We start from the raw sequence: 122,812 nt of genomic DNA, 5'->3' as shown, positions 1-122,812 counted from the left end.
ATATCGCAGTCTATATTTTTGAAACATATTTTGAAAAGATAGAGTTTTTGGATTATGGGCAAGCGTAAGCTGTACTCATATGGAGAAATAGAAATGGAGTTTTCTATGTTGGCCTACCCTGGAAAATGTAAATTGACATTAACCTTTGTAACTTGACATTATCCTTTAACACAACTAATCTACAGAAAGTTTATTGAATTTATAGCTTTCTATAGATTTCTACCCTGAGGAGTCTGCTGATTTCTGTAAAAGTCTGACGAAAACGTAATTTTTTATTCAGTCGAATTCTTGTTGATTTTTATAGAATTTCAGTCTTTGTGGAATTGCCATTCTAGAATTCTTTGTATAGGTATAGAGTTGAAATAGTTTTTAATCGAATTCTTTTCGGGTTCAATACATTTGATATTTCAAAATAACATCGTGTGGATATTACAAAATATTTTCTGTAGCATATTTCAGAAAATGGACAATTAGGGCCTAACCTTATTTTTAAGTGTCTCTTCTCTCATGAAACGCGTTGTACAGACAGATTAAATCAAAATTTACGGTCGGAAAAAATGCATAAAAAATCCTTTTTGTGCAAGATGCGAGATGGATTACTATTCATGCAGATTACATTGATGGACATTGTAGCAATGATTCACCATCAATGTCATCTTGCATTTTATGAAACCTTCATTGTAAATACACAGTCTAAAAGCTCTAGACATTCAAAATCTAAAAACAACCATTTGAAAAACTCACAGATCTTCAATTCCACTGACATCAATGGGATATGTTTGCAGACGGTATGTCGAGGTGTGAGACGGAGGGTCGTCAGTGAAACCACAAAAAATATCCTTCTTTGTATTAATCGAAAGATATAATCCCCTTTTCGAATATTTCAGTCTTTTCTTACTCCTTCTTAGGATCTGACAAAGATACAGACCCTCTTTCATCATGATTAGTAGAAACTTGAAACATCCTTTCGGCAAATAGGCTACAGCAAACTTACGATCGGAACAGGAACTTTACTTTGGTGGCTGATGATGTCATAGCTAGCAAAAACGAATTTGCCAAATCGATTGTCAGCACTGTACGTTTCACACAGTCAATATTTTGCTTTCTTTACAAATTTGCCGTACAATTGCAATTGTCTTGCTTGATGAAACAAAAACACGTCATCGTGATGCAAAACAATCTTACGTCACCCACAGCCCGGATGACGCGTTAAACTAACAATGAAATGAAAGGAACGCATGCAGTTGCCGTAGTGGCTATTTACATATTTTACAATTATTTTTGAGCTTCACGCTATAGTCCTTCCACCAAACATGATTGAATGAAAGGCCTGAAAAAACTTTGCAAGTAAGTTTCAGAATGTAGGAGGTAAACTATACATCTCGATAAATACATTTTGTGCTCTTAAAAGACTTCAATTATTGGTCCAAAACAACACAGACAAGTAGTCCCATGAACTAGAACTGATGTCGACCATCAAAGTTATCAACCTTTAACAAAATGTAGACAAAAATCTTATCTGATGGCGTTACTCTGCATCCAGTATGATAACCATTTGGCCGAGGTGCAAGTAACACTTTCATTCGGTCGTAAAGTCATAGGTTTCCATTACATACTTTACCTCAGAACATATTTTATTGAATTGCTATATAACTTTCAAAGGAACAGAAAGAGTAAACTCTGTGTTCATTGTCAAAGTCAACAAGGACTAGTACGAAAGCCAGGTATTGAAGATCGTGGCAAAGGTCGTGAAGGTGACATTGGCATACTTTTGTGAGCTGTTCGTTCTGTCTTCAAAGCTCATTTTAGGCTGTATCATAAGCTGTAACTTGTGGCAAGTTTTTCAGTATTCTGTTCCTGTACATCAACTACCGTGTCTGACCCTAATCCGTTTGTCATGCTGAAATTTCGAGTACTCTTTTTGTCAACACAGCTTGTATGTGTGTAACGATCATTGTTTATTGTTTACAAATGAATTCTAGTCCGGACTTGAATACAATTTTCAACAATAACAATGTAGATTATACTCATATAGGTTGTGTTGATATGCTAAATACTTGGCATTAAATTACAGTTTAGGGATTCAATGCAGAAAGTGTAGGGAAACCACAAAACAAAAGTTCTGAAAAAATAGCCAAAAGATACAGCTTATGGAGCTTTAACACAAAAATGACCGAAATTTTAATCTTCTGCCGAGACTTGGTTCAAGCCGATAATTGTGTAAAATGAAGTCATTACGGCAAGTAATTACGCATTTGACCTTGATGACCGCAACATGATTGTACGCTGCCTTCACCGAGTTGTATGAAAGCGTGACATCTGACCAAGAACTTATTGAACTTTTCTTCTTTTACATACACAAGGTCAATGGAAAGTTCAGAATAAACAAGATAATACGACCCGCTCTATATAGCGCAACAGAATGACAAAATTACGCGGTGCCTGTGTAGTCGGCATCACTGCTCCTTTGTGATTATTATTGACGGTACAATCATAACACGACCTGCCCGGTCATATGTTTCTTCGAACGCAAAAGTTAAGTCGGTGATGACAATTTTGGGACTGAGAAATTAACCATGTTGACCACTAACAGCAGGGCTTCTACGAGAAATGATCTTTTCAAGTAATTGCGTATGGCTGAGAATATCATTGTACAGTTGTACCAAATACAGACATTAAAACATTCTGCTATGTCACCTGGTAATTTCTTTTTTTAGTTTTCACTCCGCACACTAATTTTCTACCGATGACACAATTGTACTTCTCAGGATGTCGTCGGGTTAACAAATACAGAAGAGTCATTGCTGTCGTCGCACAGATCAGCTGAAGTATCGTTGCTTTCGCGATTTGCCGACTTACATCCATTGATTCATTTGATGGCGCTATTTCCATTCATCTAGTAGAGGACACCAAATCAACGAGTTACGCACATGACATTTTTTACACCGTGACTGTGAGGGATTTTCCCGCACTTGCCAGTGTGTCACCATAATCAGGATCTTGCTCTTTGGCCCCTCTCTTGTCAGTTTTTTTTGTACTCCTAGATACCTGGATGCACGGATCGGTATGATGTGATTTACCACATAAACAAGGCCGTGACACCTGTTGCAGACTCGCTTATCATAGAAGGCGCAAAGCATTGTGGGCATACGTGGAAGGTGCATGATCAGCCTGTAGAGCCTTGCTCGACGCGCGGATGAATTGCAGAATGTTCACTTTCATCGTTGGTGAATTGGAGAACCAATAAAAAATAACATGTTCAGAGGGTTTTTGAAAATGTTGGGAGAAGTGGACACACTTTACTCTTGGTGGAGATGCAGGTACTCAACCTTTGGACAGTCAAGTTAACAAATACATCGAATGTGAAATAATGGTGAACACACAATATTTGACTGAAAACACAGATAACGAAACAAAGGCAGACGCCATACAGAAGATAGGGCTCCTTGCGTGCACGGGTACTATGAGTTGCATTGAGGATATCAAAGTTGGTAGCGATGACACGGTCACTGTCTCGTCACACGCACTGGCAATCTTATACAGCGACTTGACGAAAAATGGAGGATGTAGAATCATAAAGATGATATAGTCATCGGTACTCTTTTAAGTTCATACTCAAGAAGAAACTTTTGAGTGCGTACAATTCACCTTGTTATCAATTAAGTGAAGGCTGTAATGATTCAGCGTAATTCAATTTCAATATGATGAAGTTTTTCAACTGCAGGAGGTCCAGAAGCAAGCAAACTGGCGGCAAGTTATATTCCCACTCTCCTGGATATTTTAAACTCACAGCGAACACCAGTCAACGTAAAGGTTGAGATATCTGTCACAAAAATAAGGATTCTCAAGATAAAGTGATTTCCCTCGGGGGTGTTAAGGCACTGATAGACATCATCCTCGTTCCCGACGATAAACGTTTATCATGCTGGGCGTGCTACACTTTGGTGTGTCTATCTGTAAACTGTGTGGATGTCTTGCGAGAATTATCTGCAAAAAGGGATGTATATCTGGCGCTGAAAATCATTTCAGAGTTTTCGTGGAGGGCATGGCCTCGGAACATGGCTAGCATTTTAGTAGACATGCTGGGTATTGAACTTTCTGGGACTTAGCAAAGAAGACGAAAATAAAATCTTAGCGGTGATTGCTTTTACTACCCTATACCAACTGCGAATAGCAAACAAGAAGGACAATGATCTTGTGTACTAGAATATTTTTTATCAGTCCAACGGGTGTCAGCCCAATTACAGGATGAGGTATGCATAACCCACTAACCCCTAATGGAGCACTGAAGAGTAAAGTGCCTTGCTCAGGGACACAACACCGTGCTAGAGTCTCGAATTAATCTTTAAAATCACATAAAGAAGTAAGATAGCAGAGAAACTGTACCAGCGACTTATCCCTACTGTTCGAAAACTTTGCTTTATAGCTTCTGTGATTTTATTATTCAGCATGAATCCCCAATGGTTATGCGTAGTTCTGATTTGTCGCCCTCAGAGCTCCCCACAAATTATTATTTAGAGCATTGTTGACATAGATTGAATTTATTCACAGTTTAGCCATTTATACAGGTTTAAGTCTAATTGTAACATTGCTAAATTTCAGACACCATCACCTAATTTTTGAACCCAACAATCCTCTAGTTTCAGTACCGAGAATTACGGAGTTACCTATAGCAATATTTGATGAGACTTTCTCTGTGAGACTTTCTCTGTATGGGATTAAGTTTGAGTTTCAGGACAGTTGACACTTCGAGGCCATATCTGATCTCGAGAAAGGTATGCATGCCCAGCTTTGGTTTGTTTGTTTGTTTTTTTGTACACAATATTCCACTTTCATTTTGTGTAGCTATAAAGCAAATCCTTTTTGCCGTAGATACATTTTGAAGTGAAACTTTCTGTTTCCTTTGTCATTTTAAAAACTTTTGTTCATTTCTGAGGAGCGGCTGTCTGCGTTTGTACCGAAATCCAGTGTTATAGAGGCTACTTAGTGTGACCATAGACCCTCGTATCTCAACATGCATGCTTTCGTAAATATAACAGAAAACTGTCGATGACACGGAAAACAAACTTGCACAGGGGTCCTTGGTTTTTACTTTCGATTTGTCAAGGGAATGGTTGAAAACTTCGACGAGATAGGTTTGAGCAATAGTTTGAGTCTTTCAATTTCGAAGCGTGTACGACCTTAAATGGTGATGTGAGAAGTGTAGCTAGATTCCACGATAATTTCTGTAAGTGGGATTACTCGTAGATATAAATGTAGGGATCGAAGTTGTTTGTATCAATAGTTTGGTTCTAACAGACCTCGAGACCATGTGTAGAGCATCCGAAGTAGGCTGTTATTTTTGTGAGGAACAATCCTTATTTTATATGATACTGTGGAAGTTAACAGGTTGTCTGATTGTTTATCATCTCAGGCAAGCTTGACTTCATAAACAATATCTTAATTCAAATATCTCAAAGATCCTTTTTGGTTGGAAGAACTTAATTCTAGGTCGAATCCTTCTCTGATTTTTCTAAGATACTTTAAGTACAAGTCTTATCAGGAGGATCGCTCTATAGCATTCATTTCACTTATAGGTAGAATAGTTGTAAATTATCAATAGAAGTATGATCTAGTTCTACGCAATATCATTGACATCTTCATTTCCTTTAGAATGGTGTAAGTCTCTGTTCCTATCAATCCCTTCCATTCATTTGCATGATTTGTTGCCATGGCGTCTCTCCCCGACCATTCTATTCTCTCTTTTGTTATCCAAACTCGTTGTTCTTAATCACTGTGACAACACCAAACAGTTGTCAATGTTTCCAGTATTTAGAACAATGTTGAGTACAACTCCACGACTTCATGTAAAGTTGCTGATTCACATATAGATTTGAGATAGTTAATGCTAAGAATGACTTTTTCTATCATTAACTTCAAACTCAAGCAAATACAGAAAACATTTATCTATTTATTTATTATAATAACATCAAACATGGATACAGAAACAGCTATTTGTTCCAAGTCTCCATTTATTTCTTATTCATAAATGTAACACATTATCACTTGCGTCCTCCTTCGTCTGTATTTGTCAATGTATGTCTCATACAGTGCATATTTTACATTATAATAAATCACGGTCCCTCTATCACGTGAATAAATGTACAATCCTGAAATCATCCTCCGTACATGTGGATATCATGCGTGATAAGACCCTCTCACACTTCTACGTCATTATCATTTTATGGTTTTGCTTATAATTTCTGCTCGTAGGCGAAAGGTAACGATTGTAGTGTGCGAACGATAACACAACTCATATACTACTACTACAGGTGGATGAAAAGTAATAAGCGTTCAATCCATATTAGGTTATTACATAACAGTAGCAAAGTTGAAATATTGGTCATATGTCACAGCATAGACCCTCGAGGAAAAATGCATTGATGACGTTTACAGGGGAATTCTAGTCCGGGTTAAAATTCAAATACAAACACTAACAGTGCATTGTACACAAGCTAATCTAGCATAGGTGTGTTAAAGGGGCAGTTTTTAATTCCTGGTTCTCGCATTAGTTGTTGCCGACATTGAGTGTTTACGTGGTGTTAGCTCGTCGTTTCCTTTGAATTTCTTATCATGTTTACTGGTGTTACTGGTTGGCCATTTTGCTTTTAGATAAAGCTGATAAATGACATGCCCCTTGAATGTGCATTAGAGAGTAGAATAGAAGTCGCAATCGACGTACACAACAAAACAGCGAAAACCCGATCAAAAATTACAGCTGCCGTGGCAAACTGCAGCAGGTAAAGGCAAAATTTTGCCAATTGCGAGGTCTTTCCGAACAGAGCGGAAACACATTTTAATCAGTTTGCTGTCTTTATATGACTGAGCTGATCCATGGAGGTAAAAAAGACCAACCTCGAGTTAGGTGCGGAATTGTGTCTTTTCCACAAACCCATTTCTAAAATACGTGTATTTCCTGTGGGAGCTAAACTAGCTAAAACGATAAACACGGCAAGAAATCCAGAAAGTTATCGTTTTCTAAATATAGCGTTCTAAATTTATAAATTATCTGAAGTTTAGAAAGTCGGACCTGAAGTGAAAAACGTTTTCGAACGATATATAGGATAAAAAACGATAATTATCGCTTTCTGTGCTTTAACCGACCATCTACGCAACGTCTGCCATGGTATACTGCTTCAACTTGGTGACCACCTGACCATGAACACGATATTCTACTGAAGTTTATTCCTTTTAGCTACCCTGTTTTGATATTTCTAAACCCACAAACCGGTAATCGAAGCATGGACGGCATGGAGTTAGCACACAGGGAGTATATGTGCTTCGTCCATGCACGGTTTGTTGAGGACCGTGGTCCATGGCAAAACGTAAGGAAAACTGCTTGCGAGCACATTTTTATGCAAGTTTCATCGTTGGGTGCCCATCAATGTTTACATCATCATGACTTGATTGTTCTCCTCGTTGCCGATTACCCCAAACAAGTAGGTATAATAGACGTATATTACAAAAGGGTGTTGTCTACATGTCCGTCCCCAGGGGTGGGTAGGTGTTTCGTTGTATCGCTAATAAAGATATATTCTACCAACCTTTGGTGTTTCGGTCTTAGCTTAGCACTGCCCTTGACAATCTTGCGTATACGTTTTATCACAGTCCCTCCACAAAAGGACTGTGGTTTTATCAACATGCATGCTGCGTCTATTATCTGATGAGTTTGAGTGCCTAATTAGCCAAAGTAATCAAGGGTAAATTACTAATCTGTGGACGCTCTCACCAGATTATCACCCGATTAAATTTGACAAAGTCAATAATGAACGCACCAGCAAGGTATATACCTTTAATCGGGTGATAATCTGGTGAGAGCGTCCACAGATTAGTAATTTACCCTTGATTACTTTGGCTAATTAGGCACTCAAACTCATCAGATAATAGACGCAGCATGTTGATAAAACGTATACGCAAGATTGTCAAGGGCAGTGCTAAGTTAAGACCGAAACACCAAAGGTTGGTAGAATCACCGTCCCTCCAGAGGGGAGGTGGTAGAATATATCTTTATTAGCGATACAACGAAACACCTACCCACCCCTGGGGACGGACATGTAGACAACACCCTGTGATATTACCTCCATGCCCTAACCATAAACAGTAATCTTCCACCTATACTGCCTATGCCCGAAAGATTTACATTGTCTGAGTCTAAAAAGTGATCTAACAATTGCCTACCACTATAGTTAGGGTCTAAGTTTACACAAAGGCTTCATTTCATAGAAAATTTAGTATGACATCACTATCATTACAAACGTTTTACAGACAAAGGTCATGACCGGACAAAAGTGTCTGGTGAGTGAGCGTCGTAAACATGGGAGTATCCTGATGCACACTTCCTTAGAAATTACAAGTAGTCTTTGTTGTCTTTGAGTATGTAAATCCATGAACCTTTTAATTAGAAATCCTTTGTCAGCTTCAATTACGTCATCGCTAATGCCTCTAATCAATATAGTAGTTCACACAATCCATCGCTGTTAGGATTACGACAACTCCCAGATGACGAAAAATGACGTCAGTTCATCACAACCTGTTGATTGGTTGTTTCTTTAACTCTGACGCGATAAACTTTGACAACTTTTCGTTCAGAGAGACATAACTTCAGTGAAGAAGATACAGTGAAGAAGATACATTGCGCTGCTCCCAGTCTAACACTGCCTGGTCGGAAACGAGAAAACCATATGAAGGTAAGCTTTTTTAATGCTGCAATCTCTATTTCATTTCTTCTCTATGTCATAGAACAAGTGAATTTGTATTTTCCTAGCTCACATTATTGGGAGTACAAAAAATTTGACACTTGAATGGGTGATTCTACAATTTGAGAGGAAAGACTGGGGATGTACTGCTATGGACAAGTCCCGGAACAAAGTTCCTCCATTGTTTTCAGAAATCTGGTTTAAAATTCACTTACAGGTCGTACTCCTAGCAAATATGTATCTTCAATGTAACATGAAGCATGCCACACACAATACGAGGAAATGTGCCGGGACAGAACTTGGTTTTGTTGTTATTTGTTATTTTAAAGTCAAGTGAAAGGAAAGCATATCTCAGGTTTTATCTTTTTATATGTGATCATTGGGTTTCGTATTTTAGACATGTTGTTCCAAATAGACGGAAAGCTGAAGTCGTCACAGTTTTAACTTACAAAGATAAAATCTTTACCGATTAGACAGTCATGGCGGTACCTCTTTTGCTATCAAATTCTGTACAAACTTGAGCGACACGAAGTACATTTATAAATCCATTACGTCGTCTCGTGGTGTCAACAAGCAATTAGTTCCCTTGCCAGTCAACAAAGCGAGTGACATCATTCGATGATGACGATGTAATAAGCAGGAAATGGGTAAGCTTTATGATACCCGCTGAAAAATAATTTACTATGGACTTATTTATTTAATTGCGAAATTCTCTATTCTACATTCAAATTTGATAAATCATGTGAAATTTGCGACTTTTAACTTGATAAAAGCGACCGTCTCTAAAAGTATCATGGGATGTCTTATAGGGTCTCGAAAGGTGTGTAAATTGGATACATATATTGAGAGAAGGATAGAACTACATGGTCAACATCATGATCATCAAGAGTAGGAGCAAACGTAGCATTATTGAAAGTTATGTGACAGTTTGAGCATGTTAGGATTGCCAGAGATGTAACAGAATTTAGAAAGATAAATGCCAATTAAAGTATAATACTTTGATCGACTCATATATAAGCCATCTAGGTGACAGTAGCGGTGTGTTCGATACACATCTTCTTGTGATACTCTAAATAAATACAAGCGGACAATTAATTCAAAAGATTAAAAAAAATCAATTTCAAAAATGACGCTGAATGACAGTATGAAATAATTTATCCATGGTAAAACTAAAAAAACAAAAACAAAATGATGACAGTAGCATATCCTTCATATTTGACTTTTTACAATTGCGTCATTATTGAAGGATTACATTTAAATTTTACTTCTCTTGTACTTTACATTTAAAATATACTTTTCTTGTAGATGAACGCCTGGACCAAAGTTGTAATCGTCCTTGTCGCCTTGGTAACAGAATGTAAACAACAAGGTAAGAGATATTAAGTTTCCCTACGATCGTTATGTTACGCACAACGTACACCTACAAATCGAAAGCCTATCTGCTGAGAAGAACGAATGCATGTTTTGCGGATCCTTTTCATGATACAAATTTTAACTTGGTGTGTGTACATTACCATTATGCTATTTCTGCTGATAAATACAGCCGTAGCATTTCTGCAATTCTGGGCGTGAACGTCATAGACGGAAAGTATACTAAGAAATATCTGACTAGATTGTGTCTCTGCAAAGTATCCAGTGACTGTGTCACGTGATTCACTCACGCAAACCATCGCAGCTTGTTAATTGCAGGGTCACGTCGATACGATAAATTAAGAACCTGTATAATTTGCTAACACCAGAAACACGAAAATAATCCGTACGTCGTATATGAAAGGAATAAACAAAAAATTAAATTTTTATATGTCAGAAATTCACCAGTCATACATTGACTTGCCTAGCGATTGTTACGGCAGTATCATTCAACTTACAAGCCACATTCTTTTTCTTCGCAAAATGGTACGGCCATTGCACTTTTTATCCGTAGACAGTACACTGCCTCTACTATACTATCTACATCAACAATGTTCTTGTACTATGTCAATGACTTCAGTTCCGTGTGATTCAGAGAGAGAGAGAGAGAGAGAGAGAGAGAGAGAGAGAGAGAGAGAGAGAGAGAGAGAGAGAGAAGGAAGACAGACAGAGGTTGTTGATAAAGTAGGAATGGTGGTTCGCAAACTTTTGAATTATCTCGTTTTTTTTGTGTTTTTTTATTCCAGATATCAACGGCAATTTCAAACGCGTGTGTTATTACACCAACTGGTCTCAGTATAACCGAGGGTCTGCCATATACACACCAGACAAGATCGAACCGTCACTTTGCACTCACATTGTGTATGCATTCGCAGACCTGAACGATAATCATGAGATTATTGCCTATGAGTGGAATGATGATTCGACGGAATGGAGAACGGTACGTGAAGTAGATATATCATATTTATATATCTATATGATATATCATATCATCAAATTTCAAATATCATAGATATTATCCGTGCATATTGTTTAGAGTCCAACGCCAAGCAAAAAAGTTAATTAACATGACTTCCACAATAGAAATACTTCGATGACGGAAATTCAGCCATTCACACAAAAGTTATATAGTAATTGTCAAATCACTTTTTGTCCGACTTGGTCTTATAATCACAGACAATTATATATGATGATAATGATGAAAAAGATTTCAAGTCAATGACTAGATCAACTGGTTTTTGGATTTTTGATACTACTCTTATTATAGTCATAGTGTTTTTCATTGTCACTGCAGGAATTATCTTCAGAACTAAATCAACCATTACACGTGTACCTATCATTTAGTGTTAATGTACGATTTTATCCGTCCAGGGTATGTGGGAATTGGTAAACAAACACAAGGAAACATCGCCAGGCCTCCGCACTCTGCTGGCTCTTGGTGGTTGGAACTTTGGTTCTGCCAAATTCACTGCCATGGTGTCAACCTTTGAAAACAGAGCTCACTTTATTTCGACGACGATAGCTTTCCTACGACTGAAGAATTTTGATGGATTTGACTGTGACTGGGAATATCCAGGGTCACGTGGTAGCCCAGCTAGTGACAAAGAGAAATTTGTCTTGTTTCTTACGGTAAGTTTTTATTTCAACGGTAATAATTGATGACTGTGCAAAATGCTGAAAAGCTCTTAAAGAGCATGGTCTGATTCAAATGAGATTGTTCACCAAGCAACGCATTGACTGTCACAGTCAGTGAGGTAATATCAGGAAAGGTTTCCTACATATGTTAGAAACTGAAACTGATCCAAAGTCTAAAATCGTGTTCATAGTCACATTACTATTCAAATCCATATACACAACCACTTGGCAGACAAAAATGAAAATCACAAGACAACGGAGTCAAAGTTTTTAACCTAGGATAGATATTGGACTTCTTGTCGTAAACCCGCGAAGTGCATATCTGAAGTTTTTGGGAGGAAAATGCAACAACCTGAGGATAAAATTGTAATGAGAGAGTCTTTATGCGCATGTCTGCCTCGAGTTGACGGTGAAATATCATTTTATTTCCATTTCAGAAATTAAGTGTTTACTCATTTCTTCACTTTAGGAGTTTCGCGAAGCTATTGAGAACGAAGACGTTCCAGCAGGGAAAGAAAAATTACTTCTGACAGCAGCAGTTGGTGCTGGCAAGACGACCATCGATGCTGGTTATAACATACGTGAAATCTCGAAGTAAGGAACGTTTTAACTTCACAAGTCACTTTCCGTATCAGACTGATCGGTTTTAACATCAATGAGTGATGATTTCATTTTATTCAAAGCGTTGAAAACATCGATCTCCGAATAAAAATTCTGCAAAGAAAATTTCGAGTCCGACATTTTACCGATTTTCTTCGAAGCTATCACAGGCAACAGAAATGTCCCCTGTGTTTCGTGATATGCAGATACGTTGTCACATGTTTTGCAGATTCTTTACTACAAACAGGCTAGTCTTAATCACGATACCTGAGTTATCCTGAAGAAAGGTAAAGTGGTATCGCTGAGTTTAATGTTACAATTTTACGAGATTTTTCATTCTAAAGATTTTCATTATTTCTTCTACTTTTCAGGGAGCTTGACTGGGTTGGTTTAATGTCATATGATTTCCACGGAGCCTGGAACACCGTCACAGGTCACAACAGTCCACTTAAAGCAGCAAGTAGTGAAAGTAATCTCCAGGCAACATTAATGTGTACGTATCAAACTTTATCCAGTATTATCATATACTGAACTTTTACTTAGAACAGCGATGGTAAAATACATATGACTTAAATATTGAAGTGGCCTTAGTATGACAGAACGGAAAGTTGAAAACTAAGCCAAGTTACCAGTTTATGTCGTCCCGTATTTCCTCCTGTAATCTACAAATTGTACCAAAGAACACACACTAGAATTGTTACACGCAAAATGTCACAAGGAAAGCATTGGGAACATTCAAAATACAAATTCAGTTTGTATTTTAAAGACAATTTTGCTCCAGAGTACCAAGCAGAGGGGCATAAAAGTCTAGTTAAAATTTAGCACAGTTAGAGAATGATAGAAGAATGTTATTCTATTGCACTGACTTATCGCTGTTGTATTTGAATTATATCTTCACAGCAATGGGCCGTGAATTACTGGCTTGACGGAGGCTGTCCCCGCAGCAAGCTTTTGGTTGGCATGCCAACATATGGACGTACTTTCACACTGACTTCATCATCGACCAATGGAATGGGTGCGCCAGCTAGTAACGCAGGAACCGCTGGACAATACACAAAATCTGCCGGCTTCTTGTCGTATTACGAAGTAGGTTTCATGTTTTTTTTTCTGATTATGACATTCAACAAGCTCGTTATTCTATAAGACATTCCCCAATGTCAGATAGTGCCTTTGGTCTTCTCAATGACAACTTTTAAGATTTGCGACAATTATTTATCTCAGATGACTTTATGAAGTGAATCCGTGTCTATTCTTCAAATGAATGATTTCACGAATGAATGATTTCACGATGAAATATTTATCGTCATCATCAAATAGGAGATGTCAATATCAATTGATTCCGTTTCCTTCCTCAACCCAAAACACAAATCTTGTAAGTTTACTGAATATGTACTTTTCCCCGATAACACACCTAGATCTGTCAAAAGCTGCAGAGAGGTGCAACGCGTGTATGGGATGAAGAGAGATCTGTGCCATACTGTTACCAAGACAACCTCTGGATCGGATATGACGACAAAGAGAGTTTTCGTCTCAAGGTACGTGAATTTTTGTCAGTTTTAACCTTAACTTCTTCATGTCTCTTGTCCTCAAGTTATTTGCTAAAATCACCCATCGCCGAACACGTAGTTTCAACAATGGATCAATTACTCATCACATATCCCATGAATAAATGCTGAATCATTAAAATTCATCATTCACTATCGCCAAATGTTTATTTCCGATATCAGACGGGCGGACAAACAGATAACAACACTAGAATCTGATAAAGCTAGTGTAGCGCTACATACATGCTCTGCTAATTTTGCAATGGTGAACTCATACTTGAACAATTTCGTGTGGACTCAAATATTAGAAGGCAACTAGGATTTGCCAGTCACTTTGTATGTACAGTCATTTTATATATGTACATGTACAGTCATTTAATATAAAGGTCCGGGATACTACCGCTATGTGTGATCATCCATGTTTGGCGTCTAACATACTACTTGTTCACACAAACAGGTGCAATGGTTGAAGCAACAACGTTAGCTGGCCGATGGTCTGGGCACTAGATCTCGATGATTTCGATGGCGCGTTTTGTAACCAGGGAAGATATCCTCTGCTGAATGTCATAAAGTCTGAGCTTGAAGATGACGATTCGGGAAAAGCTACGGATGTCCCATCTAATAGCATGACGACAAGCAATGCCAAGACAGAAGGTTCGGTAGCTGTCACAGGCACTGTCCTTCCACCAACAGTTAAGTCAGGCGATGACGTCATGACCGAGATACGAGATCGAACTGACATGATTTCAACTGAAGATTCAAGAACCGAAGCTTTGGTCAGAGTCACAGCTAGGCCAAGCGATGACACGGTAACTGAGAAACAAGGTGAGGAATACCGCAACTTTGACGGCTATCGCAAATCATACACGGACTACGTCCATAGTGTACGTTGCTACCAAAAAATGTCACGCTCTATTGATAAATTTGTAAAGGTCGAGTTCGGAATGAAATACTTTGAAACTTGTCAAGTAAACGTAGAAATGGATGGACACTTACAGAGCTATTAATGCTTTCACTAATCCATTGATTCTCTGAACGTATTTCATTGAAGTATCCAGTGAAACGGCCATCACGTCAGTCATTCGATATTATTCCTTACATTTTGTGTGAAGTTCGCACTGACTGTTTCGTTAACACAACTTACTTGTCGTTTCATTTTCTAGCTCCCACACCTTCAATGAAAGAGACTGACTGCGCAACAGAAAATCATGGGATGTTTCCACATCCACTTGATTGTTCCAAGTTCATACAGTGCTCCTGGGGAATCAAATTCGAAATGCAGTGTGGTCCCGGAACTGTATACAACCCGGCAGGTTATTGCGATTGGCCTTACAACGTACCCGGATGTCAAACGAAGTGAGAATCTGCAGCATTGGGATTCTCTCACAGGTCTCCTCGTTCGCCACGCAGCTATAAACCTAGTGCCGTCCACTACTGGTTTGCCCTAAATGGTCTGGCCGTGATTGAACACTGCAATGTGTTGTTGCTGATTGACTGCCTCGTAACTGCTCGTTCATGACAATGATGTTCAGCCAATCAATAAGCTACACCTTTCAGAAACTCTGAACAATATCTACTTCAGGAGTGAAATATTTGCGTACCCGACAGTTTCCTTTTCTTTAGCGAGTTACTTGAAGAAAATCGCTCACTCTGTCCATTTTAATGTAAATAAAATAGTGACTCCGAGCATTACATTGCATGTATTTCTTACGTCGATTTCAGTCCTTTAAAATACTATTTTAGAAGTTGATGTGTCAGTACTTTACAGCCTGGGATAGATGTTATTTGTAATAGCAAAAATATATTTTGATGCATGTCGACATTATATCTTGATTGAAGAATGGTTAATAAAATGACAATCATAAGAATACATATCCTTCACACTGTTTATTTTTTTATCGTTACTAGAAATCAACGGTATTACTCTGTTCATAATTCTAAATACAATGGTTCTTTATAGAAAAAATTTCTGTAATACTTATACTTTAATTCTAGATTTATCAATCGAAAAAGATAAAACTTAATTCCAACATAGCAAATTTCGTTTTATTCTGATAAAGGTATAAATGTCATCGTATTTCTTTAAAAGACTAATCCAAAGCGTTTTATTTGATTGGTGATAAGGAAAGTCTTTACTAAGCCTATATAGCATTTCCTCGCCGTTGCCTTGCGAACGTCATTTCATTGTAGTTTCACAATCAATGAATGTCCCGCTCATCAAAGCGTTACAGATTTGCGAGGCCTTTTGTCAGACATAATTCACAAACGTCTTTTCTTCATTATGATTATGCCAACTGAATTACAGTATCGTGCACTGAAGCGCTGTACAGATGGTATCAACAAATACAACAAACTGCAATTCAAAATGGCCAGTCTTAGACCTCGTCTTGCTTACAAGAACCATACGGTCAGCATTGAAACGTGATACATATCATTCAATTGCAATAGATAAAGAAAATATGTAGAAAGGGATACCAAAGTAATCACTCATCCGGCGACAACACTACACCTGGTCTAGTGTTCACATGTGTACACTGACAGTTTCCTTTGGCAAAAAAACTACAAAAATTAACCGAAAGTATTATTTTTCTTGGTTCAGCGCTTCTAGGTACAGAGAAATGAACATAGCAAAGAGGATGAAAATTTATTATAAGCTGAATAAAGTGCGAACCTCCTGACAAATGAACTGAAAGAAGAAAAGCTTTAAGGTACAAGTTCATTTGAACAATGGTAATATATGTGTAAAGGAAAACGAAGATACCATAACTATTGTCATTTGAAAGGCAGCTGATTTGGTCAGAATTGTTAAATATCATTTATGTGTAGTGCAGCTTCAAGACACCGATATTCTTCAAAAATTAAACAATATTCTGTCTCAGAATTAGATGATAAAGTTTCAAGTACAGAGAATGCACTGCCTCATACAAATGCCAGATCACTGAAGAGAAACTTTTACGAATTCGTCTTTTTATGGAGACGGTATTGAAACAAAACTCAAGCTAATTGCGTTAGCAGAGATATTGCGTATTGATAACGAGGCTTTTTTATAATAACGGTGAATGGTCTCCATAGTTGCAATAAACATCACCTGGATACAATGAGAGCATTTATAATTTACATCTGGTTTTAATACCTGTGGAATCCTTTCTCAAGAGATCGTTGAAACTGATTTCCACTTGTATACTGTAACGAATTACGATATACACTTTATTCTTGATTATATTACCATGCCCTGCCTGTCGCATTTTGATTGGTCGAGGAGCTGAACCACGTGACTGACCAAAAAACACACAGTAATGGCTATTTACATGCCCTTGAATATGAATAATAAGATTAACAACTCAAAGTATCGTAACTTTACAGCTCAAACGTAAATCATAATAAATCACAAAATAAAATGGAGCACTTGTGGGCCAAGTTGAGATACTTTTTTCTGAAAATATCTCCGGATTTGCCAATATTTTACAGCGCGCGTGACAGTGCGTCGCGTATTGCCCAGTTCTGGGGCCCAGTTGTCGTTCCCTCCGAAAATTTTCGCAAATTTTGACGGTTTTCTCCGGTTCGTTGATAATATAATGGAAATAACAGACTCCGCTCTGACCATTAACGTTTATTTATGAGCGCGGGCTCGAGGAAAGCCAAATTAACGGGCGAGGCTTGTTAATTTTTGGCTTTCCTCTCGCCCTTGCCCATAAATAAACGTTGATGGTCACGTCGCCCGTTATGTCTATATTCTACGGCTTGTAATGTCTTTGTGTTCCTTTCTCTGTAAACTCTGTCAAATGTTCTCCCTGCTGCTATTAAATTTGACGATGATTGGTCGGTGTCTGACGGTCCACCGCCTGTCGTCCGTCGTGAATGCCAATCCTCTACATAGCTTCGACGATACAAGAGTAATATCCGGATACGTGGCTTGTATCACCCTCTGGGTTATATCATCCATAATTTCGTTTAGAGTTTCTCGTATTCCATTGATTTAAATATGTTCTCTTCTGCTGTATTGGTTTTGTTCATCGTTGCCCATTCCAATTCTGTGACTCTTTTTGTCAAATCATCATTCCGTGATAACAGAATTTTCGTCGCTAAGCTCACATCTCCTCATCTTAATCCTCTACGAATATAAGTTTCGGGCTTATTTTATTTTCAATTTTTACTGTTTAAGATAATCTTTACTGTTGAAGTAATCGGTTATCATAACCTCCACTTGGAAAATGTGCTGGCGATCACCAGGTTCCTCGTCATTCTGATTTCTACCAGTTTATCAAAATTGGTTTTGCAGACCGGTTAATCATAGTTTGGGAGGTTGATCCTAAAGGCTTGGATAGATTAAGTCCTAAACAGAATATCGTCCATCTACTATATGCATGTCATCTTCAAGCTCTGTGTCAGACGGATAGTTCAGGATTCTTTGTCATTTGCGTTGTATAGGGGCTTGCATACAACTATGAACTTAACATTTCCATCAATTATGTATTCTGAATTCTCCTTCCTTAAATCGGTTAACTTGACTGAATCAATAATGGATGTAACAAGATTTGTACATTCCTTGTACTCTGGAGAGGTTTTAACGACCTGTGAAGAATACCCAAATATCCCAGGCGTTGGCTGACAACGTTGACCAGACACCAATTGACACCCAAAGGGCGTCGTGATCCCGAATGAAAAGGGAGCCTGAGCGGTAACTTCATTGTTACTAACAGAATACGTAGGTTTGTCCACAGGAGGCTTCTTGGTCGTTACTCTCTTTATGTATCTAACTCGATTTTGCAAGCAAATTACCATGGCTGAAATTTCCCAATCACTCATCACATTCTTCGGCAATTTTAAACAAATATCAAGTCGGAAATGGTCATCTTCGTGCACCTTCCGCTTTCGTTGACTTTGTTCTCCACGACTGTCATAGTAGTTTTGAATATATTCTTCGCTGATGCAGGTACCCTTTGGATAGACGGACACTTCACAATCCACTTTCCTAAACCTATCTGTGAATGAGGGGTTTACGGGAACTTTAAAATTGCCAAAGTTATGCTTTGTCTTTGCCCAGTCCAGGTAATTTTCAACCGTGAAGTGTCGACCGAATTCACTTCGGCCGGCAGTTTCACCGTCGTTCGAACTTTCAAGAGAGGCGTAAGTGCGAATATTTCTATACACTTGAGACGACCCATCTTTAGTTGTGCCTAACTTGCATAGGCTCCTGGCGTGACATCTGAAAGCAGACAGGATGTATGGAGTGGAGTAAACTTCAGAATTTTCCTGAACAAATTCATCTTCAAGCAGACGGTCTAACATTGCCGGTGACATCAATTCGAATCGAATCAATGGCAGAATCTCTTTAAGGTTGTCTTGAATGCTTGCTGAACGTTTGTCTTCTTTCAACCATTCCACAACCCAGCTGTGCAGAGTGTCATCAGGTACTATCAGATCATCTCTTTGAAGAAACTCCTTCACAAGATTCATTTCGAAGTCAACCCAAACACGAGACTTTACGAAGAGTGATAAATTCCACGCGATGAAAGCCTTCAGTTTTTTCACCACAGTGAATCGAGAGTCATTTACATTGATCTGTTCTTCATTCGAAGCAATGTCAGCAAGCTTGTTCGCAGCGGGCGACGTCGATGAGCAGTCAGGGTAACAGAGCCAGGCATAAACACGTGTCAGGGTTTGCGTTAAAATGTTCATCCATGTACTTGACACAGGTCTTCATAAGAGATTCTACGAGATATTTATCAGCCAATATGAGATAGTAAAGCACACTGTCCAGAGAAATGTCTACTGTGCCTGTGTACAGGTACTTTACAAACTCTCCAAAGTATCGCTGACAGTGAACGTTATCTTCATTGAGAGTAACTGCACTCTGTTGCTGTTCCTTCCAATCTGGCCCGAACATTTTGCAGAAATATTCACTTGAATTCATGAGGATAATTTTATGGGCACTATAGCGCTTGTCGCCAACTTTTATCACAACATCACTGAATTCTTCCTTTGTGAACATATCGGCCATCCTTTCAGACAATTCAGAATGATCTCGCAATTTCTTCTCTGCCTTATTAAAGGTTTCCTCCACCAGCTCTTCACCAGTAACTGGTGTATCAAACTTGGGTTGAGTAATCTCAGTTTTGTTAAATAGATGCTGAAATTATAACAGAGATTGAATGAGATGTGCCATATATCCCTTGGATGTGTAAAGGTTTTGTATGTTGTAAGCCCGCTATTTTGTACTCGTGGATGTTAAAATACAGTGAGGTAGGAGGAAAGTAAGAAGCTAATTGCTAACACTGCCTGCACATATGCTTAAATAATACGACTGTGATGTATTATTATGTTAACTACCACGAGCCATGCATGGATTCCGTAAAGGAAGATGATAAAACGTGGCATAGACAGGCTATTCTATCGAGCCATTCAGGAGCCCTGTGCTGTGAAGAAAGATTGTGAAACGTAATATGGACAATCTTTCTATTGTCCCTGAAGAGTTGGGAGGGAGACATCATTACATAACAGGATTATATCTGGATTTTAAAACGGGATATGTGACCAGTAGATATGCCTCTATACTAGCGCCATTGTCATAAATTGGCTCTGTGACTTTTGTCAAGTAAAATGTGCGGTTTTAAAGCTAATTACTGAATTTTGTAGACCATAGAAGACAGAAATGCCAAAATGTGGGATCACGTTGCAATCATGAAAATAGCCAACACCTTCAAATGAGAAATATATATTCGATTTCATACCGGAATTGCCAAGTGTTATTAAATCATGCTGGACAAATTACATTAGAGCAAAGGGAAATACTCTTTTATCTCCAGGTTTAAACTTTGTACCCTGCCCCGTGTCGTCACCATACAGGTGGTTTTGCACGGTCTGTCATCTCTGTTATTGGAACTGCCCAAGGAGACTACAAAGAGCTTGTTTTGCAATGATTGTGATTGCTTTTCGCGGTAAAAGATTTGTCATATATACGTTTCCAATAGTGAAAAATAATGCTACTTTCATTTTGTCTAATCAACTGTTGCTTTGTCAAAACTGTCGGTAGTTGACCTATAATAAAACCTGAACAATAGATCATCATATCTTACCGTCATATTAGCGTCCATCGTTGCTATTTCGTCGGCTTAATTCAACGACTTTTCTCAAGTATTAAAGCAAAGTTGGATTTCAGATGACTAAAGCGTGTCTTCAGGTCGATTTCCTCTTGTCTTTATAGCAGGTAAAGGTACGTTTTACACTCGAACAACATGCGCAGACGTGATAAAGGCCTCATAGCTATCCAATTATAGGTGAGGTCACTGTAATCATCAGTCCGGACCCCAGCTTCTTGTGCAACAGTTGTGGCATGAATACGTAAGAGAAATAAATCATGCATGCCAATGCCTATAGGAATTCATTTTTGTGTGTACACAAGTTGGCACTTGGCAGACATAAATCAAAATCACAAGACAACGGAGTCAAAGTTTTTAACTTGGGATAGATATTGAACTTCTTGTCGTAGACCCGCGAAGTGCATATCTGAAGTTTTGGGGAAAAATGCAACAACCATAGAATAATATTGTAACGACAAAGTCTTTACGATCATATCTCCCTTGAGCTGGCGGCGAAATGTTACTTTTTTAATTTAGAAATTAAGCGTTTACTCATTTCTACGGCGCGCCAAATGTTTCAAAAATATTTATCGTCATAGAGTAAAAATAAACTGTCAAATTTTCTTTCTAAATAAAGTCTTAAACGTGTATGAATAATAAAGAAAAAAGTTCTTTCGTCCATATCATTGCATTTTATTAATGTACTTTTTCATTAAAATACATTCCTTTGAAAATATGTGTCACTTAATATTTGAATGTGTCTGTACAGATAAAGATGACGTGCAACCGTCTTTCTCGATTGAAATAAAAATTCGATGGAATTACGGAAGAAAATAAACGAGAAAAGTATTATTGCAAAAAAGGGGAGAATGTTATGTAATACTTATTGTAAAATACTCTTTAAACCTTAATGAGAAGATAAACTGTTCGCAAAAATTTGGAATACCACACTCCCATACTTATTGACGTACATACACGTGTATTTGATATAAAGGTGCAATGAATGCTGATTATAAGGGAAAAAAGCAAAAAAAAAAATCAAGCACACTTACAAAAAATATTGAAATGCTTAAAAACAAAAAAAAATAGTACTTTCACTACTACAAAAAAACAAAGCGAACAACCATTAGGTCTGACATAAAAAAGAAAGAGAGTCACAACTGAAAAGTCGACCGAGATCGCGCTGGCGTTGAGGCTGAAAAGAAACCAAAACGAGGTCAGTTTGAAAAAAAAACCAAAACGAGGTTACCAAAAAAAAAAAAAAGAGGTTCCAAAAAAAAAAAAAAAAACCAGGCGCGTTCGGGAAAATAAAACAGAGTGGGACACCCCACAGAAAAAGCCTAACATGTTCTCAACGTCATGATGTTAGAGTTTAGTGCCAGAGGGTTATTTTGGATCATCACAGTCGGATGTTGGACAAGATATTTTGGGTATTTCAGCGATAACTCTCAGCTTCTCAGTCTCTCAGTCTTCAATATCATCTCATGGACGTCCAAGTTACCGACACGTCCCATTCTATATTAAACAGTTACAAGTGGACAAAACATTCGTGGTGGTTCGTCGGCTGCCAGCGGTCCCCTCGCTCACGGCGTGCCTCAATGTACACTTGAGGTGGTAAGCCAGCGGCCGGCGGTCCCGTCGCTAGTTCAGTACACGCCGGCGACCAGCGATCCCCTCGCTGTACAGTGTAGGGCCGCCTCTCCCAAACCATAGACAGTCTGTGCCCAAACCATGGAGTCCTACCCCAACAAAACGATGGCTGCCGCTAGCCCACGGTTACGTGTGTGATTTGATACATAGCGGCCGCCGTGTGGGTATCCATAGTAAAATTGCATACCACGCAGCGGTCGCTACGTATCGAACCACACGTAACCGTGTTTTTAGACTCAAAACGGAGTGTGGCAAAGGCAAAAAGACTCAGGCTAAAACACTCCGTTCAGATTCGAGGCAACGTTTTCAGTAGTACCTGTAGAACGCGAACGCGCCCGACTTGACACTGAACAAGCAGCCGCTAGTTCTCTGAATACTGTCTGTACCTCTGGGTGGCAGGGCTGTGAGTTACCGGCGTTATACGGCCTGGCCGTGTAACGCCGGTAACTCACAGCCCTGCCACCCAGAGCTATGTATAGGCTACTGCACAAATATCGTAGCTCCATATATTGGACTGTGTTGAAATAAAGCTTTCTGCAATTGGGATCGACATGTCGTGTATGTGCCAATCTAGCCCTGCGAGTATAGTGAGTGTCTAGCGTTGTGAAGGCCGGACACTCTCGCCATACTTACTCGTAAGGCTTGTGCCGGTCCTGGGGGATCGCGGTTGCATCATAGTGCATGTTTATAGTTACGTCGCTCGTCTTGTCGAACACGGAAAACGATGCATCGCGATGGACGTTCTCTAAAACACGCGACAGAAGGTTCGGCAGCTGTCACAGGCACGATCCTTCCACCAACAGTTAAGTCAGGCGATGACGTCATGACCGAGGTACCAGATCGAACTGACATGATTTCAACCGAAGGTTCAAGAACCGAATCTTTGGTCAGAGTCACAGCTAGGCCAAGCGATGACACGGTAACTGAGAAACAAGGTGAGGAATACCGCAACTTTGACGGCTATCGCAAATCATACACTGATTGTCTGTAGGTTACTTCACGCTCTATTGATGAATTTGTACAAGGTCGGAATGAAATACTTTGTCTTAACATGGACTTTGAAACTTGCTAAGTAAACGTAGAAATGGGGGACACTGACATAGCTATCAACGCTTTCACTAATTATTTGATTCTCTGAACGTTATACCTTAAAGAGCCACGTTAAACGGCCAAGGAATCAATATTATTCCTTACACTTTGTGTGAAGTTCCACGTTGAACGTTAATCTAACTTGTCGTTTCATTTTCTAGCTCCCACACCTTCAATGAAAGAGACTGACTGCGCAACAGAAAATCATGGGATGTTTCCACATCCACTTGATTGTTCCAAGTTCATACAGTGCTCCTGGGGAATCAAATTCGAAATGCAGTGTGGTCCCGGAACTGTATACAACCCGGCAGGTTATTGCGATTGGCCTTACAACGTACCCGGATGTCAAACGAAGTGAAAAGCTGTAGCATTAGGATGCTCTCACAAGTCTCCTCGTTCGCAACGCAGCTCTAAATCTAGTGCCGTCCACTACTGGTTTGCCCTGAATGGTCTGACCGTTTTTGAACGCTACAACATTATTGCTGTTGTAGGTCTTGTGAACTGCTTGTTCATGGCAATGATGTTCAGCAGTTCAATAAGCAACATTTTTCAGAAATGCTACGTAACATCCCTTGCGCAGCGAAACTATTTATATACCCGACATTTTCGTTTTACCTTATCCATTTTAATGTAAAATAATGACTCCAAGCATCACATTTACAATGCACATCATTGATGGAGTAATTTTTTACGTCGATTTCAGTCCTTTAAAAGAATATTTCAGACGTTGATCTATCAGTACTTTGCAAGCATATGTTTTCTTTATAATAGCAAAATAATATTTTGATGCATATCGACTTTATGTCTTCATTGCAGAAAGGCCTGATAAAATTAAAATAATAAGAGTATATACTTTACATCGCTCATGTTTATCTTTACGGAAAATTAGCATTTAATTTTCCTCACTTCATAATTCTAAATACAATAGTTCTTGACTCAAACAATTTCAGTCGCAAAAAATTACACGTAAATTCAATGTTTCAAATTTCGTTTTATTCTGATGTATGTTTAAATGTCACACTGTACTTTTTGAAAAGACTAACTAAGGGAAGTCTTTACTCAACTTATACCTTATTTTCCCGTCCGTTCCTAGACTGCAAACAACATTGAGATTGAAGCGCGGTGTGGCAGCGGTGCGGTGCAATCTGATAGAGTATGGCGACGTCTACTTACGCGTACGCGGTATTCTCTTGCTGTCCCCTCTAAAGTATATTTTAATGTCATGCGCGCCATCTGACCCAAACTTTTCTTCAACTTCATCAGAGTCAGAACTACCTCTGTCACTGCCGGTATGCAGTGACAGTGACACTGCAGTATAGAAGGGCAGCTGAATTAACTTTGATAATTTTGACAATATTTTTGTTCAGTTTATACAACTGCGTTCTTGTTCTACTCTTTACAGCATGTGTTGTCAAGTATTCAGCTTGCCAACACAGTATGTGTATGTGTACTGTGCATTTGTATCATTGAAAATTAAATGACTTTCAGTCTGAACACTAATTCAATTACCCTTCGCCACATATTTATATAAAGGCTTTGTCGACAAAATGAATATTGTTTGTTTCAGCATGCTGTAGGGAGACAGCAAGAAACTGTATTTGATATATTGCATAGAAATATTGAAACAAGTATCAACAGTTGCAGCTTCTGCCCCGTTACTAGGCCAAAATGTTTGGGGTTTTTAACGAAAAATCATACATGTTTAGATATTTTCGAGATAAAAAGTAATGAAATGTGACAAAATTGTTCTACATTGTCCTAGATTTTGTTTAATTATTACAAATATTAGAACAATTGGATGTCATTAAAATTTGAATTACCTGCCAAACCTTGGAATGGGAATGTAAAAGCAAAACGGAACCAAGTTCCCCTCTACTGCTCAAAAAATCCCCCCCAATTCGTCGACTACACTAACAGTCTTCATCTTCTTGGACATAAGTGCCACTTAATTATCTGAGGCGTTCGTGTTTGTCGTCTGTTCTATCAAGTATGGTCATTCCTCATGAGATCATGAAGTGTTGTCCTCTTCGGTACAATGTGGTTTACACAAGTGGCACCGCGCCGTGGTTCGAAAGATTACCTCAGTTCTAAATTCTTTGTTGATTTCTTTTTTCAAATTTAAGTATTGTAGAGTTCAGTTGGTTATTCAGGCCATCTTGTTTAAAGATGGCGAAGTATTCGTTCTTTCATCTATAAGGTTAACCGTTTAGTGCATTTTCCGAATCAAAAGAGGATATGGACTGAATCCAAAACTTGTATTCAAGAAATGCACTGGTGAGGATCACACGGCTCTTTGCTCTTCTATATTATCACGATTCAGGCTAGTGAATCGAATTTTGGGAGGCAGATTGCAAGTTCTGGAATAGATTTTGTCTTTAACAGAATATTTTCTATTTACGATCTGAATCCTCTGTTGGTTTGGCAGCTCTGGATTTTTAGTTAGGCCGTATAAAGAAAATTCTTTGTTTGCCGTCCTTAGATTTTTGAAACACCTACCAGCCAGCCAGAAAAAAACACACATACAGAAAAAACACAACATAGATCAATCGCATAAACTTTAACTTTTCCATCGGTTTATTAGTCACAAGTATGAAAAATCACCTGTTACATTTACAATGCAGTGTTTCTTATGCTCTTCATTAAGCACGTTGAAAGCAATGCTTGCAAACACAGGTTATACTTGTAAAGTACAACAAGCATACTTATAGAGTTAGGTGACTGTGAGTCTGAACAAAAATTACATAATAAACAATGGCAATAAACACTATACCAGTACATCATGTACAGTGTGATAGTGATCAACTAGTTGTGTTACGAAGATCTATAGTTTGTCTCTGACGGAGGTTTATGCACTAGGTGGTCATAGGCACAAGTAAAACTATTAATTGAAATAACATGATCTTAATTAGAATACATAGCATATTTGCGACAAATGTAAAAACATGCAAGTTACGTATTATAGGATGTTTACGAAGTTTTGAAGAAAAGAAAAATATTTGAATCAACACTTAATGAAGGAACATAAAAATTTCACTAAATGGGTTCAATTTTGCAACGTGTCTAAGTGACATTTGTATATTGATTATGACATGTAAATTTAAGATCGAGACCTGTATTGATGTTTACGATTGGACGTATATTTTTATCTTTAATTCATATCTATCATATGATCAAAACCAAGCCTTAAACATAACGTTTAAAATCCCATTCTAAAATAATACGGGAAAGGGAATACAAAGGACAAGAGAGAAAAATACAACAGACAGGGCAGGAGGGAAGAACGACCAAAGATTAGTCCAGGGCATTTAGACATTTTTTGGCATTTTTATCTTAGGTGACGGCACCTATCAAGCTTGTCTACCGAGAAATAAAGTCTGTTAGTACGAACGAACTCTGAACATCTCGTGTAGTCAATTGAAGATTACCAGTACCTCTCAGCGAGCTAAGACAAGCCCATGAGTAGTAAAAGCTGGCCAAGATGAGGAAATGAGATAATTCGAGAAAAAACGAGTATAGTAACAGTTGTTTTTACAAATGTACACTGTGAATTTCAACATGTTGGGGTGTAAGCTTAGAACAAAAGGTGTTCTTGCAAAACCTGAAAATTCCAAATATTAAACTGCAAAAGTTACTGAGTATAACAAAGTATGTAGTTGTCACTAAGAAAACAAATGCTAAACATCTTGGTAAAAGGTGAAACTACTATCTCTTCCTTACAATTACAATTTTTGCAGTAAGAAGAGTAACAGCCTTGAGTACAAATCCTCCTTTTTAAGTGTCAAATAAATACTAGTCCTGAGCACTGTTTCTGTTGAGTTAAATGCTCCATTAGCTGTAACTTTAAAGGCTATTTATTCTGAATTTTGTGTATCAACTACTTTTTTAGCCGAATTCCAATAGCGCTGATCTCGATGTCAGGTTTGTTACTAAATATAGCTGCACGCGCGACTTCGGACACCGCTGCCTGAAATTCGGACAAATTTTGTTATTGCATGCGCGGTCGTTGTTGCAGCTTGTAGTCTGAGCCATAAATTCATAAGAATTAGTGTGAGTATAAGTAATTTATTCAGAAAAAAACCCTGCAGCATATCGCTAAAAAAAATCCATCACTTTACTTAGCTTGCAAAAATAACCAGCGGAAGAAAAAAACCAGAAAGTCAACATCAACCTGATCAAAGAAAGCAAACTTATACTGTAAAAGTGACAAACAGATGATGAAGTAACTTTTGTTTTCCTTTTTTCTCATGCAATCAAGATGTAAACAAGTTTTGACGTTGTTAACATGCTTGAAGAAATGCCAATAAAGTCTTCGATTGATAAAAAAATAAGTATTAGTGTGACTTTTTGTATGCTTTATAACACCAGCATGTTTACTATTCATCGTTCTTGCCGAAAATGCGGGCAAATATTTATTTTATCATATTAATGACAGAAAATGACTTTAAGTGATCAGCGCTTTGCATACTAAAATGCTAAATATTCTGCTTGTCAAGACAGCAATACAGAATGTCCATTGCTATTTTTGAAAACTGAATTCTAATCCGGACTTATAAAATGACCAAATTGTTTTTTAGCAGAAAAAAATGTCCAAAGTAAGAGCAACTTCACCGGCGGTACCTGCTTGCCCCGGTGCAGATCCAATATCGTGATCAATCGCGGATCGCGGAAAAGCTGATGGAAATTCAGTTCCGTTCCTTATTCGAAGCTAAACCAGTCAAGAATTGTTTTCGATCCGTCTTGTATGGAGACAAAAACAATTTCACGCACTTCCGCCGATTTGAAAACTTTGAGGGAGAAATCAACTTGTGAAACGGTCGATCGATCTTCACTTACGGTACACTGCAGTCCGCTACAACAGGAGGTGCACATGTACACTTTACGTACAGCGGTTGATGTACCCCTTTACGATAGGTAATCTGATTTGTATTGAAACGATCGTACGACAATTGCGTTTCTTCGACATTTAAGTAAATTGCTGCGACATTGCTGACAAAGGAAGGGCACAACGCGCCAAGTTTTCGAGCATACGATCTACCTTATTTGCGTTGTATTGGGGCTTGCATACAACTGTTAACTCAACACCTTCGTCGATCAGGTACTCTGAATCCTCCCTCATTAAACCGTGTAATGTGACAGGATCTACAATGGATGTAACGAGACGCTTGTCAGTTGAAGTAGGGATTGCTGAAGCTGCAAAGTTAAAGACTTTGCCTTGCTTACTAGTAGCTTTGCTAACGGTATTTCTTTGCGGCCAAGGCCATGGCTTCTGGGTTATCTCTCTCTTTACGTATTTCACCTGGTTTTGAACGCAAATCACCAAGGCTGAAATCTCCCACTCAGATAACTCATCTTTAGGCACTTGTAAGGCGATATCAAGTCGGAAATGGTCGTCTTCGACCACCTTTACCTTTCTTTGACTTCGTTCTCCATGGCTATCATAGTACTTTTAAACATATTCTTCTGTAATACAGACATCCTTAGGATAGACTGACACGTCACATTTCAGCGTGCTAAAACTCTCCGTGAAAGAGGGGTTGACGGGAACATCAAACGTTTCTAAAATGTGCTTCTCAAAGTTGAGGTAATTTATCATGAACTTTCGACTGAATTCACTCTGGTCGGCAGTCTCACTATCGTGTGAATTTTCAAGGTTGGCGAATGTGCGAATATTCCTAAAAACCTGCGAATATCCCCTCGCTGTTATGCCTCCTATGCTCTTGGTGTGACATCGAAATGCAGGCAGGATGTATGGCGTAGAGTAAACTTCAGAATTTTCATGAACAAATTCATCTTCAAGCAGACTGTCCAACGTGACGGTTGACATCAATTCGAATCGAATCAATGGCAGAATCTCTTTAAGGTTGTCTTGAATGCTTGCTGAACGTTTGTCTTCTTTCAACCATTCCACAACCCAGCTATGCAGAGTGTACTCATCAGGTACTATCAGATCATCTCTTTGAAGAAACTCCTTCACAAGATTCATTTCGAAGTCAACCCAAACACGAGACTTTACGAAGAGTGATAAATTCCACGCGATGAAAGCCTTCAGTTTTTTCACCACAGTGAATCGAGAGTCATTTACATTGATCTGTTCTTCATTCGAAGCAATGTCAGCAAGCTTGTTCGCAGCGGGCGACGTCGATGAACAGTCAAGGTAACAGAGCCAGGCATAAACACGTTCAGTGTCAGGGTTTGCGTTAAAATGTTCATCCATGTACTTGACACAGGTCTTCACAAGAGATTCTACAAGATATTTATCAGCCAACATGAGATAGTAAAGCGCACTGTCCAGAGAAACATCTACTGTACCTGTGTACAGGTACTTTACAAACTCTCCAAAGTATCGCTGACAGTGAACGTTATCTTCATTGAGAGTAACTTCACTCTGTTGATGTTCCTTCCAATCTGGCCCGAACAGTTTGCAGAAATATTCACTTGAATTCATGAGGATTATTTTATGAGCACTGTAGCGCTTGTCGCCAACTTTTATCACAACATCACTGAATTCTTCCTTTGTGAACATATCGGCCATCCTTTCAGACAATTCAGAATGATCTCGCACTTTCTCCTCTGCCTTATTAAAGGTTTCCTCCACCAGCTCTTCACCGGTAACTGGTGTATCAAACTTGGGTTGAGTAATCTCAGTTTTGTTAAACAGATGCTGAAATTATAACAAAGATTGAATGAGATGTGCAATTTATGCTTGGATGTGCAAAGGTTGGTACGTTGTAAGCCCGTTATTTTGACATTTTGTACTCATAGATGTTAAAATACCGTGAGGTAGGAGTAAAGTAAGAAGCTAATTGCTAACACTGCCTGCATATATATTTTTTTTTTTTTGACATTTTGTACTCATAGATGTTAAAATACCGTGAGGTAGGAGTAAAGTAAGAAGCTAATTGCTAACACTGCCTGCATATATGCTTAAATAATACGACTGTAATGTATTATTATGTTAATTACCACGAGCCATGCATGGATTCCGTAAAGGAAGATGATAAAACGTGGTATAGATAGACTATTCTATCGAGCCATTCATGAGCACTGTTCTGTGAAGAAAGATTGTGAAACGTAGAATGGATGATCTTTCTATTGTCCCTGAAAGAAATGGGAGGGAGACATCATTACATAACAGGATTATGTCTGGATTTTAAAACGGAATATGATATATTTTAATACAACTCAAATAACGTCCTTTGACCCAAGTTAGGATTTTGGCATTCTTCCAAGCTGATATCTAAGGTCAAAAACGTATACTTTAGTGCATACACTGCAAGAAAAGTTATATTAATTTTGCATCATTGTGACCAGTAGATATGCCTCTATACTAGCGGCGATGTACTAAATTGGCTCTGTGACTTTGTCGAGTAAAATTTGCGGTTTTAAAGCTAATTACTGAATTTTGTAGACAATAGAAGACAGAAATGCCAAAATGTGGGATCACGTTGGAATCATGAAAATAGCCAACACCTTCAAATGAGAAATATCTATTCGATTTCATACCAGAGTTGCCAAGTTTTATTAAAACATGCTGGATAAATTACATTTGGGCAAAAGAAAAGACTCTTTTTATGTCCAGGTTTGAACTTTGCACATTACCCCACGTCGTCACCATACAGGTACACCAAATGTACGTTTTTGCACGGCCCTCATCTCTGTTATTTTGGACTGCCCAAGGTGATTACAAAGAGCTTGTTTTGCAATGTTGTGTTTTGTTTCACAGTGACTGTAAAAGATTTGTCATGTGTACGTTTTCAACAGTATAGTGGAAAATAAATTCGTTTTGTCACATGTAAGCTTATACGTTTTCAACCGTGGTAATGTTATTTTCGTTTTGTCTCATCAACTGTTGCTTTGTCAAAACTGTCGGTGGTTGACCTATAATAAAACTGAACAATAGATCATCATATCTACCTTCATATTAGCGTCCATTGTTGCTATTTCGTCGACTAATTTAACGATTTTTTTCTCAAGTATTAAGGCAAAGTTGGATTTCAGATGACCAAAGCGTGTCTCAGGTGTCTTCAGGTCGCTTTCCTCTTGTCTTTATAGCAGGTAAAGGAATGCTTTACACTCGAACCACATACGCAGACGTGATAAAGGCCCCATAGCTATCTAATTATAAGCGAGGTCACTGTAATCATCAGTCTGGACCCCGGCTTCTTGTGCAGCAGTTATGACATGAATACGCACGAGAAATATATCATGCCAATGCCTAGGGAGTCATTAATATTTGTACACAAGTTGAGGCCTATGGAGAAACAAATCAACACGATTTCGGTTGGCAATGTCGAAGCCATATTAAGTTGGATGATATGATAAGCAGAAATGCCCAATTATTAACTACAACGTTAAAGTTAATCAAATCCATGGAAGGCCCGGAGATATCACCGTGATGTCTAATAAATGTATTGATATTATAGCCCTTATGCATATTTTGATGGTAGGGAGTTCAGCCGTCCTGGAGTGATTTATGTAAAAATGACTGAAAAAAAGAAACTTGGGTAATGTTTTATGTTGGACTCTGTCATGATGTAGGCCTATTGCGTCCCGTTATGATCTGATGTTGTATTCTGTCAGGTTTTTAGTTCAGTTATCAATGGTGAGGAGATGGAGGAAAATCGGGGACGGTCAATCTTTCGGGGGGGGGGGGGCACTCAAACCCGAAGTTGGTACAGGTGTACCCAGCTGAGTTCAAACTACAACACATAAAATTACACATTTCCTTCAATGGGGCTGGGTGGTCAAGAGTCTTCATTTTCAATCGAATACTTGTCAAAACATAAATTGTACATTTTCTACAAGAAGATATTAGGCAAAAGCACATATTTGGGGTGTAAGTTGTGCTTTAGTAAAAAGCAGGGTCAAAAGTCGTGAGGGTCTTTTAACGCGATTGGAACTAATTTGGGATTATTGGATTGTGAAGTAAGACGGTTTAATCTACAAATGTAAGCTCATCTGCTTTTCTTTTTAAGTTAATACACTTGTTTTTGTAAGTAATTTGTAATATTGCAACATTCAGCTACAGGGCACCTAACACTTTTGAGAAATTTGAACAATATGAAGATCCAATTATCCCAAATTAGTTCCAATCGTGTTTTTTGATTTTATAAACATTATATTGGTCAAAAGTTTACATCAGGCGACAATTGGGGTTTCCAAACCGCGATGTAATGTGTACCCTTCATGTGGCAGTTTTTTTTTTCAAATTGTAACACACAACCCTCCCCTTACTCCAAATTTGAATGTTTGAAGTACACCTCGATAAATCTGCTGACTGTGACACACATTTGCATATTCAGACTGACAACTAAGAGACATTCATTTATATATTTGATGTGTCCTTTGAGTGTATGAAACAAAGGCTTGCTGACCAACCCCAGCTTAATATCGCTGATGACAATGTACTAGTTCACACAATTCACAAAATTGACAATTGCGCAAGTGCGTCATCACAACAGAAGGATTCTTGTAGCTAAATACTTTGTACTGCACTGGAGAATTATCTCTCTATCCAGAGCTTTCGACAACTATCCACCCGTCTTTATCAATGGTGTTGATTAGCACCACTGCGCATGCGTGATCTTAAAATATTATTCCAGATTCGAGGCAGTTGATACCGTCCCCCATCTCGATTCAACGTTGGTTTGTGTTCTTATGTATATCGCTTCCTTAAGAACATCGGCGTCCAAGCTGCGTCACTTCAGAGCTTTCTAGACATATTCACAATGATTCCCCGGGTCATAATTTCATGGTAGAAAATGTGAAAATCTTGGCTCCCGGTAGCCGGATTGGTTCAAGAGAGGTATCACTAGGGCATTTTACAAAGTTCTGGGTACTGAAATAAGGCAACGTTGAAAGTGAATAAAAATCCAACGACAACATGAACATATTTTATGTTGATAAATAAAGTTGTGAAACATCAAACAACACAGACAATATGTTGACACAAATGTGCATGACATAATCCAGACAAAATGTGTTGATAACCTGGACATGCTGTAATTTCGACTCATTTAAGCATTGTTTAGACAAAACAGGACAAGGGCACCAGTCTGGAAAGACTGTCGCTGAAAGATGTATCACTAATTTGCTAGAAAGACATGACAGAGACTCTGATCTTGGCAGAAATAAAACGCCAACACCAGAACTCAGTGGGTGTCTGTTAATAATCCTTTACGAGTAAACTTACAGGCATTTGACCACTCCGTTAACACTGCTGATTTTGCATTTCAACATCACAAATAGTCAGAACATGAACACTTGGTTTTATTTGAATATTTGAAAAGTTCTTGCAGGATTTGACTGTGTTGTCCACTGATAAAAGTTTGGTAAATGGTCTTCCTTTCTAGCATGAGTAGAACTCAGGATGAAATATGACCCCTTCTACAGACACTGATAGCATTTTGTCAATTACTTCAGTGGCTCCACAATCCAATGTTTATGTTATCAAGATTAAATTTACACCAAAAGACGTTGTTCCTATCTTCCTGAAATGTTACACTCAATCAAATTCTGTAGTATCACTAGAGGTTATTATATCCCGGACAACTAAATCCCGATTTCATATATTGTCACTGACACCATACCCATGGATCGGTCAAGATCCATGTTTTTATGTACCAATGCAAAAAAATTATGAAAATTAATAATGCAGATAACACATCAGTTCCTGGCTTTTTTACGGCATTATGTGAGAGTCAAGAATTAATTAATTCAACCGACATGATTTACATTGTCGTGCATTTACCATGTTAAATGTAGAAACAAGTTATTGATGTTAAACTCATTCTACAATTATTGTTAAATTTTTTACATCAATTACACGATTGGAACTAATTTGGGATAATTGGATGGTGAAGTTATGTCGGTTTAATCTGCAAATGTAAGCTCATCTGCTTTTCTTTTCAAGTTACACATTTGTTCTTATGAGTAATTTGTAATATTACAACTTTCAGCCATAGGGCACGCAACACGACAGAAATTTGAAAAAATGATCCAATTATTTCAAATTAGTTCCAATCGTGTTCAATCAAATCTGGTAATTCAATACCAAACTCTAGGATTAAAAAATCTACTACAATAGCCGGGGATGGCAATAACTTTCAAAACCTTCAACGATGCATAATGACATTTTATTGACTAGAATAAATCATGGCGGTTATTACATGGCAACAAGTCAGTGGTTCGAGGCATGACCAACGTTGAAGACGCAGGTAGCATATTTCTATCGGAAATGCGATCATTGTTCAACAAATTTAAACTTAGTCTATTTAAAGCGAATGGATAAATAAATGAATGAATGAATTTGATGGATGGACGAAGGAATGGATTGATGGGTGATTGAATTCAATAAATGTGTGGATGGACGAATGGATGCATGTATGCATGCATGCATGTGGCTTGTTTCAACTGAGCTTGCGTTATTTTAAAGTATTTTTAACATTGTAAAGTCAGCAGGTATCCAGGTTGTGACACTTGAAATAAGTATACAAGAAAACAGGACACAAAGGCTAGTCAGTACGTCACCAACAATCAAAAGATCGTAATCGGAGAGTCTACCTAAGAAAATCAATAATTCCATATAACGAAATACGTCATGGCACTCCTTTAAGTTGTTCATTAAGATTGGCCATGATGAGAATATTCTCCCCTTAAATGTGCTGTTACACTGCTGAAAATGCATTTCCCTTTTCACTTTAAAAGTCGTTAACTTCATGATTTGGCTTATATTTTTTACAACGTCGATAGGACTTGCTATGGCATCTACGCATCTTGAGTAATGATAACAGTAGGCCTAATTCCCTCTGACACTGATGTAGATTCAGCCGCGACAAGTTTCTGAGAATTGAAGAGAGAAGAAAATAACCAAAGTTGACACTAATGTAAGTTAACTGACAATAAATACAACACCATAAACCGATAATTATCGTATTCGGTTTACTAAACGATTACGATTGGCGGCTTGGGACCAGACAGTGAAAATATTTTGTGCTAATTTTTAATTGATCAATTGTTTTCGTAGCCTCTCCCCAAATGTTTGTCGTTTTAAAGTTTGCTTTCATCTTTGGCAGTACTGATAATTAGCTGTTCTAGTTACAACCATAGACCCTCACTCGAAGGTCTATGATGAGACACGCAATTCAATATGAGAAATATTAACATTTGCAGCGAGAATTGTTTCTGTCATTCTGCACTACCTTGGATCATATTTCTAGTTAGGGTAAACCCTTGCCACGTGCTTGAATCCTTTGACATCCAGCAGATCATTGACACGTTCAATTCTTTCTTCAATGTTACTGTGCATCTCTTCCGTAAAAGGGTCAAAACCAAGAAGTTTTTTCTCGTCATCGGGTCGGTGGAATTTTCCCTCCATATTTTTGATGACACATGCCACTCGGTTGTCGTTCAATGTGACATTCAGGAAATTATTGATTCTGCGCAGTTCATACAGAGGGTTGTCCTTCACGTCTTCGTAGCGAACCAATAGCAAAGGTCCTTCGTGGAAGAGAAGCCATTGGCTTATCTGGCTCTCCCATTCGCTAGAGTACTTTTTAACGTACAAGTCCCAGCCTTCGTAAGAAAGATGAAAATATATAGGTGGTTATACTATCTGAATATGTACATTCTATGATGTAAATTAACGGATGGGTAATGAGTATATGATACACTAAAATCACTTCAACAAATACTTCTCCTTAAGTTTATTTTTCCTTTATTTCATTTCTAGTATCTGACAAAGAATGCCCCTTGGGTTGTATAGCCACCATATTAGATATGAAGATTTTTCTGACTTTGCGAACGTTGTATCTGAAATTTTATATTGTAGGGACATATTTTCCAGTATGAGGGCTATCTTCAATCTTCAAGAATGTAACAAATTAAGACAACTGTGAAATTGCGACCTATTAATAAAGATATAATGGTAGAAAGGAAAAAAAACCATAAAAATAAGTGCTTTCCTCTTGCACTTTGTATGCTCGAGAAAACGCCATCGTGGAATCGTCCAACTCATGCTTATCTTGTCTTACCTTTTTCATTGTAATAAATATCCATGGGAGCAAATCCGGTTTTCCCAGCATATTCTCGACTGGCTTCAGCTAGCATTGCTTTGTATGGATTCCTGATTAAAAGAATGCCACCTCGGAACCGTCTCACGAGATCTCTCGAGAAGTCGTGTGTTTTCTGAACGATGGTAGTCCCCGCTCGCCAATCTTCATCCTCTCCTTTAAAACCTGTATCACATTTCAGATAAAGCAGAATCACACATAATTATTCTGAATCTTGCAATTCAAAAATATTGAAGTAAAATGTCAAACAATCATTTCTAATGTCAGCAACAATGCTGAAAATTTGGTATGGAAGTGGTATTTTTCTTTTCTTATCTGTCGATGGCACATATATTCAGGCAAGGGTTCAGTATATTAAAAGTAATCCGAAATTGCAAGCCCATCCGTTCCGCCACAGACAATTCTTTTTGTCTGTGGTTCCGCATATATGTGTTTGCTGCGGTGAGTGAAGGTGGCAAGTATAATTGGCCCAAAAAGACAGAAAATACCACTGAAACAATTTAAAATTATTGCAATGACAATATAGAGTTCACATAGAGCCCAGTACCTGCGGATTCCAGGATTGGACTCCTCTTCACATTGCCGCTGTAATAGCCCGTTGACTGTTCTATCAGGTGCCGCACCCAAGTGTTCCCTGAACCAGGAAAGCTAGCCAACGCTACCGGTGGACGACTGTGTGCTGGGCTGAATCGTAGCTGACAACGGTTTCCTATTGGTTGGGTAGAGTATGTAAGTTAGATATTAGTGATGGTAGGGGTGGCGGGGGCGTTATCTCACTCATCTTGTTGAGAGAACATCTAGGCTCATAATCTGGCATCTATGGAAAGAGAGCGTCAGCTTTGTTCTGGAATATCCAGATAATAGCGCTGATCGCGATTTCAGGTTTGTTACTAAATATAGCTACATGCGTGCGACTTCGGACAATGCTGCCTGAAATTCGGACAAATTTTTTTGTATCCGCGGCTGTTTTTGCAGCTTATAGTCTGAGCCATAAATTCATACGAATTAGTGTGACTTTAGTAGCCATTGTAACACTAGCAGGTTTCAAGTTGTTTATGAGAAAAATTCAGAAAAAGTATTTATTTATGCATATTATTGAGAGAAAAAATGACATCAATTGCGATCAGCGCTATTGTCAACCTACATTTACAGCATGAACCATTGTAGACAGCTGTTGCAGTTTGTGAGGCACAACGCATGCGCTCTACTAAACAACTTACAGTGTTGCGTCGTTGCCCTTACCTGGAGAAGTGCTTCTGCCTGGCGTTTCTACGTGCTCTATAAGACGGATCTGAGTATACACTAACAAAACTGATAACATTAAGAGTCCTCCAAGGGAAATCCCCCTTTTCCAGTGAATAAACTTCCATTACCTGGAAAATATAGACATTTTATGACTTAATTAGAAGAAATATGCCAACGTGACCTGTAATTAAATCCACGTATGATACCTATTTTCAAATTAAACAACGCAGTGCCTGCTTATTGGTATTTTAAGAATTATTACATACTTTCACACGAGTCACAATCTGAGAATAAATCTTCCACTAAAAACCTAAAACCTAAAATATTATTATATCTATATTAACTTTCAAAAGAAAACTTAAAAGGTACATGTTCCCCAGATCATACAGTGTGGTTTAGCCATTGAGCGTCACAGAACAAAACACTCTTTTGGATTTTGGCGATATATAAACTTTGCTGATTGATTGATTGATTGATTCTGTTCTCGACAATTCAAACAATAGTTTCGCACTACAATGGGAATTTTTCTTTGAATGAAACCGGGCGAGATAGAAGATTTCCACTGGGAGCTCCCCCGGCCGCGGCATTCTCGTTCACCTTATTGAAACTTAATTGTTGTCAATCAAAGTACGGTAAGCACAGTTATCTTTACCATAATTTTGTAAAGGGTTAAAATATTGTATTTCGGAAGAGCTAAAATATAAAAAAGTTCTGAACTAACCATTTACCCTACAAAAAGACCTTTTCATCCGGGACATCTTATAAACCATTCCCATTAGTAGCCATTTACAGCGACGTCTGTAATTAACGGTGGGTCCTTCCTTAAGTATACCGGTTTCCTTGGCAACTTACCGGTATCCCCAATATCCAATGAATGGCTGGTACTCTTTGGAGGAGGACTACCCCTGATTGGTTCATCTTCACCTCCTCTTTCTTCGAAGGAGCAGCAACATTGTAATCGAAAAGTCCAGCTATAGCTGCTCGTGCCTGCCTTGCCTGATTTAACGCTGATTCCAATTTCTTTTTCTGAAATGTCAAGTCTTTGATCTTCTTTAATAACGCTCCTCGTTCTTGCTCGTCGGCAAGACGACGGACTTCCTTTTCAAGCGCCTCTTTCTGCATTCTGAGGGCTGTAAGTGACACTTCGATGGGGATCCGATCGAAGTGTTTGTCAGTAGGGTCAAGTTCACCAAACTCCACGGAACTGCTGTTGTACTGTTGCTCTATGTTTTCTCTATACCCATTATAAGAATAAGGATGCCTGTAAGTACGGCCGGAACTTGTCATAATTCTCACGCCCTAGGCTTGATGACAACAGTGTTGGCTGGGAATCTGAAAAATACGATATATTTTTAAAAATTAAGAGAAACTTTTAATGTTAAAATGACTATGTATAATACACAGTAGTATTTGGAAAGCCTATCAGCATAACAGTTTGGATTCTTAAATTGTTCTCAAACTGATAAAAGCTAGAAATATACAGCGTTTACTTGTTAAGTTTTTGTTGTTGCGCTGGTCATCTAAGGCCGCCAGATTATTGTAGCAGTTTGTATTGTAATACGAGAATAGAATAGTATTTGTTGCTGCGCGACAATGACGACATAATTGTATTCGCATAGCCTAATTAACATAACTATTTTAAAGATCAAAATCAACTGCTATCGTGCAGTAAGTATTCTGTAATTTTCAATTAAAGTAAATGAGCAAGTAATACTATGTTGACAACGCAATCCTAAACCCTCTGCAACAACATAGCAGGCATAACTTAATTAGACAAACATAAAACTAAACAAATTTGGGTAAACGTGATGACACAGGTTACATGGGTGTGTTCAAATCACAGACACTCTCCAGTAAAGATGGTACATCAAACACTGTACTGATTCGGCCATGTCAATCTGACCGAGAGAAATTACTCGGTGCAGTTAAGATACCATTGCTACAGGGATAATTACATTGCCTGTAAACGTGTCAGCGTGCACGTCTCGCCTGTACACCGCCATGATGACCAATAAATAAAAACGCTTTTCCGAGCCCTTTCATTGTAGGAAAACACTTACTCTATCATAATATGTGCAGTTTTCGATCTATTGAGACAGTGACGTCAATCAAAAGGATCCTCTGGCATGTACAGATCAAACTACGCTATGAATCTGTAAATTGAGGCATTGCTGGCCATGATGAGCAAAAATTGAGAATGAGTAGGTCCGACTACATTCAGTACTTGCAACTGCGTTCACAGCTTTGCACAAATGAAATTTCATCATATATTTCTTGTGGTAAAAAAGAGATTAAATCAAGACCGACGATTCTTCATGCTTACCTGCGTGAAGTCCTCGAAAACTATCATCATTTGCTCCAAAATAATTAATTTCATGTATTGCTTTACATTTCTCCAGCCATGTTACCCATTGCGATGGCGTCGTTGGAAGCCACACGTTGACCGAACATATGTTGTATGCAAACGCAAGCTGTCGCAGGCAGTGATATGGCAAGGGATTTAAATCGTCCACAACAGTGGTAAAGCTATTAATCCCTGAATATTGAATAACATAAAAAAAATTGTTGGATTTCGGTTTATGACGAGGATACTGTCTTCCCAAAATTTAAACAATGTCAACGTTTCAAAAAAAAAGTTTTATTCGAAGAATAATCGCCGCGCAAGTTAGCCTATATCTGCATTTTATATTAAGTGAGAACGTCGGCTATGGGACTTTGTTCGTTGCATGTATTCTCCTTGTCTTCGGGTCCATAAAATAAACAGAGTAACATGTGGTATTTAAAACCAGTGTTTTATTATTAATAATTTTACGGCAATTGCAGAACATGCATAGGATATTGGTCACGCGCATGTGCAGAAGACGTCAATGCACATGATTCGACCCTGAATTGATTAACTTGGAAAAAATGACGAACATCAAATAAGAGTAGAGTGGACATGGACATGGACTGGAACATGGACTGGAAACCAGTTTCATCTGATCCGCTTGACTATCACAAGTCAGAACAAGCTCAAGAATAAGTCTCAAGATGGGAATCCAAAAGGTGTTGTTGACTGAGTGGCCATCGTCAGGCGACATCTTTTTAAGTTCTTTCCTGTTCGTTCCGTCGTTAGACTTTCGCCAAAGACGATTGCATTATCGCATTTCGGCACAATTAAAGTTTAATAGATTCAATGTAGTTTACTCAAAAAATATGACTTACTCAAATGTCAAGGTCAGGGTTACTATTTAGGAACCGACTCGGAAGAAAACTCTTTTACTTCGTTCGCTCTACTTAGAAAATATTGAAAACATAGTATATTGATATTGCAATTGTTTGAATGTTGATATATTTACAAAGTATTGAAAAATCCCAAAATAATAATTTCAAAGGGACACATTTCTCATCAAATTGTGATTTTTCCCATTGGCGACTTGATAAGCAGCAACTCAATGGACAATCATTTATGTGAAAATGAACAAAATTGTTGGATTGGAAATCTAAATAATTCTACAAAGTATGTATAAGGCGTGGTCATTACATTCAAATTTGCAACAGCTTTAACTGTTGTTTTGGAAGGCCTGAGAAGTGATAATTTCAATTCCTATGCACATTTTCAGCTGAAAAATAGCTAAAACTTTCATTTATTATTCAATGTGGTTCACATGTAAATAAAACAAGTGCAGCATTTCAAAAAAGGAACTGAAAGTAAATATATCGGGTTGGGCAACGCTTACGGGAGATTCATAATTTCTGTCATTCGAATGGGATAAAGTGGGTGTATTTCAAATCCTTCTAGCTGCCAAATTAATGTGATGACATATTGATTGTTTTGTCGTAATATCATCCTCACATATAAATCTTACTGTTAGAGAAAAATAACGAAATTGTTGGTAAAAAAATTAGTGGCTCGATCACCCTTAAGTAAAGATGTACGATGGACAGTGTTTTCTCATAAATATTTTGACGAAAATCGTGTTTTTATGTGAACGAAAAAGGTAACTTTTCCGTTCTTAAGCGACTATAAGTAAAGCTATTAAAATTCAAACTTGTTATTGCTGTGATGTGGCGGGTCGGGTAGGATTGAGTGAAAAGCTGTCTCTTTGATCATAGGATAATGCACAGTAAGTGAGGCTACCCACAATTCCCCTTGATTTGTTCGCTCAGACATTTTTTGCTAAAGGCTTTTTCAATTTCATCAGTTTCTTAACAATTTTTAACTTACAATTTAAGTTCAGGATTATTTGTTAAAACTATGTTCCAAAATTATTGATTATGTTTAAAATTCAAGAGTAAATTGAATGAGAAGTCGATGTTTGGAGGTGCTAAAAATTGCACACTTGTCAAGATAAAGTTATCAGCAACTAAGATGGTCTCATCATACCACCTGTCAGACATGCAGATTTCCTTTGTTACGAACATTAAAAAAATCAATACCCTTTCTTTTGCCAACACAGATGCAACTTATTGCCTTAGTTTCCTTGAAAATATTGTGTATGGCTGTCAAAAATCTATGTCGACAAAATTACAAAATGCTATCTCCTCCGCGGGAAAAGGGTTGATCTTCTCATTATTCACAGTGGGAAATCAGAAAATTATAATTATCTGAACTATGTTGCCAGAATTTTGAAATATGGACCGAGTTGTTCTCTGTACAGAGGAAATTTGCTTCAGTTCAGTGAGTGATCTCCGTGTGTACAGATCATGGAGAATTTGTGGTAGCCTCACTTACTGTGTAATGGCGACTTGATAAGCAGCAACTCAATGGACAAAAGGATCATATTTAGATGAGAGTATGTCTGTGCACGACACAAGGTCTGTTTTTGTCGGAATTCATTGCCGCAAACCTAGGACCTAAGAAACAACCCTTTCAGTACACTTCTAAGGCGCCGTGTGGCGTGCAATTCCCGGTAGGAAGTACGTCTGAACTTCCCATTTTACTTTATTACAAATGCCAGGGGAAGATGTATCGTCCAAGCTCCTTTAGCTGTAACATAACACTTTCCGGTATTTTTGTCCTCTTTGTAAGGTGCAGTTTCTAATTTACTTTCCAAATCAAATCAAATCAAATCAAATCTTTGCCTTGTATTCAACGTGTCAAACCATACCAGCCTGTATCTGAGTAGTGTCTAATGCTATTGTTGACAATCGAATTTTAGTCCGGGCAAGAAATCATTTGTCAACAGTAAGATAATGATTGAGTATTATAGAAAAATGCTTTACTTCAACAAGTTTAATAAGAATTTCAACAAAGTTCATGGAGATGTAAATTTAGTGGTTTTGTAGAACAAAAATAATGACAATATTATCAAGAGTTACAGCAATCGATAAGCTCATGTACCGCCCAATTTGACTCAAATCTTTACATCAATTCGACTAATTGGCAATTTTGACTTCAAGTGAAGAGATGGGGCAAATTTTGGGAGTTTTGTACACTCCAGAACAGCTCATTCATAGCCTACATGGATCGGCAGGCGGTGGAAATCGTATGTTCTGAAGTGTGGCTTTCTCGTTGTACATATGCACTCTGAATTGTGTTCACATTTCGAGAAAGTGTATGACCATTAAGTACTGCCATCACCGCAAAAGTTATCACCATCTTTGCAAAATTTCATCCAATAAAATTGGCAATATAAAAGTTAGGTATGACAGTTACGGTAATATTTGAGCTTGTAAGTGGGCATCGATGATTCAAAGACAGCTTACGGTACATTGTCCACCACAATCCCTCCACCATACGGACTGTGAAAGCGTTCCCGAGTCAACGCTTGATCTCAGCTTGTCGAAGCTCAGATCGCGATTGACCTCTACAATACGCCTTTACAGTCACTTATCTCCCATCTCTGTCCCCTTCAATTTTTTACTATCTGATTATTAAAGCGTTTGAACTTACATAAACAAATCTTGGTTACTTACCATGCTCCTACATGGGTATTCCACGAACCGTAAATCACATGATAAATGCATGGAAGAGATAATTGTACATCCCTCGTGTTCAAAGTTAGCCAATAAAAGCTTTTTTTGGCATACAGGTGTGTGTTTTTTAAACAGTGATTAGTCCCAGGTGGCAAATCTGCAAACTACATCATTGATTGGTCAGTGCACGCTGTGTCACATAAATATTCAGTTAATACGGAAAAGTTAACAGTTGGTCAGTTCAGTGTCCGCGGTGTTTGAATCATTCAGTACCTGAACAATTCACTTCACTTCGTATGTATTTATTATCATGTAATTGTGTATACATAAAGGACATCTTGTCATGGAATGAAATGAACGTGGAAAACTAAATTTCAGTTTCGTTGTCCTGTTTTTAGGTTTAAAAAAACTCGAATCTTAACAATAAATAAATAGATAAATATATTAATTAATTAATAAAAATATTTAGGCTAGCAGAACTAGACATCCTGGAAACACAGCAAAAGAATTTCTGTAATAGCTTGTTCGACTTAGGCACTAGCTATATTTTCCAAGGTCAAAGTCGCTTGTCGTTTTCTAAACAGCGAACAGCCCCTTTTTTCTGTGTCAGAGAGGCAAATCATAAGCCAATGTGGTTAGGAAGGTATGCATTTCCCAGTGATATTTCAAATAGTGTGCGATTTGAGCACCTCGGGGACAGATATCTTGACTCTCATTTTTTTCCAGTACTTTTCTACTCTAAGCTTACCACTTGTAAGGGCTCGTTTTGAAGCTCTCGGAGAAAGTAAAGTTTTCTCCCTCTTAGTTTTGTGATGATTTAAAATTTCTTTTAACCCATGGGACGCCGGCCATTTCGAATGTCGAATATCGATAAATGTCGGATAATTTTTTCTTTCTTTCTGGTACTTAAATTTGCACGGTGACTCATGATCGTTATTCGAGAGAATGGTGGAAAATTTCTATGTAGGAAGTTTGTAGGAAGTCTAACAGTTTCGAGGCCATACTGCCTTAAAATTTAATACACAAAACAAACTACAACAAACTAGACGGTTGAAGTCACTAATGGAATTGCACGAACACACATGCGCACATAGCTGTCCCACGGTCCCTCCCTATACATTGAAACGCACATAACCAGTACGCGCGAACCTGGGGTATCTCATGTGGATGCAAAGCTGTCATCGGGGTGCAATTACGAAATACGCCCTCTACGGTTACGTCTCTCGTCCTAACTGATTATAAATCGTGAAAATCATGAACTGTGGCATGCATAATTACAAAGTAATGTATTTGAATTTACATGAAACGTGGCTCTTTTTCTAGATTTGTGTAGTTAGACAAACGAAAAAGGGAAATGATCTTACTTAAAAATAGACATGAACAAATAACACTGACATATAGACACACCGGCATATATATTTTCAAGATATTTATTTTATAAAATATAAAAATACACTACACAACAGTAAAAAATGAAGCTGTGTAAAGTTAAGGGCAAAAGTCACTCCACGGAACATTTTTATATCTGGCTGCCCTTCTTTGATGAAATTTGCAAAGACTGACAGTTTGGCATCACTGATTGGCTCACTGTCGTGCGCGACTGCATTCACTTCAACCTTACATGTTAATACCTGTGGATTTATGTTCATTATGATCCAGTGTTACATTATATACTACTAGTAGTACTACTAATAATAATAAGTTTATTGGGTATATAGGCCAACAGCCTTTTGGGAAAATGTACACAGACAAACTTGTGGGTTACACATCATCTGAACTTGACAATATCACAATATTCGAAGTATTTCTGATACAGTATATTTACATCCTCTCTTTGTCTGAAGCTGTAAAATATACTTTGATAGGTTCAATATTGTATAAGAATGTGGAGAGTTCATCAGATTTATACATTTCTGAGAGTTGGTATTTCTTAATAATATGGCACAAGAAAACGTTTGTCCCAAATCTGTGCAAACAGGACACACCAAACAGAAATAAAACTCATTTTCAATCTGATGTATATCACATGCGCACATAAAAGGCATAGTCTGTCTTACCTTGGCATGTTTTCGAATCGACCACTTTCTATTCGGAGATTGTGCTTTGGTACTCTAAGGTTATAAAGTACCCTTCTAAATATTTCAATGTTCACGACACATAAATATTCTCAAGAACAAGGTTATTTTTAAAGTCGATATGTTTTATCCTGCTTGGAGATAGCGTCAAGATTTATTTTCCATTTAAGTTGCTGGGACCCAATATCAAAGGACCTTTGTTTGAAAACAGAAAGAAAAATAATCTCGTTGCTTACGGTTTGCATTTCCTAAACAATGTCAATACCAAAACTAAATAAAAGGTCTTTTACATTTTGGCCCAGCAACATTTGCTTTAAAATAAAGTTTACACAGATAGATTTCCGAAACTGGTCCCATCATGGTAGGGAATTCGAAGCCAGGGTGCCCCTTTCATCAATATTGTGCAGTTTGCCTCATCGTTTTGTAAATTGCTGCCTACATTGCTTTGATATGGATTGTTACTATTGCTGGGATATTGTCACCTGGAGTAAATCTAAGGTAGAACGTGCCTATGGCAGATATTCAAAACTTTTACAATACGTTGTTGGTCTACCACTTTTGGGGATTCATTTGTGAAGAAAAAACTTATCAGCATTGTACTTTTGTGAAAATTTAGAATTTCTCCTTACAGGGTGGCCATTTTGTCCATTAATTTCAGATCATTTCACTGGTACAAAAAGTTATGCTGAGACACCCCCTGAATTTATTCTTGATTTTTAAAGAGAATGGTTGAAAGATTCGGGAGAGTTGAGAAAAAGTTTTTGTCTTTCACTTTCGAGGTGCTTACTACCTTAAGTCACCATAACCTGCATACCACGTTTCAACCAAATTTGGCCTGCGGTTACAAAGTTTTAGCAATTCGCTGGATTTTTCCCCTTTTTTACCTCTTTTGCATATTTTTGACACTGACATATTCATTTGAACAAATTCACATCTCCACCATGGGTGCACCTGTATACCAAATAGTAAGATGGTAGTTGTGGTTTTAGAGTTTTTGATGTGCACGTAAAAAGGCATACATTCCAACACACCATATATATGAAGCCACAGTCGATGCCTTGTACAATATCGAAGATTCGGGGGAAGCATACTTCTACATTCTACCGAAAATCCATAAGCTATCACAAGAACAACTTGATAATCGTGTTATTCCACCGGGTAGACCGATTTGTAGCCATGTAAATAGTCCATGTAGACCAGCTGCTCTTTGGTTGGACTTCATCCTAACAGCCACAGAAGCAGATTACTGTAGGGGCGAACTTGTGCAAGATTCTACAGAATTCCTTGCCCATCTTAACCACTTTAACAATACACATGCCCCACTACCGAGAGATTTACTACTTGTTACCATGGATGTACGCAGTCTGTATACCAACATACCACACCAAGAAGGGCTCGTCGCCATGGAAACTGCTCTACGCCTTCATTCACGATACACCATGACACAAATTAAAAACATTAATTTATAAAACTTGTTCAGTTTATCTTGACAAATAACCATTTCTCTAATAAAGGGCATTTTCGTCAAGTTACAGGCACCGCAATGGGGATCCCATTTGCTGTCAAGTATGCCAATATCTACATGACTTGGTTTCGTAAGTCGTTTCTACTCAGTACATCAGTTCATTCTCTGTGCCACAGAAGATTTGTTGATGACTTAATTGATCTATTCACTACCACCGAAGTCGAATTGCAACAATATATACAACATATCAACAGTGTCCATCCTACAATCAAGTTCGATGTTGAATATAGCAAATCTAGCAGAACATTCCTTGATGTAAACATCAAACGGCACAGGGATAGACTAGAAACTGACCTACACACCAAACCAACAGATTCTGGATCCTACATCTCCCCGACCTCATGTCATCCACCCCATATATTCCGCTCAGTACCGTATATTGGAGCTATCCGTATCCGCCTGATATGTTCGATAGATACTTGGATGGAACATCGACTTGACACATTCGCCAGTAACCTTATTAAATATGGATACAAGAGGAAGCACATCGCCCCGATAATTAACAAAGTTCGCACACTTAATCGTAGAGACTTACTGCAATATAAACCAAATCACCTGAAACAAGACTGACATATGTCACCAATTACAATCCATCGGGTCCCGATATTAAAAAGATAGTCTCCGATCATCATCCTATACTCATGAAGTCAGATACAATGAAGGACGCCATGCCTACAATTCCATTAATTTCGTACAGACGATTGTAGAAACCTACGTGATCTCTTTATACACAACAAACAGAAAGTAAGTCATGGATTAAACACGTCCCATCCATGCAACGCTACGCGATGCGTCAATTGCATATTCATGTTGACTACGGACACCAGCACCAGCACTACCACAGGAGAACACTTCAACATCATAGGCGATCTCACCTGCAAGTCATCATGGGTAGTTTATCGCATAATTTGTAGTAATAAAAATGTACGTCGGACAGACAACTAATACAGGGTCTCTTTTTACTGTCAATGATGGTATACCCATATGCAATGACATAAGTTGTCATACTGTTATGCAATGACGTAAGGTGTCTTATACTGCTATACAATGACGTATTTTTAAACGCATCGGTGAACTTTTTGGATTTATCGGGTTAAGCCAACTTGAGTTAGTCCAACTCTGGCCAGGTCAATTGCCCCTGCCGAAGAACGCACAAAATGACGATCATGGGAGGGTAGGCAAATTGTGAATTCTTGCTATTTGCCATATTGTAAAAATACTGAGCACAATGACATACCAAAACTTTGTTTTAAAAGTACAAGACATATATGAATTAGATGCTACTCAAAGTTGACAATACTGGAAGGTTAAAATATTCCATCAGATAAATATTTTAATCTCTGAAACTTTGGGTGTAATAATGACAAATTTAGTCTCATATTTTTCATTTAGTCTTTACTATTCAAAGTTTTTACTTGTGTATTATTTTATGACAAGAATGTGAAAATTTAGAAAATCAAGGATGTTGACCCCCCATCTTTTTTCTTGAATATTTGATTATCATAGTGATTTCAAATGTAGGATTATCATCAGCAGTTTGTGTAGCCATATTCCCAAGGCAACTTCTTAAATTGATTCACTTTAAATGCATTCGTATACTTCTTTGATTTCAGCTGATTTTAGTTAATCAAAGTCTGGTTTGGTTAATAGTACCCACTAAAGAGCAGCCAAAATGCCGATCAGAAGAGTATGTAAATTTGAAATTCCGGGCTACATTTTGCAAAATAATAAAACTGAACACTGTGACCAACCCATATATTATTTTTCAAAGTGTTACTTATAATAGTTTTACAAAATTGACATTACTCTCAGATTGAAATATTCTATCAAATACAGCTTCTTTCTCTGAAATTTTGGTGTAATAATGGCAAATTTGGTAAAAAATAAACAAGATGTGAGTAGGTATGTTAAACTTGATATTTTTTTATTGCAGTTGTGAATGTTGAAAATCCGATTATTTTTCCTCGAGGCACATGCTATCCTAAATATTAAAAGTATATTTTATTGCGATTTTCAGAAACTCGGTTACTAGTAATTGGATACAGGGTTTTACGCACGCGAAGAATGTATTTATGAAGACTTATTTATTTATGTATTAATGAAGACAAAAATATCCAAACCAAATCATCAGTAGATATAAAGTTGCATGAAAGCTCATGTAACAACCACTGAGTAATTCAAATTATTACAAACTTTTTAAAATTTTTCTTCAAAATTCGGAAATAATTGAGCAATAGGCATTTTCATATGTTTATTAGGTATGTCAAATTATTTTATTCAGGTCATAGCGTCTTTTATGTTGAGTGATAACTGCTTTTCAGAATACGCAGAAAAACTGATAAAAATTTTGTGTTTACAAGTTGAAATTTTACCCGTTTTTAAACGTATGAATTTTTGGGGAAATGGCAATTTTTAGTCACGTGACTGTGTCTGTCACCATTTATTATTTACTACCAGTTAAAATATGACAAAACAAAGCAGTTTACCGAATTTCAGTCAATTCTGACCATATCCCTGGGGATAATACAGTCCGGTATGATTTCTTTAGTAACCCATGCCTTAACGTACCTGCGAGAGCCGATTACTCGGAATTACGTTCGATCCAATTACAAGATTCGATGGTTTCAAATTACTTTTATCTTTCTTGTCGTCTACGAAAACATAATCTGTCTTTTATGCGTCATTAACTTTTTTAATAAATATGAAGTCTATCAAACGTGGTAAACAAGTGAAAAGCATGGCATGAAGACAATAATCGAGCAATTCATATGATCAAAGGCCCGTATCAGCTAACAGGGCGTAGCTGACCATATTACTATTAACAATTTTCGAATAACGCTGTGTACCCTACTTCGTTACCGAAAAAAGGCAAAAAAAAGGAAAAAGAAAAAACGAGTGAGCCTGACTGCGCCATCTGTTCAACTTTTCACCTCTATTGCAGCTACTAAAATTGACAGAGATAAAAAGTCCTAAATTACCATTTCAGTACAGCCAGGTTTATATTTCTGGCTGCAATGACCCATAGAAACTAAAATCGGTATACCCTTGTCATTGAGTGGGCTATTAAGAAAAAAAGTAAACCACATTTGTCTTTTCAATTCAACAGAGGTGAAGGAGCGGATATTTGATTTGATAAATTTCGTTCGGTAGAAGAAAATAACTTTGTCAAGATCTGTATATTGCCGGCATGGGAAACTTTGGATAGACTTTAAATGGTTTTCATGTGACCTGTTTCTTTTGTCCTTATCAAAAACTAACAAGATGCTATACTGATGTGCATGCTTGCCTTGCTAAATTGATTCATTCATTAACGATTCATTTTGCTAATAAAAAGAACAATGAGGGCGATTTATATTTTTTGTATAAAATTCTTCAAACCACTAAACTAATAATTCTGATCCTAATAATTACAACAATAACTGTAGTAGTTAGGGAAGTGAATGGCCTGAATGACTGTTTGCGAGGTCAGCCCTAACCTGAAGTTTTAAACGTCGTAGACAGATGCTCCCAAAGCATTTGACAGTTTTTTGGTTTTTTGTATTAGCAATGGGATGATTTGAATGGCGGGTAGTAGGAGGATTCGGCTAATAATCATAGTAAGTTTGAAAATCCTCTACTAAATGCCGCCTGGATTTGAAATGTTCCAACGTCGGATTACAGACAACGTCTGGCGCCACAGGTTTTACGAAGTCCTTACTCTTCTTCTTCAACCATATTGTCTCTGTACATGTACGTATACGTGTGAAATATTAATATTTGAGGATTATGACGTATGAAAGGACCGATTGCAAGAGCGAGCTATGTGAAACGGGCCATGGATGCAAGACAGTGGCAATTTTGGCACTATTTGCTTTGAAAGAGAGTGTATTGCAGTGTAACCTGGCGGCGAGTACAGGTGATGACGCTGCCGAATGAAGGGCTTAGAAGTCTCGAATGTCCTCGGCACCCATCGTGGTTGAACAAGTGTACGCTGAAGCTGGCTCCGTTATCCCCGTAGACACCTGCGCCACTTGTTTTGGGGTTTTCCTCAACTTTAACCACAGTCCCTCATGTATAGAGGGACTATGCCTCAACGGAGGTGATGAATTGTTAACATGTAATTTTGTACATTTGGTACGGCAACTGGTGAAAAGAAATGATTAGTACATAATATACACGTGAAAGCTGCTTTAAAATAATCAGTAGACTCAACTTGTATCATCTCGAGAATCTGCGAGAATATGAATTCAGATACGAGGATCTGCGCGACTGGAGCCCCTATTGGCTATAGCTGGTGGTAGTTTTGCTGACGTTTATCACGCCACGTTGGTTAGGGAAAACACTGAAGTAGCCACAGCTTTGAAAGTATTGCGTGAAAACGTCACACCATGGCCAGACCTAGCCACTGATTACGTCACACAAGACCTCGCCACTAATTACATCGCAGAGGAAGAAGCCCTATGGTAAAATGATACTTGTCTATGGGTCTTTATACATGTCATTTTTTGTCAATTGAACAAAACAATTGTCCTTAAATTTCAGAGACCAATCGAAACTAAAGTTTCACCGTTTCGTCAGATGCGCAGAAGTAGGATAAGGACATCTCATCAACACGCCGTGTTAGAACCGATAACGTGGTAACTACCCGATAACGTATCAAACCCGATAACGTAGTAACCAATAACGTAGTAACGAACCGATAACGTTTTCTAACCAACAACGTAATAAAAATTTACCGATAACGTTGTAATTTCTCCTAACCGATAACGTATCAACAAATTTACCGATAACGTATCAATGAACCAATAACGGATTAAATCAACTGATAACATAGAAAAGTCAACCAATACCGCATCAAAAAAACCAATAACGTATCAATTAACTGATAATTTCTGATTAAGTGATTCATGGGGAGAGATAGATAGATAGATAGATAGATAGATAGATAGATAGATAGATAGATAGATAGATTGATTTGATCGGGCCTCACTTCCTGAATTTAATGTGCAGGGTTCAGAGACTTCATCTTCAACTTCAATTAATGAACACCAGCAAAACAGGCCGCCAGTACACCGGACAGACGAACTGCCACCTATGTGGTGAAAGACATGGCAAGACAGTTTGTATCAGAGTTAGTGATATATCTATAGAGACATGAAGATAGACAATGTCTTGGTCAGTACTCTTCACACCCACATTCAAAGTTGTCTTCTCACTGCTCATTTTCTTCATCTGTTAAAACGGTCATCCCTTTCTTCAGGATGTACACATTAGGCTACTGTCAGAACTGTCCATCAATTAAAATGTACCAAGGTAGAATGTTGGCATCAGTCAAACTCTCAAACTTCGTTGCTTTCTACTATTTTCGAATAATTCTTTGGTTATAATGGCAAGGTTATGGGACAGTGCAACGAGTAATCTCACGAACGAAACAAGGAACTTGAAAGTTTAACGTTTATTTACTTACACTTCATCTTTACTACTCGATTGCTTTTCACTGATTAAGTCAAGTTAAGAAACATGTTTACTGTTGAAGGTTGAACTGCTGGGTGGTGTAACTGACACAGGGGAGTCGACATATTCAGCCTCGGACTAAGATTCAATCCTGTAAGTAGCCTGATAAGAGGTTGACGAAGCAATGATTCGAGTACTTTCAGTCACCATCTTTACCTCACAAGTGCCGGTGGATTTTTCCTCGTTGAACTTTGAATCTGAGTCTATACGTAATCATCCAATACTTGATGTTGTGATGGTGCCAGTTGGATTTTTGGTGATAATTCGGTGGTCGCGAAATTCTTGATCATTGAATCTTTCCCGTTGACTTCAATTTCAAAACATTGATAGTGGATCCGTTTTCTTCGACACTATGTCAACAGCTTGGAACATCTTTGCCTGTTGTCAAGGGACCGACATCTGAATTTTCGTCGTTCACCGTCATTTCGTCTTTGTTTGTTGACTTCTGTTTATCAACAGCGGAGTCAGAGGCAGTTTCCCAAGTTGATCATCGATTTATCTGCATCCTCCACTTTCACGTTACCATGGTCACTGTGATGCTTGTGGTCGTCATCAAAATCTGATTCTGAATCATCTCCTGCGGTTGCCCAAATGATGGCTAGCGCTATTTCATGGCCCATGTCGATGGAGTCAATGTAATAGAGTTATTGTTGTCATCAGAGTACCTATTGGAGACGTTACGGTCAGTCCAGGAGACAAACACAATAGGGAAAACTTGCGAGACTAGAGCGAGAAAATGACGCTTTCTCGCAATCAGTGAGAATCTGTTCTTATTCTCACCGCTGTCGGTGAGAAAATTTTAATCTCCACTGGAGTTTGGTGAGAAATGCACTCCTTGGCGAGAATCAAGTGTGAGAATGGAAATTCTCACCGGTGAGAATGGAAATTCTCACCAATTAGAGAATTGAAATCCACTGGCGAGAATCATCAAGACTCGCCGTTCATTGGCGAGAATCAGCAATACTCCCCATTCATTGGCAAGAATCAGAATTTCAATTCTCACTCTCTGTATTTTCAAAAGCGAACAGATAACAGGTTCTCTTGCACGGGGCAAAGAGACCCGGAGAACGGGTGTATCCAGGGGCCTTCCTCCCAGTCAGTCTCGTTTTTTTTATATTCTTTTAACGTTTTTCAGCATTCTATTTTCCCCACGTTCCCTGACGCAGCCGTGTGGAAGGACATTTTCTTGAATCTCGGCTCAGTGTCTTTCCTCAACACGCCGTCTCAGACTGAAATACGGATGATAAAGTTGTGTAAATTTAATATTAAAAAGCATTTTCACTGTAACGTATAAAGGAGCCATCTCGAAGCCCTTAATGTTAAAATTATTAAGTGAACACGACTTCTGGATTCATACATCGGTAACCATGACAATTTTGTATTAAAGCAAAAACTGAAAACCACTTCACGACAGGATTAAATTTTACTCTATACCAATGACTTTATGTTTCATACATAAACACATCGCAAATTATCAAGTAGAGTGAAACAATGTTATCCTTTTTCACAACGTCAGCTGCTTGCTTTCATCCAACACCAAGACTCGTAAATGACGAAAATGAATATTTCCCGAAACAATAAAATGCAGTCTTTATTTTCAAAGATGACGAATAGTACAATAAATATAGACAGGGAATGCAACAGTCAGCAACTCAATCATATGTTCAGTGTTTTAACTCAAACATGACGTTCTTAGGCTGTGTGAGTGTTATTGAAAGACCCTTAAACCCTTGAAAAGTACACTCTGTCTTTCCGGTTCGTCAACTTCGTAGAGAAAGTCTGTTCTCTTCTAAAGAATATATTACGTTGACCGATGAATGTATGTGACATTCTAAGACGGTCTGTAAAAATGTGGTTAAACTGTGATAAAATCTAATACTTTTTACGTTTTGTAATCTTTCCATGGTAACTCACCTGCCAGGTCAAGTGGTACAGAATTATTGTCAGGGACAAAAGTCAAAGCAAACTTTGACAGAGAATTCTACATTTGAGAAAAGTATAATTGGAAAGTGAGCAGAGCGACCGACTTGAGTGTTGCTTCTTGATCCGAGTCTCTGAGAATGTATTCGTTCGCACCAAGAAGTGCATCTAGTTCTCGATGGGTCGCTCTTTTCAGCCACTGTCAATATTTTTCATGTGGAACAAGAACGCGCTTCAGTGGAAAACGCGCTTATGTGTCTCTGCTTTATTCAGGAACATGCGAATGAGGCTCTAAAGAGCGAGTTTGTTGTATGAGGTTTTCGGAGGCTTTCCACTTACTTTATATATTGTGTCCCCTTCGGTTATGTGTATGTCGCTTGTTCGATTGTGCACTATAGGTTCGGTTAGCGATCGCAAAATAGGATCTGGTGTTGAAGAAGATTTACCTACGGTACTTGGAACAACACATTCAGGTTTTGACACTGGGTTCAAATGCTCACAATCCCACCAGACTAATTGTGGGAAAATTGCTGACATCGTGATCCTGCAAAAAGGTTTGCTGGACCAGTAAGTTGGGACAAGCGAGTGCTCAGCCTGTCGCTATGTGGATTGAGGGACTGTGATTTGACGAAAGCTAACTGAAGTCACCCTAAAGTAAACTGCATATCAAATTTTAAAGCAATCGGACATGCGGTTTCAGAGAAGATTTTTTTACCCAAAAACGCAAAAATGCCGCCAAAATACAAATATGCAAATTTCACCGCGATTTGAACAAAGTTAAGTGAGGTCACCCATGGAGGTATTACCTCCATGGGTCACCCAAGTGAACTGCATATCATTAGCTGGCTTTGGCGCAACGTGACTAACCATATCTGCCATATCTGAGGGCAGGTATGATCGTCGCCAAACAGCGCCATCAATCCTATTAGGGTTGAAACGTGCATCATCGTCATACAACGTATCGTGAATATCAACCTATTACCTATACCTGCGAACAACTTCCGGGTGTGTAACCTCTGACTAGTGTCATAACTCCTGCTAAATCAGTTAAAGCAACAACTTTCTGGTGGAAACAGAAGTAGACCGCGAAACAATCGAGCATTAATAGAAGTTACAGTACAGATGGGATTCACGGATTATGAAAAAGAGACGGAAGTTACGGTGTATATGTGCTGTGCTCTGCTTTGCGATAGTAGTGCCAGTGGTTTGGTTGTTTATTTATACCAACCACTCGGAAGAAGGTGATCGTAAATTCAAGCCGTCAGTAACAGTTGTATCTCCATCATTGAGTAAACAGTGGCAGCCAACGAAACGTAGGGTCCCAGCTCCTGGTAAAAATGATATCTTAATAAGAGTGATTTTGATGCATTTATTCTATTTTTTGTATTTTTTCATTATGACAATCCGTAATGAAATTCTAGCCCTGAATCTATCGGCGGACCGTAGGGCGGGCTGTTTTTACACTGACGCTTCATGTGGTGGGAGGGCATCCCAGGGATGAAGCGTTCGAGTGTAAAACAGCCTATCCCACCTTCCGCCAATGAATTCACGGCAAATGAACTTCATTACACTTCAATAGAGTTAAAATTCCGGAAATATCTGCCAAGTAGTCGGCGATTTTATCTGATTTTTTTTTTTCAAAGGAAAACGATGTCTCATCAGCTTTGCCGAAAGCCGTAGCCGTCCATTCATTGCACTTGCAAGTTTTCCTGGTTCCGGAAACACCTGGGTACGGCATCTTTTGGAAGTAGCTACCGGGATTTACACAAGTTCTCCATACAATGACAGTGTACTTTATAAGGCAGGTACGTGTGTTTCGAAGTTAGTGGATGTTATAACTACGTACCAGATTTTAAAAGCTTTGTCATTTATAAATTGCGGATAAGTAGACATGAAAACTGACGAGAAAAATAGTGTTGCGAAACGAAGTATTTTTGAATTTAATATCAATGTTATGAGCCATACGAGCTACGTCATGAAGTGCCACGTATAAGCTTATCGGTCAATTTTTTATGCAGCTCATACCTAATATTACTTATGATAAATTCAGTTTTCATCGAAGAAAATCATGCCTTTTAGTATTTGTCTTTCAAAGTTTTCAAAAGCTACAAATATTTGTGTGGTTGCACCATTGGATTCAAAATAGTGAGTAAGATAGGTGTCTAGGAATGCACGTTTAAATCATCTCTGAGGGGAAGATCAGAATACTTGCTGCTGCATGCACATTTTTTCCACTTTCCAAAATTTGAAAGATTTTTTTTGGTGCAGCATGCATATTATTTCCCTCAAATTTTACACACCTTGGCTTGGCTAAGGCTCACCTTCAAGGGAATCACATATCTCCCAAAGATGTAAGGGCCCACCAGTTACCAATTGAGTACATTAGATCTAAAGTGACAAAGAAGATGAGTTGGCGGTTTTCATTTTAAGAATTGACAATTTTGCTGTGGTTTATGACTTGTCAAAATTTACTGTAAAATATTTGGCATGTATGTTTGCAATGACAATACAAATTATCTTTACATAATTGATTCCATCACATACATTTCCTTAAAAATGACTTACTTGCATAATTTGTTTGTTATGTTACTTAATTTCTCCAACCATTTCAGTGATTTGTTGTCTAAAAAGTCTGATTTTCAACTGTACATGTATCAGGTTTCCTAGGAGAGGGTACCAATCACAGAGATGGCAAGACGTTAGTTGCTAAGACCCATGACTTCTTTCCGTCACAGACAGACTTTTCAGCAGCAATTGTACTTATACGAAATCCATACCATGCTTTCATAGCTGACTACAACAGAATGGCTGCAGGTCACATTGGATTTGCTGACGTACACATGTTCAGACAAAAAGGTGAGTATACTTCACTCAAGAAACACTGCTTGGGCGGTCAGAATCAGCCCCTCCCTACCGGTACTATTTACTGTTCAGATAGTCTGCCGAGGCAGTACAGTGACCACATGCATCAAAGTACAGTGCAATGCTACTGCTGTAACTATATTGACCATATTTCTGAGAGTCTGTACTACAACTGCGTGAATTTGCCAGAAATACTGATCACCATTCAGGATTCCAGTGCATTAGGGTACTTTTGTAACTATACAATGATGACAGAATATTTAATTTTTATCAACAGTATTCATAATCATAATTTTTAAACATTTTTTTACACTCTTGCTATGACTGAAAGCACCTTATGACCCTAAGTACAAAATACAGGATTTCCTTGTTAATATTCAAGATATGATGAAGTTTAATCCTTAAACTGATAAATACTTATTATTCTAAAGCAGTCTATTTCCTATAATCTGCACTCTTGCCAAATTACACCTGTAAATTGTGTGAATCACAAAGGTGAAAAGAAAACCAATGTATCAGTGAGCCATATGTGCCAACTTGATGCGTCATTGACTCAAGGGTGTTATTGTTGCATCAAAGAAAACTAACAGGATAATGTTTTGCTGTATGGCTGACCTAAAGAACTTTCAAGAAATTCAGAAATTGACTCAAAATGTAAATAAATGTAATAAGGTAGAGGGTAAATCCATAGTTACCTGCGTTCCATCTAATGGTATCAAGACAAATGACAAATGATGGAATTAGCACAACATTGTTTACAAGGATTTAAAAAATGGACTTCAAACATAAACATTTGACAGGTTTTTGTTGCATTGTTAATAAGACTACTTTCATAAAATTTGCATTTAGTGATATATATGGAATATTTTCACATATTAGTTGCAAAGAAACTTAGTTTTACCTATTTCTGTGTTCTAGGTTGGGAAAACTATGTGACTTTTGCAGCTTTAGCATGGCAGAAATTCTACATTAATTGGCTTGGGTGGAAAAATAACAAGATTATCATTTACTATGAAGACCTGGTCAACAATACCTTATTGCAAGTTAGAAATATAATGACTTTTCTCAGCTTGACTCTAGAGGAAGATAGACAAATCTGTTTACTTGGAAATGTGGAAGGGAAATTTCACAGGCATGGAAAAAGATTTGATTCAAGAAATGAAACACTGTTCTCTGATGTTATGACTGAAGTAGTGAATCAAAGCATTGAAAATGTAAATGTATTTCTGAAGGAAAAAGGTTGGAAAACAGTATATTATAAAACTCCATGAAAATTAAGCATTGCTGTCAGCTTGGATTTTAATGACAGTGCTTGGAGTGAGTTTTTATGCAAGTATTTACATTTCATTAACTGCAGCTTTCTTTAAAGGGGCAGGTTTATTATCAGTTTTATCTCTGAGCAAATTTACTAACTGTGCACAAATTTCAAATGAGAACACAGGACTAAAATGACATAAACAGTCAATATCAACCACCACTAATGCAAGAACAAGGGATTAAAGACTGCCCCTTTAAAACAATTTGACACATCAGAGCAATGCAAGTTTTCTCACACACCAATTGTGGTTACACTTATAAATTAAATGTGAATTTGTGAACAGCATGTTGAGTTGGAATTTTTTAAGTTTAACCCATTGGTACTCATTTAAGAAGTTTTGTGAGTCTTTCATATCTTTTTGAAAGTTTTCCATTATTTTTGTAATTTATTCATCTCTTCATCCTAGACAGCTACCATATGGTGCTGTACTTACAAAGGAATGAATTGAATAAAGAAAGAATGAAAGAAAAATAAATAAACTAGAAATCAAATCAAACTAGAAAGCATTTGCAAGCAAAAGCGAAGTTCCAGAGACCAGAGCAGCGGAAGAAACAAGACAATGTGTGACAAAGATAGCTGCAGAATGAAAGAGTGCTTTAGATTTTAATATTCAGGGCTAATAGCAGTAAACACCTAGCCCTGCGTACGATGCTGTGTGTTCCGCTACAGCTAATCGCCCCGCTCACCACAGAGCGGGGTGATAAGCTGTAGCGGAACACACAGCGCAGGGCTAAGTAAACACCATAATACAACTAAAAGCAAGGCAGTCCGGGGAATTACAGTACACAGATTACAAATGCCTACATGTACGGTAAAAACGCAACAGATACATACGGGGGCGACAACGCACGGAAATGTTTATCAGACGACATTCTCGCGAGCCATGGCAATAATTTTCGCTCAGCTGACCTACGCAAAAATCAATCGCTTGACGGGTAGCGCTGGAGTTGTTGCCGTAAAGAGGCGTGTGATTTACGACGATGATCAGACGAGAGGAAACATCGGACCTAGGCCGTTGAAATTGAGCCACATGCATTTTCATTTGATTAAAAGCACAGACTACCACAATTTTCATTGCTATGTCGCTGTTTTCACAAGATACTGACCGTTTGATCTTGGAAAGTTGAGTTGCTTTACGTGCAGCCAACGCATGCCGGTGCGTGGTGACAGACAGTACGTTCACTACACAGTTACGAGTGGAGTGATACGTACCGGCCGCCGCGTACTATGCCCCTTCTTATATGCATAGTACGCGGCGGCCGGTACGTATCACTCCACTCGTAACTGTGGTTCACTAGTATGAATGCCTAGCTCTGCATGGCAGGGCTGTCGGGCAGTTTCTCCGCCAAAACAGCCGATTTTGAGTCCAAATTTTGCATTGATCATCGTTTTCGAGCACACCCACCTCGCCTAGGTACACGATGTGCTCAGCCGCGCTTGTAAACTTAGGGAAAGGCTAATTTTGTCTCTCTGTGCGAGCGAAGCGATCGACACGCGGCCATTGTAATGTCATTCAACCCATGAGCATTCGGGCGAAACAGTATAGCGCCACGCACGGCGAGTATTTAGAGAAAAATAAAATCAAAAAGCAACAAAAAATAAAGCGAAAGAAAGCTAGAATTATTAATAACTGAACGCAATATGATAGTTGAGCAATGCCAAAATAAAAAATAAATAATAAACAAACAAGAAATGCCCGTAAAACCGTCCGAGCTGAGCTATGACGTCATAAGCGTGTCGCAATGCATTCTGGGTAATTGAGGTAAAATTCGTGTATAGCATGTTCTATGGTAGTAAAACCGGAAATAGAGAAAGAAAGAAAGAAAGATAGAAAGAAAGAAAGAAGAAAGAAAAGAAAGAAGGAAAGTGAGCAAAAACTAACAGTTCCAGAGCTGGTCTCTGGAACTAATAAATGAAACAGAAATGTGTTCATTTATGTCGATGGTGATTCTATATGATCTGATGTGATCAGATATGCCAGCTGACAGAAGTGAAAAAACACAACACAGTTCAGAACCAAAACACACTTTTAATACAATAGAAAGTCCAATATTTACATATTTCAAAGTTTTAGCATGCTATTTTAAAGCTAAAGCAAGGGCATTTCTCATTGAGCACTGTTGAATTAATTATGACAATTTTTTAACAAGTGCAAATATTTAAAGGGTCAGTAGCTGTTACTTTTAATGATTTTTTTTCAGTATTTCTGTTTGAAATGTCAAGAAGTGTTTTGGTCTACTCCTCAGAGCATGTTGATGTACACAATATTCAGCTTGTCAATCCGGCCTTTAATTGTTTGACAGACAGCACTGTCAATGTGAACTAGAACTCAATGTAAATAATAACACAACATTTTATCTATAAATATGTTTTGTGTTGATGAACTAAAAAAGTGTGTATTTCAACATGCTTTTGGGAGAAGCTATTGCTACAGGTACTCTCATATCTAAAAAAGTTGGAAAAAATGTATTTGTTTCATGTTATTGTCAGTAGTCTCTGTTTGCTTGTTTTTTTACATTGATGTAAATGCTCTTCTCACAAGATATTGAAGCTGCTATGTACAAAAACATTTAAACAAACTCTGCCATTAAATAAAATGTTAAAAAGATGAGCAGATAATATTCTTTGACATACTTTATGTGGTTACATGCCTCCTTGATTTAATTTGTCACTATATGAACTGCAAATCTACTTAAAAATCTTTGACATTATCAAATTCACTATATTAAACACTTGCCACAGAGAGACACAATTTAATAGCAAATGTGGAGAGCCTATTTCCCTTTCAACACTATGAAAGCAGAATGTGCCTTGGGGAGATATTCAGACTCTTATGGAGTATGGTTTTCCCTTTTCAAATGATGATGCTAAGTACACTCACTTCATTCATGTTTGCTTTAAGGTAGAACGCACCTCGGGGACAGACATTCGGACTCTCAAACTTTTACAATTCTCTTCTGATATACCACATGTGGGGGTTCATTTTAAAGCTCTTGGTGAAAAAACTTTTCACCAGCTTAATTTTTCAAAATTCGTAAATTTTGATTTTTCTCCATAGACTTAACACAGGGATGGCGGCCATTTTGAATTTCTAATATCGGTAAATCTTGGGTAATTTGTTTCTCTTGTACCAAAATTTGCACGGTGACCCCGGTCTATTTTTATTCTTGATTTTGAAAGAGAATGATTGAAAGATTCCTTGAGGAAAGTTAGAGCAAAAGTTTAAGTCTTTCACTTTCGAGGTGCATACTACGTTAAATGTTTCGCTACAATCTCTCTTGTCTTTTGGAAACGTAGACGTAACTTTGATGATAGTTTCAAACAAGTAGATTCATGTTGTATGACTGACTATGAGAATTAAGCCTTGTGAACACAACACACTGATGAGAATGCAGTTACACAGGAACACTTGAGATGTATTTTTCACACTGACGGTCTAGTTTGTGCAAAGACTGTCAACAATGACCTGACTTAGTTCAAGGTTTGCATAATATTGGAATGGAACGTTAGTTTTTGATAATTTCTCAGATAAAATACACCTGTTTAACATACAGAATGTAAGTAGGATATCAGTTTAGAGTTATCAGTCTGACATATTTCCTTTGATTCTTCTTTGATGTTTCTGAGATAATTTTGTTTCAATGCATATCTGAAGATATTACTATGTTTAGAGTGCTTGGTACCCAATACACATGTAAGTCATGGTTTCATAATTGTAAGAACAATACAACTCTAACAAGTTCTTTGACAAAAATAGAGATTTTTTGAATTGAACATATTCTCGACCGCGGGTCATCCGGGTACTTGCGGTTTTACGTCATTTTTGCGTCACAGCACCGTGAAGGGGTTCGGATTTTTCAACCACCAAAACAATATTCAAAGTTTCAATATACCTAAATGACATAACTTTTAGTTCTGCTTTTTTCCACACAATTTCTGTGTCATTCGCTCTTCTGTATCGTCTGATCTCTCATTCACCGCGCTCGTATGCGTTTCACCTACTGACGTCACTCCGCGGTCGAGAATATGTAATTATCCTGTAACACAAGTCAAAAATTTTGTCTTTTCTAGTAATATGATCTTGAATGCCTCAGCACTAGCATATTCATTCGTGGCATCCAGATGAAAATAGTCACTGCTTTTGGTATTTTATATCAAATGATGTTGATTATGTATGACTAGGGAGTCCAAAAACGTTTGAATGACGCAATTAATTTACCTCCCACTGCGAAGACTTTACATACATCATTATGCCTTTTACCTCAGGTAATTTTTTTTAAAAAACTTCTCCTTAGTTTTTGTCATTTTGATTATTCTCAACAAGTTGTATTAGATTTTTAACCAATACCACATAGATATCAGTTTTTAACGTGTAAAATATTAGCTGCCTCTGATGACTACATTTTGTCGTCTGCCACACAGTTACGCGTCACGCGTGGTTCGATACATAACGGGCGCGCCATGTGGTATGCGTCTGCATACCACGCGGCGGCCGCTATGTATCAACCAAACGTAACTGTGCTGGTCACCGATGAGAATTCTGGTGGAATCAGCAAACTTTGTTTTTCCTTTTTTTTGCCGAGTCAGTAAGACTCAGCTTTCTCCCACGGGGCATGACCGATCACCGACGCGAGTGGTACTGTGGCGTACAGCAGCGTCAGCGTAGACTCGTACTCCATAGCTTAGTTGACAATGGCCCCAGTGCCGAACGTTCAATGTTCGGAAGCTGAATTTAGGTGGGCCACCGGAATTCAAACTTTTACTTTTTTGAGGACATGTTTTTATCGATATCTCGCGAACCACGCGCAGTCGCCACGTCAAATATCGACCGTTGGCATTAAAAAAATGTGTTTTAAAAATGTTACCAAGTAGGAGTGCCACTTTAAAGGTCAGGTTTTTAGCAGCTCTATCTCTAAACAAAGTAATTAACTGAACACAATTTTCAAGGAAGATGCAAGTACCAATATCACACATAAATAAACAATGTCAACAATCAACAGTATGAGAAACAGGAATTGAGGACTGCCAGTTTAATCACAGTAACTGTGTCTCTCTGAGTAAATTTTCTCATGTAACTCTAGAAAAACACAAAATAAACAATAAGAATGTACCTGGTCCATCAGTTTGTAAATGTTAAAATGTTTGCACATAACTGTTTGTACTCTTTGCCACACAAGCATACCACTAGGAATTAAATATTACAGAACCTTGTAGGTTTGAACCCAGGAATTCATAAATACATACAATGCCAGATACAGTACGCTCGATAGCAAGTGAAAAATTCTGTCATTTCTAGCAATTTGATAGTTTATCCTGAAGTACTGCAACTTAAATGATCATAATTACAACCTTAAAATGTTATAAATGTGTATGTATTGGGACAGTTGACTTACTAGTGAATAACAGTCTATGCGTTCTATATAAAAAGGAAAAGTACTACAAAGGATATCTTTTATCCATAGCTCACATTATTAATTCCTTGGACTTTTCTCATTTATCTCAATTATGTTCCCTGTAAACTGCGTGTAATTCTAGAAAATGAACTCCAAGTTCCATGTTACATTTTTTTTCACTCAAAATGTGCAAATTTTCATTGCATGTCCAAACGAGAAAATTGTTGACTTGTTTACTGAGTTGTGCCATACTTTTAGATTTCACAGACAGCGTTATTTTGGTTTTGCTATTCAGTAAAACACGTGTTACCAGTTCAAATATTACCAAAGTCCCTTGATGACGGTGATTGGTTAGAAGATGTATTACTTCCAACACTGGAGGTGATCTCTGATAATGATTTTTGTAACGATGACGGTGGCACGTCTGATAATGATGTCTGTAACGATGACCGTGGCTCATCTGATAATGATTTTTGTGATGATGACAGTGATTCATCTTCAAGTTCTGCATTGTCATCACAAGATCTTGTACATCCTCTTACACAGATATGCGTCCAACCACCCTGCAACAGATAAAATAGAAATCAATCCCTCTCTCTGGTGTAATACTTCACATGATAGTTTAAAACACATTTGAAAAGTTCCCTTTAAATTGGGATTGTGGGTATAAAAGGGAGTCCACATTGTGGGAGTAAATACGTAATTTGACTGGTATGAGTAAGCAGTGTGCACTGGAGCGTCACAAAATGGAGGACTTTTGAGAGAAAATTTCATACTAGATACGTTCACGAATATCCACTACACTATTTTGTTGTCAATAAAGGAACAATTTTGCTCGCTATGATGAATACTACCGGTATTACCAAATGTTAGGCAGCTTATGGTTGATATAAACAAAGCACAATGGTGACTGTTAAGAATTCTAACTGCTGTCAATCATGAGGAGTAATGTGAGCTACGAATATTCATGAATGCTTGCCCAGCAAACATAACATTTTGTTCAGACAATATGTTCATAGCATTGTGTCTCTTGCTATTCCTATGTATGTAAGAACGGTACACTGATTGCAGTTGTAATGTGGTAAAGCAATGGTGCATATTACATGTACCACAAAATATATCCATGCAAAAATTTGACAACAACAAATCGTAAAAAGGTGAGACACATCAACGGCTGCTATTTTACACTCTAAGAGGACAAATTATGAAATTGGCATGTGCAATATTGGTATATCTCTTTTAGGACAACTTTAGTGGCCCTGAAAAGGGCCATTTTGTTTTGGTGTGTTTGAATGCACGTATACTTTAGGTCCGGATATAATGTTGGTAAGGTAGATTGGGATATATCATGTGTACCTTCTTGACAACACACATGGACATTACTTCTCCTCTTGTCACAGCTACTGGTACGCCGTCCATGTCAACTAGCATTTCTTTTGTGGCAAGATATCGCTCATCTCGCCATGTTCCTCATCTAACCAAAGAGGGTCAAGAATTTTTTGTACCACAACCTGCAAATACCTGCATTCTGGATGTAATCTATTTGACCGATGCCTGGCCAGTTTCGTTTTGTGCTAGTAACGCATAGTTGGCATAAACAATGCCAACACTTGGCAGCAGAGATCTCTAGGAACAGTTTGTCTGGTGTCAGGTAAACCATTACTTCTTTGATCTTTATCTGTATTCTTAAGAAAGTTCTCTTTTCTGCCAACTACATTCAGCTCCCAGTCGCTGTGACTACAAAAGGCTGTGGATCTGCTGCTTGTTCTTGACTGACACTAAGTGTTCCAAGGTACACGTATATCTTGACACAATAACGTTGAGTGATGTCAGACACACTAACGCAACGACTTACGACTCTACTACCCCGGTACTTTGTGGTGACAAAATGTCTGGACCGGTTGACTTTGATGAAGCTTAAATGAAATCACGTGACTGGTGATTCTAGCATCAGACTTTCATCCTCCATGATTTCCCTGACCTTTAACTTTTACACCTCCTCACTCTCTTAACACCTCTGCAACCTCTGACTTTTGGGCCCTGGTAAAAAAATTCTTGGTCCTCCATGGTCCTGCCATTGAGGTAGTAGCGCCATAGTCTTAGGCCAATTAATTTCCACCCATCCATGCTTACTCTGCGTGGTCTTTCACTGCCCGTCAAAAAAATTGTTTCATACATTACTGTTTTCTTTTGATATCTAAAAGTCATAGACTTTGCTTATTATTAAATTATCAAAGCGAAAATAGAAAAACAAAAGCTGAAAGTGCATGACCCTAAAACACTGCTTTTCACACAGTTTACGCTGATCGGCTGATTGACTGAGCTGTATTGCTCTCACTAGCTAGCTACCATACTGTATATCTTCTACTTTCTATGGTTCAGTTGAAGATGGATGGCAATTACTATAACTGTACGTTGGTCCAAAAATTAGGATGAGATAAACTACTCTATAACTTACAAGTTATGACAATTTATTTATGAACAATCTATGACATGTTGAAGCTTCAATCAGTCTTTTGGGTAGCATAGAGTAACCGTGGCTGATCATTTCTCTTTTATATGCATAGAGAGATGTTTCATTGTACCATTACAGTATAGTAAATGGTGGTAATACATGTATATCTGATAGCTAATGTTCAAAAATCAACATTTTGGAGATTTTGACTTATTTTTTTGGCTTTTATCACAGAAGTTGTCTGTGGTATTCAAATATTGATTAATTGTAGTAATTGGTTGGTTAATTTCATGACAGACAGGCAGTGACGGGCAGGGAGGAGTAATCAAATTGGTGGGACCCGAAAATTCTCATGGTTGAGGTTACCCTAATTTTCACTCACCTCCCCTGAACATTTTACAGTCATATATTGTAAATAAGGAATTAAAAACAATAAAAAAAAACGTGAAGTTGCTTGCCTTTGACATGCAGTGCTCCAAAAATTCATCACCCTACCTACCAATGGTAGGTTTTTGGTCAACTAAAATTCAGTAAATTTTGAAATTTTGAAATTTCTTAAAAGATTTTGTGACTAAGTTTGTGTTAAGTAAGTGTGCTACCAACTTTCATACTAGCTTCAATCACAATACAACTTTAACATCATCCATAACGTGGAAACTTTAATCATGCTACATCACAACATTTGTTTTGCGGTGACACGGAAAGCCTTTTCTTTGTTCTTAAATTACTTGCTTGTGTAAGAATGATCAAATTTGACATTGTAAAGGCTCTCTAAATAATCAAAATGAACACTTCTTCTTTTCATTATTTGTAGATTGCTGCACACTGTTACGACATGTGGTCTGCGTGATGAACAGTATGAAGTTCTCAGTAAGGTTGCAAACATGGGTGTGACACAGAAGACTCACACAAAGCCAGCAAAGTCTATGTTATCATAATATTTTAGTAATTAATGCACAGCAAAATGAATGGCAATTTCTTGACGAAAGTCAACACTGTTCACCAGCATCATGACTTGTGTTATTACCGTATTATAAAAGTAATGAAACTGATTTCCAATCCTTATAACTTATTATTCTCCTGGAACGTGCAACAGCTGACTCCATGGCAGATGTTGTTTTAGTCAAACAGTATTGATATGACATTCAGATAAATGCATTATGGAAACCTATATCATTTTAGAGAGAAATGTTATAAAACTGACCAGCATAATTATAACCCATTTCTTGTCAGAAAATAACGATCATAAACTGGTCACTGTTCTATTGTAAGAGGAGATCTGCTGATCCAGTAGAAAGACAGTAGAAGTGATGTCAGTCATGAGATATTCAACGTGAAAAAATACCAAGCACAGTGATGCTGTCTTCTTTGGAGAAATACAAGTATAATAGGTGCATCAGTAATTGTGTTCAGTCTGACTCCTATTTTCAGCATTTTGGAAACATTGTAGAAAGGCTCTTTATTAAGTTTTATTCATATTTAACTTCAGCATATTTCTATGTATCATTTATTTTTTATTATAGGCATTTATGGCCTGAATTAAAGATTAATAATAATAATAATTGTCATATTTGGTCAGTTAAGAATATGTCACAATCACATAATTTTTTAAATTAGTGTCTTGAGCGTTTTCTAACAAAACGATGAGTTGCATAACAATTCAATAACAATACACCATTTTTATTGTTAGAAAAATTAGTGTATTTTCCAATATATTTTGTTACAAGTCAATGTAAATACTTTTCTAGTGTACAATTGTATTTGTGTATAGTTTCAAAAATTAGACAAAGATGCAATTACGAGACGTCTGACTAATTTCTTATGGCAAAAAAGTCAAGTGAATCCCAAATGAGAGGGTATACATAGACAGTAGAATTCTTATAAATATGTCCATTCTATCAGTTGACAAATTTGAATGTTTAGTAAAGATGATGCATAATTGCTTGTCTATGACTTGATACTGAATAACTTTTCCATCTTCTTATTTTTTTGTAGTAGTCACAAAGGCATCTACAAAGAATGCATCACAACTGATGACAACAACTGCACACAATGACATGTACTGAAATGCTTGGCATCAGACATTTTTGCGACTGGACCAACAACAATGGTAAGAGAATTCAGAAGGCCACATATGCACTTATGAAACTTTGACAGGTTTTTATGTCCTTTATCCATGGAGTATTTCATCATGATTCTCCTTTTGTCAAGAGGTTTTATGCAGAGGTATCAGTCACAACTCACAAGAGTCAATCTGTATGAATGCAAAGAGTAGAACGCTGTACTTGGATACAGATGTTTATATTCTCAAATTATCTTCTTCAGGCTTATCAATCCTTGTGCATGCTAATGACAGAAGTGTATCTGTAAACAAGATTTTGAGAGAGTCGCGTCCACCAGACACTGTGAGCTCCAATCATACTTGGCATGGTAGGTTGAAAATGGTTGATGTTACCATAGACAGTAGAAGTGAGACCCCATTTATCTCCCAAATATGTTTAAAAACAACCATGTGTCGTCCATTCATGTTAACAGACTGAAAACTGAATCTAATAACCATGTTGTTTGTTTAAAATTCTTTAGCAACCAAGCGGATTGGGACAATGATTTGCCCAGCATAGAAAGTATACATTATCACAAACACACACTATCTCCAGCCTTTGCAGCTGTTCTAGGTGAGAACTAGCAGCTACTCATCACAACCGGCCTGTCTTCTGCAATGTGTCTACAGTCTTTGTGTGTACCATCTCAAGGTGTTACGGATATCTCAAAGTACCTTGAAAGTTTGGTTGTGAGGGGGAAAGATAACACACTATTCTACAATATTTAGAGAAAGATTATGGAATTTCCTGAAGTTGTAGTACTTTGAAGAGAAGATTAATTGCATTTGGTATAAGAAGACTGTCACATCACACTTTAGTCCTGATGATACCTGACTGGTAATAAAGGAAGAATTGCACAGGGCCATGTACAAGTGCATACGTCAGAAGCATAGACTTTTGCCCCTAGAGATCAAGTTGAAGCAATAATGGTTGAGTTGTCATTGTCATGATAGGATGGTAGAGAGACGGAGAGGAAGAATTCGACTTTGTCAATGTAGAAATTACTACTCGGAGGGCCCAAATTAGGTATGGCATATGGATGGTTATGATAGGCTGATGAGCTTCAGGAAGGGTGATTATCCCTTTGCTATCCACGGATGCATCGATGGATTTTCTGGAAAATTATTTGGTGGAGTGTATCACACAAATAACAACTCAAATGTCATTGTAAGTACTACTTTGATGCTGTATTGGAAAAAATGTTGTGCCCATGTCGAACACATTCTTATCATGCAACAGAGATGGTAGAACTGGCTGAATGCCAGGTGTTCCTTTGGAGAAATCATACAGATGCATATGCCTTTGACAAAGTTCATATATATACCGTAGGTCGTCAACTTCTAACCAGTGTATTGAAAGCTGGTGCACACAATAGACGATGTTCCGCTGATTGCGAGATCTCGCGAGACTTTAATACATGCCCGTAGAAACAGGTTTCCAGCTTAGTAATACAAGTCAAACTTTGTATGGAACTAGGAAAAGTGCAGAACTGAGCAAAGATTGCAACTTCATATATTTTATGCAGTGTTTAACGTAATTAGCGACTTGTCCTGTTTTACGCAGTTTGTCCTGTGTTGCGAGAACACGTCCACTGCGAACCACATATTCTCTCGATATCTCGGAACGTCTCGCGCGGTTTGGAACATGGTCTATTGAGAAAATATAGTGCCCAATTCTAAAGAGACACAATATAAGATATTACAAAACCTATCACTCTATGACTCAAGTGATCCAATGGATATAAAATGCCTCATGCACCTCCATCAATCACAATTAAATGACTTACTGTTGAATGGAACTCACACAGAACAGGTGCACAGAAACAACTACAATGACCAAGTGGTGTTCCAGAAGAGAAGTTCTCAGATCAGTATGGTGCTAAAAAGATGGGATTTGTCATCAACTACAGAGACCTTGCAGCATTGGCTGACAGAGGAGGTTACAGGCAAGAGTTACCCCATCACCTTTCTTCAACCTTTGTAGAAGATGCAGAAAAAGAAGTCTACAATGTACACCCGGGTATTTAACTCCATAACATTTAGGAATGCAAAACAAGTTAACACTTTACCTGCGGAATACATTTTCCCTGCGTTGACATTGATATAATCACTACCTATACAGTAAGACAAAAACAGCCTAGGCACAGGTGTGTATTTGTTGTAAGGTGCAAAAGATTCAGTGACTATGGTGTACATTTTATTTAGTTTCTATGGGTGATATCAAGATCGTTGAGCTTTTCTTTGTAATTCACAAGTGAAGATTTAACCAATGGTAGTGCGTTGTGTTTTCACACTCTGTGTTTCACCACTGTATTGATGTAAATGTACATATACTAGGGTGACCGGACGAGAGGCCCTCCTATTCCCTACAATGGGGCTGACACAAGTTTTCTGAGAGTGAATGCTCGAAATCGAAGGCTTAAAGGGGGACCCAGGTAGTGATAAATTGTACAAATTCACCTTAAGTATGCAACAGTTGTACACATTTATGTCTATGAACAAGGTAATGACGTGAAAATCTTGAAGTTTATGAACACATTTTGTCAACAAATGTCAGAGGGGACGCCATCTTGGAAGTCGTCTACTCGCACGCGAACGGTCGCTATGAGAGATCGCGTGAATGGAAACACTTGCATTTCACAGTGAATGTTGTGAAGACAAGGAAGTCAAGATGAGTGCAAAAATTTCCTAAAAAGGTCTTTTTTTCTTCCGAGAAACTGCTGACGAAATTTTTACTTTGAAACGGCTATGACTTTTGGCATCATTTTCCAAGAAGGGAAGGAATGGCCATGCGGGCAAATTGTACCTTAGATATTTTTCTACTTGTTTTGTGCTCTAAAAAGGCTCAGCTATGCAGCGCAAATTAGCGCCCACGGTTTTCCAAAGCAGGAAGTAAGTTCGCAATAGTGCCGTACTCGAACAACGTGCTTTTTCACCCGTGCGCACCTGTCTCTGACCAGAAACAATGGCTTGTATCCATGATACTGGAAACACAAAGGTCAGCGTGAGGACAATCTTCCATTTTCTTTCACTGGACTTATCAACCCATACAATATTCTCACAGAAATAATTTGGAAACTATCAATGCACCTTTCACTGGACTCATTATGGTACAGTTAGTCATCTTTGAGCCATTTTAACAATATTTGATCCGATTTTGGTCATATTTTCTCATTATTCCTATTACATATTCTCAGGGAAAGAATTTTGAAACTTTGATTTTCCAGAGGCTGCCAAATTGTGATCATGCTAATTAGCCAAATTATTTTTTCAGATTTGGACTTTGTACCAACACTTTCAACAGGTGCTGTCAAGATTTTGGCAAAAAATTTCAGTTTTAAAAATCGTCCGGTCACCCTCATATCATATAATGGAAAAGCTACCATTGTTCAATTGAATGTGCTTGGTCTGAAAGTATGTAAATTAACACAAAAAATGAGAAAACTTTAAAATGTGACATTTTGCAACAACAAATACACTGGCTTTAATGTTTGTTACGTCACAGACAGGAAAGAGGGTCTTTGGTTTGGTAGATGCCTTCATGTAGATTTTATAAATTTAAAACACCTTCAATTGTGTATTTTAAGTGAACTTTTACTCATAATTGTTTTAATATTTTGGAATCAATGTTATTTTTTCTCACAAATCATTACCTTTACATTTTCAGCAGATTCATTGCCAGCAGTGCATTTATATCAAGAAAAATGAATGACTTTGCTGGTAAACAATTTTTTGAAGATTGACAACAGGTTGTGTATCAGTATGTTTTGAATTTGAGTTTTCTACAGACCTACGGTACCTCATTAACCATGGATTTCAACGAAAAATAATGGTTGTGACATGGCATTCCAATCTCTTTACAAAGGTTTGTACATGTTTTCCTTATTCATGAACCAAAATATCAGTAGCTAAATTGTGGCAGTATTCACCGTCATGTCTCGTATACTGTTACAGTACCCTTTCGATGATGCCTGTAAGCACTATATCAGAACCACTGGAAATTGATGTATAGTGAGAGAAGACCTCAAAAGGTAACATGCACCTCATTTTCGCTTGCCAAGGCCTGCTGTTTGGGCAGCTGGATGCTTCCCGAAATCAGGCCTGGCCGATCGAGCCCACAGATCATGGTTTTAAAGCGCCACCACACGACTGTACGAGACCTGTAACTAGCCAATCAGCGATCGCTGTCGTTGTCTACATTTCATTTCTAATTCTTCCCGTACGCATTCAAAGCAAGAGTGTAAATTTGTAACAATGTCTTGCAGCTTACAATGAAGCTAAAGTATTTACTTTTGCGAACATGGTTTACAAATGTACCTCAATCCAACACGATTGTCAAGTCCTCCGCAAACTTCGTTTAGAATGCCAAGTGTGACTGGGAAATGTTGATGTGAAGATTGTTCGTCGATCTATGTCACAGTTGCACACTTTGCTGCACTTTGCTGGGGCCATCTCGGATTTCTCTGTTTATGTAACGCGTGCTGTGATTGGTCCGTCTGATTTCAAGTTCTATCAGATTTCCTTCGCACAGTATATCAGCGTGATCACACACGGCGTAGTTAGTGGAAGACTCCTGTCTAGCTAAGCCGTGCGAGCGGACGATGCACCCGCTGTTTTGATGGTCTGTATCAGCAATGTTTGAATTTGTTCACTTTTTCATTGTAGCCGCCTCAGTCAAGACTCATTTCTACTGGGCCATGAAGAGAAGCAAGGACAACATGTATAGCCAGGAAGGTAGCGTCAAGGCCAGGAGGGAAGCATGCCAATTGCTAAGGCAGAATCTAGACAACATAGTCAACCACTTTCAGGTGAGATATAGTTTTATGAAAAGCTAATAAAGTATGATCACCTTCAGATAATAATAATAATGTAAAGCATATTTCAAATATTGTTTCCTCTGTTTTAGTGTGATCCCACAAACTGCAATGCTACCTCTGGGTGTCAAGTGCAGCAGTTTGACATAGAGCCATCTATCAAATTCTTTGAAGCAAAAGGACAATAACAATGACCTGATGTTTTATCGAGTCAACTTGCAGAATCATGAATAGACGTAAGTAGCACTCGTCATTTTGTACATTCGATCATTTGTCGCAATATGAATATGTATTGTATGCCGGGTTCGGTTTTCTTAACCCTTTATATTCTCTTTACAGTGTAAAGATACTCATTACGTCAAAAGTTTCAACAGCGTATGCCTTATATACCAGGACAAAAGGTTGGCTCTTGGGAATAGAAGTTACAAAATGCGAAGTGACATGGCTTGCCTGTATTGGGTACGTATATCTGCAATCAGTATTTCAGCATGCAATATTCTGCAGTGACTAACGTAAACTGTTGTTGATGAAACATGATTCTTTCTTTACTTGAAATTTTGAAGTGCAATCAAATGAGATTTAATATGATTGTGTAACTTCATGAAGATGATAAGGATATTTTCGGAAACAATTGTTATGTTGAGTACAATAATTATGAAGAATTGGTCTACATTACTAACTTCAAGAGAATCAAAATGTTGGTTTGCCAGCGACATCAGTCACCTTTGGGAGAACATTGCTGCACCCAGGAGGAGGAGAGGGTTTAGAGTCAGAAAGAAGAAAACACATAAGTGGAAGACATCAATAAAGAATGCAATGATGCAAGATTTATTCAATAAAATGCACTTGTATAGTTGGCGACTTTGTATAGACATGTCATTTTTACTTGACGTATTTTTGACTTTCCATGAGAAAGTTTTTTGTAATATTTCCCAAGAAAAACAAAAACAAGCGAGGAGATGCCAGCTGCCATATTATTACTTTGCGATTCAGTCAATCATTATTGTATATAAATTTGTAGCCAGATCTTTTTTACGGTCTGTGCATAATTAAAAATATAAATTTGTAATCCACAAATCTACATTCTTGGTCAGTTTTTGTATTTAGATCTTGATATATCTGCTAGTCTATTCTAAGCTTCCTGTGCTCACTCATTATGTGGTGAATTATCAAAATCATGAACGACAGTGTTTAAAGTGATAGTCAACCCAAATATCAACCACCTGCCTTTCCAAGTTTATGAAGATTATTTCTGTACCATTTGGAAGATTATTTTGTAACATTCACGATGAAAAGATGAGAAAAAATAGCGTCAATGACACTGTAGCTCCCATCCTGGACTATTTAGTGTTTGTTCTCTGGTCAGATATTTGAACATGTGTGAAAGGAGAAAGTGCATGAAGTGAAAATACTTAAATGTAATGTACTGGAGACAGTGAAATATGTTTAATGTATTTATTCAGAATATAAAATGGAAAAAATACAGAATTAGATATATCGAATACTGTGATACAACCATTAACTCAACAAGTCATTTACAATGACAGAGTCCCCACTTGTAATAGGAGTATTAGTCTTGATGGGGCAGGAAAATGTGGTCATTAAGAAGTATCACTGGAGTGTATATGTTGAGATCTATGGGCACATAGGTCTATGTCGTTGTTCCCAATTTGAAACACATGAGGCATGTCTAAGTTATGGTTCTAAATCGGGAAAAAAGATCAGACCTCTAGCAGTATTGGCCAGCCAAGAAATACATATGCGCATTATAAATGACGTACAAGATGTGACATCTTAAGGTCTAATATCCTATCAAAATTGGAGGGTATAGAACTTGTGGTTACTGAGATATGCATATATATGTATAATCAAGGTCAAAGGTCATGACATTTTGAAAAAAAAAATTATATTGCTAATTTATCCCTATATGCCAAAAATTAGATCTCTAGCTCTGTTCGCTTGCCCAGAATTAGATGTGTACATAATTAATGAGTAAAGCGTGTGTTGTCATAAGGTCTCCCATCCTACTAAATACAAAGGACATAGCACTTGTGGTTACTTATTTATTGACATAAACATATATTTTAGGTAAAAGGTCATCGAGGTCACATGACATTTGGTCAAAAAATTTCTCTCCTATAGTTATCCCTATATACCAAAAATCAGACATCCAGCTCTATTGGCTTGCTCAGAATGAGATATGTGCATAATTAATGAGGTACAGTATGTGGTGTCATAAGGTGTCCAATCATACCAAATATGAAGGGTGTAGCACTTGTGGTTACTGAGTTATGGACAAATATGTATATTTGAGGTCAAAGGTCACCGAGGTTACGTGACATTTTGTCAAAAAAATTGTATTGCTAAGTTATCCCTATATACCAAAAATCAGACCTCTAGCTCTATTGGCTCGCTCAAAATTAGATATGCACATAATTAATGAGGTACAATATGTGGCGTCATAAGGTGTCCCATCATACCATACATGAAGGGTGTAGCACTTGTGGTTACTGAGTTATGGACAAATATGTATATTTGAGGTCAAAGGTCACCGAGGTCACGTGACATTTTGTCAAAAAAATTGTATTGCTAAGTTATCCCTATATACCAAAATCAGACCTCTAGCTCTTTGGCTCGCTCAAAATTAGATATGCGCATAATAAATGAAGTACAATATGTGGCGTCATAAGGTGTCCCATCATACCATACATGAAGGGTGTAGCACTTGTGGTTACTGAGTTATGGACAAATATGTATATCTGAGGTCAAAGGTCACCAAGGTCACGTGACATTTTGTCAAAAAAATTGTATTGCTAAGTTACATGTATCCCTATATACCAAAAATCAGACCGCTAGCTCTATTGGCTCGCTCAAAATTAGATATGCACATAATTAATGAGGTACAATATGTGGCGTCATAAGGTGTCCCATCATACCATACATGAAGGCTGTAGCACTTGTGGTTACTGAGTTATGGACAAATATGTATATTTGAGGTCAAAGGTCACCTAGGTCATGTGACATTTTGTCAAAAAAATTGTATTGCTAAGTTATCCCTATATACCACAGGGCCGCATAAGTCAATATTACAGCGTTTTTCTTTCTTTTTCAATGTTACAAATAATCCAACTGAAAAGCACAACACTTGTGTAGCTGTCTTTTGTGTAGCGTGTATTGGCATGTATAGTGAGTCCTCGTAAATGTGACCTTTAGTTCCGTGACCTCTAGGCCCGGCTCTAGCCATGCCATGCCTACTTCCTGCCCTGCCCTCGCTATGCTTACTGTACTAATTTCCCAAGGGAAGCAGCTCTTCGCCAAGCCAAGACCATCAGCGCCGCTAAGTACCTGGTTACTTAAAATGCATCATAAATATTCATATATTTATGTGGGCGAGTCTGCATTAATGAGCGTCAAAAAGCACCAGGGCTACCGGCGACCTCAAGCATGGAGCAACATGTTACGGCTCTGGCGACTGTTGTTTTTGGCAAAAACGCAGAGCAAAGAAAGTCCGGTAAAGTATTCAGTGCGTTGTACGCGCGATCGAGCAAACATCGTAGAAGCCGTCGACGGCTCACGGGAAAATGGTCGAAAATACGTGTTCTTATCTTCAAGAAAGTTAGCAGGCGTACAGAATGAGTCTCAATCGATCAATTCGACCAGAAAAAAATAATTACTATTTCAAAATCGTCGATTTATTAGGAAATTAAAACTGCCGAAATAATTTAGTGGTCGAATTAATTGGAACGACGAGGATGAAATTTACGCGAGACATGTTTGCCATGTTGAGACTGCTTCAAAGCACGGACTGTGAAATTTGTGAGGTCTACAAATTAGGTAACAAAAAACTCAAACGCACCTGGATGTCACATCAAAATCAAAGTGGCCGCGATTACAGACGGAGTGATCTGTGACACTGCCATCGGCCGCTCGACGGACGACGCGTAAGTTGACATCGTGTGCCAGCCCTTGGAAATATATTGTAACTCCCTGACAGGCAGATGAGATAGTCTAATGGCGTTTGATGCATTGAAAGTTTGTAAAAATAATAAAAAATGACATCACCGATCATAAGAAACGTGGTGTTGAAGATAATATTTTTTAAGAGAAGACTATGGCGACCATATTTCTGTAAGTATTGTCTAACTTTGGAAAACCAATATCTGAAGATTTACTTCAACCACCACTTTTATATTTATTCTACTCTTATTATAAGATTAGTCGAATTTCTGGAAAGTAGGTGTACATTTTCGATGTCTGTGTATCGTCTATACCGAAGTCATATCCGAAACAGTACATATTCAGATCGCGACAGCGTAGACCTCTCTCTCCCTCTCTCTCTCCGGCATTTCGATATTTTATATTGTCGACATTTATATATAAGTCTGAAGTTTCAGGTCACTGCTCAATGCAAGTAGTTGGTGTCAATTTTCCGTATCGGGCATGGTCTCTATCGTCACTCAAATCGTTAGTTTTTTCCTGTTATATTCGATATCAGACTCAAAACACAACGTGAACAATGCTGATAATATATTGCATATTTCGTATCGAAAACCGGTAAAGTTCGTAACTGGTGATATGTCGCGGCCTGGAAAAAGTTCATCACCATCGATCGAATGTCCGTGACGCTTTTTCTGCCAAATAGACATATTGACAGGGAACTTCGCGGTATGGCAATTATATGAATTTTACCGTGAAGAAAATCTGTGAATTTAATAAACTGGCCGTACAACCAACAGTAAACATGGCGGAGCAATAATACCGACTTCAGAGACTTCGATTTTATTTTAATTGCGATCGCTGGTGAGAGCGAGTCGTCCGGTCGAATTTTTTCCCACTGGCTATTTGGCTTTGAATTTTCAATTGCCCTCATGTGCTAAAAACAAGACGGGCGTTCTCTGTGAATCAATACTGAGTCTTTTGAATATGAAAAAATCGGACATCTGAACCTCAACTCGCAGCTTGAAAGTTGTTCTCCGAATCGGGACAGGGACATCGGTGAGGCCGGATTTCACGTAATAGCTATGGAAACCGACGGCTCGTTCGGTGTAAGAAAGCATGCGATGTACGTCTACGTTATTTTTACTGGTTTTGAGAACTTCTAAAATAACTTGTAATCTGTATATCTTCGCACATCGAACCGATATGTATACCTATCACCGTCGAAGTTTATGTCTATCACTGTAGAGTTCTTTTTATCCAAAACACATATCCAGAAGAGTCCCACAGAGCAGTCAAATGAAATTGCTTCAAACGAATGAAATTGCACGAAAGAATGAAAATCAACAGCACATCCTGGACGTGATTTAAAACGATAGCGCTTGTGAATAGGACTATTCTATTTGAGTAACGGGGATGGAAAGCACAGAACTGTAAAAGTACTGGAAAAACGTGCCGTTTTTCTCGCAATTTTAGCAACTGTAACGACCCTTTATTCTTTACTAATACCTAGGGCTTATACACACAGTGTACACTGATGTACAGAACTTTAAAAAAGTACTCTGCTAGGAACGAGCAGGGGTTTACACCAGAATGGGCGCAGTAAAACAATGGGCACGTCCATAGGTTCAAGGACACATGGGGAGACACGGTGGCAAAGAGTGTAGTGTCGTTTTAAGAACATACAATACCTGGTCATAGGTGTACTGCTACCTGTGAATCGAAACGACAAGTGTAGGCCTATAGCTTCGAAATTTTATGGGAGAGACACCACGACTGAGACCGACAGTAGCACAACAAACTATTCCGAATTATGCGTCCGTGTTTAATACAGACATCTCTGATTCTGGTTTCTCAATCGAAATGAATCAAAAGTCCGACATTGACAACATTGACATGAAATATGTCCGAAAACTTTTGTTTTATTCAACCAACTGATTGATATCCCCAAAGTTACATGTAACATGGAAACAGTCCGGAAAGACTGACATCGATGTCTCCCGGGCCCCCATGCATACAGTATGGCCGATTTTCTTGTCCTTCTCTTTCTTTTTGAGCCAGTGTCATTATTGTGAACACGGCTAATAAATAAATAATATTTCTTCACCGTTTTGCAAAATATCTCGTCAACCGGGCGCATGGGCAACGTCTTTGCACGTTGGTCAAAACTAATGACACTGTAGGTCAGGATATAACATCGGTCAAAGTAAGATTGAATAAGGAAGACGAAAATGCTTTCATCGATTGACAAAAATGAGAAGGAACGAGTCAGTAAATATCAATCCATAAAGGGGAGATCGAGACTGCCATCCCCCATGATTAATCAACTGGGAAAAAAATATATATTTCGATTGACAGACTTACACAACCAGAGACAGCATTTTATTCAGCTTTAAAATACGTCACTGCCTTTCCTATAATAACACCCCGTTTGCGTTTCGATCTACTCTGCTCTGTCCCCAATCGGTATGGTGTTAGGTGATAACGCAATCTCGACTGGCTTTTTAACCTCCCAGCGATAAAATGGGAACAAAATAGGCATAACAAACTTTAATACCTGTTGCTGTACCACTGAGGTGATCTGCCGGCTGTGTCGCGTACGGGCCATGTGCAACACATCGTGTTTGTAAATATGTTAATTTCCTGTTTATTTCTTGCATAAGGCACGCCCCACCACTCTTGAACGAGCCGTCACTCACCAGATTACGTCCTCATTATAAAGTATAATCAAGTTGCCCACACATGTACTTTACGGCGCACATGGGTCGCTTCGGACATGGTGCTGACAGCGTCCAATTTTCTTCACATTCTACATTCACGAAGGTTCATTTTTAGACTTTAATGACAATGTCAGATCGGTGTGCCAAAACAATGGCCGTGTCCGTCAAAAAAAATTACCAAGATTTCATGTTTTCGGAGATTCACCATAACACTGATACTGCGGATATGGCCGGATCTGCCTCCCTTGGGAATTATAGTACAGTAAACACAGCGACGTCTGTACAGGTGGCCAGAAGGCATGGCCAGAGGAATTGGCTAGAGGTCACGGAACTAAAGGTCGTATTTACATATGATCACATTCCCCATTGAGGGCGCACTATACATGCCAATACAAGCTACACAAAAGACAGCTACACAAATGTTGTGCTCTTCAGCTTTATTTGTAACATTGAAAAAGAAAGAAAAACGCTGTAATATTGACTTAAATAGCCACTTGTGAGCCCCTGTGTATATACCAAAAATCAGACCTCTAGCTCTATTGGCTCGCTCAAAATTAGATATGCACATAATTAATGAGGTACAATATGTGGCGTCATAAGGTGTCCCATCATACCATACATGAAGGCTGTAGCACTTGTGGTTACTGAGTTATGGACAAATATGTATATTTGAGGTCAAAGGTCACCTAGGTCACGTGACATTTTGTCAAAAAAATTGTTTTGCTAAGTTATCCCTATATACCAAAAATCAGACCTCTAGCTCTATTGGCTCGCTCAAAATTAGATATGTGCATAATTAATGAGGTACAATATGTGGTGTCATAAAGGTGTCCCATCATACCATATATGAAGGGTGGTAGCACTCGTGGTTACTGAGTTATGGACAAATATGTATATTTGAGATCAAAGGTCATCAAGGTCACATGACATTTTGTCAAAATATCCGAGATGTCTGCGTGAACGGATGGACTCACGGATGGACGAACAGACGGACATGACCCAATCTATAAGCCCACTGGACTTCATCCATCGGGACTAAAAATTGTGTCACTGCATCCTTTTTGCAATATGAATACGATGAGAAACTAAATTTTTATTTTTCGTGGCCTTATACATGGATGTCTATGGAGATCTGCCTAATACATGGGAGTCTATGGACGTGTAAACTAAAAATATGCAAATTTCACCACGATTTGCCCAAATTTGGGAAAGGTCATTCCTATGCACTTCCATACCAAGTTTCAAATCAATCGGACTTGTGGTTTCAGAGAAGAAGATTTTTTGACCAAAAATGGGAGAAAATTACAAAAAAATTCATGAAAAATAGCAAGTCCAAGATACTGACCCAAGATGTGCACAATCATTTCATGTCAGCCTAAAGTACTTACATGCCAATTTTACATGTAATCTGCTCAGTGGTTATTGAGTTTTTCAATTTGACTGTTTTTACATTTTTTCACTTAATTTGCATATTTTTGGCAATGACAACTTCATTTGAACAAAATCTCATCTACAGCCCATCATCCATGTACACACCAAATATCAAGATGAAATGTTCAGCGGTTTTGGAGTTTTTGATGTTGACGGACAGACATACAGACATACAGACATACAGACACACAGACATACAGACATACAGACATACATACATACAGACATTTCCCTAGCCTATAAGAATAGCTTCCATTGCCATATATACATATGGCTATGGGAGCTAAAAAGCCATTTATTACCGAGAAATTAATTTGTTATCAAATGTTGTGTATGACGTTATTTTTGCATTATGGAAGCACCACCTATCAGAATTCCTCAGAGAGGCTTCAACTTTGATGATGTAAAGTTTTTGTGTTTGGTTGAGGAAGTCAGAAGGTATCTCTAGGGGGTCTGATCTGCCGTAAATTTGAATTGAGCAAATGCACTATGGATACACTCTGCCTTCAACCTTACAACTCTGAACTAGAATTCAGTGACTCCAAACTTCAGGATTTCATACCTGGTGTTTCCGAAGAATACAGGGACACATCGACAGGATTGGAAGTAAAATAAGGGAATGTGGCTGCACCAGTTATCTTAGGAAGCTGTACAAGTTACAAATGGAGGCTATATCTTTTATTACATGGAGGTGAATGGATCTTTGATCACCTGGCAAAATGAACAAATTATGGGCTAATATTGGTGTATTTTTGGGCAAAACATTTTGATTAGCAGTGCAAGCTATTATCACTTGACAACAAATGATGTTGGATTTCAAACATACAAACATAATTTGAAATTGCTCTGCCTATTTAGCTGTTGAAATGCTGGTTTCAAAATATTGACAACTCTTTTTATGACAATTAATCTTTTTCGAAAAATTCAAGTTCAAAGTGATAGTTTTCAGTTGTTTTTTTATAAAGAGTGAAAGTAATCAAAGTTGGCATTGAAATTTAAACCACTGCCAATAAAGAACCCTGTAGGGCACAACACCCCTTTGATCTCTCAATCACTCAGCATCTTGTACTCACTGTAATGTGTATAGCTTTCTCCAATACATTTCTGTCAGGCAGATGCTAACTGCACATTAAACAATCCACTCAAAATCATCATGACCACTGTTAAGGTTAGGTTCAAGATGAAGCTCAAATGAGTGGGACTGTATGGGCTGGAATTGCTATGGACTGTAGGTAACAGTTCAAGCAATGGTCTCTGGTGTGTGCCATCTCTACAATGAGACCACTATTAATATGATGATTCAAGGGAGTACCCGTTATATATTCAAAGGCTATCTACCAGATTAATTTGTTAAACAATGTAGAAGTCCATTACCATACACTATGGCCATATTCAAATGAAAGATGGAGCAGCTGCCCACTTCCGCCAGTGGGATTCAAAATTCCCCTTTTAAAAGAAAAACTGAAAAAAAACCCTGGAGAGTCTAATGTGCTAACAAACTAATTTGGCATAATTTTGCGCTGGTCCATTTCAAGGCAGTTGAACTCCCTACTCACTAACAGTGAATTCATAATGTGTTATTAAGTGTGTTGATAGGTTTTATATCCAAAGACCTTAACATGATAGTGATTTACATAGCCCCTCACTGGTTACAGGTGCTAATACATTACTTTTTACAATTACAGTACCAATATTTTGCTTTGGTAAAACAGGGTGAAGTAATTAAAAACAAACAGACTAGCAATTAATGGATGGCAATGTAACACTTCTACCTCCCACTTGAACTGCTGTATCACTGCCTAAGTCTTTCCATCTTCCATCTAAGTGCAGCACACATAAGCCGTAACCTGCATAGCTGATTCTAATCAGTCTTAAGGGTAATTTACTGAAAATTGTACACATCATCTTCACACTCACTCTTAAAGGGATACAGTCATCGGAACTGCGCTCAAAGGTTGCATGGGACCCATATGACCAATGCAAACACTATATCCAAGGTACGATGGTGATTGATGAAAGTTACAACATGTCTGTCATAATCTACATTGTATAATTTAAATGTTGCAGCCATGATGAGGTGCATCTAGATATCATGCAGGAAATACATTGTTTATAAACGAGAAACTTGCACAGGCGCAGTTCCAATGACTGTTTCCCTTCAATGGTGAATTAATAGAAAATCTTACCCCAATGCCAAGATCCCATGATACTCCTGTTGGTTTGTTTGATGTGATGCCCTTCCTCTTACAGACAACTTGTCGGCTTCCTCCGACTTTTTCAGCCAATATCCAAACCTGGATAATGACAGCCAAGAATCAGATTTTACAGCAGAGAAAATACTACCTTAGTAAATATAGAGATTGAGAACTCAAATTTCAAATAGGTTCCATATCAAGAAAATTGACCAGTAACATAATTACTGTAAAAACATTTATTGTTCATGGGATACAAGTCTCTATTTTTGCTGATAGATGAAATCTGCTGAATAAAATCCCAGTGAAAATGTTAAATAATGATAGATTGTATTATTTTACAAGCAAATCAGTGTGAAAATGTCTAAAACATCAAAATAATGGAATTATATCCCTGTTAAAATTGATGATTTTACAGTATTTTCTATCTACATGTAGCTTCCGTAGAGATTAATATTGATGAGACTAGATTCCTATGAAATCATGTCAATCATGGCTATTGAAGTTTACACATTACAGATTTCAACAGGTTCAATCTAAAGTTCACTCTACAAAATGCTAAATGTGTGATGTTTTGATACATTGTTGAACACACTGCTTTACAACAGAGGTAGCAACTAGTATACTTATAGATTTTCATCATGAAATATGATAATAGTGCCTCTCTTAGTAGTGCTGGACTGCATGTGATGTCACATCATTGGTCAATTTGTATGGGCGAGACCAAAGAACCCTTGGCCTACACTGAACTATCTTTAAGTTACTGATTGATATAATCCTAAGGGTCTGATTGCTAAACACCACTACGGCAAGGCAACCTAGATAAACATGATTCTTTTCATAATGAGTATATTCTTCAGATGCACACATGTATGAGACTTTAACCATGAAAGGAAAAGATACTTCTATCCATATTTTCAATACTAACACTCATGTAACAAGTACTGGGAAGTTATACTCTGTAAATGTGGATGGATAACTTCCTCTTTCACTATCCATTCATTTGATAATTACCTGATCTTTTGGACCAACAGATACCTTGTATACATTGTTACAGACATGAATCCATCGGGTTCCCTCAGGAAATGTCAGAGTTATATCCTTACGATACCACAAGCCATCTGCAGTAAGAGACACACATGGAATTAACACTGGAAATATGTGAAAGCTTTCAAATAGTGTTACTGAGTTCTTGCATTGATAGTTGTAAGATTGTATTTCATTGTAGATACACACATACTGGTATGTAATGAAGGAATGGTTCATGTGCCAATCAACCACAGTATGGATTCTGTGAATTGTGAACATTTTACCAGCTCCTTTGTCTACAGCACTGAAAATTGTTGATAACTCTGTATATAACAGTCAACCAACTACTGGGTACAGTGTATAAACATAGATATCATGTCTGACTTCACCTTTTCCTCCCAAATTTCGATGCAATATTTTGCTTTGGATAGTGACAAAGACCTCTACAAAGGTGAATATAGGGATGGATGGGATTGATAATCTCCAAATGTGTCCCTGATGTGGTATGGTCATCAGGTACTACCGGTATACAGTAAATCTGATAATACACAGTAAACCTTGAACATGCAGGTAAACTTGAAAATGTGCATTACTGCAATCAATGGCTGACAGACATAACTAGTATTGAAGCACAGCATATGTACTTACTATTGGTATCAACAGCGTAGACAGCAGCCATACCTACTGATACTTGACGTAATGATACATGTGGAGGGGGAACATGAAACCAACAGTCTCCTGAAAGGAAAGTCACGATTAAACTTAAGCTATAAACTGTTAATTTTAATGGTATGAAATATTATATTAGCAACCCACTGAGGAGCAGCTCGTGATAAATTTATTCACTGTATATAATACTGTATAAATATATGTCATACTATGTTTTTTGACATGGGGTGGTTGACACACAATCAGTGAAGCATTTCACACTGTTGTATCCCCCTCAATGTCAATGAATGTTAATGACTACCTTGGTACAGGTAAGGCTAATAACCTGAATTCCTCCTTGTCTTACTGACTTGAAATTGTGGGAAATCTTTTATTGAGACAATGACTCATCTCAAAAAGTATGGGAAATTAATCATGGAAATGGCGACTAACAGCTTGTGTAATTTTGATAGTTGAAGACTTCACTTGGAGTGTTGATGAGTGTACAATGAATTACCGGTACATACCACATTAAGCAACAAGAAGTTGTAGGATACAAAGTGATCTATACCTTCAACTAAATTCAGTTTGGTAATTGTGAACTAGCAGAAAAATGATTAAAATGTCACTATTAAATCATCTTATAATAGTGACATTTTAACCATATATCTAACAGTTCACAGTTACCAGATTAAAATCATGTAAAACAGATAGGGGTGTCTCTGTCATGCTGTTAAACAGAAAATCCAAGTATTCATTCTAAATATTAGAATGGTCACTGACTCTATGAAATCTTACCTGCTACATTACTAGTATTGACACTGTTTCTAAGGTATGCTGATCCATCTTTTGCAATGCCCCACACACGGTAATTACCGCCCACTGATATTGACTGAAAAGGCTGATCACTTGGTACATGTAACCAGTTAGTTCCCTGCGAACAGCGAGACGTGAAAATCACAATCAGCATGTCATAACCAACCAAAGATTTTGTTTCTCAAAGTCTTGGTATTAAAGGTACACTATGCTGCTCAGTGCACTATGCTGTGTTGTACTAGCCTACATGACCTTTGAACTGTGGATAGTAGATTGGCACAAGACAGTCAACTAAAAAGTTTATATAGACATAAGAATTACAATCAATTTTACACACCAATGTATGTGATTACTCTTTTTACTGCAATGTGTGTAATACATAAATTTGCAAGTTAGGTCTCTATCTTTACCTGAATATCTGAGTGATGACAAGCCTTTTGCTAAAACTGTATCATTCTATCATAAAAAGATACAATTGGCCATGCAGAAGGACAACAATCTGAGATACAGTGTGCCGTGTGTTTACAAAATCACTTACTGCAGGACAGCTTCTGGTTACGCCTTCTCTGGTTACCACATCCCCATTTGAAGCTATTGCCCATAATGCAATGGGATCATCACCTTGTTCCTTAGCATCAACTTGCAGTGATACGTCAAGCAATGATAGAGGGGGCAATTCAAGCCAAGGACCAAGAATAGTTGTTTTGCATTTCCTGTGTATAATATTGTACAGATCAACAATGTAATTGTTCATGGTCGGCAGTTCTTACCAGGATGAAAATTTCAATCACCTATCCACCCAAAAATTTATAATTCTATGATTTACCTGCTGCTTGATGTATTTAACCATATTCTAATTCAATCAGACAAGAAGATAACTGCTGATTTCAGTAGAAGCCTTGTTGTGTTTTTACAATTGAAATGTTGCTGTAAAGTTGTTGATTCATTTTTTTCATGATTACAGTACTTGTGAGTTGCCATAATACAGATAACCTGTTTGCTAGTGCTATTTTTCTTTTGATCTACTCTACTGTACATGCTAGGATGTTGCTGATACTACGTTCACATATTACCACTTTATTGCAATAACAACACAACTGATATAAGGCAACACTATCTTCCTTAAAAAAATCACTTGGTTAATACACAAGTCTTGTTCTTCACTATTCTTGCTTGTCAGACTTTAAACCTGTGCTTGCTCTTGAATAGTTTGAGGTATGTAAGGCTGCAGGTGATCAGGTTGAGCTGGAACCAACAGGCTAGAAATGCTCTTCAATGGGATGCTTAAATTCCTGACCTGATCTGCAGTGTAAATTTTTCACAAGCCATCTTGCTAGATCTTGCAGTCTGTATTTGCTCACTGCTTGTGTACATGGCACATGCACCACGCAATATCAAACACAAGAGTAGGTTTGAGGTCTGCTTAGTGAGACTATCCTTTTACATGTAAAATGAAAGATGTAATTAGGCCATTGATATGAAAGAAGCAACATTTTCTTTACCTGACTAGTCGTCTTCTCCTGACATAATCTTTCCATTTCTTGTCTTTGTGATACCACCTGCTTGGAATAAATTCAAATTATCATGAAACGATCATTGCCAGGTTACCAAGCATCATCAATGTATATAACACTGTATACTTTGACATATAGTACTAACAACCATACAGATTTACTCTTTTTAAAGCTGCATGGTCAAATGAAAAGGTAATTTTTGAGCTCTTGATTCTACATGATGAGGGTATATTGACATGGAAAGAGACAATTCTGTGATTGAATAGACATTTCACAACTTCATCACCACACAAATGCTGTCATTAAAAAGGCATTGTAATGCGTAGTAAAACTATACACAACGATTAAAGTTAAAGTGTGACAACTTGACAATCTTGAACAGCAAAACAGACAGACGGGTCAGTCACAATCAGGGTGCGCTAGAGTGTGTCACTTAGGTCAAAATTTCAAGTTCATGATAACTGTCCAGTTAAATAATATGTTGAAAGGTTGTGGTATGGGGCATATCTTCCTAAAATTTGGTGAAGCAAACGTCATTAGTTTTACCACAGTGCACATGTTTTATATGGTCGACGCAGTGTCATGGACGCTACAGAAATGTTGTACACGAAACACAAATGTCATAATAAAATTTTAAACAATGATTTGTTAATGCTTTCTTATGTTATTACAATATAAAAGATGCATATTGGCATTAAAATAAGCTATACTTGGTATGATTTACTTAATTTTCCATGAATAAACACAACCTCAAGTTAGTGAGAAATACAACAATATTGATCATAGTTTTTAATAGGACTTTCAACTTCTCTATGTCCTTCCACTGGTATGCTGTACTTAAAAAGTTTTATTGTCATGAATTAACCATGCTATAGCAACAATATTAATACCATTTAGTGTAATCAAAATGAACTTCTTTCTAAAATATTTTCTGTTTAGTATGACATGTAATTTTGTCACGGACGCTACCAAAATCAAACTTGAAAGTTAGGTCAATTTGAAATATAAAAAGCAATCAACAATCTGGTTTTTTCTTTCTCTTTCTCCAAAACCTTTCTCTATCAAACATTTAAATTGTGAAAATTGTGTCAAAACATTGACGATTTTTAAATTGAACAAGAAAGCTATAGCAACTACTGCAAAAATCAGTTGGAGTATGTGAAAAATGTCTATACCAGTAATAAACTTTCAATACATCAAAAAACACAGAAGTTAACATTGCTTGTGCCTTACTTAAAGTGTAAAACAAAGATAAAACTAGACACCTAGATCAGGCTAGAGCGACAGGTTGTTAAACTTTGACCTGTGGTCCCAAAATAAAATTTGCTACAATGTATCTGACACACCACCCAGAAATCCAAATGGCTTGCAGCTGTTCTAACACCTGTCAGGATGGGGCGCACACACACTAGGTGAGGCTGGAGATCAGAGACGTAGTCTGCCAACCTTTGACCTCTGTTGTATAATATATCTGTACTCTCTGACGAGCGTAAAGTTGGCGTCATACTCATCCTCATCCTCAGCCTCAGGGGTCACACAAAAATGAGGATGAGGATGACGCTACAGCGTCAGCTCCACCGGCGTCAGATCCGATTATTCCCAAATGCATCTGATGGAATGATAAGTTAAAAATGTCTTTAAAAATGTGCTCCAAGTTTCATATCACTGTAAATGTTGATTAAAACACAGTGGGATTTGCATTTCATAATATTTAGTTACCTCTCCTCTCAATATCCATTTCTCACGTTGTAGTTATAATGCAACATTCTTAGCCCTTAATTTCCTTAAAGTTCAAAGGTTTTATGTTTAATACATTGACTTTTCAGGCCTCAAGTCATAGTTATACAAGTTAATTGTTTTATATGTCTTTTGAATAATTAGGGCTTTCATATCACCTCTCATGGTGGCGATTTTTACACATTTCGGACCATGTCTACTTTTTTTGCACCAATCTTTGGAAAATCTTAACGCAAGAGTTAAGAGGATACCAACAAACACATCCGCGGATCAATGGACTGAAAATTACGAACATTTCCAAAAAACTATTCCATATGAGATATTCAAACGATAAAATATTACCTGCAAACCAGTTTTAGGATTCAAAAGAAAGTTGAGAAAGAATGGAGTTTTTATTTTCTTAAGTTATAGGCGAATTTTATCATTTATCCATCATCGGGTAGCGTAACTTCGGCAATCTTTGGATACGACGCTGAAGCTGATGCTGAGTAGCGTCATTTTAGCGTCAGCTAGAAAGGTACCTGAGGATGAGGATGAGGATGATGCCAACTTTAAATTCGTACTCTCTGCCTTCATAATATGTGAAAGTGGTGGAGACAGAGTTAACACAAATGTCATTTCTTACCCCTGATTTTTTAAAATTCAAATGTGATAACAAAACAATAAAATGTGGTGGTTATTTCACATTCAGATTGACTTATAATCTGCAAAACAATGTTTGCATTTTATTGTAGCATCCGTGACATAATGAATTGAAATGGAATACACAATAATAAATGCATATAGAGCACAGAATACATTGTTCTTTTCACTAGAATTCTAATAACATATTCAATATAATTACTGTATTCTTAAAAAACACCAATCTAAGTGTTACAGTTGAGGCTCAACATAAATTTTTGAGTGTTTTATTACTTTTTAAAAAATCAATTTGTGCAAATTTACAGTTTTATGCTTGAAGACATTTTGTAACACAACTCCATGTATGTACACCAATACACACTAGTATTTATGTTTCAGTGGATTAACTGCTTTAAAATGTTTTAAATATAGTTATTAATTATGACTATGTAGTAAACACCGTCACGGACGCTACACCGTCACGGATGCTACATTTCCATATTTTTGGAATATTAATAGTGAATGCAAGGGACAGTAATTATATAATTTGTTTATTTAAGGTAGGCACCTATTGACACTTAGGCCTGTAACATCAGATTTTTATAACTCCTGTTGTCCTTAAGATATGAGTGTGTCACGGACGCTACAAGAAATTCCGACCACAACAATCTCCATTTTCATTTATTCACAAAACAATACAATATGCAATTTTATTTTAATTTTGGTGTATAAACTGCTTGCCATGGATGTTGAGGTTGGAATTAAATTCAATATTACAATATTTTACCCATTTTTCTACATAAAAAGTAAAGGTATATGTACTTATGGTCATAAAACACAAAAAACATAACGATGTTACAGTTTTGGTAAAAATACCACAGTTTCTGTTCCGATGCACATAATCACATGAAATAACTTGTCAAAGAAAGATTAGGATTCTGCAATAACATATGTAAGCTAAAAATTCCACAATTTTAACACTGTGTTCCAAAAAACATTTTGAAATTAAGTACATTTTGAAGTGAAACAGCATAACGCTACTTTTTACAGTTTTTAAAGGCATTTTTGTGGATGTACAACCAAACCTGCACGATATATGCAATATTTCTTTATGTGACCAAGTTAGATACAACTATTACTATTTATTAGAAACAAATAAGCAATATAATATCAGTCTGAATAGCAGATATATGTCCATAACAAATGAAAATCATCTAGCGCACCCTGATTGTGACTGACCCGAGAATATGGCTTTGGCTGGCAAGTCTAATCACAACTTGGCAAAAGTCAAGGTACAGGTCATGGAACATTGAGTTAAATGACTGATGGGATACCAACCCTGGGAAATCATTTGCATATTGCCATCCTTCTTTATCAGTTCCACCTTCCAATGTGTAATCCACTGACCATTCATCAACCTGAAAGACATCAAATAGTTTTGCTTGATCCAGTAAAATCTTGATCCAAATTAAAACTCATGACATGCACCACCCAGTCACCTAGCGTAGACATCACAGTCAAAACTGCATGGCTAAATCCTTACTCTTAAAAGGAATGATTCCATACACCAGCTACGCTGTTACAATTTTTCTGACCATGACCCTTCGTAACATATTGTATAGTTCATGAAGCGCTAACACTTGAATTCTGTGCCATGGAGATCAAAGCATGGTATGAGTACAAACACATTTACACAGCAGATTGTACATGGAAATGACCCATTAATGGGAAACATCTTGACTCACCCATTGCCAGTGTGGGGATGGTAGCTGTACTTGTTGTGAATTATCTTGTAGAGATGATGTGTCTTCATTACGATGGAACATGTGTCTGATCAGTCCTCTAGAAATTGTAAGGAAAGTGATCTGAGAACTTCTCAAGATGATTGTGATGTTGGCAGTGAACTAATTTTTGGAATGGGATTACATCAAGTGTAATGAAAGATAAACACTCTTTGTTACAAAATAAACATGGACTAAATTACTTTCAATCAGTGAGAGCTTTTCAGGGTGTGGTGTAAAGATGAAATATTTACAACCACAGATGACAACAATTAAGTCACTCCAATATTGTACTATTTTTTTTTGCACAAACAGGTAACAGTCTGACTTCAAATCCTAATTGTCATGTTATGCAAGATGAAATATGCACACATATAACTTGTACCTATTGGTATTTATAAAGGAAATACTTGCTTTAGCAGAGTTAATTCTAGGACATCCCATTGCACAATTAAATCTCAAATGGCCCTCATTTCACATTTGATGCACCACTATGGGTGCAACATTTTATGAATTGGTCGGTCACGCAAAGTTCACGTAGTTCATACATTTGTGCAATCTGATTCAAATCAGATGTAGAATACGGTGACGTCTACTTACGTGTACGCAGTATTCCCTTGCTGTCGCGTAGTTAGAGGTGACAGCAAGAGAATATCATGTAACTGTAGACATCGCCGTACTCTACATCTGATTTTAATCAGATTGACATTTGTGTAGTGAAGATGGGCACCCCGAAGGTCATCACCTGAGTTACCCATCAACCTATGTAATTGAGGGGACAAAGTCTGCCATTTTTCATGAATATGTTTGATGCGACATACTACTCATATTTTGTGATGTGTTGAAAGATACTGAATGAATGGGTGACCATGCGTATATTAGACCCCAGTTTTAGACACAATAAACGAAAACCATCACGAAAATGAACTAATGGTCATGACCATTAATTCATTTTGAATTCGTGATAGTTTCACTGATCGTGTTTAAAACCGGGGCCCGGGTGGAATTTATGCATGGTCACCCATTCATTCAGTATCTTTCAACATGTCAAACAATATAATAGTATCTTGTATCAAACAAACTTCATGAAAAATGGCTGACTTTGTCTCTTTTACTACCCTTTTCAGAATTAGAGCACGAAGCCACTGCAGTGAACTGCAATAAACTGCTCACACTAATTAGTTTCAGCTGTAGCCAGCTGGCAAAGTCGACAACATTGTATGTCCCATGCAGACAGTTTGTCTGGGGAAGTTGAAATAAAAAAGATTTGTACATGGACCGGTGCATGGTAATGTTACATTGTATCTTAATCTTGAACACAGGGTGCCAATCGTAAACTCTCATTTACAACTCGAGCCTCAGACAGAGCTAGTTTTGCCTTTGTACAAGCAGACTTTTTGGTCTTTATCAAGTAGCCTTGTTCAACACCAAAGTGGCCACGGCTACAGCTGAAACTAATTAGTGTAAGCAGTTTTATTGCAGTTCACTGCAGTGGCTTCGCGCTCTAATTCTGAAAAGGGTTGTATTACCCAGTACAACATATACAGTGGTGCATAGGAAGCTGGGTAGAAAGGACTGATGTTGGGGCAACAGTGTATTGGAGCCATGGGCACGTGGCATGGAAGATGAATGTAAACAACATCACCAGCCGCTGCTAAATAGCAAATGGCAAGTTGCCACTCGGATTTTTAACACCCAGTATACATGTAGTTGATGAACCCCTCTTTTAGAAAAAGATGATCAGGCAGTCCCTTAAATTAAAGCGTCTGAAACGTCTACAGTCCATACAAACAAAACGTTGAACACTGCAAGGAAAGCATCAATGCTGGGCGAGATGATCGTTTTGAAGAGCAACATTTTACGTCGGACATACATGTATCTTGTTTTTGTGAATAGCCAGTTCTATGCATAGAACAACACCAATGTGTTAAACCCTTAAATTTGGTCAGAACCAATGATTGTAAATTTGCTAATACATACAAGTTATTTTAAAAGTTGATGTATCGATCACTTTATTTAGGTCGTATGGGTTACTCTCTCATGCTGTATCAGTGTATGAGTAATTGTCGATGCATGCAAATCGGGCACCACTATCGATGCACTAAGCTTTGATCATGATCGTCTCCACATTCAAATCACAGTTCTTAGCAATTTGTACAGTTGTTCCAGTCCGACATATCAATAATTCATCACATAAGTTACGTAAACGAATCAAACCAAAAGGTTAGTTCGCTGTTGCCATGGTTGGGCCCGTTGCGTACGTACAGGGGACAACTTTGCAGAAGGTTTGGTTTGTTACTGGGGGCCTGATCTCTTGTATTCTCCTTTTCTTGACTTGATAGGCTATAATATTTTATGCAGAAAATTCAAGGGTTTTACATGTGTGTTGACGACGGCCCCCGATTTTCTAAAATGGCCCCCTTGGGAAAGGAGTAGGGGCCCACTTTGGCCCCCTGTTCTTACATCCTAGAATGAACACTGCTTTAGATGTTTAATACAAATGTTTCACTACCTGTCTGTGAAGCCATGAATTGGGTTCCAGCGTTGTGTTTGATACATGGCCAACTCCTTGTGATCTGTTTGCTTGTGAATGCCTCTTGTACTACTCACAATACCTGTAAAGAGAATCCATTTGTGTATGAAAATCAAGGAATAAAGACAGGAAGCTTGATCAGTGAACTTTCCCATCTGGTCTCACACAACAGGAATTTGTTGAAAAATATAATATTGCCAACAAAAAATTTTGCAACAGCAAGTCACATTGTGACAATGATCAAGTTTAAAGTATACTTCACCATTGCTTAAACCCCCCTGCGGACTTAATCCAAAAATCTAGCAACATATTTATATAATGATGCAATTTCAAAGAAGACAAAAGACAGAAACGCCTCATAATCTTCTTAACACCTCAGTTAATCCTGATCCTGGGCCATTTCAAACAGGGTTAAAGCCGCACTTTTCAATCCCAGGTTCTCGCATTAGTGGAGTTCTCCTCCCAGTCAAACACTTGGCCAGTACGATGTTTGATTTCTATAACATTAATTACTCAAACTGATCTACACTGATCTCAACCTTTTGTCACCCTTTGCTAATCCTGCAAACAGAGTTTATACAAGCGTTTGATTGACGGTCGGTTCAAATCGCCAACGGTCATTGATTCCCCACCACAAACGCTCGAATTTCCTAAAAAATTGTCTTCCAGTCGCGTTAGCTTTGAATATAACCACAGAGTTCGATCGGCAGCAACTTCGCGCTGACCGCTTGGCAGTCTGTCTGCGTTTTTGCGGCCAGGGAAAACTAAAAAGTGGCATTTTCTGGAGCATGTGCCCGCGTGTTGCCTGTTTGGTGTCCACTTACACAATGAACGCCGCCATAGCTTCGCGTCCTTTTAAAGGGAGGCTCCGCCTTTAAGTCCCTAATAAGCATGTTACTGTAGGTATGTACATGTGATTTTATCATGTGTACATACATAGTTACGCAAATACATACACATATATGTAAAACGTACATGTACTGAGACAGCAATATTGTGGTGATTTCATTTCTGATTTCTTTGCTAAAAACCTTAGCTCAGTGTAAATTTATGAACACAATCAGTGTTTCCCCTGGGTTCCAAAATCTTGTAGCAAATTTGGCTAGAAGCCCTAAAAAATTATTCGCCAAACCAGATATTCAATTAGCCAAGCCGATACCACTGATCACAAATGACGTCATTTCTTTCTCATTAATATGCAAAAATAAATATTTGTCTGCATTTTCCGTAAGAATGACGGAAATAAACCCTGTTAGTGCTACTATGGATACTAAAAGTAACACCAATTTATGGTTCAGATTACAAGGTGCCAACATCAGCCATGCATACAACATAAAATTTGTCCGAATTTCAAGCGACACTTGTCCAAAGTATATTCAGTAACAAACCTGAAATCGCTATCGTATCGTGTGATACTGTACAGTACATATCGCTACAGACAATTGCACAAAACCTGGTTCAGCATACTAGTTTTTTCAAACGAATCAGATATCCATTCTCGTAGCATTTCGAAAGTAAAATACTCTCAGACTTGAGAAATTTGTGCATTTTTTTAGACTTCCAATACATTTGCTTTACGCTTGAAGTTTAGCAAGCGAAGCTCGGACAGCGCACAGCGTATCAATGGCGCTTGGGTCAGGGGTCATCATCAAAGTCGTCAGTGTGTATTCACAGATCGCGGAAATCACAGATCATAAATCCAAATGTTCACGTCTAGTAGTAAACAGAACCGTAAAATATCGAATACATACCCTTTTGATATGGAGAAACATCTTTTTGTTTCACTGACGATCAAGTTAAATGCTCAAATATCGCGACAAGACTTTGCATATTTATTTTGCACGATGTGAACGCGGAACTAGGCCCACTCGGCGGACAAGTGAGCGCTTCTCAGAGAAGTTCTCTGAAAGTGAATACGATGTCACGTCACAATACACCGCGGTCCGTGATACACTGAAAATTGTCGCGCAATTCACTCAAGTTTCTAACGCCAGTAAAGGTATTTTCTTGTTGGCAGCAATACACCACGAACATTTTCGCTATTCAGGAGTGCCTTACTCGCTCTACGTTCTAAAAAATGCCATGCGTATGCTTTTGACCATGCATGCCGCTACCTTCCTTCCAATTCACGTACCTTCCTTTCCAAATTCACGGTCGACTTTCCTACATTGATCATAATTTTTCTTTCCATTTCATAGCTTTACTTGCACTTAGAATGTGTGTTGTGGGGGTGGTTCCCCCCCCATATTGGTGGAGCAGCCAAAGTCAAAAAGGAAAGTTTGCCGTTTTTGCTTAGTTTCACCGTCACTACGATCCTTCAATTCAGTGTCGATGACATGGCTGTCACTGCACGGAGTTATCTGTAGGCACACATTGCGCGTAGTCAAACCAAAACTTCGCAACATTTTAGTCAACTAGTCATGATATACATGCGGTACTATTGATTTGTGAGTTATTTCGTTACAATTTTATTCATACTGTATGTGTTACAAATAGGATCTCCTGACGCATAAGGTCAGGGATGCGAAGCATTACGTCTCAAGTTGACTGCAGGACATGTGCGCGCGGACAGACAAAGTGATGACGTCATAGTGCAATTTTCGATTCGCAAGTTTGGCTAACTTTTGCCAAAATCTTCTCGCCAAACGCTACTTTTTCTCACATTTGCGATTTGGCGAGCGGGCAGCGGAAACACTGACAATAATAGAGATAAACTCAGAGCAATGCTGTGAATATCACTGATACCTGGGTAGATATGATGAGTTTCTTGGATCAGTGTTTTTCTCTTTTAGTGACATGGAATACACACCTTTGAAAGGACCTCCTCCATATCCTCCAGTGTAGATCCATACAGTGTTGTCATGTCCTATACCCCACACAACTCCTGCAGGGCAAGTCTCAGTTATCAATAGGTGACCACCAATTTGATGCCAGTACCTGTAAACACAAGAAGTCTTTGTCATACAGGGTGACTAACATGTTGACACTTAAACACTGACATTGAGTGTAATATACCACAAGTTTGGACAATAAAGTAAACTGTCAAACCTTAATCATGTAAGATCTGTCACTTCTTCATCTTCTAAGTCAGTAAAAGTAGCATTGGGCCAAAATTCATCTGAATTTTCGGCTACTTGGCGTGATATATTACAGTGGGTTAAGCCAGTGAAAATCATGTTTACAGTATCTGTTTTCAGAGGCCTCCAAATGTTCAGGTCTTTGTTAAAATGCAACATAAGGGGCATGGTATGCCTAACTGGTTTTGACGAACTTGACCTGATGGTGACATATGAACTTGGCAGGATACGGCTAAATGTTATGCTGAATAAAAATTCTGAACACATTGCAAGTTTCATGTGTAAGCTGTTATATAACTACATCAGACTCAGAGCAATATTATTGTTAATTCGCATCAGAAGTACTTCTCCACAAACATAACATAAGATGAATTTATACATTTCTACAAATTACAAAACTGACATTTTTTATGATCCTGTGACATGTGTGTACTATAAAATTGAACTCCCTTAAAGGGACAAAGTTGGCCATTTTTCACAAATTTTTGTTTGATACGAGATACTCCTTTAATATATTGTTTGACATGTCGAAAGATATTAAATACATGGGTGACCATGCATATATTCAATCCTGGTTTTAGACACGATACATGAAACCAACGCGAAAATGAATTAATGGTCATGACAATTAGTTCATTTTCACGATGTTTTCATTTAATTTTTCGAAAACTGGGGTCGAATATATGAATGGTCACCCATTCATTCAGTATCTTTCAACATGTCAAACAATATCAGTGGTATCTCGTATCTAACAAAAATTCATGAAAAATGGCCGACTTTGTCCCTTTAAGGAAGATAAATATTCCCTGACCATGTTTTTGATGTTCTTGTTCCTTCATTATTCTCGATGAAGAAAAGTCACAACAACCAACTTTTTCACACACCACAGAATTTTACTGATATCATGAAGTAGAGAAATGAAAGCAGGAGTGGAAACATAGGGCCAAAGTCCCTGAAGCTACTATAGACATGGATACAAAATTAAGTATCTCCTGACTGTATGAAATTATCTCACTAAGGTAATCCTAGAGACCTGTATACCTAATATTAAAGCTGTCTGACAAAAGGTTTTGAAAAAACAAGCGACGTAACAGTCGACAAAACTCCGCTGTATTATGTAGAGGATAACTTTTTGTGACACATGAATTGATGAAGAAGGTGGATATCTTTGATAGCTCATTTCAGGATGGCCTGACCAAAAATGGCAAAATTAGCTGCAAAAATACAAAATTGAAGATTTCATCATAATTTCAATATATTATATTAAGATGAAACCTGGGAACCTGTATACCAATTTTAAAGCTATCAGATAAGTAACTTTTGAGAAACAAAGATTTTGACCAAACATGGCAAAAATTGACCCAAAAATACAAACATAGGGCCAAAGTCCCTGAAGCTACTGTAGACATGGATACAAAATTAAGTGTTTCCTGACTGTATGAAATTATCTCACTAAGGTCATCCTAGGGACCTGTAAACCAAATATTAAGGCTGCCCAACAGTTGACAGAGCTCTGCTGTGTTATGTAGAGAATAAAAAGTGACACATGTATTGATGAAGAAGGTGGAAATCTTTGATAGCTCATTTCAGGATGGCCTGACCAAAAATGGCAAAATTAGCTGCAAAAATACAAAATTGAAGATTTCATCATAATTTCAATATATTATATTAAGATGAAACCTAGGAACCTGTATACCAAAAAACAAAGCTATCAGATGAATAACTTTTGAGAAACAAATATTTTGACCGAAAATGGCAAAAATTGACCCAAAAATACAAAAATTGAAGATTTCATCAAATTTCAATATATCACACTAAGACAACCCCTATGAACCTCTATACCAAATATCAAAGGCATCAGATGAGTAGTTTTTGAGAAACACATTTTTTGACCAAAAATGGCAAAAATTGCACCAAAAATACAAAATTGCAAATTTCGTCATATATTCAATATATCATATTTCATCTGCAGGAACCTGTATAGCAAATATCAAAGCTGTCAGACGGGCGGTTTTCATGAAATAAAGTTTTGACCAAAAATGACGAAAAAATACAGATTTGCATATTTCATCACAATTTTAACAAATCTCAGTTGGGTTATCCCTAGGGACCTGTATACCACATAACAAAGCTGTCTGACCAGCGGTTATGAAGAAGAAGATTTTTTACCAAAAACGCCTTTTTTGGCTCTAATTTGCATATTTTCGACAATATCAAAAAATTAAAAAAAAGAGTTTATAATCATATTTTTCATCTATACAACAAATATCAAATCAGTAAGTACTATGGTTCTCAAGATATTTGAGTGGACGGACGCCTCACAAACGGACATACATGTACATACATACATACATACATACATACATACATACATACATACATACATACAGACTGACGCCGGACGGATACCCATCCCAATAGCTTCTATAGACTATGATCTATAGTAGCTAAAAATTGTCATCCAATTTATGGAGAGAGGCAATGAAATGCACACTGGTACTGTCAATCAGTTTTGATCAAAGATTATCACTGGGTTTCTGTACCCTGACAGGTTACAGCTAACTGGACATGCAAACTATTGGTGAGTTCATTATATTTTGAACATTGTGTTAACTCAAAGTTAGAGAAAATTTCAGGTCATTTAAACCACAGTGATGGAGGATGGAGGAACTGTTAAAACTGAGGGAGACACATAATGAAAAAATAAAAAAATCCAGACAAATCCAAGTGTGCAGAATAGAAAAGAAATCGAGTTCGCAACTCTGCTCATGCTTGCCATTCAATCCAGTATTTTCTCTTTTATACACGATATCTTTAATAATTGATTTCCATGTTACTATGGATAGATAAATCCTTGTCAATTTCTTCGACTGTGATACCGAAAACAATTCTGTAAATGTTAACCACGCAAGGAAAACCATAAGATTTACTCACATTTGATTACAAGGCATTGTATCAACAACAGGCAGTGGTTCATGATAAAAGATATCCCCATGTACAGTGGTGGACCAGACTGCTTGGTTTGATGGCGCTCTACAAAGTCCTTGCAAATCTCGGCATCTCATGGCAATGGCAGATATCTGATTGATAAACAGAGATAGCAGATCGCAGTAAATGCTTGCTGTCTTCATGTTTTGTTTAAATATGGTGATTGTCATCACTGATATTTTCATCCATTCTAAGGCTTTTTCAAATAACAGTCACTCTGAAAAGATCAAGACAAATTCTTAGAAGGTTTTGTACTTACCCAATCTTCCATTTCTTCATATGAGTTAGCAGCTACTCTCAGAGGTTTTCGCTTTGTTGTTCTTTCTGCAGTTATCAGGGCAAATGTTGGTTTATTTTTCCGTTGGCCAGGGCATGTCACATGTTGAACACAAGTGACACTACTCAGTGGAAGCTGTACATGCTGGGTAGGGTCAAAGGTCACACATTATCATACATATACATTGCAACTATACATTAATGTACTCTACCTGAGGGTAAGTGACCGTTTGCCTGACATGAGGAAGGCAGCTGGTCTCCTGACTCCAGGGCACATAGTCCCTTGTTTAGGCTATGTTTTTATAACATGCTTCTCTCACATAGTTTTCACACAAAATTTTTGGGTTACACACAAATGACGACCATATTGTTTATTTCCACAAAAAATGAATATCTGTTAAATAATCAAAAATTTTCACTTTTATATGGTTTACCAAATGTTAAGCATTGTAAAAAACAGTATTTCCTATTGTAAAACATGTAATTTGAATATTTTTTAATTCCATAGCTGTCAAGTTGGAAATAGTTTTGGGTCAATTTTAGTCAAATGATAACTAAGTGGCCTGAGACATCATCGACAAGTTTACGTCTAGACTTGACTACTGTAATAGTCTACTTTTTGGTCTTCCAAAGTATCAGATTAAGAAATTACAACTTATTCAAAACTCTGCAGCACGTCTTGTTTCAAAAGCTAAGAAATCAATTCATATACAACCAGTATTGCATTACCTGCATTGGCTTCCAGTTCACAAGCGCATAGAGTACAAGCTTTTATGTTTAACATACAAGATTCTGCATGATACGGCCCCGTTATACTTGAAAGAACTTTTAAGTGTCCGTGCTCCGGGTCGAACCCTTAGGTCAACCACGAATGATTCATTCAGTTTGTATCAACCAGTATGTAATACAAAGTTTTACGGTGATAGAGCTTTTGCCATCTGTGCACCACGGCTGTGGAATAGGCTTCCATTGAATCTTCGTAGTTCGACAAGTTTTAATGTTTTTAAGTCTGGACTTAAAACACATTTATTTTTAGAAAGTTTTTAATGCTATTTTTAGAGATTTTTAGATTGTAGCAACATTTTATCCAACTCACTGTACTGTACAGCGCCTTGAGATGTCTTTTTACATGGAAGGCGTTTTTTTTAAAATAAATATTATTATTATTATTAAGTTACATTGAATTCCTATGGAGCTTGCGACATTCTATGTACAAGGCATCTAATAAAGGTATACTAGTAATACTACGGTACTACCTGTGTCTCCCTTGAGTAAACATTCAAAATACCACATATTTATACACATTATTTCATATATTGTGGTTGTGCCTTCAAACACACACCATTTTAAGATATTCTTTGAAATTGAATAGATGTAATGCTTCCTAGAATTTAGCATTAGCCTTACGCTAACATACATTGTAGAACACGTAATGTTGATGGTGCTATTCATTTCAGCAATAACAGTTATAGGCATTAGCACAACCTGCTTCAGTAGTGCTACATATACAGAACAGATCAAAGCCAATTTTTTCTCTTATCTGTTGTAAATTTTAAGAAAGCTTGGAAAATTTTCACGATAATAGTTGACTCAAAGTTTTTTTATCATCATGTTTACCTTTTGTCTTCCATAATGACTGTAATAAACGGTGAATGTCGATTCATCCAGTAGTTTGTTACCGCCTTGTTCTAACTCAACATGACAATCATACCATTTATGAGGTCTGTGTTCACTCCACCACACCATTCTACCTTTCTTCACCCATGATGTCTGTACGAAATGACAACAGTGAGAACTCTTATCACAACAACATCAGATATACATGTACAGTTGAGACATGATGGCCAATGCTTTAAGACAGTTATAGAATGCACTGAAGTACGTACATGACACAAAGGGATTGAAGTGGTTTAATCCTCAGATTACACCACCTTATTATGAGATTTAATTTTGTCAATGAAAACTGTACGGCTGGACTTAAAATTTAGAGCCAATTGGCAGTACCTGAAAATATCCAAAATGACACATCTAAACAATGTTTTTTCTTCTTTTAAAGACTGTAATGAAACACAAGTATCATTTAATGAAGGTTATGACTTGTCTGCATACGTAGAATAGGAAATTTGGAGGACAGTACATGAAATACATTCCGTAACAGTGATAATTAAGGTGTGATGGTACAACTTCTTATTCTAAGCGGAAAGTTTGGTGTAATTGATCATTCTCGCAATGTAAGCAGTGTTCATATTTGTACTAAAACTCACCCTTTGAATAGCGTGTTCATATTGTGAAAATTTTTCAACTTCTTCTTTCTGTCGCTCTTCTAATTGTTTTACAATCTTTTCTCTCCACTCACCCTTGGCAATCTTTTTCCTGTACACAGATGACAGAGTTTTTCCTGAACATTGATGTGAAAAAAAAAGTATTAGTTTGATTCAAATGATACTTTAGTAATTATGCTTTCTAAAGTTAAACCATAAATCTTTGCTGGGCAATTACAATGCTGTGATTTTCTCCACAAAAAAGTCAAAATTGATGCATATTGTTATTTCCATATCTTTGCCTTGAAAACTTGTCAAATACTGAATGCATTAACTTCAAGCTGATGAAACACAACTCCCTGCATGTACCTGCAGATGTACCCTGTACTTGAGATAAGATAACTTTAATTTTCAGATGATTTTGGAATTTTTTCTCTTGCCCCTAATACACTGGAGATATGAGAACATTAGTGGAGGATCAACATGTTTATAGACAATGGGTATTATCAAATGGCACAGTATACAGGATACATTTTTGTTTGATGAATGCTCACAGCTCAGTAGCTGTCTTCTTGCCTACACTACAGTTTGCAAATGGAATATCATGAACAATGAAGTATAATGGAGATACGGTGCAGGCAAATAAATGCAAAATTGAACAGATTTTGTATTTCCTCATTTTGGGTAGCATGCACTTCTACGGTATGAATGAAAGTTGATAACGTTACTAATTTGACTGATTACATTAAAATAATTATTACATAATGCTGTTTGAGATAAAACTGAAATTATAACTTCTATCAGTGTTAACAAATTTCGCAGTGTATTTTACATGGATGAATGTGTTATACATCATTTTAGTAAATTTTACAACAATAATAATATTAAATCAAAATAAGTTATTGATGCAAATAAGAAATTGTGTCACTACATGTTTTGCAAGTGTTGAAATCAATGAGGTAATGCCATATCCTAATGGAAGAAGATGAAATGTTTCACCAAAGTTGGGGAATTTCTGTCTCACACAAATTTATGATGTAGTCTTTGCATCAAGTGTGATTAATTGACCATAGGCAAGCATTTTTTAACATATGGATGATTTAATTTTTCATTGGTACAGAAAACAGAACTATGATTCAAGTATACAGACAATTTTTAACCAGATCCTTCATTGTTTTTTGCAAAGCAATTACTTCAACTAGACATACTTTGCTTGTTATTGAAGTAAATTGTGTGGTCATACATCTACACAAAAACTGATTTTATATCATTGTTAAATAAAGTGTGAGAAGGGAACCATGACAAACTTAACAGAAACCCAGACTTTTACCTTTCACTTGTTGCCTTGATGTTTTGGTTCTGTAAACCAGTTCAGGGCCATCATTGGTTCAACGTAACATCCACCACCACACTGACACATACCCAAACTATTTCCCCATTAGAGTAATGTTTGCACAGTTCACTCAGTGAATGGTGAAAAACTGTCAATGCAAGCATAGTGTTCAGCTGATTTGGCAGGCTCCATTGCAGCATTGTCACCTTTCTGATTGGAGGACTTAGACCCTAAGTTCATGCTGTATCGAGATCTCACCAGAGCTTCTCTTGCAACTTCTATTGGTCCAGAACTCCGACTATTCCTGAAAGATACAGAACCCATTCCTGTGTGGAGCTTCACCTCTTGGCTTCCATCATAGTTCATAACAAAGTCAATGATAGTATCTGACACATCAGATGACTCACTAGTCAGTGATTCACAATGATCAAAACTCTCAGTGCTCTCAACAAATTCATTTGAATCCTGATCAGTATCTTTTCCATCATTTGTTTCCAATGGTGAATTAATGTTTTCATTTTGCATTGCTTCACTCTGAGAAGGGTTTCTTTCAATTTGCTGAGTGCATTCTTCAACGTTACATCCATCCCCACTTGACAAAGTTTCCTTGGCAACTGTGTTTTCCTTTTGAGTAATACTGTCGTCTTTAGCAAACGCTGTAAATGAAGACTGCCAGTATGGTTTATGCATTGATCGTGTTCTGGATTTCATGATTTCATGGGTTGCATCAATTTCATTAACGTCTTCTGGACTTGTAAAAAACTGCACTTTCTTTCTGACCTCTTCAGGTTCATCATTCTCATCATCATCACCATCTGGTGTAGCTACATCAGGTGAAGCATTATCACATTCATCATCACCAGTGTTGCCATGGATACTAGATGGATGCAGTTTACCATCACTGATGGATTCAATAAGACCTTTTGTGAATTCTGATTGGTGAAGTTCATTGATTTCAGTCATTGATATAGAATGAAGCAGCGAAGCCAGACTTGCACTACTGTTGCTACAAAAATTCTCAGTCATATCTTTTTCTTTGCATTCAATGGCTTTCCACTCTTTCCCAGATGGTTCACTTGGTGTTACACCAGTTCTAAAATATACATTCTTGTCCTCATTAAAGCCAAGAGCCCAAACCTGAAGATGGAAGAGGAAACAGTTTAGTGGGATAAGTATGGGATGAGTATGGTAATGTTATTTGCTTGGAACATGATAGCCTAGATTGCTTTACCGTCCGCTTGCCTCCGTACCTCCGTCCCCACTCCCGTCTAGTCTCGAGAGCAGTATTTCGAGCTGGAGTTGTAAAAACTGCTCATTTGAATGTCAATGGTCACCAACTGAGACCATGACGTCACCAGCGTCCCTTCCAAAGTCAATCACTGAAAATGACCCTCTCATGATTGGCCTATGACTTGGTTGGGCAGAGCTGCAGTGTCTACACAATTAACATATTTGACGTCATATTAATTAGCTCTGCCCAACCAAGTCATAGGCCAATCATGAGAGGGTCATTTTCAGTGATTGACTTTGGAAGGGACGCTGGTGACGTCATGGTCTCAGTTGGTGACCATTGACATTCAAATGAGCAGTTTTTACAACTCCAGCTCGAAATACTGCTCACGAGACTAGACGGGAGTGGGGACGGAGGTACGGAGGCAAGCGGACGGTAAAGCAATCTAGGCTAGGAACATGAATATGTGACCTAAGCTTGAAAGATCTTGATAAATAATCAAATCAAATGATCAAATTACAATAATTTTTCACAGTTTTACCCTTTGTAACTACTGGTATTTAGAGAGAGGATGAAATCTGCCAAAGAAAGTGACAAAATTATACAAAATAGAGGTCAAAATTAACGTTATGAGATATTACAGAAGTTAAAGTAGTATTATTGGAATGATGGATATCCAACATCACTGACTAAATGAATCATAAAAAACATACAATCATTATATATAATCATGCTATTGTGTAATCTATGACATAAATGGTAGTCTTGACCAGGCATAGTTATTATTGAAATGTTGCTGACAAAGCTTTTGACAAGCGTTTCTCCCAAGAATCCCTCTGTAATAATCTCTACAAGTCCAGCATTCAGACATTACAGTTTGCCTGTACCTGAGAAAGTTTAATGATGACTATTATAGGTAACCTCCAGAGTAGGCAGTGTGCATAGTGAGTGTCTTACCTGGTCATTTGGTCCCACTGATACCTGAGACATATTACCGACCATCTCAACCCATCCTACTCCTAAAGCAGCAAATGAATCATTGTTTGCTTGAAGGGAGTTGAATCCTTTGCGAAACCAAACCTACGGTATATGTTGTCAATTGAAATAAAACATAAAATTTCTGATATTATTTAAGCACTACTTTATACAATTGGTGTATCCATCATGTTTAAGCAATAAAGCACACCAAGCGACGGTATACCACGAGACTTTATCGCTCGAGCATATATATCATGTATATTGAAATTTTGACGTGGAACATCAAAATCGGATTTTTATTCAAGCTGAGAGCTCACGCACATGCCAGCTGTGGTATATCACCAGTATACCACAGTTCTTTTCACGTCTCAACCAATCAGATCGCTGTATTTGCACCATCAATATACTGGTATAATATAGTGTAAAATACAAGAGTACTGTGATCCTCAAATACATTTGAAAAGCTATTGAATTTAGGCAACAATATTAACTGCATCAGCTGTAGCACCATCCAAAGTACTAACTGTTTGATGTGCTGATGCCCTGAAAGGCTCAACATATAATAACAGTCATTGAAAGGTTAACTTACAATTGTCTATTTGGGAATATTTCACACATTCCAAGAGACATTTGATGAATGATAAAACAAACAACGTAACATTGTATAATTCCTCATTTCTTACCCTGCCATCTCTGGTCGTAGCCCACACAGCTTTGGTTCCTACAGACACCATAGATAACACACAATTGTCTGGGGCACTTACATAGTTCCAATCTGTACCTGTACAACGTTGGATAGAACATGGAATCATTCTTTCAAATTGACTATGAACATTAATGGAGTCAAACATATTGGAAAATTAAATGTTTTCAGCTTGAAGAAATGTCTACTTATGAAGGTTTGAAACTTTGACACAAAGTTTGAGCAGTCTGTGACAATGAGAAATAAATTCTCTGTTTCATGCAGCTTTATTCCCTCCGTTCCAAAACACAGGTTAATTTCTCACCTATTGGATGATCATGAGAGTAACCGTTTCTAACGGCAACCATTCCATCCCATAATACTGCCCAGACAGATCCTTTAGGGCCCACAGAAATCTGAGTCACTTCTCTGTCATCATCTGTGTAGACTTCCTGCCAGTGAGTTCCCTCTGGACATTTATTGTGGATTCCCTTTCGTACAAAGATCTGCACAAAATACAATGTTTTAAACATTGTTCATAAAATTTGAATCAGATCTCCAAATCATTTCTGCACACTCATGCTATGTTAACATCATTATGTGACAAGAAATCTAACCAATCAAATTTCAAGAACTATGAGCTGTAATTTCAAAATGGTTCTCATGATAAACTGATTATATCATGTGCCAAGGGTCCTTGTCAATTATTTGGTTTACACGGTATAATAATGTCACCACAAAGCCTGACCACTTGTAATTCACTATAGGGTGTTTGCAAGGTGGTTTAGTCACTAACCGATCCAGAAACTACTGAATTGGTCTGAGCAAATACACAAGAGTTATACACAAACACAAGGCAACCAGAGAACTAGTCTACCAGTGAGTTGTTCCTTCCTGAAAATTGTATGCAGTTGAAGGTCAGATCAAAAATATACGGGTAGTTTTCTCATGATGTTTTGGGTAATTTATTTCATGCCTCGATGTGAGTGCATATCAGTGTATTGATTTGAATAGGAACATCTGTTGAGTTAGTGGTCAGCGTGAATGATGTAAGGACCAGTTTCCATGGTGACTCCGTCAGGTGAAGCCCCTTGGCGTTTTTGACATCCAGGCAGCCTCATCCAGGTAGGCGCTTAATGCTAGATGTTAAATATCCATGCCTGCACTGCTTTTTTGAATTTCGTTTAAAATCTGTTTGATGCTGGTTGATAATTGTAAAATTGTTTGAGAATGCCCTGCATGTAACTACATTGTACATGTCATTAACATTGACTGTGAAGAGGCATGTAATGTAAATATTATTGCCTTAGTACATGGGTTCATGTGCCCTTGCAGCACGAGACAATTTGCCCTCTTGCACCGGGCAAATTGTATATATATAATGAGGACTAGCTTACAGGTCTTGCCTTGCATTGTAGAAGTGCAATAAGTTGTCAAGTGCTACTGTAATAGTAACGGACAGAAGTCAAACCTGGTACCAACAGCAGATGCTCAATGAACGACATGTACATATACCGTAAGTACTGTGATAGATATTATTAGCTCTTTGATAAATATGAGTTAGATATTTATGGAGCCGTACAACTTGGAGCCAAAGGCGAGAAGTTGTGCAACTCTACAAAGAGAGAAAAATTCCATGGGAATATATATATTTATTACACGAACAGCCTTCTTCCTTTTTGTTTGATGTGGATGGATCAAAATTATTGTTGAAGACTGCCAAAATATTGTCGCTATGTGGGTTTTATTTCCTGGGATTACTTTAATTTAATGAGTAAAATGGCCCATCAGCCTACAGGTATGCAAATGGTCACTGGGTACTTTCATTGAAATTTTGATACACCAAATGCCATCTTTACCAGTCAGACATATGGATTTGGTCTTGTGAACCTGTCAATCATTGTCTCACATTGTCCACATTTAGCCGTACGACTGGAGCCACAACTGAGCTATTAAATCGATCAACAAGGCCCCATTCTATTCTTGAGAATAACTAAAGCCTAAGCGACTTGAAATTTCATTGGACATGCCTTCCATGTTTCCATATCTGAATTTTCCTCATTACTTTTTTGTTAAAGTGTCATGTATAAGCACCGCATCAATTGCGACAGATGCGTCTGTGCACGCAAGCGTTGCTGTGTGCAGTGTGCCTCTAACTAACAGGATTACAGAAAACTTTTGAGTCAATTTGAAAATTTGCTAATTTTTCTTGAGTCACCAGGTATTATTTCCTATTCAACTCAAAATTTTTGCGTCACAGAGAATTTTTTGTGTCATGGTGCGTCATATTGGCTTAGAGGGAACACTGGCTGTGTGTATGTATGAAAGGTATAGTGCAGGAAAGTTCCAGCTGATGACACAGAACAGGGGTAATTCAGATTTTTTATCCGTCCTGTTTTACATCAAACAGATGGCAATTCAGGCCACTTCACGTGAAATGAGATGTATGACTTACTCTTCCAAGAACAGTGACAGCCCACACAACAAGGTATCCTTCAGCTTGACCTTGTACCTCTGATCCCCCTACAGCAATGTCCATGAATGGTTCTGTAATGCATCACTGAAGGGGCTCTCCACCTGTTGTCACAACAAAAGTCAATCTTATCCATATATGATCCATATATGATCAAGAAAGAGAGCACACTCTTTGTGTTGACTTTACTGATGTGTAATATTAGTTTAATGCAGAAATTCTATTATTTCAGGGTAGCACTATGGCAAGAATTTTTTGAGAATCAGAATTAAGGGTGGTACTTGACCAATAAAATGTGTCAAACTATTACCACTTATATATAAGGCAAGTTACAAAGTTGTATGACCAAAGATCACTAGAAAATATTAGACTACATGATTCTTTAAAATGTACATGTTGAGTTGTTTTGTTTCATCAGGGACAACTTAATGATAGGTACATTGAGAATCACTTTGGTACAAGTTGACTGTCATTATTGACATGTTATGTATTACTGTAATAATATTTAACAAAATTCTTGTTGCTTTGATATCTTGGAAAGTTTTTGGTTTATGTGTTGAATTATTCAACCCTGGAAGTACTGGTTTACTGAAGAACATCATTCTATTCTCTTCAATGATCTGCACATTACTACTTTTGTCATGAACTAGTCACTAGTCACAAAATATCACAATGAAATTTTGCACTTCATCATGAATAATCAATCTCTGACCAATATTACAATCCCTTCAGTCTACTGCATTTACATTTGCAGTAATGCCTGATATCATGGGTTGTGCTGATTGTCCTTGACTCAAAAGACACACCAATTTCATTGCTAGTGAATGACTTTCAAGTCCATGTACAATGTATACATTATCAATATTTACCTTTGCCCACATATCCACAGCATGGTATCGTTTGTATCTTATCCATTTCCTTCGTCTCACACAGGAATTCCATTTTTTGTCAGCTGTATAGTGCCGTTTGAAATTGACAGCATACTGCCAACCCTGTAAACGTAATAACACATAAATTTATTCAGATTTAGAGCTTGTATATTATTCTAAATATTTAATCTTGTCCATTTCTGGGAAAATATTTGGTTGGAGTTTCACTACATAACTATAAGTATCATGAGTGTCACTGTGAAAGTGTGAATGACTGCATGTCTACGTACATGCATGTGTACAGATGCAGCTGGTATGTGCATGTCTTTCACAATGCAGATATCAAAATGTGGGCAACAATCAACTGATATATATCTGTGGGGTCTCTCACGTACATAGCATTATGTTGCTGAGTCTATATTGACACATAAAACCAAACTGCACATATTATCATTTCATCTAAAATTGGAATTGTGTTAATGTAATCTATGATGTTCATCTCATTTTGATTTCAACAACCAATCTTTGACCCAGAAATAGTTGACAGATTGTGCTTGATAATGGAAAAAAGAGGTGTCTGACATACACACTGAGTTAATAATTGACTTCATACAATACATGTATGTCATCATGTTTTTAGATTGCTGTTATCTAACAAAAGAATAATCATGCTTAATTCAGTTTGCACCTGCATTTTTTAATTCTATGCAATGAAGTTTTAGGCAGTACTTAATTTTTCAAAACTTACTCCTTTTCCAGTTGGGTTTCCTCGAATGTTTTCATCTACACACCAGTCACTTTCCCAACTCCAGTTTTCTGACGGTAATTTAAAGATACTTCTTGGACACTGCTTTGTACCATCTTCATTACTCCATGCCCACCTATCATGGAATAGCAATTTCTTTGCTGTGAAGCCATCCACTGGATTCCAACGCTGCAAACATTGACATGAAATTATATCATTCACTTAACTTTTACATTTGTAGCTTCTCACAACGTTACACATTTACAATAATTTACGAGATTCAACAGCGGTACTGCAGCTTGAATTTAAAAATTTTATACTGCATAAAATACTACATTCTCTTAAAATTTGTGAGTAATTTTGATGTTCAGGATCAGATTATTTTGGTACATTTTATGAAATTATGCTCTTCATAAATGAAATGCTATGAATGCTAAAACACTGATTAATTTGATTTTTGCAGCAACATTACAATATAACATGGTTGTAATTTTAAGTGTGACTGATATAAAATTAGAATTTTCCAAAAATATATGAGTGAATTTGATGTCTAGTACTGTACATACTAATACTACTAGAATAACCGTTTAATTTCAGTACTGAACAACTAACATGTCTAACCTTCTTCAATGTTTTGCATACAAAGCACATATACTGATAGAAGTCAAACCATTACAATACCTGGTTTTCAAATGTGTTGACTTGCAGTCTTATTGGAACATCAGTAGAGTGGACATAGACATAGATTTGATGATCACAGCCTAGTCCCCATGCACATCGTTGAACAGCTGACACTCTTTTCATTTCAAGCTGTTGACCTTTCAACTCTTCCCAGTATTGTCCATCATTGGATAATAAGTAGGTGTTGCCAAAGATGTCAACACCCCACAGATAAGTTGATGACATGGTTACTCAGTGACAAGACAGCTGTTCTCAGAGTAATGGCCACCACATTAACTGTTTCCTCACATCACTAGGCCCACTCAATGTTAACTCTGGTCATATACAGCATGGGTTTGTCTCACTGTAGGGAAGATGATAAATAGTGATTCAGCAATTTGAACAGAATCTTATTACAGTGTGAATAATTGTTGTCAAAGAGCATGGATATTGTGAACGAGACACAAAAAGATAGCAGTAAGGCTATAAATAGAAGTGTTTCTGGCCATGGCGTCTTTCAAAATTGGGGTGAAAACGTGCATGTTTTAAGTTTTTTAGTTTGGTCATTCAGTCTGTTTTCCAAATACATTGTTAACAATAAATATTCATATGTTGTATTGAATGTTGATTATTTGGATGGGGGTAATCTGTATTTAAGCACATCTTCTTGTGACTTTAATATTCATATTCTCCACCAATGTCCATCAATCTACAGTCAGTAATCGAAAAAAATACTGTTGACGCAAAGGCTTTTTTAAATAATGCCCTCACTGAGCAGAAATAGCTCTGTTTATGGCCAATTTTTATCTTATATTTCAGCCATAGGGAAGTTAATGAAGTGATTTACTTGTTACCCGAAAAAAAATTATTTTACTTCCTAAATGCTGGCATCAACACAAAATACTCTATGTCAAAATATTGGTTGAAATATATTTTGACTTCCTAATAACTACCAAAGCAAATCTTTATCAAACGAATTAGTTATTTGACTGCCAGGTTTGTGTTAATCTTTGATAAATCCATCATTTGTTTTCACAGAAGGTCATTGCCATGACTTTTTGTTTCGGTTATCAAACATTTAGGCAGCATTTTTTGCTTAATTTGACTTTTTAAAGTTATTTTGATAGTAATTGTTAACCCATGATGAAATATTGGTAGGGTTTACTCTTTAGCATGACAAGCAGTTGTAAGTTGGGTGAGAAAGAAGTAAAAATTTATGTAAATGTTGCTCATTTTACGCCGTTTTTACTTCATTTCTAAATTTCTTTGTGATATACAGTGCACTTAGACGTATGTGTAGTGCACTTTAAAGAAGTTTTAATTAATAATAATAATAATAATAATAATAATAATAATAGATAGCCTAATTTTCATGGCTTCTTTTTTTTCTTGTTTTCAACATTTCAACAGAATATAACTCCACTCTGACTGGGTCAATGTGTATAATTTTTGCATTTCATTTTGAAATTCTATACAATGATGACAACAAAATGAGAAATTTGTTTGTTCTCATTTCAATTTTCCTTATGACTCTTTTGTTTGTCTTTGTTTGTCTCTTTGTCTTTTGCAAAACAAAATTGTCATTATTTTCTGCATAAACTATAATTTCCAATGAAATCTAAAATTTCATGGTGTCTTGCCCTTCCTGCTCATGACTTTAATATATAAGACATATGTATCAGAGATATCAGGATGTTTCATATTTTTCGGCGCGCCCTTCAGGTGCCATACTTTTGTAAATCAGAGATTTATGTCAGAGATATCTTGATGTTTGCTAAGTGAAAGTGTACCATTATGAAATCTACAGTTCATATGAAAAGCATGACAAATTCCTGATACTTTTCTGTTTTCTCTATGAGAATTCAGTATGAGAAGGCCAACATGCACAAATATTTCACAATATATATATTTGATACAGTGACATACTTTGGAAATAGAAAAATGACAAAACATTTTTCTTTCTCATTGGTGCAACTATTTTCCTTTGTGTCATAGATTTTCAGTAAAAAATGCTTTTTTATGACTAAAATAACAGTTCACAAAAGGCAGTTTTTGTCATTACTAGCTGTGCTTTTATTAAAAGAAAAGGTCCTCTCAGACACTGCACACATCAGATTGGCTGAAATAGCTCTCTATGGCTCCTCAGGTGATTAATTGGATGGCTGGCAATCTGAACACCCTTCAAAGTTTTTGATTTACTGCTTTTTCCTCTTTGATATACCGGTAATGATTGACATCCATTTCTGTACAACAGTTCACGACATCTGGTTATGCATAGAAAGTGTGAAATACATTCACAGCTCATTCAAAATACAGCTCATACAAAATGTACTGTATTCAAACTTTAAGATGACACTTTGAAATTCCTATCTTACAACTGACATGTCAACAATTTCATTAAAACACAGAATGACTGTTTAAAATATAAATATATATAAAATATAAATATATTATATATATATATATATATATATATATATATATATATATATATATATATATATATATATATATATATATATATATATATATATATATATATATTATGAGGTTATTACGAAAATACTGCAAAGGATGCACGAGGACATTGGTGCAGCGAATCGCCCGACGCGAAGTGGAGGGCGATGCGCAGCGCCAATGTCCGACTGCATCCTTTGCGGTATTTTCGTAATAACCTTATTATTATACATCTTACATTTGTGACTGGGGCATCAAATTGTCAGAGTAATGACTGTTTTCATGCAATATCAACAATTTTTCTTCCGATTTATAGCGCAAGTGTGGAACACTATCTCGGACGCACTTCTGCAAGTTCTGGATAGTGTGTGTGTGTGTGTGCACTACACACGTACGTACAGAGGGCACGAGACATGTTCTGGCACTCGTCCAATGAGTCCCTTGAAACCGTTCCACAGTGAACGCACAGATACAGCTGCAGGGTGGTGGGTGCCTTGAAACCGTATGTGTTACAGAACGGGCATCCGTACGGCTTTTTTAAGGCATGAAAAATTCTATTGTTCTCGATGGTAGATGTATAATTAAGCAATAACCCCCGCCGCAGGAGGGTATACACGAGATTTTGGTACAATGCGCGACATAAAGCACGAGCCGATAGGCGAGTGCTATATGGAGCGAATTGTACCAAAATCGAGTGTATACCCGACTGCGAAGGGGGTTATTGCTATTACATTACGTTCATATAGACATTGCATTTTATTCGCATGCAACACGAACAACACTATGCTGGTCAAAAATACCTGCTGCAGTCACACAGAAAATGGGTCAAGAGTTCAAATCAAAAGAAAAAAGTTACAATTTTTTGTAAATTTACATGAGGACAATAGTCCTGGCTTTTTTGGCATATTAAAAATTGATTAATTGATTAAAAATTGATTGACGCGTATATGGTATATGTCGACCGTCACAACATTCAGAGGTGGCACAGTGAAGTTACAGGATCTATTTTTGATGGATAATTTGGACGTTAATTGTACCAGAAAACAAGCAGTTTTGAAATAATCCAGACATGCGATGACTGCAACTGTGATGAACAGTTGTGCAGAGTGTGTTGCCCAATGCAGGGAGAGCTGGACGCTGACACTGCTCGTTGCATTTGATGTCAAATTTTGTCGCAGTCGCCAGGAGTCATCCCATTGTTATTTTGAACTTCTTGGTGTACATCGTTAGGACACCCCGGTCTGTTACAGCCCAAACTTTGGTAAAGAATATCTGACATACCGTTACTGTGAGGAAGTGTCAATATATTTGTGTATGAACGATACTATCTTCATTTTAAAGAGCGGTAGGATATATCGCGTCTATGTCGCCCTAATATTTGTGTGCATCACACCCCAAATGTGCTGCTTCAGAGATGTATTTCATCTTGTATCTCAACTTATTTTAATCAAGAGGTGAGTTACAGACCCAAACTTTATCTGTGTATCAAAATTCGGTCTTCGGTCTTTGAAACAAAGCATGATATATATATAATATATATATATATATATATATATATATATATATATATTATATATATATATATATATATATATATAATATATTATATATATATATATATATATATATATATATATATATAATATATATATATGGCTCGAAATTAACTTTTTTCCCTGGTAGTCCCATTGGGCTACCATTTTCTGAAGTTGGTAGCCCGGTGATAAGGTCTGGTAGCCCATGCATAAATGAAGATTTTTTTTGTAAAGGATATTTTATTTACATCTAGACAATGAAAGATTTATTTTGCATGATTCTAACCATGCAGGAAGTGAATTTGACATCGATACCTGAAGATCATATATACCTTAGGAGAACGGTATCGCATATGTAGTGGACAACGGTGACGCCTCAAAGTATGACGACCAATTCACACATACGCAGAGCTTATGCAGATTTTGATGTTCGCCATGACAACGAATTTTCACTCAGCACATGTAAACATAACATGGCTATAAAAAGATTGGCTATATATTTCAGGATAACAACTTGGTACAGTCATTTCCTTATACTTTCGTGGCAATTTTGGCTATATTTCTCCACCGTAGTGCACTATCATGAGATGATCTCGTACACTTCGGAAAGCGAAATTTGTGGATGGCCCGACAGGTTTTTCTTTGCAGTTTGAATAATTTTGTGTTTAATTGTAGTTGATACATTGTGATTAAATAACTATGGAAATGAATTTTCATTGGCCATCATTTCCCGAACCTGTCATCCAAGTACATCAGTTCAGATAATGATATTTTATTGAAGTTTGTTGCGACAAATTTGACTGCACTGTCGCATTTCAATTTGCATAACAAAGTCATAGTTTGGCCTTCTGTGTCCTACTAGGTTGACTGTATGAGCGTCGGTCACCATCATGTCGCCCACTAAGTCATTTCATGTCTCAGGCTTTGTAGTCCGTGTGGGCTACCGTTTCATGGGTTTTGGTAGTCCCAGGGAAAAGTTGATAGTCTGTGGACGCGGGACTACCGCTAATTCGAGCCCTGATATATATATATATATATATATATATATATATATATATATATATATATATATATATATATATATATATATATATATATATATATATATATATATATATATATATGACCCCCTATTCCAGATTTTGAAAACATATAATATATATATATATATATATATATATATATATATATATATATATATATATATATATATATATATATGACCCCCTATTCCAGATTTTGAAAACATATATATATATATATATATATATATATATATATATATATATATATATATATATATATATATATAATATATATATATATATATATCAGTGTTCGAAATAATCGGTGGCAATGGTGGCATTTGCCACCGAAAACTATCAATCTGCCACCAAAATTTTTTTCTGGTGGTATTTTTCTGCCACTAAATTTTGGGTCATCATGTCATCGATCCTACGGCTTGAACAAAGGAACACGCGTTGTCTGACGGCGGAAAAACTCATTAGCAAAAAAAACCCCGAACTAATTGCGACATTTTGGCATGAATGAAAACATAGCGTGAATCCAAACTTGTGATTGGCTAATCTCGATGACATATCCATATCGATGACAGCAGCTTTTGTTACATTGACATTGTTGCCCTCTGTGATAGCCGCATATGCAGTCATAGGGCACAAGATAAAAGCATGTTGTGACATTTTGAAAACAAAGCCAAACTGCAGCCTGCATAAATTAAATAATAATAAATACTTGCAATTCATTAGCCAGTAATCAGGGCTCGAAAATTCCTATCGCCCGACGCCCGTGGCTAGTGAATTTTGCATTCGGGCAAGTAAAATCAATATGCTTCCCGTCCGACGGGCAAGTGCACCAGCGGTTGAATTAACTAAGCCCTGGACAATGCAAGCTTGAAAACGTATTCATTATGTCTGTACACGCCTACAATCATTGTAAGTCCTTCAACTTTTCAAAGTTTTTCTGAAAACCCTTGAAAATCCGCCCGACATCGCAAAATAATCGTTCTTGCTGTTGTAAAACACAAAAAGTCGTAAAAATAGAGTTTTGCGACATGTTCTCTCCGACGACACGGAGTGAACTCACTGATTGTATGTGTATGCCGTAAAGTGGTATGCTCTTGACAGTGGTTGCCATTCTCTTTGTGCAAGTGTATGGAGTCGTATGACAGTCGATCGGCTTCACGCGATAGTGTAATTGCACCATGTGCTTGGTAAATGGATGTAAACTTATTCGAAGCCATGGATCTCGGCAATGCTTACTGTTCAACGTAAATCAACACCCAGTTGAAAAATTACAAGTTTACATCGTAGTCGAAACGGGCTCAGTCGACCAATTACAAGGAGGCCACACATTGCAGCTACGTAGTGCATGATGCAGACAGTTTCAAATTACGTGACCTTGGTTGTTAGGAATCGGCTCTCACTTACAGAAAACAAATCTGCACTGAAGAGTAACGAAAAACGAAACTTGAATCTTATCTGCTCTCTTGACGAATACATTTATCAAAATAAAACTTTGAAAGACTGCTGTGCTCAGTGAGTAAACATGTAAACAGGTAAAAGGGTTGCAGATGTACATGTGTGTATGCATTGGCAGATAAACACTAGCAGAGCAGTTGTTAGTGATGTCAGCTTGATAATAAAGAGCAGCAGCCAGCCATGCACATTGTAAATCACACAATCTTATTACTCTTATGCAAAGATTTTAATTTGGACTAGGTTGTGGAAAAATTCCAAATTCAAAGATGTTTTCTACGGTAGATGGCCAAATCTACAGAAAAGACTAAAGTATTCTCACATTTCTTCTGCGGCATTTCAGATTTGGTAAGTCCTTCATTTTAACAAGATGTACATGTAGTTCATGTTTGAATCTGTTTTTCCCTCTTTGAATTCACTTCATATGGCCAAACTCTTGCTCTCTGTTACAAATTACTGGTACAGTTATTAGAAATTTAGGGCAAGTAATTTTTCCTCTCGGCCAAGTAAAAATTAAATTCACGTGTCCCACGGTTAGTAAGGTTGAAATTTTTTTTTTCGAGGCCTGCAGTATGGGTTGACTTTTTGTGACGTGTACAGTACTCACCATATTTTCAAGAGTTTATAAATTAGAATGAGTATGTGGCAATAATGACAAAATCTTGTATTATACCGATCACATGATGTGTTAAACTGCCACCAGATTTTTCATAATTGCCACCTGATTTTAAATCCGGTGGCAAACTTTTGCCACAAGAAATAAAAAGTATTTCTATCCCTGAATATATATATATATATATATATATATATATATATATATATATATATATATATATATATATATATATATATATATATTATTTATAATATATATATATATATATATATATATATATATATATATATGTAGGGTTTACCCTGTTTTCAAAATTTGGAATAGGGGGTCATCCTGTTTTCAAAATGTGAAATGGGAGGGGGTCAGCCACTTTTTGACATCGGCAAAAAATAATCCACCGCTCCCCTCCCCCCCCCCCACCGAAGAAACTGACCAGTCCCTTTATCTAGTCGCAGGGTTAAAGCCAAAGTTATGTTTCCTCATAGATCTGTAACACATACAGAGTTATCGATTGTATGGATTACAACATGGAGATAAAAAGAAAGACGCACTTCTTGCTACATGTACACGCGTACGGCATAGCTGACGCACGGAGGTAAACTTCAGACTCAACGGCCGTGTACGTGTACTACTACACTACAGAAAAAAGAGGTGGTACCCTTGAAAACATGAACATGACCTACCTTGTCACCTTTTGAAATATGCTGGACTACACATAACTAAGATGATCCATCGCTTAAATACATTCAAAGTTCAGATTTCCGTTCGTTTCATTGCGTTTAGCTTGGCTATTCAGCGCCCAGCGAGAAGCACGGATTGTTTCAATCGAGGGTCACAGGTCATATTTGTTTGTTGTTGAGCCATTCCTCAGTTCCCTGTCACCCCTTTCTACCGCTGGCTGCGCTGCACTATTGTTGGTTCAGCTGTATAGAAAATTATGGAAGACCGGTCACGACATGCGACATGCGACCTGCGACTTCAAAACTGCGACCTGCGTCCTGCGAGTTTGAAACATACGACCTGCGACTTCGGCATTTAGACCAAGGTGTAGGCCTAACCTGCGACTTCACAACAGCGATCTGCGTCCTGCGTGTTTGTCAAACTGCGATATCAGTCTTGATTTGTTCGCACCATTGCTCTGAACACGAGCCTGAAAAACACGAGGGACACCATTGCACTATATTAAAACAGCCGGTTTACCGCATTCTCGCGACCAGAGCATAATTTTCGCACCGCTGGCCTACGCAAAAATCGGCCAGCGAAAGAATTCAACCAGCGATAGAAGTGCATGAAGCTGTGACGGTAGAGAATTCCACAAACGAAGAGCACAAATTTATTTTCTTCTTACGAAAGGCAAACTGATCTGAAATAATGCAATAGCAATAGGGTTTTAAACGTCTACATCAGTGTTTAATAGTTTCGGAACTTTTCTGCCTACATGATCTAAAATATTATATACACACAAAAAATAATATGTACATATTATAGTATGTACATATTAGGCTTAAAGACTGAAAATAGGATTGTAGTAGGGTTTAATTATGTCCTGTTTTACAGTTTTAACTCGCGTTATCTATAAAGAACTGAGTCGGTCTCTGGCTATTCATGGTTAGCAAATATGTTTGCACTTCTGTCAATATCAGTATTATTTTAACTGCTTTACTTTGCATATGTTTTTGTGTAGGCAAATGTAGTCCGAAGTTAACCAGTAAGAATATTTTTATTTTTCCAACTGAACAAAAGTTGGATCAATTCGATTTTTTGACGAAAAGTAAAAATGAAATTAGACGAAAAGATGGCAACATCCGATGATCAATCACTAGAGAATTGGAACAAAACTGGAAATGTTAGAAAATGAACGACAATAACTAAAAATTCGAATGTTTGCAATGACACTGACGCAGTTATGATACAGGGGGACAATGAATTAAACAGACAGCTAGATGGTTATACCACAGTGAAATGAGGATAAATACCAGAGATATCTAAAAATCAAAAGGTTTGTCGATAACATAAGGAAAGAAGCGAGGTAAGGCAGACGAAGAATATCTAAAATAATTTGATAATTATAATATAAACATATAAATGCCTAGATCACGTAGCATATTATTTTCCATGCATTAACACGTACTGTCAACATTTCCGTCATAAAATTATCTCTCCAGATGAAAATGAGTGAACTGGTGTGTACATGAATTGAGTTTTGCCAGACTTGTGTGAACGCTTTACCAAAGCGAAAGCAATGGCTTATTAATTGATCGATGTTGAACGTTAAATCTCCTTTCCACGTTTTACCCTTCATGCCCTTTGAGCGCTGTAATTTTCTCCCACCAAAATTTTAGTGCAAAATTTTACCAATTGTATGAATTTTCTGTAATTTTTGATAATTTGGACCAAATCGACATCACATTTCATTGGCTACAGGTTTTTCCCAAAATTTTTGCAAAAATTGGAGAAAAATTGACAGGGAATTATTATATAAAGGGGACAAAAATAGACTTTGGCGCTCAAAGGATTAAAGTTCACGCAAGACGCCTCCAATCTAATACTGAGGAAAACACCATGAAACGTTACGTGTTGTTGTCGCATGTCGCAGTTGTGAAGTCGCAGGTCGCAGTTTGACAAACACGCAGGTCGCTGTTGTGAAGTCGCAGGTTACACCTAGGTCTAAATGCCGATGTCGCAGGTCGCATGTTTCAAACTCGCAGGACGCAGGTCGCAGTTTTGAAGTCGCAGGTCGCATGTCGCATGTCGTGACCGGTCTTCCATAGAAAATGGACAGAGAACTACAGTGCGGACGCAGATACCCGAGACGCGCAAAATCGATTTTCCTTCGTGGGTGGTATGGAACGCGAAAATTTCAAAAAAAAATCACTAAATCTAGCGCTATACATTGTAAAGAAATATCGCCTGTAGTTCATCGAGAATTCAACTTATGTTAATTATAACTAGGCGAATTGAAAGATAAATAGTTAGATTTACCAAATCGTACATTATTTAGTGTCTTATTAGTTATATCGCTGAAAAATCGCGAAGTCAAAATGTTGTCTCGTGCGTTTTGACAGAAAATACAACTCATTCACTCCTGAATTTCCGGTCATGCTCATTACATGTTCTTCTCCAAGGTCGATTTTGTCACTGTCCTTTTACACAGACATCCAACTTAAACGCTATGCCCTCAGTTTTGGCGATAAGGCCGTGAGACGGAAATGTTAACTTAAAATAGCACTGACAGGTACAGGTAGTCCTTGCAAATCCCTAAAATAA

The 122,812-nt window shown here is 37.4% G+C and overlaps 6 protein-coding genes across 10 annotated transcripts; 2 read left to right on the top strand and 4 right to left on the bottom strand.

Annotated features, from left to right (window-relative positions):
* Positions 1-9,964: 9,964 nt before the first annotated feature.
* LOC139150785 (chitinase-3-like protein 1) lies at positions 9,965-15,794 on the top strand. Its single transcript, XM_070723179.1, is given in 11 exon segments — positions 9,965-10,104; positions 10,892-11,085; positions 11,517-11,774; positions 12,250-12,374; positions 12,752-12,873; positions 12,929-12,933; positions 13,281-13,466; positions 13,796-13,915; positions 14,382-14,395; positions 14,397-14,749; positions 15,088-15,794. Coding segments are annotated over 11 exon segments (1,638 nt in total). The 5' UTR covers positions 9,965-10,040; the 3' UTR covers positions 15,285-15,794.
* A 2-nt stretch (positions 15,795-15,796) lies between these two features.
* Positions 15,797-32,059, bottom strand: LOC139152085 (kelch-like protein 41). Of its 2 annotated transcripts, XM_070725178.1 has the most exons (3): positions 31,657-32,059; positions 17,663-20,054; positions 15,797-17,156 (listed from the first exon to the last, which is right to left on the bottom strand). In XM_070725178.1, the coding sequence occupies exons 1-2, from the start codon at positions 31,672-31,674 to the stop codon at positions 19,548-19,550; spliced, it is 525 nt and encodes a 174-aa protein (XP_070581279.1). In that variant the 5' UTR covers positions 31,675-32,059; the 3' UTR covers positions 15,797-17,156; positions 17,663-19,547. The 2 variants fall into 2 exon arrangements, with proteins under 2 accessions (XP_070581279.1, XP_070581278.1); XM_070725177.1 differs by lacking the exon at positions 31,657-32,059 and having other exon boundaries at positions 17,663-19,522.
* Positions 32,060-34,885: 2,826 nt separating this feature from the next.
* On the bottom strand, positions 34,886-44,030 carry LOC139152083 (sialate:O-sulfotransferase 1-like). Of its 3 annotated transcripts, none has more exons than XM_070725176.1 (6): positions 43,956-44,030; positions 38,779-39,389; positions 38,055-38,185; positions 37,360-37,521; positions 36,774-36,977; positions 34,886-36,315 (listed from the first exon to the last, which is right to left on the bottom strand). In XM_070725176.1, the coding sequence occupies exons 3-6, from the start codon at positions 38,131-38,133 to the stop codon at positions 35,957-35,959; spliced, it is 804 nt and encodes a 267-aa protein (XP_070581277.1). In that variant the 5' UTR covers positions 38,134-38,185; positions 38,779-39,389; positions 43,956-44,030; the 3' UTR covers positions 34,886-35,956. The 3 variants fall into 3 exon arrangements, with proteins under 3 accessions (XP_070581277.1, XP_070581275.1, XP_070581276.1); XM_070725174.1 differs by lacking the exon at positions 43,956-44,030 and adding an exon at positions 40,381-40,536; XM_070725175.1 differs by lacking the exon at positions 43,956-44,030 and adding an exon at positions 40,381-40,536 and having other exon boundaries at positions 38,910-39,389.
* Positions 44,031-55,941: 11,911 nt separating this feature from the next.
* LOC139152082 (sialate:O-sulfotransferase 1-like) lies at positions 55,942-59,648 on the top strand. Of its 2 annotated transcripts, none has more exons than XM_070725173.1 (4): positions 55,942-56,299; positions 56,612-56,773; positions 57,759-57,824; positions 58,749-59,648. In XM_070725173.1, exons 1-4 carry the CDS (start codon positions 56,107-56,109, stop codon positions 59,099-59,101), a joined length of 774 nt encoding a protein of 257 aa, XP_070581274.1. In that variant the 5' UTR covers positions 55,942-56,106; the 3' UTR covers positions 59,102-59,648. The 2 variants fall into 2 exon arrangements, with proteins under 2 accessions (XP_070581274.1, XP_070581273.1); XM_070725172.1 differs by having other exon boundaries at positions 55,944-56,299; positions 57,627-57,824.
* Positions 59,649-61,157: 1,509 nt separating this feature from the next.
* Positions 61,158-104,940, bottom strand: LOC139152080 (tectonin beta-propeller repeat-containing protein 1-like). Its single transcript, XM_070725170.1, has 16 exons — positions 104,802-104,940; positions 103,475-103,608; positions 102,828-102,980; positions 101,194-101,355; positions 100,881-101,026; positions 97,679-97,806; positions 94,849-94,951; positions 92,301-92,397; positions 91,894-91,973; positions 88,186-88,242; positions 87,222-87,396; positions 86,666-86,801; positions 85,868-85,957; positions 85,205-85,311; positions 84,185-84,292; positions 61,158-65,104 (listed from the first exon to the last, which is right to left on the bottom strand). The coding sequence occupies exons 3-16, from the start codon at positions 102,954-102,956 to the stop codon at positions 64,856-64,858; spliced, it is 1,767 nt and encodes a 588-aa protein (XP_070581271.1). The 5' UTR covers positions 102,957-102,980; positions 103,475-103,608; positions 104,802-104,940; the 3' UTR covers positions 61,158-64,855.
* Positions 104,941-108,056: 3,116 nt separating this feature from the next.
* On the bottom strand, positions 108,057-120,451 carry LOC139152081 (tectonin beta-propeller repeat-containing protein 1-like). Its single transcript, XM_070725171.1, has 6 exons — positions 120,229-120,451; positions 112,464-112,806; positions 111,786-111,971; positions 111,038-111,160; positions 110,151-110,272; positions 108,057-108,201 (listed from the first exon to the last, which is right to left on the bottom strand). Exons 2-5 carry the CDS (start codon positions 112,686-112,688, stop codon positions 110,219-110,221), a joined length of 588 nt encoding a protein of 195 aa, XP_070581272.1. The 5' UTR covers positions 112,689-112,806; positions 120,229-120,451; the 3' UTR covers positions 108,057-108,201; positions 110,151-110,218.
* Between the last annotated feature and the right edge of the window lie 2,361 nt (positions 120,452-122,812).

This window comes from Ptychodera flava, chromosome 15 (genome assembly GCF_041260155.1).
Source record: "Ptychodera flava strain L36383 chromosome 15, AS_Pfla_20210202, whole genome shotgun sequence".
NCBI lineage: Eukaryota > Metazoa > Hemichordata > Enteropneusta > Ptychoderidae > Ptychodera > Ptychodera flava.
Note: the sequence above shows the minus strand (reverse complement) of the source record. Positions and strands in the feature narration are given on the sequence as shown.

Bases quoted from the DNA above. Each gene is read 5' to 3' on its own strand.
- LOC139152081 (XM_070725171.1), bottom strand. From the start codon at position 112,688: ATGTCATCAACTTATCTGTGGGGTGTTGACATCTTTGGCAACACCTAC. The intron at 111,972-112,463 runs GTATTGTAATGG...CAATGTTTGCAG, and splicing joins TCAACACATTTGAAAACCAG to CGTTGGAATCCAGTGGATGG. The intron at 111,161-111,785 runs GTAAGTTTTGAA...TTACGTTTACAG, and splicing joins GAAACCCAACTGGAAAAGGA to GGTTGGCAGTATGCTGTCAA.
- LOC139152080 (XM_070725170.1), bottom strand. From the start codon at position 102,956: ATGGTGTGGTGGAGTGAACACAGACCTCATAAATGGTATGATTGTCAT. The intron at 91,974-92,300 runs GTGAGTCAAGAT...GATGTCTTTCAG, and splicing joins CATCCCCACACTGGCAATGG to GTTGATGAATGGTCAGTGGA. The intron at 86,802-87,221 runs GTAAGTGATTTT...CGCTGTTCGCAG, and splicing joins TAACCAGAAGCTGTCCTGCA to GGAACTAACTGGTTACATGT.
- LOC139152082 (XM_070725172.1), top strand. From the start codon at position 56,107: ATGAAAAAGAGACGGAAGTTACGGTGTATATGTGCTGTGCTCTGCTTT. The intron at 56,300-56,611 runs GTAAAAATGATA...TTTTTTTCAAAG, and splicing joins ACGTAGGGTCCCAGCTCCTG to GAAAACGATGTCTCATCAGC. The intron at 56,774-57,626 runs GTACGTGTGTTT...TACATGTATCAG, and splicing joins CAGTGTACTTTATAAGGCAG to GTTTCCTAGGAGAGGGTACC.
- LOC139152085 (XM_070725177.1), bottom strand. From the start codon at position 19,381: ATGAATCTTGTGAAGGAGTTTCTTCAAAGAGATGATCTGATAGTACCT.
- LOC139152083 (XM_070725176.1), bottom strand. From the start codon at position 38,133: ATGTTATCAGTTTTGTTAGTGTATACTCAGATCCGTCTTATAGAGCAC. The intron at 37,522-38,054 runs GTAAGGGCAACG...CCCAACCAATAG, and splicing joins AGGCAGAAGCACTTCTCCAG to GAAACCGTTGTCAGCTACGA. The intron at 36,978-37,359 runs GTACTGGGCTCT...AATGTGATACAG, and splicing joins TCCAATCCTGGAATCCGCAG to GTTTTAAAGGAGAGGATGAA.